The sequence below is a fragment of the Heptranchias perlo genome, chromosome 20 (assembly GCF_035084215.1).
Source record: "Heptranchias perlo isolate sHepPer1 chromosome 20, sHepPer1.hap1, whole genome shotgun sequence".
Lineage (NCBI taxonomy): Eukaryota > Metazoa > Chordata > Chondrichthyes > Hexanchiformes > Hexanchidae > Heptranchias > Heptranchias perlo.
In genome coordinates this window covers 8,737,192-8,865,110 of record NC_090344.1, presented here as the reverse complement: position 1 = coordinate 8,865,110, position 127,919 = coordinate 8,737,192, and the positions used below count along the sequence as shown (strand labels likewise).

General features: G+C 45.1%; 1 protein-coding gene, 21 non-coding genes and 1 pseudogene across 22 annotated transcripts; 12 read left to right on the top strand and 11 right to left on the bottom strand.

The window, feature by feature from the left end:
• The first annotated feature begins 9,789 nt into the window (after nucleotides 1-9,789).
• Nucleotides 9,790-9,862, top strand: trnav-cac (transfer RNA valine (anticodon CAC)). The gene has a single exon. It is a non-coding gene; the product is annotated as a tRNA-Val (tRNA).
• Nucleotides 9,863-16,101: 6,239 nt separating this feature from the next.
• trnat-agu (transfer RNA threonine (anticodon AGU)) lies at nucleotides 16,102-16,175 on the top strand. The gene has a single exon. It is a non-coding gene; the product is annotated as a tRNA-Thr (tRNA).
• A 3,198-nt stretch (nucleotides 16,176-19,373) lies between these two features.
• On the top strand, nucleotides 19,374-19,455 carry trnan-guu (transfer RNA asparagine (anticodon GUU)). The gene has a single exon. It is a non-coding gene; the product is annotated as a tRNA-Asn (tRNA).
• Nucleotides 19,456-33,158: 13,703 nt separating this feature from the next.
• Nucleotides 33,159-33,241, bottom strand: trnas-uga (transfer RNA serine (anticodon UGA)). The gene has a single exon. It is a non-coding gene; the product is annotated as a tRNA-Ser (tRNA).
• Nucleotides 33,242-41,968: 8,727 nt separating this feature from the next.
• Nucleotides 41,969-42,042, top strand: trnan-auu (transfer RNA asparagine (anticodon AUU)). Its single transcript has one exon. It is a non-coding gene; the product is annotated as a tRNA-Asn (tRNA).
• A 7,996-nt stretch (nucleotides 42,043-50,038) lies between these two features.
• Nucleotides 50,039-53,445, bottom strand: LOC137335612 (zona pellucida sperm-binding protein 4-like). The gene is made up of 9 exons (XM_068000918.1): nucleotides 53,208-53,445; nucleotides 52,413-52,591; nucleotides 52,246-52,343; nucleotides 52,037-52,170; nucleotides 51,767-51,956; nucleotides 51,412-51,559; nucleotides 51,183-51,255; nucleotides 50,295-50,408; nucleotides 50,039-50,220 (listed from the first exon to the last, which is right to left on the bottom strand). The coding sequence occupies exons 1-9, from the start codon at nucleotides 53,428-53,430 to the stop codon at nucleotides 50,072-50,074; spliced, it is 1,308 nt and encodes a 435-aa protein (XP_067857019.1). The 5' UTR covers nucleotides 53,431-53,445; the 3' UTR covers nucleotides 50,039-50,071.
• Nucleotides 53,446-58,359: 4,914 nt separating this feature from the next.
• trnak-cuu (transfer RNA lysine (anticodon CUU)) lies at nucleotides 58,360-58,432 on the bottom strand. Its single transcript has one exon. It is a non-coding gene; the product is annotated as a tRNA-Lys (tRNA).
• A 2,849-nt stretch (nucleotides 58,433-61,281) lies between these two features.
• On the bottom strand, nucleotides 61,282-61,354 carry trnaf-gaa (transfer RNA phenylalanine (anticodon GAA)). The gene has a single exon. It is a non-coding gene; the product is annotated as a tRNA-Phe (tRNA).
• A 1,016-nt stretch (nucleotides 61,355-62,370) lies between these two features.
• On the bottom strand, nucleotides 62,371-62,443 carry trnak-cuu (transfer RNA lysine (anticodon CUU)). The gene has a single exon. It is a non-coding gene; the product is annotated as a tRNA-Lys (tRNA).
• Nucleotides 62,444-65,288: 2,845 nt separating this feature from the next.
• Nucleotides 65,289-65,361, bottom strand: trnaf-gaa (transfer RNA phenylalanine (anticodon GAA)). Its single transcript has one exon. It is a non-coding gene; the product is annotated as a tRNA-Phe (tRNA).
• Nucleotides 65,362-76,224: 10,863 nt separating this feature from the next.
• trnaf-gaa (transfer RNA phenylalanine (anticodon GAA)) lies at nucleotides 76,225-76,297 on the bottom strand. The gene has a single exon. It is a non-coding gene; the product is annotated as a tRNA-Phe (tRNA).
• A 1,018-nt stretch (nucleotides 76,298-77,315) lies between these two features.
• Nucleotides 77,316-77,388, bottom strand: trnaq-cug (transfer RNA glutamine (anticodon CUG)). The gene has a single exon. It is a non-coding gene; the product is annotated as a tRNA-Gln (tRNA).
• Nucleotides 77,389-80,193: 2,805 nt separating this feature from the next.
• trnaf-gaa (transfer RNA phenylalanine (anticodon GAA)) lies at nucleotides 80,194-80,266 on the bottom strand. Its single transcript has one exon. It is a non-coding gene; the product is annotated as a tRNA-Phe (tRNA).
• A 1,018-nt stretch (nucleotides 80,267-81,284) lies between these two features.
• On the bottom strand, nucleotides 81,285-81,357 carry trnak-uuu (transfer RNA lysine (anticodon UUU)). The gene has a single exon. It is a non-coding gene; the product is annotated as a tRNA-Lys (tRNA).
• Nucleotides 81,358-88,031: 6,674 nt separating this feature from the next.
• On the top strand, nucleotides 88,032-88,123 carry trnar-ucu (transfer RNA arginine (anticodon UCU)). The gene is given in 2 exon segments: nucleotides 88,032-88,068; nucleotides 88,088-88,123. It is a non-coding gene; the product is annotated as a tRNA-Arg (tRNA).
• Nucleotides 88,124-102,171: 14,048 nt separating this feature from the next.
• On the top strand, nucleotides 102,172-102,245 carry trnai-aau (transfer RNA isoleucine (anticodon AAU)). The gene has a single exon. It is a non-coding gene; the product is annotated as a tRNA-Ile (tRNA).
• Nucleotides 102,246-104,679: 2,434 nt separating this feature from the next.
• Nucleotides 104,680-104,753, top strand: trnai-aau (transfer RNA isoleucine (anticodon AAU)). Its single transcript has one exon. It is a non-coding gene; the product is annotated as a tRNA-Ile (tRNA).
• A 4,210-nt stretch (nucleotides 104,754-108,963) lies between these two features.
• trnak-uuu (transfer RNA lysine (anticodon UUU)) lies at nucleotides 108,964-109,036 on the top strand. Its single transcript has one exon. It is a non-coding gene; the product is annotated as a tRNA-Lys (tRNA).
• A 1,018-nt stretch (nucleotides 109,037-110,054) lies between these two features.
• On the top strand, nucleotides 110,055-110,127 carry trnaf-gaa (transfer RNA phenylalanine (anticodon GAA)). Its single transcript has one exon. It is a non-coding gene; the product is annotated as a tRNA-Phe (tRNA).
• A 2,858-nt stretch (nucleotides 110,128-112,985) lies between these two features.
• On the top strand, nucleotides 112,986-113,058 carry trnak-cuu (transfer RNA lysine (anticodon CUU)). The gene has a single exon. It is a non-coding gene; the product is annotated as a tRNA-Lys (tRNA).
• Nucleotides 113,059-114,076: 1,018 nt separating this feature from the next.
• trnaf-gaa (transfer RNA phenylalanine (anticodon GAA)) lies at nucleotides 114,077-114,149 on the top strand. The gene has a single exon. It is a non-coding gene; the product is annotated as a tRNA-Phe (tRNA).
• A 3,975-nt stretch (nucleotides 114,150-118,124) lies between these two features.
• Nucleotides 118,125-118,197, top strand: trnaf-gaa (transfer RNA phenylalanine (anticodon GAA)). The gene has a single exon. It is a non-coding gene; the product is annotated as a tRNA-Phe (tRNA).
• Nucleotides 118,198-122,535: 4,338 nt separating this feature from the next.
• On the bottom strand, nucleotides 122,536-126,149 carry LOC137335902 (uncharacterized; annotated as a pseudogene).
• Nucleotides 126,150-127,919: the final 1,770 nt, after the last annotated feature.

Genomic DNA, 127,919 nt, shown 5'->3' with positions numbered 1-127,919 from the left:
TGGCGAGGTTGTTAGTTGAGTCTCACCTTGATAAACGAATCTTTTTCCTTTTGAACATTTCGAACGGAGCAAAAGGAATAATTGAGGTGTTCCAAAATGCATCAATTATTTGTCTCGCCACGTGGTTCATCTTGTTGCAATAGCAGATGTGATATTTAGTGTTATCAGTTTACAGGAGGTAGACTGCGGAATTGGAGCCACGCACTATGATTTTGATCCATCTGTAAATTATGGGATTTAGCTTGAGCTTTAAACCAGCGCGTTAGACCGCTCAGCCACGATAATTTCCATCTTGCGATCTTCAGGAGCTACTTCTACAGCATAGAATTACTGCAAGCAAGAATTCTACCCCTGAAGCACCAATGCTTGCACGGCAGCCGGATGCATTTGTCCAGTTGGAAACCTGTCTGATGGAACATGCAGTCTGATAGAACCGGAAGTCCAGCAGATTGACTTTTGCGGTGAGCAGATGATGAGCCTCCTTCTTGAGAGTGTTTCGCCAATCCAACTGAGAGTGGATTAAGCATTATAAATTCGGGTGGGACTGGAGCCACTTGTATAAGAGGAAGTGTAGGGGGTTGTTTCCCTTCCTTGAAGGGCATTAATGATCCTGTTGAGGTTTTGATGCAAAATATCACTTCCCCGCGCCGAAATCACCGAACCCTGAGCTAAAATTCAACGATGGTGAGATTTGGACACACAACTTTTGCAGTGATTAGAAGAAGTCCCACGTGCTACCCATGGCGCCACAAATCGGCTATCGATTAGGTTATTTCACGTTACCCATATGCTGCTTTGGAACTTTTGCTGCGGTGCAGTAAGTGGTTCAAAAGCTCAGTGGAGATTCAAAGCAGCTCCTGAGAAAGCGACACAGCGACGGTTTGTGCAATGCATAGTCCTCTCTCTCTCTCCCATTTGCTAACTCTCGCTTTCCATCTTGAGCTCTCACTCTCCCCGTTTATCTCATGAGCGCTGGAATACCAAGGGGTGGAAGTTATGTTAAAGCTGCACAGAGCTCTGGCAAGACCCCATCTGGAGGACAGCATTCAATTCTGGGCACCCCACCTCAGGAAGGATGTATGAACCTGGATGTTCGAGGGGCTGAATGGCCTACTCATGTTCCTATGTTCCAATAAATGAAAGAATAATTCAAGTATGGAGACCCGAATGTATCAGGATGAGTGAGTGAAGAATGTTTTCTGTTTGAAGTGCTGATTTCATTCATTGAATGCTCCCAGTGTCCCAGCTCAGTGCAGTCCAGTCCAGACAAGCTGCTCGCAAAAGTGGCATTTTCTGTGAGAACACGAAAGACGTGTTCAGGACATGACAGTACCGAGTGCGGATAGGCCTGCGCGTGAAATGGAAAATTGAGGTGAAATACTCCCACAAGCAGCGGGTGTCTCTGTTTCCATTTCCAAAATACACGCACGCACGGGCCGAATCGATGCAGCTCCTGGGAAATCTGTGAGGCGACGCAGGGCTGCCGTGGATCATTTGAAGCAACTGGCACACACAAGATTCGGCCCGTTTCACGTGGAATCTCCTGTTTCTGAATCTTCTTTCCTTCCTGCTTCCTCTGCACCTCCAGCTGCCAGTTGAATTAGATGCTTTATGCAAACACAGCGAATACATGAAACCCATCTTGACCTGGTCAGCAGGGAGAGGGAAAGGATGGTGCTGGCCATTGAGAAGGGATGGATTTTGCACATACCGGGAAAAATAGACGCAAAGGTCTCATCTCCCTGCTTCTTTGCTTTGCAGAATATCTTAGCATTCAGAGATGATCTCACTGCCCCCCAGGCCCATGATCCCCAATCGCACTCTCCTACCAATCTCAAACACTTTGCTTAGGTTTGAAATCGTATATGTTTTCACACTGGGATTTAATTTGCAGAAAGCGATGCTGTGATAACCCGGGGCTATTGAGGAGATGCAGTGCAAGAAGTTACATAAAAGGCTAATGATAATAATGACTGTTCTCTCACTGTGAGCTACAGTTAAAGGCTGACAACATTTAAAGTCTCATGCAGCAGTTCTGGGCCCAAATCTTTCACGTGGCATCTCCTTCTGCTTCTGTCACTCCGTTTCCTCCACGGAGAGTTCATTTGGAATTCCTGTGCGGCTGCATTGCGCATTTTCCAGAACTGCTTCGAGCGCAATTCGCTCCAGTCCATCAATTGCAGATATTAGTTTGATCAAGGGGAGAGGACACCTTTTCACAGGCAAGGGATGTTCATCCTATTGTTTTTCAAGCACAGTAGGGCAGATGATCAAAGTAACCGGATTGGGTGAACTGTCCGTACAGGTGCCTGGTGGGCTCGTGGTTATGATTCGGCGCTTACACTGATATAATTAATTACATGAAACCAAATAAACTCTACGAACAGAGGAATATTTCTGTAAACACCATTAACCAACCTATAACATTTTGTTGCAGACTGAAAGAAACCCTAACATGGTTACCGAATGACACTCACTAGTTTAATAATGATTTGTTTTCTATTTGAAACGCTTTTCCAACTGCATTTTAGGAGACTGTTTGGAAATGTTCAGTGTGTATGAGACCAGGAGTTTGGTGCAGCCGTTGTTAAATTGAACAGGAACAGCCAATTGTCGACCTATCAACACAGGAGAAGAAACTCGCCCCTGGAGGTACATCTGGAGCAAGTTCCAATATAATGAAAAAATTCTGCCCGGGATCGAATCGGGGGCTTTTTGCGTGTGAGGCAAACGTGATCATCGCGATAATACAGAAACCGCAACACGGTAAGTATTTTAAAAAATGCTCAGTGTTTATCACACCAGTAACCTGATGCAACCGCTGATCAATTTCACAGGACCGGTGCTTTGTATCAAACAGAAGTTAGCAGCAAAAAGTGTTATTAATGGTAATAGTGGGACTGAGAAATGCTTAAACAACCGGCACTCTGTAAAACAGAACTCCAATTATCGGTTTAAATAAAATCCTGAACTGACAGAGCGGAGGGCAATTAAACATTGAATTATATCGCAATTCACTGAATCTAAACAACGTTTAAAGAAGTGAATCTCTCAGCAGTCGGATTCCTGCGCTTTTGGTGAGGAAGTGTGGTTGGCTGCTGCTTTCGTCCCCTGCACTCCCAGAAGCGCGGTAGTGGTCAGTACCGATCTCCATCCATATGGATTTCGGATCCACAAGTTTCCTGTGGAGCTGGTGGCAGAACTGCAGCATCTGACTTCAGATCCGAAGACTAAGTGTTTGAATTACGTTGGGTCGCAGCATTTTCACTGCGGCTCAGGGCTCTGCGACTGATTTTATGTCGGGACAGTGTTTGAGGGATTGGCTGTTCAGCATTTGCGCAGTAAAGCAAAATTACATTTCATACATCAATGTTTTTTTTCTGTTACTTTCTGTTTAGACCCTTTCCAGTTTTATATAGAAACAGATATCAGTATTTAAGGGATGTGCTGAGCAATGTTTGTGGAATCAGTGTAATTAAATTTGATAACTCAATGTTGTTTTTTCTGTAACTTTCTATTTACACCTTCTCCAGTTTTACATAGAAACAGGTATCAATGTTTGGAGGGTGTGGTGTGCAAAGTTTGTGTAATCAGCATAATTCAGTGTAATACAATGAATGGCTTTTTCTGTTACTTTCTATTGAGACCCTCTCCAGTTTTATATAGAAACAGGTCTCAATTTTTAAGGGCTGTGGTGTGCAATGTTTATGGAATCAGCGTAATTAAATTTGCTTATTTAGTCTATTCCGTCTCCAGCCCAAACTCTTGTCGTTAGATTTGTAACTTCACCGAGTTCAAACTGGGATAAATCCACCGTCCAGCCACTCGGCAATCATAAATTTTAATTGAACTTTACTCTGGCCCAGAGTCACCCGCTGTAATCCAGTCTTTCTCGGGCACATTAACATCATAACCACTGGTTTAAAAGAGAAAACTGCCGTCCGTTTCACTGGAAGTGCAAGAGACAACTTTGTAGACACCGGCTCGTTGCACCTTCTCATTTCAACTCATCTAATTTTCAGCAAACCAGAACGTTACTGAAATAGAGGATGGTGAATAACAGCTCGAAAAATCAATGTTGTCTATCATTGGGTGACTGAGTCTTCCAACATACAGACATACAGACATTTTGGGGCAAGGGGAGTTTGAAGTTCAGAAATAACACAACACAGATTTTCACTCGTGCAAGCTGCACACCCTTTATTTTGGAAAAGTAAACTGATGGTAAGACCGCTGTTACATTGATCACTGCAAGCTGAAGCTTTCGCTCGGTGAATTAATGGTTCAGTGCGCAAGACGTCGTGTTTCTATAGCGCAATTGGTTCCTGTTAATTAATAATGGTTGGTGGTTCAATTCCACTCACAGAGGGTGACTGTTACCTTAACATTCATTGTCTCGCATTGCCGGGTTTCTAAAGTGCTGCTGTCAGCTGAGCACTGCTGATATTCCAACATTTCGCCTGCGGTCGGAGAGCAGGCACACGAACAATAAATAAACAACCGAGATAGGTTCAAGGTAATCAGAATTCTTCGTGACAGACCAGATCCGAAGAGAATGCTCACGGTTTGCCGGAGAGCTGTCTCGCTGTGACGTGGATATTTCTGCAGTGAGCGAGAGGCAAACTGTTTCCCATTTTTCCGTGATGAATGTCACTCCCCTTACTTTGGAAAAGTAAAATGGTATTCACATTCCGACAGGTTTCAGTTGATTTGTGAGGGATCACTAAAGGATCCTGCAGCGCTGCCTCCGTTAACAACAGCAGTTCTGAGCCGCATCTCAGAAGCAGCAACAATCCCATCAGTTTTTTGCTGTTCCCCAGCTCCCGGAGTGAGCGAGACTGTGACAGCAGCACCATTCAGGCCGCCTGTCCGGCCCTGCCCTCTCCAATCACCGGCTGCCGATGGAAAGCAGCGAATGCAGTCTCAGACCGAGCATTATTGCCCTTCCCTGGGAAACTGGATACCACGGCCCGACCAAACGTCCCCATACACCGAGCACAGGCAGAGGAAACTCCGGGGAGTTTATATACTGATCACTCGGCCTTCCAGCAGGATTTAGCGAGAATCAGAGAGAGTGAAACTGCCATTGGGCCTCACTGAGAAAATCGGGGTCAGTAAATTAGAGATTCTGGAGTCAGGATGAGCCAGCGGTTGAGGTCGCTGCATTCAGATCGCAGTTTCCCTGGTGTTGTGGTTTTGAATCCTCAATCTTCACAATCAGTCCTTTGCTTGTACGAAATTCTTTCTTGTGCCTTAGGCTGGAGGTGTTTTTTTTTCTGCACAGTTGATTTGCTACTTCCAGAAAACCAACCCGACATCCGTCCCCGTCAGGTTTGTTTTTATTGGTTGTAAGAATGTGCAGTGTTTGGGGTCAGTAGAACACGGCCCGTGGAATCAATCCATTGTGACATTGACCAGTTGTTCCAATTCCTTTGCCACGAGACTCATCTGGCGAAATGGAAATCCAGATGTGGCTCATTGCAATTGCGATTATTAAATAAAAATGAGTCATGGACACGGCCTTTAGGCCTATGGTCTCAATACTCATATTCGCATGTGGACTTTAAACTTTTTGTGAGTTGTTGATAAAATGGTGAAAAGCAGAGTGCGAATGTTTTTGATCGTTGTGAGTCCTTTACTTCCTCGGTTACTGAATGGTGGGAGATGTTTGTTATGAAACAGACACATATGAAGTACATCTCACTGTATATTGTGCGCGTGCAAGATGTTTTCTGTTAAAATTCGTTCATGTGACTTAAACAATGCCACCATAGCCACACCTGCGGCTAGTCAGCAATTTCTCTTGGACAACACTGACATAGAGCATGGCCGAGTGCACTGAGTCCGGACATTGATGCTTCAGGACTGTCAGGGTGGGATTCGATTTTCGTCTCTAACAAAATTTCCATAGCAACGGAAAGAATGGCGGCTGCTGTTGCATAAACATCACAGTCAAACAAACACACACTCTTTGTATCTCCTCACTTGAGTTTGTACAAGAGTGGGGGGCACTAGTTAATGTACTTTAACTGAGGCGGCACTAGTTGGGGTTGTATGATAGAGTGGAGCAGCCGTTGCCCTTCTGTATTACTAAAGTGGGAATCCAGACTACTTGTATCACAAGCACGGAACATTTTTAACCAAGTCCTAAAATACCGCCTGTAAAATGAGAACGGGTGACAATTCAACACAGGGAAAACACAGCAAACTCATTTAAGTTTAGACTGTCACTTGTTAACCAAGGTGGAAAGCCAACAAAGTGGAGCAATGTTCAGGGATGTCCTGTTCATAATAGGCTGGAAAAAGCCAATCCGGCAAATTATTACCCCATCAGTCTGCACTCAATCATCAGCAAAGTGATGGAAGGTGTCGTCGACAGTGCTATCAAGCGGCACTTACTCACCAATAACCTGCTCACTGATGCTCAGTTTGGGTTTCGCCAGGACCACTCGGCGACAGACCTCATTACAGCCTTGGTCCAAACCTGGACAAAAGAGCTAAATTCCGGAGGTGAGGTGAGAGCAACTGCCCTTGACATCAAGGCACCCTTTGACCGATGTGTCTTCAAGGAGCCCTAGGAAATTTGAAGTCAACGGGAATCAGGGGGAAAACTCTCCAGTGGCTGGAATCTTACCTGGCGCCAAGTAAGATGGTAGTGGTTGTTGGAGGCAAATCATCTCCGCCCCAGGACATCACTGCAGGAGTTCCTCAGGGCGGTGTCCGACGCCCAACCATCGTCAGCTGCTTTATCAATAGCCTTTCCTCCATCATAAGGTCAGAAATGGGGATGTTCGCTGATGATTGCACAGTGTACATTTCCATTCGCAATCCCTCTACTAATGAAGCAGTACGTGCCCGCGTGCAGCAAAACCTGGACAACATTCAGCCTTGGGCTGATGAGTGGCAAGTAACATTCAAGTGCCAGGCAATGACCAACTCTAACAAGAGAAAACCTAACCAACTCCCCTTGACATTCAACGGCATTACCATCGCCGAATTCCCCGCCATCAACAGCCTGGGGGTCACCATTGACCAGAAACTTAACTGGACCAGCTACATAAATACTGTGGCGACAAGAGCAGGTCAGAGGATGGGTATTGTGCGGCGAGTGACTCAGCTCCTGACTCCCCAAAGTCTTTCTACTATCTACAATGTACAAGTCAGGAGTGTGACGGAATACCCTTCACTTGCCTGGATGTTTGCAGCTCCAGCTTCAATCAAGAAGCTCGACATCATCCAGGACAAAGCAGCCCGCTTGATTGGCACCCCATCCACCACCCTAAACATTCACTCCCTTCACCACCAGCGCACCGTGGCTGCAGTGTGTACCATCTACAGGATGCACTGCAGCAATTCGCCAAGGCTTCATCGACAGCACCACCCAAATCCGCGAACTCTATCACCTAGAAAGTCAAGGGCATATGGCACATAGGAACAACACCACCTGCATGTTCCCCTCCAAGTCACACACCATCCTGCCTAGGAAATATATCGCCGTACCTTCATTGTCGCTGGGTCAAAATCCTGGAACTCCCTTCCTAACAGCACTGTGGGAGAACCTTCACCGCACGGACTTTAGCGGTTCAAGGAGCTGGATCACAACCACCTTCTCAAGCACAATTAGGGATGGCCAATAAATGCTGGCCTTGCCAGCGACGCTCAAATCTCATAGAATCGTAGAATGTTTACAGCACGGAAGGAGGCCATTCGGCTCCACGCAATCGTAATCCAGCTAGTCTCACTCTCCCGCCCTTTCCCTGTAGCCCTGCATTTTTTTTCCTTTCAAGCACTTATCCAGTTGCCTTTGAATCTGCCTTCACCACCCCCTCGGGCAGTGCATTCCAGATCCTAACCATTCGCTATTTAAAAACGTTTTTCCTCATGTCACCTTTGGCTCTTTTGCCAATCACCTGAAATCTATGTCCTCTGGTTCTCGACGCTTCTACCATTGGGAACAGTTTCTCTCTATCTATTCTGTCTAGACCCATCATGATTTTGAATTCCTCTATCAAATCTCCCCGCAACCTTCTCTGTTCCAACGAGAACAACCCCAGCTTCTCCAGTCTGTCCAAGTAACTAAATTCCCTCATCCCTGCAATCATTCTAGTAAATCTCTCCTGCACCCTCTGTAAGGCCTTCACATCTTTCCTGAACTGCGGTGCACAGAACCGGACACAATACCATAGTTGTGGCCGAAACAGTGTTTTATAAAGGTTCATCATGACTTCCATACTTTTTTACTCGATACCTCTATTTATGAAGTCCAGGATCCCGTATACCTTTTCAACCGCATTCTCAACCTGCTCTGAAGCCTTCAACGATTTGTGCACATAAACCACGAGATCTCTCTGGGCCTATACCCATTTTGGAGTTGCGCCCTTTAGTTTATATTGCCTCTCCTGGTTCTTCCTACCGAAATGTATCATGTAGCATTTTTTGTGTTAAATTTCATCTGCCACTTGTCCGCCCATGCCACAGGCCAATATATAACCTCTTGAAGTCTGTCACCATCCTTCACACTGTTCACTACCCTTCCAAGTTTTGTGTCATCTGCAAATTTTGAAATTGTGCCCTGTACAAGCAAGTCCAAGTCATTAATATAAATCAAGAAAAGCAGTGGTCCCAGCATTGACACCTGGGGAACACCATTGTACACCTCCCTCCAGTCCAAAAAACAACCAATCACCACTACTCTCTGCTTCCTGTCCCTTAGCCAATTCTGCATCCATGTTTCTACTGCCCCCTTTAATCCATGGACCTCAATCTTACTGATAAGCCTACCGTGCTTCAATTTATCAAACACCTTTTGAAAGTCCATATGCACCACATCAACCGCGTTGCCTTCATCTACCCTCTCTGTTAACTCAACAAAAAACTCTATCATGTTAGTTAAACACGATTTGCCTTCAACAAACCCATGCCGGCTTTCCCTAATCAATCCACAGTCGTCCAAGCGTCTGTTAATTCTGTCCCGGATTATCGTTTCTAAAAGTTTCCCCACCATTGAGGTTTAACTGACTGGCATATAGATGCTGGCTTTATCCTTACACCCTTTTTTGAACAAGGATATAACGTTTGCAATTCTCCAGTCCTCGAACACCACCCCCGTATCTGTGGCTGTTTGGAAGATTATGGTCAGTACCTCCTGCTATTTCCACCCTTCCTTCCCTCAGCAGCCGACGATGCATCCCATCCGGACCGGGTGACTTATCTACTTTAAGTACAGCTAGCCTTCCGAGTACCTCTTCTTTATCAATGTTTAGCCCATTCAGTATCTCAACTGTATTTACCTTTACTGAGACTCTGGCAGCATCTTCTTCCTTGGTAAAGACGTATACAATGTATTCATATAATATCTCTGCCATCCTCTCTGCCTCCATGAATCGCTCTCCTTTATGGTCCCTTATCAGAGTACGGCTCCTACTGCCCGTTTAATGTTTACATGCCAGTTTATGTTGGCCGCCAGTTTATTCTCACACTCTCTCTTTGCCCGTCATTTCCTTTTTCACTTCCCCTCTGAACTTTCCATATTCAGCCTGGTGAATGAATGAATGAAAAACATGCTGGATTTCCGTCAGTCTGAAACAGAAAGTTATTGGTTGATTAATGGCGATTTGAACAACTATTCGTCTTTTTACTGAGTTTAATGAGTTTTGCGAAATTAATACAACAAACTATTTTGTAAAACTTAATCCCCTGAATGGGACCCGGCCCCGTCTCCCAGCACTGAGAACATTTGAAGACGGCAACTATCTTCCGAGCATTTCGTATAACTGTTTGCACAGCAGAGTTTCCGTAGTGTAGTGGTTATCACGTTCGCCTCACACGCGAAAGGTCCCCGGTTCGAAACCGGGCGGAAACATTTTCAAAACGCCATCCACTCAAAATCAATAAATATGAAAACACGCAAGATTTCACTCTGTCGTGAAATATGAATAAAATACAGAACCGGTATATTTTCCTTTCTCTGTCCAGTTCGACACACACTCAAACATTACACAGATACCGAAAATATCTCTCCCTCACTTCAGTTTCCTGCCCTGCCTGTGCAGAAATCTCCTCTCAAAGCTACTCATTGCGACTGGTTTTTGTTGATTTGTGAGAGATTTTTAAAAGACCCTGAAGAGCTGCCTCGGTTAATAACTATAGTTCTAAACAGCATGGCAGCCGCGGCAACAAACACATCCGTTTTTCGAAGTTCGATGTTCCCCAGCTCCCGGATTGAGTGAGGCCACGACAGCAACGACATTCAGGCCGCCTGTCCGGCCCCGCTCCCTCCAATCGCAGGTTGCTGGCGGAAGGCCGCAAATACCGCCTCAGACAGCGCAATACTGCCGATCCCTGGGAAACAATATACCACCGAAGCTTTGACAACACATCGCAGGCATCATTTGTCCCGCAAACATAGATACTTGCCAGCTGTTTCAAAGTTTATTGCCTGAACAAGGATTTGATTTCTGCACACTCAAATCATGAGCCGCTGATAGAAATCTCAGAGTCCACCGACTGAGCGACCCAGGCTCAATATACGAAAAAGATCCATTGTACAAATTTATGGTAGGACTCTGAATTATCCTTCGTGAACGTCGAAATGAGTTGAAGATCCCTTCTATAAAATTCTCAGTAACGTGTTGAGGAGAATCCTTGTTTCTGTTGAACATGATGTAAGAAACATGGACAGTGAACTCGTGAGTTTACAATTCTTCTTGTTTGTGCCAAATGTCTTCTCATTCGTTAGCACCAATTAAAATAACACTTTATCCAGTGGCTCAAAAGCTAAACTTGCCCCACACGGGAGTTGGAAAAGGCCTCTCGACCTTTCATGTATTAACATCTGTAAGCTGAATAATTTCATCCGTTACACAGTGACACCAGGCAGCAGATTTCCCTTCCAAATTTTCCCCACACGAAACTTCCAACCGATGAATATCCGCTGAACGAAAAGAAGAATTGTGTGTTTGGTTCTCCAGATTTAAAGATTTCGTACCGGCGCCTTTGCCATATCAGCTGACGCTAATCGCCCCCTCTCCCCCTGTAAACAAGTAAACTCGCACCTACTGTTGTAAGACGGTAGGCCGGAGGAACCCAAGTGCCTACATGGGAACACTAAGAAGTAGATGCGTGACGGAACATACCAGTTGTACCTTGATCTCCGGTCAAAATGTTCGGAGTAAAAGGTTCGACTGTTCTCGGTGAGGCTGAAACTCACAACCTGGGCATTTCTGAAGCTGATAAAAGTGCCGCACGCTGACCGCTTGCGCCACAAGAGCTTCGAGATCTTTCTCCGATTTCTCCAAGAAGCCTCCAATCAAGATGCACTTCGATAAATATCCGCAGTGGCCTTTAAAAGCCATGGAATCTGAAACAAAACCCCAGAAGATAAGAACTTTTAATTATATTATTATTAACTTAGGGACAATTTTTGATGGTACTTTAAGGAGGATTTGGGGAAAGTGTGAGACGAAACTGAGAAACTCTCTCTGGGATGTCGTTGATTGAAGAGATGGGCGTTATTTCATTTGAAAACCGAGGTTCGGAACTTTCTGATGGAGAAGTGTGACAGAAGATTGTGGTTAGTGACAGTTGCCGGTGAGATCGAGAGGAGAGGGAGAAAAGTCAAAGTCACAGCTGTGACAGCTCAAGTGCTCCGCTTATCTGTAATATTTAAAAAGTAATGTACACTACGGGGCAAACCGATTTGGTATCGCTTATCAAAAATATTAAAAGACACGGGGTCAAACGCGGATTTGTGAAGAGGGAATGGTTTTAACCCCCAAAGCGAAATCATTCCACATGAATCTGAAGTGTCTTGGGGAAAACGGCAGTGCGAACCGTTACGTTCGTGTCATGACTTGAAAGACCCACCAATTACCGACAGTATCTTTGAACGAGTTGTGTCAGCAAAACCGTGATTGAAGCCGCTTTGCGTTTGTCAAACGTGTAGGGGACGATATTGGGATTGATAAAGGTCGATTTCAATTATTTGAAATATCACTATACGTCATGACCCGAAAATCGACTGTAAAATCGAGTTTTTCCGATCAGTCCTGAATTGAAGGGAAAGGCGCACCAATCAGATCAGGGAAACGAAGAGCAGAATAGGTGAATGAAACTTGCACGATTGAAAATCCCTGTTTGTCGGAAGATTCAGTCCCCAGTGGTGGAGAGGATTGGTATTTCGAGCAGTTATTCACCAGCCTCAATTTCAGTAATTTCCCGTTGCTGACAATGAGATGAGTCGAAATGAGCAGGTCCAACGAGCCAGTCTGTAACACAGGCCAATGTCTCAGTGCAGCTCATTACCCAGTCACTGGGTTCCATTATAGCCGCTCCTGTCAGCAACACACAAAGAGAAATTGTAAATCTGAAACAGAAAGAGATAATGTATAAAACTTTATATCTACCACCAGGTTTTCCCTTTTTTCGGCTTTTAAAACAATCTGTTTCACAGTTTGTCAAACCCGAAACAGCCTCTGGGATTTGCCGATTGTAATTTCAATGGAAATTGCGACCGTCACTAATTATCGGAACAAATATACCCGCTGAGGTTTCGGGGTTGTTATTGGTTTATTTATATCAGTGAGTGACCGATTTTAAACTAGGTGAGGGTCTAAACCTGAGGTAAGAGCCTGGGATAGACAAGAGATTCTTCAATGTATCAAGTTAAATTACTCTGATTCCACCAACACTGCACATCACATCCCTTAAACATTGTTACCTGTTACGATATAAAACTGGTGAGGGTGGAAATGGGAAATAACCTAAAAAAACCTTAATTGTATCAAACTTATTAATATTATTATACAAACAATGTACAGCCTATCCCATAAAAAAGACTCAATGTAAAACCAGTCGCCAGTTCCAGAGCCGCTGTGCCCATGATGTGATTTGCATCCGATTCTGACTGACTTAGTATCAGACGCGCTCCCGTCAACAGTAAACGGATGGGGCCGGATCCATAAGAGAAAAATGAGGACCGACCTCCGCATAACCTGTCCTCATAATTTAACCATTTTAGCCCAGGTATCATTCTGGTGAATCTGCGCTGCACCCTCTGCAAGGCCAATATTTCATTCGTGAGAGGTGGTGCCCAGAACTGAATGCAATACTTTAAATGGGGTCTCAGCAGGGATTTCATTCTGTAACATACTTCCCCCCTTTGAATCCCGGTTTCCATGAAATAAAGGCCAACATTGCATGAGACATTTAAATTCATTTTGCTAACATTCCACTGGCTTTTAGCGATTTCTGTACTTGGACCCCTCAATCTCTCTGCTCCTCCACAGTTCCGAGATTCTCACCATTTAGAAAATACTCTGATCTATCTTACTTCTTTCCAAAGTAGATGAGCTCACACTTGCCCATTTTGAAAGTTTGAACAGACTGGGGCTCTTCTGTATAGAAAAGAGAAGGCTGAGGGGTGACCTGATATCGGACTTTAAGATTATGCAAGGGTTTGATAGGTTAGACGCAGATAAGGTGTTTGCACTTGTGAATGCGGGGACTCCAAATCATTGGGGCCATGATTATAAGGTCGTCACTATTTAATTCAATATGGCATTCAAGAGGAACACATTCACCCAGAGAGTGGTTAGAATGTGCAATTCGCTCCCACAAGGAGTAGTTTAGGCGAACAGCATGGATTCGTTGACGGCGAAGCTAGATAAACACATGGAGGAGAAAGGAATATAAGGGTCTGCACATACGGTTAGATGAGGAGGGGTTGGCGGAGGCTTGTCTGCAGCATAAACACCGGCATAATCTAGTTGGGCCGAATTGCCTGTTTCCGTGATGTACATTCTTTGTAATTCTATGTAACTCCATCTGCCACAATTTTGCCAACTCACTTAATCTTTCAGTTTCCCTATGCTTCCATTTACAATATTCACTGTGACACCTAACTTGGTGTCAACGACAAACGTGGATATAAGAACATAAGAACATAAGAAATAGGAGCAGGAGTAGGCCAATCGGCCCCTCCAGCCTGCTCCGCCATTCAATAAGATCATGGCTGATCTGATCCTAACCTCACATCTAAATTCATGTCCAATTTCCTGCCCGCTCACCGTAACCCCTAATTCCCTTTACTTCTCGGAAACTGTCTATTTCTGTTTTAAATTTATTTAATGATGTAGCTTCCACAGCTTCCTGGGGCAGCAAATTCAACAGACCTACTACCCTCTGAGTGAAGAAGTTTCTCCTCCTCTCAGTTTTGAAAGAGCAGCCCCTTATTCTAAGATTATGCCACCTAGTTTTAGTTTCACCCATCCTTGGGAACATCCTTACCGCATCCACCCGATCAAGCCCCTTCACAATCTTATATGTTTCAATAAGATCGCCTCTCATTCTTCTGAACTCCAATGAGTAGAGTCCCAATCTACTCAACCTCTCCTCATATGTCCGCCCCCTCATCCCCGGGATTAATCGAGTGAACCTTATTTGTACCGCCTCGAGAGCAAGTATGTCTTTTCTTAAGTATGGACACCAAAACTGTATGCAGTATTCCAGGTGCGGTCTCACCAATACCTTATATAACTGCAGCAATACCTACCTGTTTTTATATTCAATCCCCCTAGCAATAAAAGCCAACATTCCGTTGGCCTTCTTGATCACCTGCTGCACCTGCATACTAACTTTTTGACTTTCTTGCACGAGGACTCCCAGATCTCTTTGTACTGCAGTACTTTCCAGTTTCTCGCCATTAAGATAATAACTTGCTTTCTGATTTTTTCTGCCAAAGTGCATAACCTCACATTTTCCAATATTGCATTGCATCTGCCAAATCTCCGCCCACTCACCCAGCCTGTTGATATCCCCTTGTAGGTTTTTTATGTCCTCCTCACTCTCTACTTTCCCTCCCATCTTTGTATCATCTGCAAACTTTGATGCGTTGCACTCGGTCCCCTCCTCCAAATCGCCAGAATATGCGGCAGTCTATTCCGTCGTCTACGTCATTTATAAACCGGGTCTCTTCCTCCCACCTTCTAACCAACTCCCAACCCGTTTCGATAGGTTGCTTTAAATTCTACGCGCTCCCATTTATGTTAACAGTATCTTCTGTGGTACCTTATCGAATCCTTCTGGAATTCAATATTATATAACATCCATAGACACTCCATTATCTACCACGTTAGATATATCTTCAAAAAGTTCAACTAGCTTTGTTGGACTTGACTTACCCTTTATAAATCCATGCTGGTTCTCTCTGATTACTTCATATTTATCCAAGTGCTCAGGCATTCCTTCCTTAATAACGAATACTGGTAACGTCCCCACCACGGACGTCAGACTAATGGGTCTATAATTTCCAACTTCATCTCTGCTACCCATCCTAAATAATGGAGTGACATTGACAATGTTTCAATCAAAGGACCAATTCCTGAATCAAGATATTTTGAACGATCATGACTAAATCATGTACAATTTCCTCGCCTATTCCTCTTAGTCCCCTCGGGTGGTAACGATCAGGTCCTGGAGATCTGTCTATCTTTAATCTAATTATTTTCTCCATTGCCATTATTTTACTTGTACTGAATCCCCATGATTTATTTACAGTTGTCCTCGTGTCTCTGGTATGTTATCCTCATCCTTTTCTGTGAAGTAAATATTTAGCAATTCTGCTATTTCCTGATATTCAATTACAATATCACCTCCATCTGTCTTTAAAGGGCCCACATTACTCTTAGTCACCCTTCTTTCTCTTCCTGTACTGGTAAAAATCTTGATTGTTGTCCTCATTTTCCCTCACAGGTTTTTCTCCTTTTCCCTGATTGTTCCTCTTCCGGTTTTTAGTTTCAGCACCGCAAGAAATAATACTTTGCAATAAAGTTCGGCTCATTAGTTCTTTACTGTCAGAGAGAGAATTGTCTGATCCCCTAATTTAGGTAATGTAACAAACACAAGCACACATAATCATCGGTGTATCAATGCACTGACGGATACACAAAGATAAACACAGCGAAAAAATGCAGCAAGTATCGGGATGCACAGGGAAACGGACAAGCGAAATCGACAAAATCAAACGGTCTGAACCCCGAACAGACAATAACGTGTCGCTGATAGATGTTATTGAGAGGAGGTGTGAACAAGCTGTCACCAATTGGCGCTGTGGCTTAGCTGGTTAAAGCATCTGTCTAGTAAACAGGGGATCCTGGGTTAAACTCCCAGCAGTGCCTTATGCAACTTATTATTTTCACCTAATTTGTGGAATTAAGCGACAAAATAACACTGTGGTGTTTGGATTTGTTCAGGTTTCAGGCGGGAACAGATATCAAGATGACTGCTCAAAAACGCACTTTCATTATTCAGACAGACCTCTCATTGAATGTGTCTGTAACACGTTCTTGTTTCTGGTCTCGTTGGGGTCGGGGTATAATTCACGATTTGAAGTTTAAACCCGGAAGTGGTCCTAATTCTGACCGAGACATGTGATCTTGACCAGCGGTGCAAACTTTTGCAAACTGGAAAATGAAAGTTCCCAAATCACTCCACCTGAATCCCCGGGCCCTGACGAAATATATCCCAGGCTGTTAATAGAAGCAAGGAAGGAAATAGCGGAGGCTCTGACCATCGTTTTCCAATCCTCCCTGGCTGCAGGTGTGATGCCGAAGGATTGGAGGACTGCTAAAGATGTACCGTTGTTTAAAAGGGAGAAAGAGATCGATCGAGTAATTACTGGCCAGTCAGAATAACCTCGGTCAGGCTGAAGGTATTCCATTAAATCTACACTGTACTTCCTCCACAGCCAATACTGGGAGGAGGGGACTCTTGACTGACAAGCCTCAGCTACATCAGGAGAGCAAACCCACGCTCTCTCTTATTCCTGGGATGTGCTACTTTTGAAAAAAAAAGGTGCGTATCTCTATACCTTTAAACTCTCTGTCTCTCTGCACAGCATTGAAAGTGTATTGTAGGACGGTGTGAGTGTCTTTCTACCTTTAAACTTTCTGTTTCACTGCACAGCATTGACAGTGTATCGTAGGACGGTATGAATGGGATGAGGGTCTGTGGGGCGAAGTGTAGCCGATTGGGAGCAGCGCCCATTTGCGGGCTGAGTATTGCACGCTTGATTTTGTCTCTCCCTTCTATCTTTCTTTCTCTCTTTCTTCCTTTCACCTCCCTCTCTCCCATTCTTTCTTTCACTCTCATTTCATTCTTCTTATTTCGTGCTTTTTCTTTCTGCCCCAGCACCTTTGTCTGTATCCTGTTTTTGTATTCTCGTGTGTCTCTGTTGGATGATCCAAAATTCAGACCAGCCGCTGCCTCGAGCTTTTTCTTCCTTCCACAATCATGGTCTATTTCATTGAGACTTTCCTGCGGCCTTGCCTACACTAACACTCACTTTCACATTCTTACACCTTTAAGTTTGCACTGCATCGACCGCTGTTTCTCGGGGGCACATGTCCCGTTCGCATCAATGTTCATTTGTGCCTTGAAACCAGTCGATACATTTCGATCTGCTCCAGAGACAAGCTCAAAGAAAGCAGGGCTGGCATTCGGAAGGAGAGCGCATACTTTTCCGTGAAATTTCCATGGGGTATCTTGTGACACGGGGGATGTTAACTGAAGAACTGGGTTTTGTTTCCATGGTCGTTGGCGCTTTTCCCCGAGCAGTTGATGTGCGGGAGAGACGGGCGGCGCGACAAAGCTGCGAAAGACGGATGAAAGCTGCACTTTTAGCAATCTGGGCGGTGCAGGAAAGTCGGAAATGTTCCGCTTGATCGTAATAGGTCTGTGGAAATGTCCGATTGTAAAGGAATGAGGAGAAATGAAAAGAGCAGCAATCTTGAAAAAGTGTCGATTACAGGAGGTTGGCCGTGAGCGAAAGGTCCTTTGAATGTTCGTCGCGGAGATGATTTTGTTCCGAAACCGCAGACTTTAAGCGCCTGGGGAAAGTGAAGTTGGAGCTTTGTCCTTGGGTCAAATTGGGTGTTTTCAGGAAAACGGCCATTGTGAAATCACAAGAATGAAAACAGAAAATGCTGAAAACGCTGAGCAGGTCTGGCAGCACCTGTGGAGAAAGAACCAGAGGTAATGTTTCAGCTTGATGACTTTTGTCATCCGAACTGAATGGTTTGCCGTGTGTGTGAGTAGCTTTGTTGTCTAAGATGCTGACTTCCATTTCTGAATTATGCAGGTGCGAATCGCACTGCTGCCAAAATTTGTAGAGCTTTTCATTTTGGCCGCCTCACCAAAAACCCTTCATTGGTAAGAAGTGCTTTTCCGCATTGCTGGTTACACGTGTTTGAACAATTCAGCAAAGTCTGGATTATCACCCAACTGTATCTTACCCGGAGGTGTTGGGACTGTAAGGGGTGATCGAGGTGAAGTTTCAACCAATGTGCACAATGGCGGCCTGGTGAACCGAGTACCTCTTATAGTCAGTATAATATAAAAGATATGGACCATAATTATGAATTTCTTCTTTGCATCACACTAAGATTTATTATCAGAGAATGGACATGATCAGGTCGATTTACGTCACGCTCCGGTCGCTTTGCATCGCCTCCGACAAATAGAATAGAATCAAAGAAAGGTCACAGCACGAAAAGAGGCCATTCGGCAGATCGAGTCCGTGCCGGCTCTCTGCAATTGCAATCCAGATAGACCCACTCCCCCACCCTTTCCCTGTAGCCCTGTATTTTCTTTCGTTTCAAATACTTATCCAGTTCCTTATTGAAGACAATTATTGAATCTGCCCCCACCGCCCCCTCGGGCGGTGTATTCCAGACCCGAAACACTCGCTGTGTAGAAAAGTTTTTCCTCATGCCACCTTTGTTTCTTTTGCCAAACACCTTAAATCTATGTTATCTGGTCCTTGAACCTTCCACCAATAGGAACAGTTTATCTCTTTCTACTCTGTCCAGATCCTTCATCATTTTGAATACCTCTATTAAATCTCCTCGTAACCGTCTCTGTTCCAAGCAGAACAACCCCAGCTTCTCCAATCTATCCATGAAACTTATGCCCCTCATCCCTGGAATCTTTACAGTAAATCTCTTCTGTGGGGATTCGGTATTAACATCGCCGAATCCCCCACCATTAACATACTATTGGTTACCATTAACCAGAAACTTAACTGGACCAGCCACATGAATACTATGGTTACAAAAGCAGTTCAGAGGCTGGATATCATGCGGCGAGTGAATCACCTTCTAATTTCCAAAAGCCGTTCAACCATTTACAAGGCGCAAGTTGAGTGAGTTGGAATAATCATGTGATGGCCATCGACCTGAAACGTTAACTCTGTTTCTATGTTTAAAGATTCTGCCTGACCTGCTGAGGATATACACATTTACAGTTTTGATTTCAGGTTGGCAACATAGCCAGTATTTTAATTTTGAATAAAGGGGCTTTCGCATATTTTTGCGTGCGACGAGGTGACCAAGAGGTTAAGGCGATGGACTGTTAATCCATTGTGCTATGCACGCGTGGGTTTGAGTCCCATCCTCGTCGTTATTGTGTTTAAGTTTTATTTCTCTCCAATCCACACAGAAGGTCTGGTCAAAGACCCATCCTTCTCGAAACGGCAGACAGAGGGTTTTGCATTATTTGCTGAAATCAGCAACAGTTCCTTCCAGGAAGGTGTTGAGATTGTCAGGTCGCGAAGTATCAGATTGTACAGTGGTGTCATTGTAAAAAGAGTAAATCTTATGTTCAACCTAAGAGAAACGTATGTACCATCATGATGATTTATGTCCGGATCATTCAGTGTCTGTGTCTGTTAAAAAGGGATGTGCTGTAAGTCCCGGATCATTCCGTGTCTGTGTCTGTTAAAAAGGGACGTCCTGTAAGTTCCGGATTATTCCGAGTCTGTGTCTGTTTAAAAGGGATGTGCAAAAAGCCCCGGATCATTCTGTGTGCGTTTTACCCGATTTTCTTGATACCTTTTTCCTTCTGAACTGAAATGACGATCCTCTCTCGAGAAGAAGGTTCACCGCCTGCTTCGGGCAACTGGTTGGAAAAGTAACAAGAACTGATGAGGCCAAGTTCATTCTGCTGGACTTCCATTCCAATCTCCGCACTCAATCCCCCATTCAGACCCACCCCCGCCTGGACATTATAAGCTGCGATATTCATAAGGGAATGGAGAAGCCGAATATCACGGTTATAATTTTCTTGGTTGCTCAACGCTGAATAGCATCAATTACAATGATTCAGAAGGTAATCAGAGAATCATAGAATCTTACAGCACAGAAGGAGGCTATTCGGCCGTCGTGCCAGTGTCGGCTTTTTCGAAGACCTGTCCAAATTAGACCCACACCCCAGATTGTTCCCAATAATGCTGCAAATTAGTCCTCTTCAATTATGTCCAATTGCCTTTTGAATGATCCCATGGAATCTGCTTCCACCATCCTTTCAGGAAGTGCGTTCCAGATCTTATCAACCTTCTGTGTGAAAAAAATTCTCCTCAATTCCCCTCTCGTTCTTTTCCCAATTATTTTAAATCTGTGATCTCTGGTTACCGACCCACTTGCCAGACGGAAACAGTTTCTCCCTACTTGCTCTTTCAAAACCCCTCACTATTTTGAATATCTCTATTAGGTCTCCCGTTAACCATCTCTGCTGTAAGGAGAACAATCCCAGCTTCACCAATCTCTCCATACAACCGAAGTCCCTCATCACTGGTATCATGCAGGTCAACCTGCTCTGAATCCTCTTCAATGCCTTTTTATCCTAAAGTGTAGTGCCCAGACCTGTACAATATACTTCAGCTGAGGCCTAACCACTGATTTGTAAGGATTAGTATGATTTCCTTTTTTATATTCAATGCCCCTATTTACAAAGCCAATATCCCATACGCTTTCTTAACCGCCTTATCAACTTGCCCTGTTTTATGAATATGAACTCCCAGGTCCCTCTGCTCTTGGAACCCCGCATAAATTGTTCCATTTAGATTATACTGCCTCTCCATGTTCTTCATCCAAAAGTGCATCACTTCACACTGATCGGCGTTAAATCTGTCACGTGACTGACCGTTTCACCAGTCTGTCTGTGTCCTCCTGAAGTCTGCTATTATCGTCGTCACTATTTACTCCGTTGCCAAGTTTTGTATCATCCGCAAACTTTGAAATTGTACTCCCTATTCCCACATCCAAGTCATTTAAATATAACACGAGAAGCAATAGTCCTGATGCCGACCCCTGGAGGATTCCACTGCCTATTTCTCCCCAGTCAGAAAAACATCCGTTCACTACGAAGCTCTGCCTCCTATCCCTCAGCCTATTACTTGCCCACGTTACGACCGACCCTTTAATCCCACGTGCTTCTAGTTTTCGAATATATCTGTTGTGTATTAATTTCTAAAATGTGTCCTGAAAATAACTGTAACCCAGTAATTTTATTGTGAAACAATGAGAATACAGATATTAAGACCGAGTGATCGATCGGGTTCTTTCCCATTACCCGAAGGTGACGGGACCCGAGGAGGGGAAATCCCATCTGGGTTTATATTTTCCACAAACGGAGACGGAAAATAGCAAAACTCATTCCGTCGAAATCCAACAATTGGACGAAAATCCGACAGCCTTTTCCCATCCGGGGTTTCCAGACCTCGCCGTTGAAGGAAGCTTGATAAATCCATTAGGGAGCAACACCGAAAGTGAAGAAACGCAGAGATAGAGAGATACATGAAAAGAAAAATAGTAGAAATCTCCAATTGTGTGATTGAACAGAATTTAAGCTGCAGCTTAAAGGAAATTCTTCGCATGTCGTGAAATCTTAGAGGTGTATGTGAGGCTGGATTATAACTTAATTTCTGAGAGAAGTAAATACTGCCTGGTAACTACAGCTCTTATTTATTTGACCATTTTACAGTGGCGGTGTGAAGTGATTTCGAATCTCAGTGAATTTCAAGACCTTGCTTGACCCACTCGTTTGGTCACCCACAGGGAGCACGCGGTTGCAGACTGCGCAGGCTCATCACAGGAACTCTGCCAGACTGCATGTTCCAGACTTGAATCCAACGCTGCACGTGCAGCCTGCAGCCGTGTGTGGATTGGTGGTTCAGGGTCGAACCCTCGCCTGCCGACGGCGAATCCAGGGGTTTGGTTCCAGGCCAATGCAGCTTCCTTTACCTTTTGCATCTGTACCCATGAGATCGCCTGAATTGGGATAAATTCATGTGCCGGCTTCAATCTGTACAACTTCTTGAAAGATTATCTTCATTTCGTCCACGTGTCTTTCGTGGACAAACCCTTTGCATTCTGCCCTCTGGTGTTCAAACATGCTCTGCTGGAGATAAGTCAAACCTGCCTTTTGCATCGCTGATAAGATGTGAGAAGCCAATTGGTGATTTTTGAGCAAAAACGGGGACACATCAGGGGTCATCCGGGATTTGAGCCAGTAAAACTCCCTGAGCGAGAATCAGATCCAAAGATCAACTGGCAACAGAGCCGTGCAGCCAGTGTAAAATTTCGCTGCCACGCAGCCGATCCGCCATCCTTTCAGAACACCATGGCCATTCAAACTCGCTTTCTTGTACGATATACCGTGTGGAGTAATTTCAGGTTCTACACTAATTATTTCAAATCAACAATATTAGTCTCTCTTTATCAGAATCGTTTTGAATCGACGACTTTTATTATCAAGTAACACTTTACAGAATGAATTGCTCTGAAACGACATTGTCGTCTGTCTCGGCACCGTCATAGTTTACTCAAATTGCTGCTTTCATTCACTATGAGAGCGAACAGCCATGAATGTGGATACATTAGCTGTGAATTTATCAGCTGGGTTGTACCTTTCCTTTTCCGACTGTCTCAGTCTTTTTTTTTCTTTACCCTTCTCTGCTGGTGTGGCCGGTTAGATCAGCCATCGCCGATCAAGGAAGCCTGAGAAGTCCATCGGGGACAACACAGAGAGACAAGAGACAGAGACAGGGAGAGAAAGAGAGATGCATGCAAAGAAAATAAAGAGTATAAATGTCAGGTTTTGCAAACTACCAGAATTTAAGTTACAGACTGGGAGAGATTCCTTCTCTGGTCTTGAAATCATGCAAAAGAAGATCTGACACGAATTAAAAGCACCCGCCACGCTGGAGAATCTCTCATTCTTGGAGGGAGATAAATGCGGACAATTAACTCCAATTAATCTATTTCAGCACTGAAGTGATCTTTAAACAGTAGCTCTGCGAGCAGAATTCAAACCTGGGCAGGAAAACCTCAATTGAATTTTGAGTCCAACGCTTTAAACACTCGGCCACCGCAGCTGTAAACGGCATGTTCGTTCAGATCGGATTCCAAATGGACACATGCTGCTGTTACAAACACGCGCATTGATGGTGCTTGGGGTCGAATTCTTACTTGTTACGCTGGAGACCTTGGTTCGATTCCCGATACAATGCAGGATCATTTTGCCACGCTGAGGAGCAAAAGTATACTATTTCGCCCCTCGAGCCTTATGCGCAATTCAGTGAGATCCTGTTTGATATGTAACCGAACTGCATATTATCGCCTCAGCCCCGTGTCCCTTAATGCCTTTGGTTAACAAAAATCTATCAATTTCAGTTTTAAAATTAACAATTGAGCTCGCATCAACTGCCGTTTGCGGAAGAGAATTCCAAACTTCTCCCTCCCTTTGCTTGCAGAGGTGTTTCCCAACTTCACTCCTGAAAGTCCGAGACACGCTAACGGGCGGAAATTTTTTTTTTTCTATTTACCCCATCAGTTCCCCTTAATATTTTGAAAAGTTCGATCAAATCAGCACTTAATTAACTGAATTCGAGGCAAACCCGAGTTTATGTAATCTCTCCGCGTAATTTCAACTTTGGAGTCCAGGTAACATTCTAGTAAATCGACGCTGCACTCCCTTCATAGCCAATATATCCTTCCTATGGTGCGTTGCCCAGAACCGAAGGCAATACTCCAGGTGTGGTCCAACCAGAGCTTTGTATAACTGTATCATAATGCCTATCCCCTTGTATTCTAGTCCTCTGGACATAAAGACCAACATTCCATTAACCTTTTTGATTATTTTTTGTCCCTGTCCATGACATTTTAATGATGTATGTTTATGGACACCTCAGTCTTTTTGGACCTCCACTGTTTCGAGCTTTTCACCATTTAGAAAGTACTCTGATTTATCCTTTTAGGTCCAAAGTGGATGACCTCACACTTGACGAAATTCATATCGATTTGCCACAATTTTGCACATCCATTTATTATATTAATGCCTCTCTGTAATTTTATGCTTTCATCTGCACTGCTTACAATGCTGCCCATCTTGGTGTCATCGGCAAACTTGGATCTGTGGCTTTCTATCCCGTCATCTAATATCCGCCTGAATTGGGAAAAATCCACATTCAGTTTCAATCTCCTCATCATCTTGAGACATTTTATTTGCTTCATGTGTATTGGGTCGACGAAACTTCGGCATTCAGTCCACTGGAGCTCAAACATCCTCTGGATATAATTCAGTTCCACCAACAGCAAAACTGAAAAGATGTGAGAAGACAATTGGTGACTTTTCACTAAAAGGAGAAACACTTGCGGGCTCATCCGGGAATTGAACCCGGGAGCTCTCGCATATCACTCAATGAAACTCCCTAAGTGAGAATTATACCCCTAGACCAACGAGCCGCTGTTACTTTAGTGGTGCAGCCAGTGTAAAAGTTGGTTGCGTCCCACAGCCGATCGGCCATCCTTTCAGACCACTTCGATCCATTCAATCTCGTTTTCGATTCGGGTGGACAGCAATATCAAGTTGTGCACCAACTATTTCCAGTCACCAATATTAGTCTCTCTTTACCAAATTGCTTTCGAGTGCACGACTTGAGTTATCAAGTAAGACGTTTCAGAATTAGTTGCTCTTAAAATACATTGCTTGTGAGGATACTGAGAGTCGTGCCGATTTATGGCACGCTCTGTTCCCTTTGCATTGCAACCTACACATAGAATTGAATCATAGAAAGCTGATAGCACGGAAAGAGGCCATTCGCGCCATCGAGTCCGTGCGAGATCTCTGCAAGAGCAATCCAGCTGGAACCACTCCCCCGCCTTGCCCCGAAGCCCTGAATTTTTTTTTCCTTTCAAGTACTTATCCAGCTCCCCTTTGAAGGCCATGATTGAATCTGCCTCCATCACACCCTCGGGCAGTGCATTCGAGATCCGAACCTCTCGCTGTGTAAAAAAGTTTTTCCTCATGTCACCTTTGGTTATTTTGCCAATCACTTTAAATCTCTGTCCTCTGGTTCTTGACCCTTCCGCCAATGGGAACAGTTTCTCTCCATCTTCCATGTCTCGATCCTTCATGATTTTTAATACCTCTATCAAATCTCCACAAAACCGTCTCTGTTCCAAGGAGAACAACCTCAGATTCTCCGGTCTATCCACGTGAGTAAAGTCCCTTATCCCTGGAATTATGATCGTATTTTTTCCGGAACCCCCTCGAAGGCCTTCACATCTTTCCTGAAGTGCGGTGTCCCGAACCCCACACAAAATTTCAGTTGTGTTCGAACCAGTGTGTTATAAAGTTTCATCCTGACTTCTATACTTTTATACTTTTGCACTCTACACATCTATTTCTAAAGCCCAAGATCCCGTATGCTTTTTAACCGCTTTCTCAACCTGCCCTGCCACATTCAACGATTTGTACACATAAACCCCTCTTTGTTCCTCTACCGCTGTTACATTTGTGCCCTGGAGTTTATTTTGCCTCTCCTCGTTTTTCCGACCGAAATGTATCACTTCGCATTTTTTTTGCGTTAAATTTCATCTGCCCCGTCTCCGCCCATGCCACCAGCCTGTCAATATCCTTTGAAGTTCATCACTATCCTTATAATTGTTTACTACCCTTCCAAGGTTTGTTTCATCTGCAAATTTTGAAATTGTGCTCTGTGCACTCGAGTCCAAGTCATTAATATATATCAAGAAAAGCAGTGGTTCCAGCACTGATCCCTGGGGAACGCCACTGTACACCTCTCGCCAGTTCGAAAAACAACAGTTCACCAGTAATCTGTTTCCTGCTGTTCGTCAATTCTGCATTCATGTTGTTACTGCCCCCTTTATTCCATGGGCCGCAATCTTGATGATAAGCCTACCATGCGGCACTTTATCAAACACCTTTTGAAAGTCCTTATACACCACATCAACTCAATTGCCCTCATCTGTCCTCTCTGTTACCTCATCAAAAAACTCTAACAGGTCAGTTAAGCACGATTTACCTTTAACAAATCCGTGCTGCCTTTCCCTAATCAATCCACCCTCGTCCAAGTGACTGTTAATTCTGTCCCGGGTTATCGTTTCTAAACGTTTCCCCACCACTGAGGTTAAACTGACTGGCCGATAGTTGCTGGGTTTAATCGTACACCCTTTTTTGAACAAGGGTGTAACCTTTGCAATTCTCCAGTCCTCTGGCACCACCCACATATCTAAAGATGTTGGTAGATTATGGTCAGTATCTCCGCAAATTCCACCCTTACTTCCCTCAGCAACCGATCATGCATTCCATCCGGACGTGGTGGTTTATCTACTTTAAGTACAGCCAGCCGTTCAAGTGCCTCTTCTTTATCAATTTTTAGACCATACCGTATCTCAACGATAACTTCCTTTGCTGAGACTCTGTCTTCTTGGTAAAGACAGATGCAAAGTACTCATTTGGTACCCAGGCCATCCCCTCTGCCTCCATGAGTAGATCTCCTTTGTCGTGCCTAATCGGCCTCACCCCTCCTCTGACTACCCGTTTACTGTTTGCATGCCTGTCGAAGTCTTTTGGATTCCATTTTATGTTGGCCGTCAGTCAACAGTCATATTTCTCTGTGCCTCTCATTTCCTTTTTCCTTCCCCTCTGAACTCCCTAAATTCTGCCTGGTGAATTAACGCATAAAAAAGTTAACATTTCTTTCAGCCGGAAATAGAAAGTTACTGGTTGATCAATGGCGATTTGAACAAGTATTCGTCTTTTTTACAGAGTTTAATGAGTTTTGCGAAATTAATACAGTGAACTAATACAGTAAAGTTGAATTCCTGATCGGGAACCGCCTCAGACAGCGCATTACTGCCCATCCCTGGGAAACAAGATACGATCGAAACTTTGACAACACATCTCAGATCCCCCTACAAAGTCACAGCTTGCCAGCTGTTCCGAAATCTGGAGCCTGGACAGGGAGTTAAACGTTGGACCATCAGCTCACTGCCCACTTTAAAAGTCTGATACTCTACCGACTGAGCTACCCAGGCTCGATACTACATAAGCTCCCATCGTACATATTCATGGGAGATCTCTGAATTATCCCTGCAGCCGTCGAACGAGCGTGAGGTCCGTTTGATAAAATTCTCAGCAACGTGTTGAGGAGAATCCTTGTTTCTGTTGAACAAGATGTAAGAAACATGAACAGTGAACTCGTGAGTTTACAATTCTTCTTGTTTGTGCCAAATGTCTTGTCATTCGTTAGCAGCAATTAAAATAGCACTTTACCCAGCGGCTCAAAAGCTGAACTTGTCTCACACGGGAGTTGGAAAAGGCCTCTCGACCTTTCAGCGTATTAACATCTGAAAGCTGAATAATTTCACCCGTGACACAGTGAAACCAGGCAGCATATTTCTCTTCCAAATTTTCCCCACACGAAACTTCCAACCGATGAATATCGGCTTAAAGAAAAGAAGAATTGTTTGTTTGGTTCTTTAGATTTAAAAATCTCGTACCGGCCCCTTTGCCATATGAGCTGCCGCTGAAAGCCCCCTCTCCCGCTATGAACAACTAAACTGGCACCTGCTATTGCAAGACGGTAGGCCAGAGGAACGCAAATGCCCACATGGGAAAATTAAGAAGTCGATTGTTGACCTCCATACGTTTGTGCCACAAGAGCGTATTGTAAAAACGACTGGTTGTTAACAAGATGCGTTATGGAAGATACCATTTGTACCTTGAACTCCGATCAAAATGTTCGGTGTAAAAGGTTTGATTGTTTTAGAAGACGCTCGAACTCACAACCTGGTCATTTCTGGAGCCGATACTGCTATAAATAAGTAACGCACGCTTAACAATTGTACAATACGAGAGCAGCGAACAACGGACGGCATCAGCGCTCCTGCCAAACAGCTTCATTTTCGGTCTCTCATTTATCACTTCGAGATCTTTCTCAAACAGAAGCTTCCAATCAGATGCGCTTCGTTAAATAACAATTCCTCAATCAAGAGAGTTTTGATCGATCATGACTAAATTTCCTCACCTGTTCCTTTTAATCATCTGGAATGGTGACCATCAGGTCCTGGAGATTTGTGTATCTTCAGCCTGATTATTTTCTCCAATGCCATTATTTTACTTATACGAATCCCATTGATTTATTAACAGTTTTCCTCGTGTCTCTGGTATGTTAGCCTCATCCATTTCTGTGAAGACCGATGCAAATTAAAAATTTAGCAACTCTGCCATTTCCTGATTTTCAATTACAATATCACCTCCATCTGTCTTCAAGCGGCCCACATTACACTAAGCCTCCCTTCTTTCTCTTAATATACTTGTAAAAACCTTGAGAGTTGTCCTCATTTTCCCTCACAAGATTTTCTCCTTTTCCCTTTTTGCTTCTCTTGGGATTTATTCGTTTCAGCACCACAATAAACTTCGCTGTAAAACTTCGCTGTAAAGTTCGGCTCAATAGTTCTCCAATGTCAGAGCGAGAATTGTCTGAAGCCCTAATTTATTTAACGTAACAAATACAATCACACATAATCATCCATGTATCAACGCACTGATGGATGCACAAAGATAAACACAGCGAGAAATCCAGTCAGTGTCGGAATGCACAGGTAAACGGACAAGCGAAATGGACAGAGAGAAAAAGGCCTGAACCCCCAATAGTGAAGTGTCGCTGATAGATATTAGTGCGAGGAGGTGGGGCTGTTGCATTATCAATTGTCGCTGTGGCTTAATTGGTTAAAGCATCTGTTTAGTAAATAGGAAATCCTGGGTTCAACTCCCAGCAGTGCCTTGTGCAGCTTATTATTTTACCTAATTTGTGGAATTAAGCGGCAAAATAACAATGTGGTATTTGTCTTTGTTCAGGTTTCAGGAGGAAACGGATAGCAAGATGACTGTTCAAAAACGCCCTTTCATTCCACAGACAGACCTCTGATGGAATGTGTCTGTCACACGTTAATTTAAGGACACGTTCTTGTTTCTGGGCTCGTTGGGGTCGAGGCATAATTCACGATTTGAGGTTCAAAGTCGGAACTCGTCCAAATTTGGACCTCGACTTGTGATCTTGACCTGCGGTACAAACGTTTGCAAATAGGAAAAATAAGTCTTCAAATCGCTCCACCTGAATCTCCAGACCCGGATGAAATATATCCCAGGATGTTAACAGAAGCAAGGAAGGAAATAGCGGAGGCTCTGACCATCATTTTCCAATCCACCCTGGCAAAAGTTGTCGTGCTGGAGGATTGGAGGATTGCTAACGTTGTACCATTGTTTAAAAAGGGAGAAAGGGATAGATCGAGTAAATACAGGCCAGTCAGCCTAAACTCGATGGTGGGTAAATTATTTAGCACAATTCTGAGGGAAAGTATTAATCGTCATTTCGAAAGGCACGGATTAATCAAGGACAGTCAGCGTGGATTTGTTAAGGGAAGGTCGTTTGAATTGAATTACTTGAGGAGATATCAAGGAGGATCGATGAGGGTATCGCGATTGATGTAGTCTACATGGGTTTTCGCGAGGCTTTTGACAAAGTCCTGCATGGCAGATTGGTCAAAAATGTAAATGCCCATTGCATCCAAGGGACATTGGCAAGTTAAATCCAAAATTGGCTGAGTGGCAGGAAGCAAGCGGTTGTGATCGACGGGTGCTTTTGTGACTGGAAGGCTGTTTCGAGTGGGGTTCCATGCGGCTTCGTAATAGGTCCCTGCTTTTCATGGTACAGATCATCGATTTAGAATTAAATGCAGGGGGCATGATTAACAAATGTGCAGATGATACAAAAATTGGTCCTGTGGTTGATAGTGAGGAGGAAAGCTGTCGACTGCAGGAAGATATAGATAGAGCGGAACGGTGGATAGAAAAGTGGCAAATACAATTCAATCTGAAGAAGTGTGAGTGAGTTGTGGGGGGGCAAAAAGGCAAAGGAGTGCACAACAAATATTGTTATTAATTTGCCATTGACACGCCCATTCTGCAAAGTTGTTAATGTCGTCCTTATTATTCTCATTTTTCCTTTGTATTAACTACAGCTCGCAACTAGGTGTCATCCCTAATTTTGGAATTGTACTTCCGATTCCCGTGTCCAAATCATGAATGTAAATTTTGAATAACAGTGGTCCCACCACTGATAAATTGTGAACAACACTGGTCCCACCACTGATCAATTGTAAACAACAGTGGTCCCAGAACCGATAAATTGTGAACAACAGTGGTCCCAGAACCGATAAATTGTAAACAACAGTGGTCCCAGAACCGATAAATTGTGAACAACAGTGGTCCCAGCGCCGACAATTTGTGAACAGCTGTGGTCCCACGAATTTTGATCTTGAACTGCAGTTGAAACTTTTGCATAAAAAGAAATAACGTCCCCAAATCGTCCCACGTGAATCTCAAACGCTTTGGGAAGAAGTTTAATAGAAACAATCAGGACTTTAAAGGCACCTCAACGACCTGAACTTCCGTTGAATGAATTTTGTGAGCCATTACATTCGACCGTGAAATCTCTCTTGACTTTCATCTCACTGAAGCAGAGTGTGGCCGCTTTGTATCTGTGAGCATGTCTGTGACGTGTTAGCTTTGATATTGATCGCTTCCAATTTGTAAAATTCATCAATCGTCAGGGAAAAGAAATCGAGAATCGAGTTGTCCCTCTAAGTGATGAAGTGAAGGGATTGGTGATCCAAGCAGATCTGGAAAATGCGTGGTGCAATCGGTCAGGAGTTCCAAATCCACTCTCCAGCCACTCGGCAATTATATTGAATGAACTTTACTCTGGTCCAGTGTCGCCGCACTGAAATCGAGTATTTCTCCGGCATGTCTTTCTTCATAGTTGCTGGTTTAAGAGTGAAGACTGGCTGGTTGGATTTTAACTCCTACAAGCTTTAATCATTCATTTTTCACTGACTGTAGACAGTTGTTATATTGGTCGCTGCAATCTCAAAGTTTAGCCCAGTGAATTATTGGTTTAGCAGGTGATCTCTTCACCTGTTCTCGGCGGTGTTATCCGTTAGCGTGAAAGTTTGATTGTTCGAGCCCTTATTTTATTTTTCCTCAGGATTCATCGTCTCGAAGTTCCAGGGTTTCAACGCATGTTTTGGAATCAAAAAAATGTACCGGAATCATTGCCAGCTGAGCAGGGCTGATATTCCACCATTTACCCTGCGGTCGGGAATCAGGCACATGAATCATATAAAGGAATGGAACATTGGCTTCACGGTAATTACAATTCTCCTTGACAGACAAGCCCCCGAAAGGCCCGAAGGGAGGCCGCATTCGCAGCAGGAGAGCTGGTTCGCTGTGACATGGAGATTTCTATAGTGAGCGAGACGAGACTGTTCCTATGTTCAGAGAATAAATTTCACACCCTTTATTTTGGAAAAGCAAAACGGTGGGGATTTTTGTCATAGCCCGATGCCTTTCGTGTTGTATCAGATGTTCCTCGTTGCGTTACTTTCATCTTGATCGGAGAACCAGTTCGGGCGTTCCTGTGATAAACAGCGACAATTGCCAGTTAATGTTAAATTTAACAATGACTCCACTGCGTTTTTAATCCCACTCTTAAGATGGAGTCTATAAAATGAAAAAAAATCATCACATTCAAAGCATAAAAGTCTTATTAAAGTTTTGACTGTCTCTCGGGAACCACGTCAACATCGCCTTCAGTCTGAAATAGAAAGTTATCGGTTGATTCATGGTGATTAAAACAGAGATTCAACTACGAACAGGATTTAATTAGCTTCATGTAATTAATTTAATAAGTTCATAACTCTTTTTAAAGTTAATTCCCTGACTGGGAATCGAACCTCTCGGCGGTGAGAGTACCGAATTCTCACCACCAGGCCATTGGGGAGCTCCCAAGATTGCGCACGAGACAAATTGGAACTGATGACATTAGTTTTTCTTTCGCTCTATCATGATTCATTCAGCTCTGTGTTTATTCTCAGGCCTCTTATCTCTCGTTCTTTTCAGCTTCTGACTGCGGATATTCCTGTGGCTAAATATGAATAATATAGAACATCTCACAGCCGCGGTATATTTGCTGTTTCTCTGTGCAGTTCTGTGCAAAATCAAACTGCACGCAAATACCGACAGTGCCTCTCTCTCACTCCCCACAGAAGCAGCAGGAGATGCCACTTTAAACTGACAGTTGCTTCAAACGATTCATGATGGACCTGCGTGGCCTTGCAGTTTTCCAAGGAGCTGCATTCAGTGCATTTTGGAAATGGAAACATGTCCATCAGCAGCTTGTGGTCGTATTTTACCTCACTTTCCATTTCATGTACATGCCTACTTGCACTTGGTGATGTCATTGCCTGAACATCACCTCTGTCGCGATATTATTTCGAACAGAAAATGCCATTTTGTGCGAACAGTTTGTCTGGCAGGAAAATGACCTGAATTACAAAGGGCCAATTAGGAAAGGCCGTGTTGCTCTGCTTGTTCGCAGCAAAGAATTTTCAGCGTTTCCTTGGGGTTTAGTGTTTAGGATTCGGCGCTTTCATCACCACGGCAAAGGTTCGATTGTCGGTCTCAACATCCGCATATTATACACTCTACCATCAGTGTACTGTACTCAAATTGCTGATTTTTTCATTGTGAGGGGAAGAAACATAAATGTGTGGACATTAACTACGAATTCATCAGCTGGGTTGCACCTTTTCTTTTCCTACCGTCTCAGTCTTTCCATCTTTACCCTTCTCTGCTGGTGTTGCAGGTTCCATCATTCTTCGCTGTTCACGATGCCTGAGAAGTCCATCAGGAGAAAACAGGCAAAGTCAAGAGACAGAGACAGGGAGAGATTAAAACATAGAAATAAATTGTATAAATGTCAAGTTCTGCGAACGAGCAGAACTTAGAATGGAGCTTGGGAGAGATTCCTTCACGTGTCTTGCAATTTTGCAAGAGATCATTGGGCTTCGAGTTAAAAGCGTCGTTGGCGATGGAGCACCTCTCTGAGGCAGCGAACAAGGTCCGTTCGTTCAAGTTCAGATTAATTTGAACACTGAACAAACTTTAAAAAGTAGCGCTGCGAACAGGATTCGAACCTGTGCAGGGTAAACCCCATTGGATTTCAAGTCCAACGCCTTAACCACTCGGCCATCGCAGCTGCAATCATCGATGATGCACAGCTATAAATCAGAATGCGTAGGGTTATCACACGAGATCTGTGACACTTTGTTCTCTCAGACAGGTTTCCAACTGGAAACTTGCAGCTTGTTAATGTGCTGACTTTGCTGTCTCGGTGATAGAATTCTCATTTATCACGTGAGAAACCGGGGTTCGATTTCCGGTTCGTTTCGGATTATTTTCATTCTCCATTCATACGATCGCGTGAATTGTGCGACATTCGCCCTCAGCTTAAATCTGCGCACCATTTGAGATATTTTCCATTCTCCACGTGTGTTGCATCGAAGCTGCGTTGGAAAATCACATTGCAAGTCTAACGCCTTAATCATTGGGTCATCGCTGCTGCAAGCGACAAATCCGACACCGCTGCAGAAGAGAATGAAGAAGTTTATGACAGGAGAACTCTGAGACTGTATGTTCTTTTAGACAGGTTTCGAACTGAACACATGCCACCGGCTGCTATGCGGACTTTGTTATTTCAGTGATCAAATTCTTGCTGTCTGCGCGGGAGGCCCGGATTCGATCACCACCCAATAGAGGAGCATTTTTCATTTTCCATTCATGAGGTCACGTGAATTGGGATACGTTTACATTCAGCTTCAATTTGAACACCATCTTGTGACATTTTCCTTTCTCCATGTGTGTTGTCGTCGACAGAACCTCTGCATTCTGTCCTCCATGCACTGGAATTAAGACAATCCTGCCGACTGCACTGCTGACAAGACGTGAGAAGCTAATTAGTGATTTTGAACGAAAAATGGTAACACCGCAGGGCTCGTCCGGGATCTCTCACATCACAATCAGCAAATCCCCAAAGCGAGAATCATACCCGAAGACCAACGAGCCACTGATAACAGAGGGGTGAAACCAATGCAGAATTCTGTGCCACCCACAGCCGATCGGCCACCATTCTGTCCATCCTATCACTTTTTCTATTCCGATGTACGGCAATGTGAAGACGTACATTAACTATTTTTTTTATTCGTTCACGGGATGTGGGCGTCGCTGTCAAGGCCGGCATTTATTGCCCATCCCTAATTGCCCTCGAGAAGGTGGTGGTGAGCCGTCTTCTTGAACCGCTGCAGTCCGTGTGGTGAAGGTTCTCCCACAGTGCTGTTAGGAAGGGAGTTCCAGGATTTTGACCCAGCGACAATGAAGGAACGGCGATATATTTCCAAGTCGGGATGGTGTGTGACTTGGAGGGGAACGTGCAGGTGGTGTTGTTCCCATGTGCCTGCTGCCTTCTAGGTGGTAGAGGTCGCGGGTTTGGGAGGTGCTGTCGAAGAAGCCTTGGCGAGTTGCTGCAGTGCATCCTGTGGATGGTGCACACTGCAGCCACAGTGCGCCGGTGGTGAAGGGAGTGAATGTTTAGGGTGGTGGATGGGGTGCCAATCAAGCGGGCTGCTTTATCTTGGATGGTGTCGAGCTTCTTGAGTGTTGTTGGAGCTGCACTCATCAAGGCAAGTGGAGAGTATTCCATCACACTCCTAACTATTTCATATCAACAATATTAGCCTCTCTTTGCCACATTCGTTTCGAATGTGCGAGTTGTATTATCAAGTGAGACTTTGCAGAATTAATTGCTCTAAAGCTACATTGTTGTCTGTCTCGGCATCCGCAGATTATCCACTCTCCCACAAGTATAACAGTGACCACACTTCAAAAATACTTCATTGGCTGTAAAGCGCTTTGGGAGGTCTTGAGGTCATGAAAAGCGCTTTATAAATACAAGACTTTGTTTTTATACTGGGCTAAAAGTACTGATGTTTTCACAATGAGGACGAAGAGACATCAATATGTGGACATTGACTACGAATTCATCATCTGGGCTGGTCCTTTACTTTTCCGACCGTCTCAGTCTTTCGATCTTTACCGTTCTCTGCTGGTGTCGCAGGATCGATGAGCTGTGGCCGTTCAACGAAGCCTGAGAAGTCCATCAGGGGAAAACAGAGATGGACAGAGACAGGGAGAGATAGAGAGATCTAAGTATAGAAAAAAAGCTTGATTATCAAGTTAGCAGAATTTTAAATGAAGCTTGAGAGAGATGGAATCATACATTCATAGAATCGTTACTGCACAGAAGGAGGCCATTCGGCCCATTGTGCTTTCCCCGGCTCTCTTTAAGAGCAATCCAGTTCGTCCCATTCCCCCGTTCTTTCCCTGTGAACCCGCGAATATTTTTCCTTCAAATACTTATCCAATTCCTTTTAGAAAGTCACGATTAAATCTGCTTCCACCACCATTTCAGGAGATGCATTCCAGATTATAACTACTCGCTGATTTAAAACGTTTTTCCTCATATCGCCTTTGGTTCTTTTGTCAACCACCGTAAATCTGTTTCATCTGGTTCTCGACTCTTCCGCCAACGGGAGCAGTTTCTGTTCATTTACTTTATCTAAACCCGTCATGATTTTGAACACTTCTATCAAATCTCCTCTCAACCTTCCTGCCCAAAGGAGAAAAACCCCAGCTTCTCCAGTCCATACACGTAACTGAAGTCCCTCATCTCTGGAACCATTCCAGTAAATCATTTCTGCATCCTCTCTCTGGCCTTCACATCCTTCCTAAAGTGCGGTGCCCAGAATTGGACACAATACTCCAGTTGTGGATTATTGTGAAGTTTTCTTCACGCACCTTGAAATTTTGCAAGACCATTGGGCTCCCAATTAAAAGGCTCTGCCGCGGTGGAGGATCTCTCTGTGAGAAGGAAATGCGGCCCGTTATCTCCAGTTCATATTTATTTGAGCATTGAACGAAACTTTAAACAATAGCGCCGCGAGCAGCATTCCAATGTTTCACCGAAAGACCCTGTCGAGTTTTAGATCTAACGCCTGAACCACTCGGCCATCACAAGCAGCGAGTGCTAGTAATGCAGGGCTGTAAATCAGAATGCGCAAGGTACTCAGAGGAGATTTGTTTGTTGTTTCAAACAGGTTTCCAACCAGACACAGAGAGCCCGATGCCATGCAAACGTTGCTGTTTCACTGGTAGAATTTGCACTTACCACGCGAGGGAACAGGGTTCGTATTCCCGACCAATTAAGGCGCATTTTTATTCTGCACTTCTGAGATCGCCTGAATTTGGATAAATTCACCTTCAGTTTCAATCTGCACACCGCCGTGTGGCATTTTACTTTCTCCATGTGTGTTGCGTCGATAAACCGGCTTCCTTCCGGCCCCTTGTCCTCAAATATGCTCGAGAATTAAATCAATCCTGCTTTCTGCAACGCTGAAAAGATGTGAGAAATAAATAAGTGAATCTTCATTGGAAATAGTGAAACAGGAGGGTTCTGGGATTTGAACTGCGGACCTCTCACATATCAATCAGTGAAACGCCCAAAATGACAATCATAATCCGAGAACAAGGAGCCGTCAGTAAAACAACCGGACAACCTGTCGAAAATTTCCCTGCTACCCACAACCGATCGCCCATTCATTCAGACCGCTTCTGTCCATCGAATCATAGAATAGTTGCAGCACAGAAGGATGCTGTTTGGCTCATCGAGCCCATGCCTGCTTTTTGTGTGATCAATCCAATTATTCCCATTCCGCAGCCCTTTCCAGGTGCTCTGCATTTTTCCCCTTCAAATTCCTTTTTTAATGTCACGATTGAATCTGATTCCACCACCCTTTCAAGCAGCGCATTCCAGATCAGAACTACTCGCTGCGTCATTAAGTTTTTCCTCATATCGCCTTTGGTTATTTTGCAATCACCTCAAATTAGTGACCTCTGGTTTCCGACCATTCCGCCAATTAAAACAGCTTCCCTTGATTTACTTTATCTAAACCCTTCATGACTTTGAACACTTCGATCAAATCTCCTCTGAACCTTCTCTGCTCTCAGGGGAACAACCCAGCATCCGGCAAATACGGTCAATTAGCTTCAATTAATTTATTTGATCATTAAACAGACCTTTAAAGACAGGCCTTGTTTTGTGGAAGTGTGAGCTGGTGGTTCAAATCGCTGGTTTCAATATCTGGGGCGTTTCTCGATTCGAATTTTATCACTGACATAATTTCTGCCATGATGTGGAGATGCCGGTGATGGACTGGGATGGACAAATGTAAGGAATCTTACAACACCAGGTTATAATCCAACAAATTTATTTTAAAATCACAAGCTTTCGGAGATTATCCCCTTCGTCAGGTGAATTAGTGAAAAGGTTCTCAAATCGCATATCTTATACTAGGCTGGGACAGCATCACACCAATCAAAAGGTGTCGTTGCTATTCAAACAGGCCAGTCACGGAGAACAGCACGGCCCAGTACACTGGATATACATTGTGTCAATTACACAGACAGACAGAAAGAAACCCAAATGGCAGAGAAAGAGAGGGAATATTAAAAACATAATTTTTTCCCCTTTTTGCTGGTGGGGTTACGTGTAGCGTGTCATGAACCCAAGATCCCGGATGAGGCCGTCCTTATGGGTGCGGAACTTGGCTATCAACTTCTGCTCGACGATTTTGCGTTGTCGTGTGTCTCGAAGGCCGCCTTGGAGAACGCTGACCCGCAGATCGGTGGCTGAATGTCCTTGACTGCTAAAGTGTTCCCCGACTGGGAGTGAACCCTCCTGTCTGGCGATTGTTGCGCGGTGTCCGTTCATCCGTTGTCACAGTGTCTGCATGGTCTCGCCAATGTACCATGCTCCGGGGCATCCTTTCCTGCAACGTATGAGGTAGACAATGTTGGCCGAGTCACAGGAGTACGAACCATGTACCTGGTGCGTGGTGTCCTCTCGTGTGATGGTGGTATCCGTGTCGATGATCTGGCAGTGAATCATAGAATCATAGAAGTTACAACATGGAAACAGGCCTTTCGGCCCAACATGTCCATGTCGCCCAGTTTATACCACTAAGCTAGTCCCAATTGCCTGCACTTGGCCCATATCCCTCTATACCCATCTTACCCATGTAACTGTCCAAATGCTTTTTAAAAGACAAAATTGTACCCGCCTCTACTACTGCCTCTGGCAGCTCGTTCCAGACACTCACCACCCTTTGAGTGAAAAAATTGCCCCTCTGGACCCTTTTGTATCTCTCCCCTCTCACCTTAAATATATGCCCCCTCGTTATAGACTCCCCTACCTTTGGGAAAAGATTTTGACTATCGACCTTATCTATGCCCCTCATTATTTTATAGACTTCTATAAGATCACCCCTTAACCTTCTACTCTCCAGGGAAAAAAGTCCCAGTCTGTCTAACCTCTCCCTGTAAGTCAAACCATCAAGTCCCGGTAGCATCCTAGTAAATCTTTTCTGCACTCTTTCTAGTTTAATAATATCCTTTCTATAATAGGGTGACCAGAACTGTACACAGTACTCCAAGTGTGGCCTCACCAATGCCCTGTACAACTTCAACAAGACATCCCAACTCCTGCATTCAATGTTCTGACCAATGAAACCAAGCATGCCGAATGCCTTCTTCACCACCCTATCCACCTGTGACTCCACTTTCAAGGAGCTATGAATCTGTACTCCTAGATCTCTTTGTTCTATAACTCTCCCCAACGCCCTGCCATTAACGGAGTAGGTCCTGGCCCGATTCGATCTACCAAAATGCATCACCTCACATTTATCTAAATTAAACTCCATCTGCCATTCATCGGCCCACTGGCCCAATTGATCAAGATACCTTTGCAATCCCAGATAACCTTCTTCACTGTCCACAATGCCACCAATCTTAGGGTCATCTGCAAACTTACTAACCATGCCTCCTAAATTCTCATCCAAATCATTAATATAAATAACATATAACAGCGGACCCAGCACCGATCCCTGAGGCACACCGCTGGACACAGGCATCCAGTTTGAAAAACAACCCTCTACAACCACCCTCTGTCTTCTGTCGTCAAGCCAATTTTGTATCCAATTGGCTACCTCACCTTGGATCCCATGAGATTTAACCTTATGTAACAACCTACCATGCGGTACCTTGTCAAATGCTTTGCTGAAGTCCATGTAGACCACGTCTACTGCACAGCCCTCATCTATCTTCTTGGTTACCCCTTCAAAAAACTCAATCAAATTCGTGAGACATCATTTTCCTCTCACAAAGCCATGCTGACTGTTCCTAATTAGTCCCTGCCTCTCCAAATGCCTGTAGATCCTGTCCCTCAAAATGTCCATTTCGACCTGTTCACAGAAAATCCGACTGCAGTGCGATGGAGCAGAGGACGTGAAAGAAGCTGAAAGTGAAAGTGCAGATTTTAGTTTCATCACGGGGACAGGACACGTTTCCACAGATAAGGACATCTCACCTTAAGATTGTTTCCAGCAGAGTGGGACAGGTGATCAGAGTGACCGGGCTCCAGCGGCGCAATCGATCCTTATATGAGTTACAGCCTCGGGAAATGCCAGGGTTGTTAATTCGAGTCTCACCGAGATCAAGCAATCCTTTTGTTTGTGAACATTTCGACCGGAGTTGAAGGTAGAATTGATGTTTTCCAAAATGCATCTACTTATCTGAATTGCCATGTGGTTCCTCCGGTCTACGCTGTTGCAATAGCAGATGAGATGTTTAGTATTACTTGTTTCAGGAGGGAGGCTGCAGTTTTGCAGACACAAACTATGATTTTGATCCATCTTCAAATCGTGGGATTTAACTGGAGCTTCAAACCAGCGCCTTCGACCGCTCAGCCAGGATACTTTCCTTCCTACACTTCAGGAGCTAGTTTTACAGGAATTGAATTACTGCAAACAAGAATTCGACCCCTGAAGCACCAATGCTCGCACGGCAGCAGGATGCATGTGTCCAGTTGGAAACCTGTCTGAAGGAACATGCAGTCTGACAGAGCCGGAAGTCGAGCAGATTGACTTTCGGTCTGAGCAGATGTTGAGTCTCCTTCTTGAGAGAGTTTCGCCAATCCAGCTCAGAGTGGTTTAAGAATCATGAATTCGGCTGGGACTGGAGCCACTTGTGTAAGATGAAGTGAAGGGGACAGTTTCACATCCTTGACGGACATTAATGATCCTGTTGCGGTTTTGCTGTAAAATTTCACTTCCCAGCTCCCGAACTAAAATCCAACGCCGTTGCAACTCGAATCCACAACCTTTGAATAGCTTATCAAACAAAACAAGGAGAAGTCCAACACACTCGCCATTGCACCACAGGGTCAGTTGCCAAAAGAAAACAAGTAAAAAGAAAGACGTGTTTCTCCGGTCCAGGGGCAAAGTGAGAATGGATATTATTCAAAAAACTGTCCCCTCGAATCTGTCTTTGTATTTTTTTTTAAAGCTTCGATTTTAAAAGTTACAAAAAGACGAAATAAATAAAGTAAATTACAAGAATCGAATCCGTGATTAAGGCGTTACAACACACTCCAAGCAACTGAGTTAACCGGCCGTACTAACGGTCCATGACACATTTTAATTAATTTCTGTACATGTACGCTAGTTGGTAGCGCTTTCTGTACTTGGACCCCTAAATATCTCTGCTCCTCCACAGTTCCCAGTTTCTCACCAAAGAGAAAACATTCTGATTTATCTTTCTTAGATTTAAAGTGGATGACCTCGCTCTCCCCCACATTGAACTATATTTGCCGCAGTTTTGCCCACTCACTGAAACGATCAATTCCCACTTTTCAACTTCCTGCTTCGATCTGCATGACTTGTTGCGTCACCAGAAGGCTGCGTGTTCAAATCACGGGGTAACCGTTACTTTTCGAGCTGATCAGATTCTGGATCGTTCCGGAATGAATATTTCATCTGCTTTTTCTCAATAAACAGAACCTTGCTGTAAAGTCTGCTTCCCTGGTTCTCAAATTTCAGGAAGGCGTCTCATTATGCCCTCGACTTTTGATCTTGACCTGCGGTTGAAACTTTTGCAAAGAGGGAAAAGAAGTCCCCAAATCGCTCCACGTGAATCTTAAACGCTTTGGGAAGACGTTCAGTTCAAACAATCAGGAATTTCAAGGCACCTCAATGACCTGCACTTTCTTGGAATGAGTTTTGTTCCCCATTGCATTCGACCGTGAAATCGCTCCCGGCTTTCATCTCACTGAAGTGAAGAGTGTGACCGCGTTTCATCTGTCAGAGTGGAAGTGACGAGTTTGGGGTCGGTATGGGTCGTTTACAACTTTTAAAATCTCACCAAGCAGCAGAGAAAAAGAAACTTAGAATCAAATTGTCCCTGTCAGTGATGAATTGAAGTGAATATCGCTCCAAGCAGATCTGGACAACTCGCCGCACAGGAGTTCCAAATCCACCTTCTCGCCACTCGGCAATCGAATGAACTGAACTTTACTCTGACCCCGTGTCACCGAGCTGCAATCGAGCATTTCTCGGCCACACTTTTTCTGAACATCATAGTTACTGGTTTAAGAGTGAAAACTGCCGTCCGCTTCACTGTAAGTGCAAGAGACAACTTTGTAGACACCGTGTAGTGTCACAGACCTGCTCGTCGGACCTGCTCATTTCATCTCATCTCATTTTCAGTGAACCTGAATATTACTGGAATGGAGAATGGCGAATCACAGCTCGATAAATCAATCCTCTCGACCACGAGGTGACTGAGTCTTCCAACACACAGGTGTTTAATGGCAAAGTGAGTTTAATGTTCAGGAATAACAGAGCACAGATTTTCACTCGTGCAAACTTCACACACTTTATTTTGGAAAAGTAAACTGATAGCAGAGAGAGGTGATATTAATCGCTGCAACCTGATTTTTTAGCTCGTTGAATCAGTGGTTCAGTACTACACGTGTACTGTCTCTGTGGCGCAATCGGTTAGCGCGTTCGGCTATTAACCGAAAGGTTGGTGGTTCCAGCCCACCCACAGACGGTGGGGTAACTTTTATCTTCATGGTCTCGCATTTCATGGTTTCTGATATTTGTTTTGGCTATAAAACAAATGCCCGCTTTCGATGGCCAGCTGAGGACGGCCGATCTTCCACCATTTAACCTGTGATTGGCTTCGGGGAAATCTGAATTCTTCTTGACAGACAAGGTCCGAAGGTTGCAGGAGAGGCGCTTCACTCTGACATGGATATTTCTGCAGTGAGCGACACCAGACTGTTTCCACAATGAATGTCACTCCCGTTTATTTTGGAAACGCAAAATTGTATTCACATTCCGATGGGTTTCACATTGTATTCACATTCCGATGGGTTTCAGTTGATTTGTGAGAGATCATGAAAGGATCCTGCAGCGCGGCAACAAATCCTTACATCCGAGTATCTGCACCCTTAAATCCGAGTATTTGCACCCTTACACCGGAATATCTGCACCCTGACAACGGAGTATCTGCACCTTTAAATACGAGCATCTTCACCTTTACAGCAGAGTATCTTCACCCTTACAACGGAGTATCTGCACCTTTAAATACGAGGATCTGCACCTTTACAGCAGAGTATCTGCACCCTCACACCGGAGTATCTGCACCCTCACACCGGAGTATCTGCACCCTCACACTGGAGTATCTGCACCGTTGCACCGGAGTATCTGCGCCTTTACAACCATTAACTCATCAATTGTCCCCAACCATCTTTATCAGCGTCAGGAGCCCCAAACAAAACTCAACAGTGAAGAAATTGGCTTTATGATTCTTCACTAATGTACGGACACACTTTTATTTACGGCACTGAAAGGGAGGTTTGGGGAAAGTGGCCGCTGATACTCAGAAACTACTGCTTGTTGCTTTTTCTTTCCAGCGGGCTTGTTGGTATAGGGGTATGATTCTCGCTTCGGGTTTGTTGTTTGAAACATGTGAGAGATCCACGATTCAAATCCCGGTCGAGCCCTCATTTCCCCCCCAACCCCCCGAACTTTTGATCTTGAGCTGCTGTTCAAACTGGCAGGGTGTTTGGAGGTATCTCATTGATCTCATGTCCTCTGAATGCATTTTACTTGCAATTACAATTGACCTTGAAACCGCTTTCGGATTTCATCTCACTGAAGCAGAATGTGGCCGCTTTTTATCTGTCAGCGTGGAGGTGACGAGGTTGTGGTTGATAACCGCGGGCACACCTGTCCGGACATTGGTATTCAGAATGTACAAAATTCTGTCTCAAATATTCTGTTGTCATCCAGGGAGCTCTAGTTTTGCATGCCCAACCTTTCCCCTGGAAAGAATGTGTCCAGTCTGCACTAGAAATATCTCCTCACTCAAGGCCTCCCATTGCTCATTTACTGTTTTACCTGCCAATCTTTGATTCCAATCCACCTGGACCCGATCACTTTTCAACTCGCTGAAATTCGCTCTTCCCAGTTGAGTATTTTCATACTTGATTTTTCCTTGCATTGTCCATAACTACACTAAACCTGCTGCAAATGCTCCCCCAGAGAATCATGCTCCACTTGCCCCACTTCTTTCCCCTAAATAAATCCAACACTGCTTCCTTCCTCGTTGGGCTGAAAACATACGGATTAAGAAATTTCTCTTGTACACATTTCAGGAATTGCTCGCGCTCTTTTACTTTTACACTGCTATTTCCCAGTCTATATTCGGATAAATGAAGTTCCCTTTTATCACTACTCTAAAATTATTGCATCTTTCTGCAATTTACCTGCCAATTTGCTCCTCTTTCTCCTTCCCACTATTTGGTCGCCTGTAGAATGCATCCAGCAGCGTAATAGCTCCTCAATTGTTCCTTGATTCTAACCAAAAAGATTCTGCCTTTGAACCCATAAGCATGGCGACCCTTTCTACCGCTGTAACAGTATTTTTGATCAATAATGCCTGCTCCCCTCTACCCCCGCCCCCCACTTTTTTCCCTGCCTTTCCTGAATACGTTGCAGCCAGGAATATTTAAGTGGCCATTCCTCCGCTTGTTTGAGCCAGGTCTCCATTACTGACACTATAACATAATCCGATGTTACCACTTGTGTCTGCAGCTCACCAACATTATTTACGAAGTGTGTTAAACACAACATCAGGGCATAAGGGTGTTACAAGTTCTATTGCCCAATTAAATGTTCTATGCATTAATGTACGTAGCATAAGAAATAAAACAAGTGAATTAGAAGCGTAAATTCAGCTTATAGTGCATGACGTAGTGCTCATCACTGAGACCTGACTACAAACTTGGCATAACTGGCAGATAAATTTTTCAAGTTATAAGCCGTTTAGAAAGGATAGGGACATTGGAAATGGCGGTGGAGTAGCGATATTTAGGAGTGATACTATTACTGCATTAGAAAGAAGAGATATCAGTAAAGGTGAGCACGCAGTAGAAAGGCTTTGCGTAGAAATTAGCAACAGAATAGAATGCAAGACGTTGGTGGAGTTGTTCATAGACTTCCGGACAGCAGTGAAAAAGTAACAGGATACACAGAATCGGAGAGGGTGTTAAGGGTCTGGAACTCACTGTCTGAAAGGGTGGTCGAGGCAGAAAACCTCAACTCATTTAAAAAGTACTTGGATGTGCATCTGAAGTGCCGTAACCTACAGGTCTATGGACCAAGTGTTGGAAAGTGGGATTAAGTTGGATAGCTCTTTTTCGGTCGGTACAGACACGATGGGCTGAATGGCTTCCTTCTGTTCTGTAACTTTCTATGATTCTGTGATCCGTGTGTGGAGGATTCGCTCAATCATCAGACGTGCTGAGACACCAGCGAGTTCACATCTGATTGCAGGGCTTGGATTCTGCTGTTAATCGCATCCAGGACTGCTGATATTAATAACCCCTATAACTGAGCTGGAGTTTAATATTCTGGATATCTGTTAAATAAATCAGCTTTGTTTTAAACACCTTGTTGTGGATTTTGGTTTTTCCCACCTGAGTGTTTAGCATCACCTGGCGAGAGCTCAGAAAGGACAATCTGGGAGGAGGATCGGCCTTTGGGAACAGAACTTCTGCCTGGACACAGTCCTTCAGGGCCACACTGAGAGTGGTAAACGGCACTTTGGTCTTTCCCGGCTCTCTTCACTGACAGCAAAGTCGCCGTCGGGCGTCCAGTCTAAAAATGACTGTGGTAATTATTCTATGAAGATTTAACCTGTTTGTGAGACAGTCCTGAGTCAACTATTTAAGGCAGGCGTTAACTGATTTAAAATAAACCCGATTAAAAGAAATGGGTTCTGAATTGTGATTTCCGTGAAGCCAATGTTCCATTCCTTTATATGTTTCATGTGCCTGCTCTCCGACCACAGGGTAAGTGGTGGAATATCAGCCCTGTGCAGCCGGCTATGATCACGAAACATTTTCTTGCAGACCAAACACACATTGAAACCCTGGAAATTTGAGGCGATGAATCCTTAGGGAAAATGAAATAAGGGTTCGAACCATCAAACTTTCTCGCTAAGTGATAGCACCACCGAAACAGACGAAGAGATCACCTGCTAAACCAATAATTTACTGAGCTAAACTTTAAGATTGCAGCCACCAATATAACAGCTGTCTACTGTCAGTTTACTTCTCCAAAATGAATGGTTGAAGCTTGCAGGAGTGAAAATCCAACGAGCTGGTCTTCACTCTTAAAGCAGCAACTGTGAAGTTAAGAGAAACGTGCCGGAGAAATACTCGATTTCAGCGCGGTGACACAAGGCCAGTGTAAAGTTCAGTTAATATGATCGCTGAGTGGCGAGAGGGTGGATTTGAAATTCCTGAGCGACCGCACTGTGCATTTTCCAGATCTGCTTGTTGCACCAATCCCTTCAATTCTTCACTTGCAGTGACAATTCGATTTTCGGTTTCTTTTCCCTGAGGCTTGGTGAAATTTTTAAAATTGAAAGAGACCAATATCAAAGCAAACCTCGTCAATGACATGCTCACAGATATAAAGCGGCCAGACTCTGCTTCAATGAGATGAAAGGCCAGACCGGTTTCAAGGTCGAATGCAATTGCAAGCAAAGCTCGTTCAATGAAAGTGTAGGTCATTGACGTGCCTTGAAAGGTAGTGATTGTTTGAACTGAATTTCTTCCGAAGGCGTTTGAGATTGAGGTGGTGTGATTTGGGGACTTCTTTTCCCTCTTTGCAAAGTCTGAACCGCAACTAAAGATAAAAATTCTCAGGCTAAAATGGGGATTCTCCGGAATATGAACCTCGAATCGAGAATTATACCCCGACCTCAACGAGCCCAGAAACAAAAACTTGTCCTTACGTTAAGATGTTACGCTCACATTCTATGAGAGGTCAGTCTGTAAAATAAAAGGGCATTTTGAAGAGATATTCTGAGAAGTTCCGTATTGGACCCTGAACAAAGTACAAACACCGCACGCTGTTTTTGCTGGTCAAATTCATTACATTTCATAAATTCCACAAAAGCACCACGGGGAGTTGAATCCAGGACCGGAGTTCTTTAACCAACTGAGCCATGGAGCCAATCCACGGGAACGCTTCTCACTTCCTCTCATTAATATCTATGCTACACGTCATATTCTGTTGGGGGTTCAGACTGTTTTATCTTTATCAATTTCATAGAAACATAGAAAATAAGAGCAAAAGTAGATCATTCGGCCCTTCGGGCCTGCTCCGCCATTCAAAATTATAATGGCTGATGTCTAACTCAGCACCCTGTTCCCGCTTTTTCCGCAGATCCCTTGAACATTAAGAAATATATCTATCTCCTTCTTGAATACATCTAATGACTTGGCCTCCACTGCCTGCTGTGGTAGAGAATTCCACAGGTTCACCAGCCTCAGCGAAGAAATTTCTCCTCATCTTGGTTCAAAATGACATACCCCCTATCCTGAGACTGTGACCCCTGGTTCTGGACTCCCCAACCAACGGGAACATCCTCCCTGCATCTAGTCTGTCTAGTCCTGTTGGAATTTTATATGTTTCGATGAGATCACCCCTCATTCTTCTAAACGCTAGTGAATACAGGCCTAGTCATACATCATCCTGCCATCCCAGGAATCAGTCTGGGAAACCTTCATTGCACTCCCTCCATGGCAAGGACATCCTTCCTCAGATATGGAGACCAAAACTGCACACAATACTCCAGATGTGGTCTCACCAAGGTCCTGTACAACTGCAGTAAGACATTCCTGCTCCTGTACTCAAATCCTCTTGAAATGAACGCCAACATACCATTCGCCTTCCTAACTGCTTGCTGCATCTGAATGCTCGCTTTCAGCGACTGGTGTACAAGGACACCCAGGTCTCGTTGCACCTCCCCATTTTCCCAATCTATCACCATTCAGATAATAATCTGCATTTCTGTTTTTACAACCAAAGTGGATAACCTCATTTATCCACGTTATACTGCATCTGCCATGTTCTTGCCCACTCACCCAACTTGTCGAAATCACATTGGACCGCCTCTGCATCCTCCTCACAGCTCACATTCCACCCCAGCTTTGTGTCATCTGCAAACTTGGAAATGTTACATTACGTTCCCTCATCCAAATCATTGATATATATTGTGAATAGCTGGGCCCCAAGCACTGATCCCTGCGGTACCCCACTGGTCACTGCCTGCCACCCGGGAAAAGACCCATTTATTCCTACTCTTTCCTGTCTGTCAACCAATTCTCAATCCATGCCAGTATATTCCCCCTATCCCATGTGCATTAATTTTGCACACTAACCTCTTGTGTGGGACCTTATCAGAAGCCTTCTGAAAATCCAAGTACACCACATCCACTGGTTCACCCCTATCTATTCTACAAGTTACCTCCTCAAAAAAGTCCAGTAGATTTGTTAAGCATGATTTCCCTTTCATAAACCCATGCTGACTTTGTCCAATCCCGTTAATGCCCTCCAAGCGTTCTGTTATCGCATCTTTTAAAATAGACTCGAGCATTTTCCCCACGACTGATGTTAAGCGAACTGATCTTTAATTCCCTGTTTTTTCTTCCTCGTTTTTTCAATAGTGGGGTTACATTTGCCACCCTCCAATCTGTAGGAACCGTTCGAGTCAGTAGAATTTTGGAAGATGATCACCAATGCATGCACGAGTTCCAGGGCCATTTCGTTTCGTACTCTGGGATGTAGATTTTTTAGCCCCATTAATTTCCCGAGCACTTTTTCTTTAAAACTAATCCTGGTTTCCTTCAGTTTCTCCCTCAGTGGACCCTTACTTCCCTAACATTTCTGGAAGGTTGTTTGTGTCCTCCTTTGAAGACAGAACCAAAGTATGTGTTTAATTGTTCTCCCATTTCTTTGTTCCGCAATTGACTGTAAGGGACCTACATTTGTCTTCACTCATCTTTTTCTCTTGACATTTATAGAACCTTTTGCAGTCAGTTTTTGTGTTGCCGGCTAGTTTACTCATACTCTACTTTTCCCCCTCTTAGTCCTCCTTTGCTGAATTCTAAACTGCTCCCAATCCTCAGGCCTGCAGCTTTTTCTGGCAATTTTATATGTCTCCTCTTTGGAACGAATACTAATGGCTAATTTCTTTTGTAAGCCACGGTAGAGCCACCTTTCCTGTTTTATTTTTGTGCCAGACAGGAATTAATAATTGTTATAATTTCTCCACATGTTCTTCATATATTAGCCATTGCCTGTCCACCGTCATCCCTTTTTGTCAAGTTCTCCAATCTATCCTAGCCAACTCACTTTCGTAATTTCCTTCATTTAGATTCAGTACCCTAGTTTCGGATTTAACGACTTCACTCTCCATCTTAATGAGGAATTCTATCATGTAATGGTCGCTCTTCCCTAAGCGAGCCCGCACAAGATTGTTAATCAATCCTTTCTCATCGCACAATACCCAATCTAGGATCACCTGTTCGCTAGTTGGTTCATCAATGTATGAGTGTACATGATTTATTTCTAGACTCCAGGAATTCCTCCCCCACTTTATTATTGCTAGTTTGGTTTGACCAAGCTGTATGTAAATTTAAGTCAGATTATGTTTTACCTTTCTTACCTGTGTCTCTAATTTCCTGTTTAATGCCCTCCACTACTGTTTGGGGCCAATAAACAACCCCAACCAACGTTTTCTGCTCCTTGGTGTTAACCCCATCCATACAGATTCCACATCGTGATTTTCCGAGCCAATATCCTTACTCACTATTGCATTGATTTCCTCCTTTACCAATAACGCTACCCCACCTCCTTTCCATTTTTGCCTGTCCTTCCTAAATATTGAATACCCCTGGATGTCTCTATAATCGCAATTATATCATACCCGTTAATATCTATCTGAGCTGTAAATTCATCGACCTTATTGCAAATGATCCGCACATTAACACATTTAGACTGTTCAAGATTGCTAGTCAGCTTAGTATTATTTTGCACTATGGCCCTATTTGTTTATCACCATGTTTTCTCTGCCTGCCACTATTGCTTCTTCCCGTTCTGTCTTGTTTCTATCATTGTTTCCCCCTCCTCCGTCTTCCTGCTCTGGTTCCCATCCCCCTGCCATTCTAGTTTTAACCTTCCCTAACAGCACTAGCAAACAGCCCCCATGAGGACATCAGTCTTGGTCCGGTGTTACCCATCCCATCTTCCGCCGAACCGGTCCCAAAGTCTCGAATTTAAATCCCTCCCTCCTACACCATCGCGGTAGCCACGCAATCATCTCGCCTATTCTCCTGTTCCTGTTGCCGGAGAGACCAGCAGCCAGTGGTCGTGCAAGGAGAGAGCCCAACATTCTCCCGGCTTGGCAAACTGGTCAATCGATGCCCTTAGGGAAGAGGCAATTCCAGAGATATGGGCCCAGGCCCAACCCACAGGATCAGAGTTAGAGGCAAGGGAACGAGTCATTCCTTCCCGACACCATTTTACGACAAACCCACCACAGCTTTGACCCGGATCTCATTCCGAATTGGGGATGTTGCAATTGTTGGCTGCAGCAAAAACAATTCTCAAACCAGACATCAAGTTAACTCACTGCAAAGAGTACAACCCAGCGAGCATTTGGAAGATAACACGAGACCAGAATCATCAATAACAGGATTTTATTATCCAACAGACATCTACAGTTCCATGGAGCTGCACTCGGAGCCCACCCTGCGGCCCTGCTCCATTTTCCATACAGCAACAGTCCCGACCAACAGGGCCACGGAGAGCAGCGCTGCCCCAACCGCTAATCCAGGAACACGGAAGGGGGAATCAACAGCAGTATCTGTGGGGAGAAGCCAGGGTTAGATGGGCACCAGTTACTCCATCACGAGACACGGTTGGAGCTCCCTGCTTTACCTTTCTCGTCCTGGTGGATCAGAGCAGCCAATCTCGCCTCACCTTCCAGGAAAAGGATGGGTCCATCAGCGGTCACCAATACCCCAGACCGGTCATCGGCGCTTCTTCGCCTCTCTGGGGCGAAGGAGAGAAAGAGACAAGAGTTCATGGTTAATGATTAAATCTTAATCTGTCTGGAAATCCTGAATCAGATGGCCTCATGCAAAACACATCAGGGCCCTGGGTACCGGACAGAGTTTGGAGATCGCAGTTCCGGCTATAATTCCATCCGGATTCTCAGAAGGACGTGCCAACTGAGCAGAATTCGCAATTGCTGCTGCCACAATGGCCAGTCTGGTCTCCTGGTGAAGGAGACACTGTTTGATGCACTACTTTGACCCGCAGTTTTATGAGACACTCAATTGGACAGGTGTCCGGCCCCGGGACATCCGTTCGGTTCCACCCTGAATTCCAAGTGTCAGAATGATAGTAAGATGCTGGTTTAATGTTCTCCAAGGCCAAGGGTGGACTATTCCGAACCGGATGTGGAACACACTCGTGCCAACAATTGGAGGATTCTGCTCCTCAGGGGTCGGCAAGGAGGGCAGCTCAGGATCCGGGCAAGTAGCAAGGAACCAAAAATACCTCATTCATCCCAGCTCAAGGATGAGAGCATCCTTCACAATTACTGACCTGGTGCAAGATGTGCTCAGACCCGCTGCCCTAGATTGCTATTCGAATGGAAACCTGCACCGAATGGAAATGGACAAGTTCCCAGACCCGCCAGATTCTGGACATTAACCATGTGCCCAGTGTTCGGCCTCTTGCTGAGGGAGCCCCATGTACAGATGTCCCACACCCAACCCTCCCCATCAGCGTTTAGTTTCTATTCATATCACAGGTACTTACTGGGGCTGCAGGGAGCCGTGCAGTTCTCTCGAGTGGAAGGGTAGCAAACCTCAGCACTGCAGTGGAAATAAACCTGCAGAGAGACAGTGCGGTATGGTCAATCCCACAGCTCCCAGTCAGGAGATCAATGCTTCTGCAGCCAACCGAAAAACAGGGGCCTGCTCACTTCTTAAGCCCGGGGAGCAGGTGATACAAAGTGACCGGGAAAGAAGCACTGAAGGAAACTCACCTCCCCGGACAGAGCCCGGCCCGAAACTCGTTCCCAGAAAGTGAACGTGCTGACTACAAAACGATTATGGTGAGTTGGGAACAGCAAATGGGAAGCAGCGTTTACTGGTAGGAGGCGGGTTTTGTAGTTATCACCAGCAAAGGGGCACCTGGAACAGAGACAGAGGGGGAGTCACACGGTTATAGGTTTACATGAAACCAATTATACCAGCGTCTGGAACAAAATAGCAAATTCGAAGGAATATTTCCCCAATCACTAACCCGGACTGAAGTAATGATTTCTGTATTAATCCCCGCCCATATCGCCCCCTCCCCAATCCCCACACTGCCCCAAGCCCCCTCACTCGCTCCCTCACCTCTCCACCAGGAGGTCCCATCGGAGCCCCGAATACGGCTCGCCAGTGGGGGTCGCCCAGCAGTCATTGAGCAGCAGCACAAGGGACGGATCGTTCCGGTTCAGAACACGAACCTCCACAAACACGGGGTCCCGGAGCACACTCAGGATCGGGTAGTCACTGGCCACATACCAGCTCCGGTAACCACCATCTGAAAAGAGAAAAATGAAGGGTGGGCACTATTTGGAGAGAGCCTGAAGTTGGACACTAATATCAGCGAGCACTCGTTACCTCTCGCTATTCTCAGCTCCAGAAGCAGGATCCCGGCCTCAGTGGCTGGCAGTGGTGGAGAAAGGGTGTAAACTCTGGGCTTCACCTGCAGATCAGACTCCTGGCTTCCCTTGTAACTGCACTGGACATGGAGCCTGCAAGAGAACGGACACGGCTGAAGAATTCAGGTACTCACTGTCTCTGCCCGCTGAATGTGCTCCTATTCTCACCTGAAAGGGCTGTCCCGGGTCACCGATCCCAAAGCGCCATCCAAGATCTCAAACTCACCCAACACATCCGTTTCATACAGGATGTTCATGCCGTCCAGCTACAAGAGACAGAAGACCATCATTCCCGAACTGAGCCATTGATGGGACTCCCAGCCCACAATACCTACCCGCTGAGTAGCGCCACATTCAGTGACGGCGAACTGAAAGAGCACAGTGTCTGCAGAGGCCACGATCGGATTGCACTCAGCTCCTTCTCCATCCTTCAGATGGACCGTTGTCAGGTTTACAGGAGGCAGCGTCAAATCCTTGGAGATAGCGATGAGGACCTGCCCATCCTTGGTGCAGACTGCAAGAGAGTCAATGAAAGGCGGTTAGTTGACCCACGGGGAGGGTCAAGGGAACCGTTACAGGAAAGGGGACAAACCCCATCCATGTTTCAGTTTCTATCCCGTCCCCTTATCTGTCTAATGGAAACCAGTTGACCAATTACAGCTCGTCACCACGCTGCTTGGATTAAAATTGCCCGCAACTCCGATAGAAATTGAACATCAAATTCAAATGATCAGTGGCAGCAGGGGCCGGGGCTCATTCACTCTGCCCCCCCCCCCCCCCCACTACCTGGACAATTGCACCGGGCAGAATTCAACCAGTGTGAGTCCCAAGTCACCGAGCAACGGCGGAATGATTCTAACTGCAGATATTGTGTCAAAGGCCGATTAATTATTTCCCTTTGTTTGATTACCAGCCCCCAATCCCACAATCAATTATACTCTGCGGGATTAGAGACTCAATCACACCACCATTTCCACTCTCCGGACTGGAAAGGTTTGAAATTCCAACTGACGTTGCATGACAGGAAGGAGAAAGAGGAAACTGTACAGGGAAACCCCTAGTACAGCTAGATTGCGGGTGAACCTGGAAAGTCCTGGCCCAGAATATAAACGGACTGAGAATACACCCACCTGGAAGACTGTCCAGTGAATAGAAACACGGCGGTGCATCCCGGTTCCCCGCATCAAAGCAGCAGCCTCTCTGCACACACTCACTGGCTTCAATTCCCGGAAATCCGCAGTCTTTGCGGTTTTTGGGAGACAGCCAACATTTATCGGCGGGGAAAAGGAAAGAGGGCGGCTGAGCTGAACAGATTACAACAAGTAACAAACCAAGAATCCCCAAACCCTCCATTATAACAAACAAACTCTCTCAGGTACGTGAGAATGGCGAACCGACTCCCTCTTTTTATCGCAGCGCTGTTAATTGGCACTAAATGAATGTGCCAATCAGCCTCAGGCACAGTCCGAGGCCCACGGGCTCCGGAACATCAACCAGCATTCGCACGGCTCACACGGAGATGGGCCTGTTTTTAATGGAAGAAAAAAGGTGAGACTGGGTCCAACGACAGCTGCACAATTCGCCCCCGGACTTTTTGTTTGGTTGCATTGAAATTGTTGTTTTTTTCCCCCTTGATACCTTTATTTCTTCATCACAAAATTAAACGAAACTGGAACCAAATCACATTATTAGTTTCTATTTTGCTTTTTTAGTCACCTTTATTTCTTAGACCCAACGTCACCTTTAGTAGTTTATTAAAAATAGGCCCCATCTCAGTGTGACCCGTGGGAATGCGGGTTTTTTAATACTAATTAATAAACAGAGTCAAATCAATATGTTATTGTCCAGATACAGTACGGTAGCATTAGTGGTTATGTTACTGACCTTGTAATCTAGCAGGCCTGGACGAATAATCTACGTGTCATAAGTTCAAATTCTGCCACGGCAGCTGGGGAATTTAAATTCAATTAATTAATTAAAATCTGGAATTAAAATCAGTAATGCTGGCGATGAAACGACCGGATTGTCATAAATAAATCCCATCTGGTTCACTAATGTCCTTCAGAGAAGGAAACCTGCCGTCCTTACCCGTTTGGCCTATGATGTGACTTCAGGCCCACAGCAATGTGATTGATTCGTAATTGCCCTCTGAAATGGCCTAGCAAGCCATTCAGTTGTAAAAACTCGTTTAAGAAAAGTCATACTAAGAATAAAACTGGACATGAAAAAGGCACCCAAGCCCAGTTGACCCTGCAATGTCCTCCTCACTAAAATCTGGGGACCAGTGCCAAAATTGGGAGAGCAGTCAAGCAACAGCCTGACATAGCCATACTCACAGAATCATACCTTTCAGCAGAGGTCCGTGACTCTTCCATCACAATCCCTGGGTATGTGCTGTCCCACTGGCAGGACAGACAAACCAGAGGTGGCGGTGCAGTGATATACAGTCAGGAGGGAATGGCCCTGGCAGTCCTCAACATTGACTCTGGACCAAATGCAAATCTCATGGCATCAGGTCAAACATGAGCAAGGAAACCTCCTGCTGATTACCACCAACCGCCCTCCCTCAGCTGATGAATCAGTCCTCCTCCATGTTGAGCACCACTTGGAGAAAGCGCTGAGGGTAGCAAGGGCCACAGAAGGTACTCTGAGTGGGGGACTTCAATGTCCATCACCAAGAGTGGCTCGGTAGCACGACTACTGGCCGAGTCCTGAAGGACAAAGCTGCCAGACTGGGCCTGCAGCAGATGGTGAGCGAACCAACACGAGGGGAAAAATTTACTTGACTTCGTCCTCACAAATCTACCTGTCGGAAATGCATCTGTACATGACAGTATTGGTGGGAGTGACCACCGCACAGTCCCCGTGGAGACCAAGTCCCGTCTTCGCACTGAGAACACCAATCAGCGTGTTGTGCGAACAGATCTGGAAGCTCAAAACTGGACCTCAAATGCCTGTTATCCGGCCGCAGATTAAATGGTGGAAGATCAGCCGCGCTCAACTGGCAATGTTTACGGTACATTTTCATAAAAACAGAACACACATTCGAAACCGGGAAATGCGAAACAACGAATGTTAAGATGAAAGCTCTCTGTCATCCGCGGGTGGGCTCAAAGCACGAACTTTTCAGTTAATAGCCAGACGCGCTAACCAATTGCGCCACAGAGACACGACGTTTGCCCTTCTGAACCACTAATTCACCGAGCTAATTCAGCTTTCAACGATCAATGAAACAGCTGTCTTGCCATCAGTTTACTTTTCCAAAATAAAGGGTGTGCAGCTTGCACGAGTGAAAATCGTTGCCGTCTTATTTCTGAACATCAAACTCCCCTTGTCCCTAAATGCCTGTATGTTGGAAGACTCGGTCACCCAGTAGTAGAGAGGATTGATTTTTCGAGCTGTGATTCACCATTCTCTATTCCAGTAATGTTTCGGTTTGCAGGTAATGAGATGAGATTAAATGAGCAGGTCCAACGAGCAGGTCTGTGACACTACACGGTATCGACAAAGTTGTCTCTTGCACTTACAGTGAAGCGGACGGCAGTTTTCACTCTTAAACCAGTAACTGTGATGTTAGGAAAATATGTGGCCGAGAAAGACTTGATTTCAGCGCGGTGCCACTGGGCCAGAGTAAAGTTAAGTTTCTCTGATTGCCGAGTGGTGCGAGGGTGGATTTGGAACTCCCGTGCGGCTGCGCTGCACATTGTCCAGATCTGCTTAGAGCAATATTCACTTCAGTTCATCACTTACAGGGACAGTTGGATTCTAAGTTTCTTTTTTCTGGTGCTTGGTGAGATTTCAAAATGGAACGCGAGCCATACTGACCCCAAACTCGTCACTTACACACTGACAGATACAAGGCGGCCACACTCTTCACTTCAGTTAGATGAAAGCCGAGGCCGATTTCACGGTTGAATGAAATGGCGAAGAAAACTCATTCAAAGAAAGTGCAGGTCATTGAGGTGCCTTTAAATTCCTGATTGTTCGCACTGAACTTCTTCCCAAAGCGTTTGAGATTCAGCTCAAGCGATTTGGGGACTTCTCCCTCTTTGCGAAAGTTTCAACCGCAGTTCAAGATCAAAAGTCGAGTGCAAAATGAGACACCTCCCTGAAACCGGCGAACAAAGAAACCAAACTTTAGAGCAAGGTTCTGTTTGTTGAGAAAAAGCAAAAAAAAACATTTATTTTGGAAAGATCCAGAATCCTATCAGCTCAAAAAGCAACTGTAACCCGGCGTAATTTGAACACGCAGCCTTCTGGGGGAGCAATAAGTAATGAAGATAGAAGCAAGAAGTTGAAAAGTGTGAATTGACAGATTCAGTGAGTGGCAAAAACTGCGGCAAATAGAGTTCAATGTGGGGGAGAGCGAGGTCATTCATTTAAATCTAAGAAAGATAAATGAGAGTATTTTCTCAATGGTGAGAAGCTGGGAACTGTGGAGGTTCAGAGAGATTTCGGGGTCCGTGCACAGAAACCGCAACCAACCACTATAGGTACAAAAACGATTGAAAATCGTTAATGGGATGTAAGCAACGGTTCGTTAGCTTGCTTAGACCTGCCATAATATCACGATCGCGGTTTGATTCCTGTATGAGCTGATAAGGGGCTTTGATTCGGGTTTATATGATTTTAAAACCGAGCTTCACAAATGGGGCCTCAGACGAAGTGACGGGGACAGTTTTTTGAATAACATCCATTGTAACTTTACCCCTGGGCCGGAGAAACACGTCTTTCTTTTTATTTGTCATTCTCAGGTTTGCAGAGAAACGTTTAACTCGCGGCCTGTTCCCATTAATGATCATCAGCAGCAACAGACAGACAGAGCGGGTCTGACCGCCCCGAGATGTGAATCAAATCAAATAATCACCCGGCATCGAGAGAGACAAAACCAAGAGAAAAAGATAGAGGGGAATAGAGAAATAAAAACTATATCAAGTCGATAGAAATATTTTCCATCCTTGATGTCTCTCTATTCCGTTCCAAATCCTTCAGTGGCGGGAATCAAACTTCACTGTAAATAAATGCGAGAATCGACCCAAAGAAGAAGAAACTAAATAACCAAAAACTGCCGAAACCCGGGATTGAATGAACAACCTTTAGATCTTCAGTTTAACGCAATTCCAACTCAGCGATTTTGACCCCACAGCAAATGCAACTTTGCCTCAGTGTCCTGCATGAAAATATAACCCCCGCGACGCCTTGCTCTTCCTGTTCATTACCGCACTTCATATATAAACATCGCACTCATATATACCCAACCAGAGTTCATATTTAAACATCGCAATCATATATACCCAACCACAGTTCATAATTAAACATCGCAGTCAGTCATATATAAAACCCCACAATTCATATATAAACATCACACTCATAGAGATACAACCACAGTTCAAATATAAACATCGCTGTCATACGAAAAATACCAAAGTTTATAAATCAACAGCGCACTCACACATCCACACTCAGTTTATGGGAGGAAGATCGGTACCGACCGCCGATCGAGCTCTCAGAGGCGGAAGCAGCAGCGACCGATCAAACTCTGGATCTCATCCTTAACACAGAACGGTAGATCCTTCTGTGAAGTTACACCGCACTTTGATAGCAGGGACGGTAATGGGTTCTGAGAAGGCCTCAGGCCGTCTAATCGCTTCTTAATGGCGATCCATTGGGGCAAGGGCATCTCAGAGAGGGGAAGGTACTATCAGAGGGCATCGGAGAGTGTAAGTGGGCTCAAAGACGAGAGCGGGCAGTCAGATGGCATCAGAGAGTGTATTAAGATCTGAGAGAGGGGAAGGACTGCCGAGTATGGGAGAGTGTAAGGCGGCTCAGGGCGCATCTGTGTAAGGGGCAATCAATGGGTATCAGAGCAGGTGAATGGCGCTGACAAGGTTCAAAGTGGATCATGGACTCTCTGAGGGTATCGGAGAAGGTAAGAGACAGAGCGGATCAGCGATGATAAGGAGCACAGGGAGAATCAAATGGGGTAAGGGGGGATCAGGAGGTATCAGAGAGGCGAATTGTTCCAGCGTTGGCATCTCCTAAATATTACATTTTCTGACCTTCAACATTTTTAATAACAACAAAAAGTGAATCCAATTGAACCGATAACCTGTCCGTGTCCCATGTGGAGGGAACGAGAAGGTAGAATCGATAGGGAGTGGATATTTGGCAACGCTCACGGTTTCCTTTCACACAGCTCAGGGTTGTGCCTGTTTCGAATCTGGAGACAAGAGGTTGCACTTTAAAAATTTTATCACCGAGTGTGAAAAGTAGAACACAAATCGCCCAACGTGGGGCTCGAACCCACGACCCTGAGATTAAGAGTCTCATGCTCTACCGACTGAGCTAGCCGGGCCGACTGCTGAAATTCTTCCCATCTTATCATTGCAGAGAGACAACTGTTGGCTTTGCTGCAGGAGTTCAGTTCGTTCCACAATCTCAGGGTATCGACTTCTGAACACCCGTTTTTTTCATTCTGGAGTTCGTCTGATGTCTTTTACCATTCGTCCAGCTCCGCGCTGAGCAGTATTGGAACATCGGGACAAGAGAAGGCCATTCAGCCCATCGAACCTGCTGCCCCATTCAATTAGATCATGAGTTGATCTGCAATTCATCTCTGTTTCTCCGTCTTGGACTCATATTCCTTGGTACCCGAATCGAAAAACGATCTGTCAATATCAGACTTCAAATTATGAATTGAACCACAATCCACAACCTTTGGGATGAGAGAGTTCCAGCTTTCGGCCGTATTTTGTTTGCTAAAGTGATTCCTGATTTCTTGCATGATTAGTCCAGCTCCAATTTCATTTTGGATTCGGCCAACAGAGAGAGACAAAAAGGCCGTCTTCACCGGAGATTGATCCTTTAGCGATCTCTCACAAATCAACTGAAACCAGTCGGAATGTGAATACCATTTCACTTTTCCAAAATAAAGGGAGTGACATTCATTGTGGAAACAGTCTGATGTCGCTCACTGCAGAAATATCTATGTCAGTGTGAAGGAGCTCGCTTGCAACCTTCGAACCTTCGCTGTCAAGATGTATTCCGACTTCGTTCAAGCCAACCTCGTTTTTTTGGATATTTTTCATATGCCTGTTATCCAACCGCAGAATAAATGGTGGAAAATCAGACGCACTCAGCTGGCAATGTTTGCGGTACATTTTCTGGCAGACAAGACACACATTCGAACCCAAGAATTTGCGAGACAATGAATGTTAAGGTAAAAGGTTGCCTTCGTGTCCTCTAACGACCAACTTTTCAGTTCGCAGCGAAACGCGCTAACCAATTGCGCCACAGAAACAGAACTTGCAAATGTTCAAGGACGAATTCATCGAGCTGACGCTTCAGGTTGCCGCGCTCAATGTAACAGCTTTCTTCCAATCAGTTTACTTTTCCAAAATAAAATGTGTGCAGCTTGCACGAGTGAAAATCTGTGCTGTATTATTTCTGAAAATTAAACTCACCTTGCCATTAGCACCTGTATGTTGAAAGACTCAGTGCGCTCGTGGAAGAGAGGATTGATTTTTGAGCTGTGATTCGCCATTCTCTGTTCCAGTAATATTCAGGTTTGCGGAAAATGAGATGAGATGAAATGAGCAGGACAAACCAGCAGGTCTATGACACTACACGGTGTCTACAAAGTTGTCTCTTGCACTTGCAGTGAAGTGGACGACAATTTTCACTCTTAAATCAGTAATTATTATGTTAAGAAAAAATGTGGCCGAGAAAGACTCGATTTCAGCGCGGTGACACGGGCCAGAGTAAAGTTCAGTTAATGCGATTGCCGAGTGGCGAGAGGGTGGATTTGGAACTCCTGTGCGGCTGCGCTGCACATTGTCCAGATCTGTTTGGAGCGATATTCCCTTCAATTCATCACTTACAGTGACAGTTTGATTCTAAGTTTCTTTTTCCCGGTGCTTGGTGAGATTTCAGAAATAAACGCGACCCGTGCTTAACCCAAAATCGTCACTAACACGTTTACCGATACAAGGCGGCCACACTCTGCACTTCAGTGAGATGAAAGCCGACAGCGATTTCTCGTCGATTCCAATGGCGAAAAAAAGTCATTCAATGAAAGTGCAGGTCATTGAGGTGCCTTTAAATTCCTGATTGTTTACACAGAACTTCTTCCCAACGCGTTTGAGATACACGTGGGGCGATTTGGGGACTTATTCTCCCTCTTTGCAAAAGTTTCATCCGCAGCACAAGATCAAAAGTCGAGGGCAAAATGAAACGATTTGCTCAAATTTGAGATCCAGAGAACCAGAATTTAGAGCAAGGTTCTGTTTATTGAGAAAAAGCAGATGAAACATTCATTCCGGAACGATACAGAACCCTATCAGCTCTAAAGGCAACGGTTACCCCGTGTTTTGAACACGCAGCCTTCTGGTGACGCATTAAGAAACGCAGATGGTAGCAGGAAATTGAAAAGTGGGAATTGATAGATTAAGTGTGTGGACAAAACTGTGGCAAATAGTGTTCAATGTGGGGGAGACCGAGGTCATACACTTTAAATCTAAGAAAGATAAATCAGAGTATTTTCTAAATGGTGAGAAACTCGGTGCTGTGGAGGAGCAGAGAGATTTAGGGGTCCAAGTACAGAAATCGCTGCAGGCACAAAAATTAATTAAACAGCCTAATGTGCCGTTGGTACGGCCGGTTAACTCGTTTGCAAAGAGTATACTGTAACATAATGATCACGGACTCGATTCTTGTAATTTACTTTATTTATTTCGCGTTTTTGTAACTTTTGAAATCGAAGCTTTAAAAAGAAAATCAACAGAAAAATTCACGGGGACCGTTTTTGAATAACATCCGTTGTAACTTTTCCCCTGGGCAGGATAAACACGTCTTTCTCTTGATTTGTCTTTCTCCAATTTGCATATAAACGTTTAACTCGCGGCCTGTTCCCATTAATGATCATCAGCAGCAACAGACAGACAGAGCGGGTCTGACCGCCCCGAGGTGTGGTAAATGGAACAGTTTCGGACAAATCAAATAGTCACCTGGCACCGAGAGAGACAAAACCAAGAGAAAAAGGCAGAAGGTAACAGTGAAATAACAGCCAAATACAAACGATATAAATAATTCCCATCCTTGATGTCTCTCTATTCAATCCCCAATCCTTCAGTGGCGGGAATTAAATTTCACTGCAAATAAATCCGAGAATCGAAGCAAGGAAGAAGAAAGTAAACAAACAAAAACTGCCGAAACTCGGGATTGAACCAAGGACCTTCAGATCTTCAGTCTAACGCTCTCCCAACTGAGCTATTTCGGCTCTGTACCCAACGATTACTTTGTGTTATTGTCGTGGAAGAAAATATAACCCCAGGAGGAATTGCCCCTCCTGTTCATTCCACAATTCATATTTTAACATCGTACTCGTAGAGATACACCCACAGTTCATATATAAACATCGTTGTCATACGTAAACTACCAAAGTTTATAAATCAACAGCGCACTCATACGTCCACACCCAGTTTGTGGGAGGAAGATCGGTACCGACCGCCGATAGAGCTCTCAGAGGCGGAAGCAGCAGCGACCGATCAAACTCTTGATCTCATCCTTAACAGACCGGTCGATCCACCTGTGAAGTTACACCGCACTTTGATAGCAGGGACGGTAATTGCTTCTGAGAAGGCCTCAGGGCGTCTAATCGCTTCTTTGTGGCGATCCATTGTGGCAAGGGCATCTCAGAGAGGGGAAGGTACTATCAGAGGGCATCAGAGATTGTAAGGGGGCTCAAAGAGGAGAGCGGGAAGTCAGATGGCATCAGAGAGTGTATTAAGATCTGAGAGAGGGGAAGGACTGCCGAGTATGGGAGAGTGTAAGGCGGCTCAGGGCGCATCTGTGCAAGGGGCAATCAATAGGTATCAGAGCAGGTGAATGGCGCTGACAAGGTTCAAAGTGGATCATGGACTCTCTGAGGGTATCGGAGAAGGGAAGAGACAGAGCGGATCAGCGATGATAAGGAGCACAGGGAGAATCAAATAGGGTAAGGGCGGATCAGGAGGTATCAGAGAGGCGAATTGTTCCAGCGTTGGCATCTCCTAAATATTACATTTTCTGACCTTCAACATTTTTAATAACAACAAAAAGTGAATCCAATTGAATCGATACCCTGTCCGTGTCCGATGTGGAGGGAACGAGAAGGTAGAATCGGGAGGGAGTGGATATTTGGCAACGCTCACGGTTTCCTTTCACACAACTCAGGGTTGTGCCTGTTTCGAATCTGGAGACAAGAGGTTGCACTTTAAAAATTTTATCACCCAGTGTGAAAAGTAGAACACAAATCGCCCAACGTGGGGCTCGAACCCACGACCCTGAGATTAAGAGTCTCATGCTCCACCGACTGAGCTCGCCAAGCCGACTGCTGAAATTCTTCCCATCTTATTATTGCAGAGAGACAGCTGTTGGCTTTGCTGCAGGAGTTCAGTTCGTTCCACAATCTCAGGGTATCTACTTCTGAACACCCGTTTTTTCATTCTGGAGTTAGTCTGATGTCTTTTACCATTCGTCCAGCTCCGCGCTGAGCAGTATCGGAACATCGGGACAAGAGAAGGCCATTCAGCCCCTCGAACCTGCTGCCCCATTCAATTGGATCATGAGTTGATCTGCAATTCATCTCTGTTTCTCCGTCTTGGACTCATATTCCTTGGTACCCGAATCGAAAAACGATCTGTCAATATCAGACTTCAAATTATGAATTGAACCACAATCCACATCCTTTGGGATGAGAGAGTTCCAGCTTTCGGCCGTATTTTGTTTGCTAACGTGATTCCTGATTTCTTGCATGATTAGTCCAGCTCCAATTTCATTTTGGATTCGGCCAACAGAGAGAGAGAAAAAGGCCGTCTTCACCGGAGATTGATCCTTTAGCGATCTCTCACAAATCAACTGAAACCAGTCGGAATGTGATTACCGTTTCACTTTTCCAAAATAAAGGGAGTGACATTCATTGTGGAAACAGTCTGATGTCGCTCACTGCAGAAATATCCATGTCAGTGTGAAGGAGCTCGCTTGCAACCTTCGAACCTTCTCTGTCAAGAAGTATTCCGACTTCGTTCAAGCCAACCTCGTTTTTTTGGATATTTTTCATATGCCTGTTATCCAACCGCAGAATAAATGGTGGAAAATCAGACGCACTCAGCTCGCAATGCTTGCGGTACATTTTCTGGCAGACAAGACACACATTCGAACCCAAGAATTTGCGAGACAATGAATGTTAAGGTAAAAGGTTGCCTTCGTGTCCTCTAACGACCAACTTTTCAGTTCGCAGCGAAACGCGCTAACCAATTGCGCCACAGAAACAGAACTTGCAAATGTTCAAGGACTAATTCATCGAGCTGAAGCTTCAGGTTGCCGCACTCAATGTAACAGCTTTCTTCCAATCAGTTTACTTTTCCAAAATAAAATGTGTGCAGCTTGCACGAGTCAACATCTGTGCTGTATTATTTCTAAAAATTAAACTCACCTTGCCATTAAACACCAGTATGTTGAAAGACTCAGTCCGCTCGTGGAAGAGAGGATTGATTTTTGAGCTGTGATTCGCCATTCTCTGTTCCAGTAATATTCAGGTTTGCGGAAAATGAGATGAGATGAAATGAGCAGGACAAACCAGCAGGTCTGTGACACTACACGGTGTCTACAAAGTTGTCTCTTGCACTTACAGTGAAGTGGACGACAATTTTCACTCTTAAACCATGAATTATTATGTTAAGAAAAAATGTGGCCGTGAAAGACTCGATTTCAGCGCGGTGACACGGGCCAGAGTAAAGTTCAGTTCATGCGATCGCCGAGTGGCGAGAGGGTGGATTTGTAACTCCTGTCCGGCTGCGCTGCACATTGTCCAGATCTGTTTGGAGCGATATTCCCTTCAATTCATCACTTACAGGGACAGTTTGATTCTAAGTTTCTTTTTCCCGGTGCTTGGTGAGATTTCAGAAATAAACGCGACCCGTGCTTAACCCAAACTCGTCACTAACACATTGACCGATACAAGGCGGCCACACTCTGCACTTCAGTGAGATGAAAGCCGACAGCGATTTCTCGTCGATTCCAACAGCGAAAAAAAGTCATTCAATGAAAGTGCAGGTCATTGAGGTGCCTTTAAATTCCTGATTGTTTACACAGAACTTCTTCCCAAAGCGTTTGAGATACACGTGGGGCGATTTGGGGACTTCTTCTCCCTCTTTGCAAAAGTTTCATCCGCAGCACAAGATCAAAAATCGAGGGCAAAATGAAACGATTTGCTGAAATTTGAGATCCAGAGAACCAGAATTTAGAGCAAGGTTCTGTTTATTGAGAAAAAGCAGATGAAACATTCATTCCGGAACGATGCAGAATCCTCTCAGCTCTAAAGGCAACGGTTAACCCGTGTTTTGAACACGCAGCCTTCTGGTGACACAGGAAGTAATGCAGATGGTAGCAGGAAATTGAAAAGTGGGAATTGATAGATTAAGTGTGTGGACAAAACTGTGGCAAATAGTGTTCAATGTGGGGGAGACCGAGGTCATACACTTTAAATCTAAGAAAGATAAATCAGAGTATTTTCTAAATGGTGAGAAACTCGGTGCTGTGGAGGAGCAGAGAGATTTAGGGGTCAAAGTACAGAAATCGCTGCAGGTACAAAAATTAATTAAACAGCCTAATGTGCCGTTGGTACGGCCGGTTAACTCGTTTGCAAAGAGTATACTGTAACATAATGATCACGGACTCGATTCTTGTAATTTACTTTATTTATTTCGCGTTTTTGTAACTTTTGAAATCGAAGCTTCAAAAAGAAAATCCACAGAAAAATTCACGGGGACCGTTTTTGAATTACATCCGTTGCAACTTTGCCCCTGGGCAGGATAAACACGTCTTTCTTTTGATTTGTCTTTCTCCAATTTGCAGATAAACGTTTAACTCGCGGCCTGTTCCCATTAATGATCATCAGCAGCAACAGACAGACAGAGCGGGTCTGACCGCCGCGAGATGTGGAAAATGGATCAGTTTCGGACAAATCAAATAGTCACCTCGCACCGAGAGAGACAAAACCAAGAGAAAAAGGCAGAAGGTAACAGTGAAATAACAGCCAAATACAAACGATATAAATAATTCCCATCCTTGATGTCTCTCCATTCAATCCCCAATCCTTCAGTGGCGGGAATTAAATTTCACTGCAAATAAATCCGAGAATCGAAGCAAGGAAGAAGAAAGTAAACAAACACTGCCGAAACTCGGGATTGAACCAAGGACCTTCAGATCTTCAGTCTAACGCTCTCCCAACTGAGCTATTTCGGCTCTGTACCCAACAATTACTTTGTGTTATTGTCGTTGAAGAAAATATAACATAAGAACATAAGAACATCAGAAATTGGAGCAGGAGTCGGCCAATCGGCCCCTCGAGCCTGCTCCGCCATTCAATAAGATCATGGCTGATCTGATCCCAACCACAAATCTAAAGAACACAAGAAGTCGGAGCAGGACCCGGCCACATAGCCCCTGGGCCCTCTCCGCCACCCACAGGGCATTGACCGATCCGAACTCAGCTTCATGTCCAATTTCCTGCCCGCTCCCCATAACCCCTAATTCCCTTTCCTTCTAGGAAACTGTCTATTTCTGTTTTAAATTTATCTAATGATGTAGCTTCCACAGCTTCCTGGGGCAGCAAATTCCACAGACCTACCACCCTCTGAGTGAAGAAGTTTCTCCTCATCTCAGTTTTGAAAGAGCAGCCCCTTATTCTAAGATTATGCCCCCTAGTTCTAGTTTCACCCATCTTTGGGAACATCCTTACTGCATCCACCCGATCAAGACCCTTCACAATCTTATATGTTTCAATAAGATCGCCTCTCATTCTTCTGAACTCCAATGAGTAGAGTCCCAATCTACTCAACCTCTCCTCATATGTCCGCCCCCTCATCCCCGGGATTAACCGAGTGAACCTTCTTTGTACTGCCTCGAGAGCAAGTATGTCTTTTCTTAAGTATGGAGACCAAAACTGTATGCAGTATTCCAGGTGCGGTCTCACCAATACCTTATATAACTGCAGCAATACCTCCTTGTTTTTATATTCTATCCCCCGAGCAATAAAAGCCAACATTCCGTTGGCTTTCTTGATCACCTGCTGCACCTGCATACCAACTTTTTGATTTTCTTGCACTAGGACCCCCAGATCCCTTTGTACTGCAGTACTTTCCAGTCTCTCGCCATTAAGAAAATAACTTGCTCTCTGATTTTTCCTGCCAAAGTGCATAACCTCACATTTTCCAATATTATATTGCATCTGCCAAATCTCCGCCCACTCACCCAGCCTGTCTATATCCCCTTGCAGGTTTTTTATGTCCTCCTCACTCTCTACTTTCCCTCCCATCTTTGTATCATCTGCAAATTTTGATATGTTGCACTCGGTCCCCTCCTCCAAATCGTTAATATAGATTGTAAAGAGTTGGGGACCCAGCACCGACCCCTGTGGAACACCACTGGTTACTGGTTGCCAGTCCGAAAATGAACCATTTATCCCAACTCTCTGCTTCCTGTTTGATAACCAATCCTCCACCCATGCCAGAATATTACCCCCAATCCCGTGATTTTTTATCTTAAGTAATAATCTTTTATGTGGCACCTTGTCGAATGCCTTCTGGAAGTCTAAATACACTACGTCCACTGGTTCCCCTTTATCCACCCTATACGTTATATCCTCGAAGAACTCAAGCAAATTTGTCAGACATGACTTCCCCTTCATAAAGCCATGCTGACTTTGTCCTATTAAATTATGCTTATCTAAATGTCCCGTTACTGTCTCCTTAATAATAGACTCCAAAATTTTACCCACCACAGATGTTAAGCTAACTAGCCTATAATTTCCAGCCTTCTGCCGACTACCCTTTTTAAATAACGGTGTTACATTAGCAGTTTTCCAATCTGCCGGGACCTCTCCTGAGTCCAGGGAATTTTGGAAAACTATCACAAAGCATCCACAATCCCTACTGCCACTTCCCTCAAGACCCTAGGATGGAAGCCATCAGGTCCAGGGGATTTATCCGCCTTGAGTCCCATTATTTTACTGAGTACCATCTCTTGAGTGATTTTAATCGTATTTAGCTCCTCCCCCCCGAGAGTCCCCTGTTTGTCCAGTGTTGGGATATTCTTAGTGTCCTCTACTGTAAAGACTGAAACAAAATATTTGTTCAGCATTTTTGCCATCTCCATGTTTCCCACCATTAATTTCCCGGTCTCATCCTCTAAGGGACCTATGTTTGCCTTAGCCACCCTTTTTCTTTTTATATAACTATAGAAACTCTTGCTATCTGTTTTTATATTTTTTGCTAATTTCTTTTCATAATCTAACTTCCCTTTCTTAATCAATCCTTTAGTTACTTTTTGCTGTCTTTTGAAGAATTCCCAATCTTCTATCTTCCCACTAAGTTTGGCTACCTTATATGTCCTTGTTTTTAGTCGGATACTATCCTTGATTTCTTTACTTAGCCACGGGTGGCTGTCATTTCTTTTACACCCTTTTTTCCTCAGTGGAATATATTTATTTTGAAAGTTGTAAAATAACTCCCTAAATGAACACCACTGCTCATGTACCGTCTTACCCTTTAATCTATTTTCCCAGTCCACTTTAATCAATTCCGCTCTCATACCATCATAGTCTCCTTTATTCAAGCTCAGTACGCTTGTTTGAGAATCAACCTTCTCACCCTCGAATTGGATATGGAATTCAACCATGTTGTGGTCGCTCGTTCCAAGGGGATCCTTAACTAGGACATTATTAATTAATCCTGACTCATTACACAGGACCAGGTCCAAGGTTGCCTGCCCCCTTGTAGGATCAGTTACATACTGCTCAAGAAATCCATCCCTGATGCACTCAATGAACTCGTCCTCAAGGCTGCTCTGCCCAATTTGATTTGTCCAGTTAATATGATAATTAAAATCCCCCATAATTATGGCTGTTCCCTTATTACATGCCCCGACTATCTCCTGATTAATACTTCTTCCAGCAGAGTTGCAACTATTAGGAGGCCTATATACTACGCCCACTAATGTTTTTTTTCCCTTATTATTCCTTATCTCCACCCAAACTGTTTCATTATCTTGATGCTTTGTCCCAATATCATTTCTCTGTATTACAGTGATTCCTTCCTTTATTAACATAGCCACCCCACCTCCCCTTCCTTCCTGCCTGTCCTTCCTGATTGTTAAATACCCTGGCATATTTAATTCCCAGTCGTTGTCACCCTGCAGCCATGTTTCTGTAATGGCCACAAGATCATACCCATACGTAGTTATTTGTGCCGTTAACTCGTCCATTTTATTACGAATGCTACGTGCATTCAGATAAAGAACTTTCAAATCTGTTTTGTGACGCTTAGTTCCTGCTTTTTCCTTTTTTAACACTTTACCTATTACTCCATACCTTCTGTCCCTTCCTGTTACGCTTTCCTCTCTCTCCCTGCTCAGGTTCCCAACCCCCTGCCACTTTAGTTTAAACCCTCCCCAACAGCACTCGCAAACACTCCTCCTAGGACAGCGGTCCCGGCCCTGCCCAGGTGCAGACCGTCCGGTTTGTACTGGTCCCACCTCCCCCAGAACCGTTTCCAGTGTCCCAGGAATTTGAATCCCTCCCCCTTGCACCATTCCTCTAGCCACGTATTCATTTGAAATATCCTCCTATTTCTACTCTGACGAGCACGTGGCACTGGCAGCAATCCTGAGATTACTACCTTTGAGGTCCTATTTTTTAATTTACCTCCTAACTCCCTATATTCTGCTTTTAGGACCTCATCCCCTTTTTTACCTATATCGTTGGTGCCTATGTGCACCACGACAGCTGGCTGTTCGCCCTCCCCCTCCAAAATGTTCTGTAGCCGCTCCGAGACATCCTTGATCCTTGCACCAGGGAGGCAACACACCATCCTGGAGTCTCGGTTGCGGCCGCAGAAACGCCTGTCTATTCCCCTTACAATTGAGTCCCCTATCACTATAGCTCTGCCACTCTTTTTCCTCCCAGCCTGTGCAGCAGAGCTACCCGTGGTGCCAGGAAGTTGGCTGCTGCTGCCTTCCCCTGATAAGTCATCCCCCCCAACAGCATACAAAGTGACATATCTGTTTGAGAGGGGGATGGACACAGGGGACCCCTGCACTACCTGCCTGCATCTCTTACTCTTCCTGGTGGTCACCCATTCACTTCCTGCCTGTATACCCTTTACCTGCGGTGTGACCAACTCGCTAAACGTGCTATCCACGAGTTTCTCTGCATCGCGGATGCTCCACAGTGAGTCCACCCGCAGCTCCAGCTCCGAGATACGATCGGTCAGTAGCTGCAGGTGGACACACTTCCCGCACACATGGTCGGCAGGGACACTGGTCGTGTCCATGACTTCCCACATCTTGCAGGAGGAGCATATCACGGGTGCGAGGTCTGCTGCCATGACTTGCCTAAGCTTAGTTACCCCTTTTAAATTACGTTGAAATTAGAAAATGTTAACTATACTAGGGACCTAGGTTCACTAAAAAAAAACACTATCTGCTATAAAACCTGCAGATCTTCCCTTTCTTATTACTTTACTTGCAGTAAAATGGTAGAAATACTCACCTGAACCTACTCACCAATCAGCTGCCTCCCCTGTGCCGCGTCACTTTCTGACTGGTGACGTCACCCCGAACTGCCGCTGGTCTCAGAGTCTCGCTCTCAGAGTAAGCTCTGGTCTCACTCTCTCCGCGCTGTTTATATCCCCGCTCTGGTCTCACTCTCTCCGCACTGTGTCTCTCCCCGCTCTGGTCTCGCTCTCTCCGCGCTGTTTATATCCCCGCTCTGGTCTCGCTCTCTCCGCACTGTGTCTCTCCCCGCTCTGGTCTCGCTCTCTCCGCGCTGTTTATATCCCCGCTCTGGTCTCGCTCTCTCCGCACTGTTTATATCCCCGCTCTGGTCTCGCTCTCTCCGCACTGTTTATATCCCCGCTCTGGTCTCGCTCTCTCCGCACTGTGTCTCTCCCCGCTCTGGTCTCGCTCTCTCCGCGCTGTTTATATCCCCGCTCTGGTCTCGCTCTCTCCGCACTGTTTATATCCCCGCTCTGGTCTCGCTCTCTCCGCACTGTTTATATCCCCGCTCTGGTCTCGCTCTCTCCGCGCTGTTTATATCCCCGCTCTGGTCTCACTCTCTCCGCGCTGTTTATATCCCCGCTCTGGTCTCGCTCTCTCCGCACTGTTTATATCCCCGCTCTGGTCTCGCTCTCTCCGCACTGTTTATATCCCCGCTCTGGTCTCGCTCTCTCCGCGCTGTTTATATCCCCGCTCTGGTCTCACTCTCTCCGCACTGTTTATATCCCCGCTCTGGTCTCGCTCTCTCCGCGCTGTTTATATCCCCGCTCTGGTCTCGCTCTCTCCGCGCTGTTTATATCCCCGCTCTGGTCTCGCTCTCTCCGCGCTGTTTATATCCCCGCTCTGGTCTCGCTCTCTCCGCGCTGTTTATATCCCCGCTCTGGTCTCGCTCTCTCCGCGCTGTTTATATCCCCGCTCTGGTCTCACTCTCTCCGCGCTGTTTATATCCCCGCTCTGGTCTCGCTCTCTCCGCGCTGTTTATATCCCCGCTCTGGTCTCACTCTCTCCGCACTGTTTATATCTCCGCTCTGGTCTCGCTCTCTCCGCGCTGTTTATATCCCCGCTCTGGTCTCGCTCTCTCCGCGCTGTTTATATCCCCGCTCTGGTCTCACTCTCTCCGCACTGTTTATATCCCCGCTCTGGTCTCACTCTCTCCGCGCTGTTTATATCCCCGCTCTGGTCTCACTCTCTCCGCGCTGTTTATATCCCCGCTCTGGTCTCGCTCTCTCCGCGCTGTTTATATCCCCGCTCTGGTCTCACTCTCTCCGCGCTGTTTATATCCCCGCTCTGGTCTCGCTCTCTCCGCGCTGTTTATATCCCCGCTCTGGTCTCACTCTCTCCGCACTGTTTATATCTCCGCTCTGGTCTCGCTCTCTCCACGCTGTTTATATCCCCGCTCTGGTCTCGCTCTCTCCGCGCTGTTTATATCCCCGCTCTGGTCTCACTCTCTCCGCACTGTTTATATCCCCGCTCTGGTCTCACTCTCTCCGCGCTGTTTATATCCCCGCTCTGGTCTCGCTCTCTCCGCGCTGTTTATATCCCCGCTCTGGTCTCACTCTCTCCGCACTGTTTATATCTCCGCTCTGGTCTCGCTCTCTCCGCGCTGTTTATATCCCCGCTCTGGTCTCGCTCTCTCCGCGCTGTTTATATCCCCGCTCTGGTCTCGCTCTCTCCGCGCTGTTTATATCCCCGCTCTGGTCTCGCTCTCTCCGCGCTGTTTATATCCCCGCTCTGGTCTCGCTCTCTCCGCGCTGTTTATATCCCCGCTCTGGTCTCGCTCTCTCCGCGCTGTGTATATCTCCGCTCTGGTCTCACTCTCTCCGCGCTGTTTATATCCCCGCTCTGGTCTCGCTCTCTCCGCACTGTTTATATCCCCGCTCTGGTCTCACTCTCTCCGCGCTGTTTATATCCCCGCTCTGGTCTCACTCTCTCCGCGCTGTTTATATCCCCGCTCTGGTCTCGCTCTCTCCGCGCTGTTTATATCTCCGCTCTGGTCTCACTCTCTCCGCGCTGTTTATATCCCCGCTCTGGTCTCGCTCTCTCCGCGCTGTTTATATCCCCGCTCTGGTCTCGCTCTCTCCGCGCTGTTTATATCTCCGCTCTGGTCTCGCTCTCTCCGCGCTGTTTATATCTCCGCTCTGGTCTCACTCTCTCCGCGCTGTTTATATCCCCGCTCTGGTCTCACTCTCTCCGCGCTGTTTATATCCCCGCTCTGGTCTCGCTCTCTCCGCGCTGTTTATATCTCCGCTCTGGTCTCACTCTCTCCGCGCTGTTTATATCCCCGCTCTGGTCTCACTCTCTCCGCGCTGTTTATATCCCCGCTCTGGTCTCACTCTCTCCGCGCTGTTTATATCTCCGCTCTGGTCTCACTCTCTCCGCGCTGTTTATATCCCCGCTCTGGTCTCACTCTCTCCGCACTGTTTATATCTCCGCTCTGGTCTCACTCTCTCCGCGCTGTTTATATCTCCGCTCTGGTCTCACTCTCTCCGCGCTGTTTATATCCCCGCTCTGGTCTCGCTCTCTCCGCGCTGTTTATATCCCCGCTCTGGTCTCGCTCTCTCCCGCCGCTCACCGCTCTCAGGTCCACTACCGCTCTGCAAGAAAAGCAAGGCAAAGCAGCACCTCCTTCCCCCACTTCACCTAACTCCCACACGTACCGAACTCTCAGCACACTGTGTAATATCCGCACACCGTCAGGAGGAATTGCCCCTCCTGTTCATTCCACAATTCATATATAAACATCGTACTCATAGAGATACACCCACAGTTCATATATAAACATCGTTTTCATACGTAAACTACCAAAGTTTATAAATCAACAGCGCACTCATACATCCACACCCAGTTTGTGGGAGGAAGATCGGTACCGACCGCCGATAGAGCTCTCAGAGGCGGAAGCAGCAGCGACCGATCAAACTCTTGATCTCATCCTTAACACAGACCGGTAGATCCACCTGTGAAGTTACACCGCACTTTGACACTTTGATAGCAGGGACGGTAATTGCTTCTGAGAAGGCCTCAGGGCGTCTAATCGCTTCTTAGTGGCGATCCATTGTGGCAAGGGCATCTCAGAGAGGGGAAGGTACTATCAGAGGGCATCAGAGAGTGTAAGGGGGCTCAAAGAGGAGAGCGGGAAGTCAGATGGCATCAGAGAGTGTATTAAGATCTGAGAGAGGGGAAGGACTGCCGAGTATGGGAGAGTGTAAGGCGGCTCAGGGCGCATCTGTGTAAGGGGCAATCAATAGGTATCAGAGCAGGTGAATGGCGCTGACAAGGTTCAAAGTGAGTCATGGACTCTCTGAGGGTATCGGAGAAGGTAAGAGACAGAGCGTATCAGCGATGATAAGGAGCACAGGGAGAATCAAATTGTGTAAGGGGGGATCAGGAGGTATCAGAGAGGCGAATTGTTCCAGCGTTGGCATCTCCTAAATATTACATTTTCTGACCTTCAACATTTTTAATAACAACAAAAAGTGAATCCAATTGAACCGATAACCTGTCCGTGTCCCATGTGGAGGGAACGAGAAGGTAGAATCGATAGGGAGTGGATATTTGGCAACGCTCACGGTTTCCTTTCACACAGCTCAGTGTTGTGCCTGTTTCGAATTTGGAGACAAGAGGTTGCACTTTAAAAAATTTATCACCGAGTGTGAGAAGTGGAACCCACGACCCTGAGATTAAGAGTCACATGCGCTACCGACTGAGCTAGCCGGGCCGACTGCTGAAATTCTTCCCATCTTATCATTGCAGAGAGACAACTGTTGGCTTTGCTGCTGGAATTCAGTTCGTTCCACAATCTCAGGGTATCGACTTCTGAACACCAGTTTTTTCATTCTGGGGTTAGTCTGATGTCTTTTACCATTCGTCCAGCTCCGCGCTGAGCAGTATCGGAACATCGGGACAAGAGAAGGCCATTCAGCCCCTCGAACCTGCTGCCCCATTCAATTGGATCATGAGTTGATCTGAAATTCATCTCTGTTTCTCCGTCTTGGACTCATATTCATTGGTACCCGAATCGAAAAACGATCTGTCAATATCGGACTTCAAATTATGAATTGAACCACAATCCACATCCTTTGGGATGAGAGAGTTCCAGCTTTCGGCCGTATTTTGTTTGCTAAAGTGATTCCTGATTTCTTGCATGATTCGTCCAGCTCCAATTTCATTTTGGATTCGGCCAACAGAGAGAGAGAAAAAGGCCGTCTTCACCGGAGATTGATCCTTTAGCGATCTCTCACAAATCAACTGAAACCAGTCGGAATGTGAATACCATTTCACATTTCCAAAATACAGGGAGTGACATTCATTGTGGAAACAGTCTGATGTCGCTCACTGCAGAAATATCCATGTCAGTGTGAAGGAGCTCGCTTGCAACCTTCGAACCTTCTCTGTCAAGAAGTATTCCGACTTCGTTCAAGCCAACCTCGTTTTTTTGGATATTTTTCATATGCCTGTTATCCAACCGCAGAATAAATGGTGGAAAATCAGACGCACTCAGCTGGCGATGCTTGCGGTACATTTTCTGGCAGACAAGACACACATTCGAACCCAAGAATTTGCGAGTCAATGAATGTTAAGGTAAAAGGTTGCCTTCGTGTCCTCTAACGACCAACTTTTCAGTTCGCAGCGAAACGCGCTAACCAATTGCGCCACAGAAACAGAACTTGCAAATGTTCAAGGACTAATTCATCGAGCTGACGCTTCAGGTTGCCGCACTCAATGTAACAGCTTTCTTCCAATCAGTTTACTTTTCCAAAATAAAATGTGTGCAGCTTGCACGAGTCAAAATCTGTGCTGTATTATTTCTGAAAATTAAACTCACCTTGCCATTAAACACCTGTATGTTGAAAGACTCAGTCCGCTCGTGGAAGAGAGGATTGATTTTTGAGCTGTGATTCGCCATTCTCTGTTCCAGTAATATTCAGGTTTGCGGAAAATGAGATGAGATGAAATGAGCAGGACAAACCAGCAAGGCTGTGACACTACACGGTGTCTACAAAGTTGTCTCTTGCACTTACAGTGAAGTGGACGACAATTTTCACTCTTAAACCAGTAATTATTATGTTAAGAAAAAATGTGGCCGTGAAAGACTCGATTTCAGCGCGGTGACACGGGCCAGAGTAAAGTTCAGTTCATGCGATTGCCGAGTGTCGAGAGGGTGGATTTGGAACTCCTGTGCGGCTGCGCTGCACATTGTCCAGATCTGTTTGGAGCGATATTCCCTTCAATTCATCACTTACAGGGACAGTTTGATTCTAAGTTTCTTTTTCCCGGTGCTTGGTGAGATTTCAGAAATAAACGCGACCCGTGCTTAACCCAAACTCGTCACTAACACATTGACCGATACAAGGCGGCCACACTCTGCACTTCAGTGAGATGAAAGCCGACAGCGATTTCTCGTCGATTCCAACGGCGAAAAAAAGTCATTCATTGAAAGTGCAGGTCATTGAGGTGCCTTTAAATTCCTGATTGTTTACACAGAACTTCTTCCCAAAGCGTTTGAGATACACGTGGGGCGATTTGGGGACTTCTTCTCCCTCTTTGCAAAAGTTTCATCCGCAGCACAAGATCAAAAGTCGAGGGCAAAATGAAACGATTTGCTCAAATTTGAGATCCAGAGAAACAGAATTGAGAGCAAGGTTCTGTTTATTGAGAAAAAGCAGATGAAACATTCATTCCGGAACGATACAGAATCCTATCAGCTCTAAAGGCAACGGTTACCCCGTGTTTTGAACACGCAGCCTTCTGGTGACGCATTAAGAAACGCAGATGGTAGCAGGAAATTGAAAACTGTGAATTGATAGATTAAGTGTGTGGACAGAACTGAGTTCAATGTGGGGGAGACCGAGGTCATACACTTTAAATCTAAGAAAGATAAATCAGAGTATTTTCTAAATGGTGAGAAACTCGGTGCTGTGGAGGAGCAGAGAGATTTAGGGGTCCAAGTACAGAAATCGCTGCAGGCACAAAAATTAATTAAACAGCCTAATGTGCCGTTGGTACGGCCGGTGAACTCGTTTGCAAAGAGTATACCTTAATATCATGATCAAGGATTCGATTCTTGCAATTTACTTTATTTATTTCGCGTTGTTGTAACTTTCAAAATTGAAGCTTTACAAAGAAAATCCACAGACAAATTCACGGGGACCGTTTTTTGAATTACATCCATTGTAACTTTGCCCCTGGGCCGGAGAAACACGTCTTTCGCTTTATTTGTCTTTCTCCAATTTGCAAATAAACGTTTAACTCGCGGCCTGTTCCCATTAATGATCAGCAGCAGCAACAGACAGACAGAGCGGGTCTGACCGCCCCGAGGTGTGGAAAATGGATCAGTTTAGGACAAATCAAATAGTCACCTGGCACCGAGAGAGACAAAACCAAGAGAAAAAGGCAGAAGGTAACTGTGAAATAACAGCCAAATACAAACGATATAAATAATTCCCATCCTTGATATCTCTCTATTCAATCCCCAATCCTTCAGTGGCGGGAATTAAATTTCACTGCAAAGAAATCCGAGAATCGAAGCAAGGAAGAAGAAAGTAAACAAACAAAAACTGCCGAAACTCGGGATTGAACCAAGGACCTTCAGATCTTCAGTCTAACGCTCTCCCAACTGAGCTATTTCGGCTCTGTACCCAACGATTACTTTGTGTTATTGTCGTGGAAGAAAATATAACCCCAGGAGGAATTGCCCCTCCTGTTCATTCCACAATTCATATATAAACATCGTACTCGTAGAGATGCACCCACAGTTCATATATAAACATCGTTGTCATACGTAAACTACCAAAGTTTATAAATCAACAGCGCACTCATACATCCACACCCAGTTTGTGGGAGGAAGATTGGTACCGACCGCCGATAGAGCTCTCAGAGGCGGAAGCAGCAGCGACCGATCAAACTCTTGATCTCATCCTTAACACAGACCGGTAGATCCACCTGTGAAGTTACACCGCACTTTGATAGCAGGGACGGTAATTGCTTCTGAGAAGGCCTCAGGGCGTCTAATCGCTTCTTAGTGGCGATCCATTGTGGCAAGGGCATCTCAGAGAGGGGAAGGTACTATCAGAGGGCATCGGAGAGTGTAAGGGGGCTCAAAGAGGAGAGCGGGCAGTCAGATGGCATCAGAGAGTGTATTAAGATCTGAGAGAGGTGAAGGACTGCCGAGTACGGGAGAGTGTAAGGCGGCTCAGGGCGCATCTGTGTGAGGGGCAATCAATAGGTATCAGAGCAGGTGAATGGCGCTGACAAGGTTCAAAGTGAATCATGGACTCTCTGAGGGTATCGGAGAAGGTAAGAGACAGAGCGTATCAGCGATGATAAGGAGCACAGGGAGAATCAAATGGGGTAAGGGGGGATCAGGAGGTATCAGAGAGGCTAATTGTTCCAGCGTTGACATCTCCTAAATATTACATTTTCTGACCTTCAACATTTTTAATAACAACAAAAAGTGAATCCAATTGAACCGATAACCTGTCCGTGTCCCATGTGGAGGGAACGAGAAGGTACAATCGACAGGGAGTGGATATTTGGCAACGCTCACGGTTTCCTTTCACACAGCTCAGGGTTGTGCCTGTTTCGAATCTGGAGACAAGAGGTTGCACTTTAAAATTTTTATCACCGAGTGTGAAAAGTGGAACATAAATCGCCCAACGTGGTGTTCGAACCCACGACCCTGAGATTCAGAGTCTCATGCTCTACCGACTGAGCTAGCCGGGCCGACTGCTGAAATTCATCCCATCTTATCATTGCAGAGAGACAACTGTTGGCTTTGCTGCAGGAGTTCAGTTCGTTCCACAATCTCAGGGTATCTTCTTCTGAACACCCGTTTTTTCATTCTGGAGTTGGTCTGATGTATTTTACCTTTCGTCCAGCCCCGCGCTGAGCAGTATCGGAACATCGGGACAATGGAATGCCATTCAGCCCCTCGAACCTGCTGCCCCATTCAATTGGATCATGAGTTGATCTGCAATTCATCTCTGTTTCTCCGTCTTGGCCTCATATTCCTTGGTACCCGAATCGAAAAACGATCTGTCAATATCAGACTTCAAATTATGAATTGAACCACAATCATCATCCTTTAGGATGAGAGAGTTCCAGCTTTCGGCCGTATTTTGTTTGCCAAAGTGATTCCTGATTTCTTGCATGATGAGTCCAGCTCCAATTTCATTTTGGAATCGGCCAACAGAGAGAGAGAAAAAGGCCGTCTTAACCGGTGATTGATCCTATAACGATCTCTCACAAATCAACTGAAACCAGTCGGAATGTGAATACCATTTCACTTTTCCAAAATAAAGGGAGTGACATTCATTGTGGAAACAGTCTGATGTCGCTCACTGCAGAAATATCCATGTCAGTGTGAATGAGCTCGCTTGCAACCTTCGAACCTTCTCTGTCAAGAAGTATTCCGACTTCGTTCAAGCCAACCTCGTTTTTTTGGATATTTTTCATATGCCTGTTATCCAACCGCAGAATAAATGGTGGAAAATCAGACGCACTCAGCTGGCAATGTTTGCGGGACATTCGAACCCAAGAAATGCGAGACAATGAATGTTGAGGTAAAAGGTTGCTTTAGCGTCCTCGAGTGGGTTCGAACGACCAACTTTTCAGTTCGCAACTAAACGCGCTAACCCATTGCGTCACAGAAACAGAACTTGCAAATGTTCAAGGACAAATTCATCGAGCTGAAGCTTCGGGTTGCCGCGCTCAATGTGACAGCTTTCTTCCAATCAGTTCACTTTTCCAAAATAAAGGGTGTGCAGATTGCACGAGTGAAAATCTGTGCTGTATTATTTCTGAAAATTAAACTCACCTTGCCATTAAACACCTGTATGTTGAAAGACTCAGTCCGCTCGTGGAAGAGAGGATTGATTTTTGAGCTGTGATTCGCCATTCTCTGTTCCAGTAATATTCAGGTTTGCGGAAAATGAGATGAGATGAAATGAGCAGGACAAACCAGCAGGTCTGTGACACTACACGGTGTCTACAAAGTTGTCTCTTGCACTTACAGTGAAGTGGACGACAATCTTCACTCTTAAACCAGTAATTATGATGTTAAGAAAAAATGTGGCCGAGAAAGACTCGATTTCAGCGCGGTGACACGGGCCAGAGTAAAGTTCAGTTCATGCGATTGACGAGCGGCTGCGCTGCGCATTGTCCAGATCTGTTTTGTGCGATATTCACTTCAATTCATCACTTACAGGGACAGTTTGATTCTAAGTTTCTTTTTCCCGGTGCTTGGTGAGATTTCAGAAATAATCGCGACCCGTGCATAACCCAAACTCGTCACTAATACGTTGACCGATACAAGGCGGCCACACTCTCCACTTCCGTCAGATGAAAGCCGACAGCGATTTCTCGTCGATTCCAATGGCGAAAAAAACTCATTCAATTAAAGTGCAGGTCATTGAGGTGCCTTTAAATTCCTGATTGTTTACACAGAACTTCTTCCCAAAGCGTTTGAGATACACGTGGGGCGATTTGGGGACTTCTTCTCCCTCTTTGCAAAAGTTTCATCCGCAGCACAAGATCAAAAGTCGAGGGCAAAATGAAACGATTTGCTGAAATTTGAGAACCAGAGAACCAGAATTTAGAGCAAGGTTCTGTTTATTGAGAAAAAGCAGATGAAACATTCATTCCGGAACGATACAGAATCCTATCAGCTCTAAAGGCAACGGTTACCCCGTGTTTTGAACACGCAGCCTTCTGGTGACGCAGGAAGGAACGCAGCTGATAGCAGGAAATTGAAAAGTGGGAATTGAGAGATTCAGTATGTGGACAAAACTGTGGCAAATAGAGTTCAATGTGGGGGAGACCGAGGTCATGCACTTTAAATCTAAGAAAGATAAATCAGAGTATTTTCTAAATGGTGAGAAACTCGGTGCTGTGGAGGAGCAGAGAGATTTAGGGGTCAAAGTACAGAAATCGCTGCAGGTACAAAAATTAATTAAACAGCCTAATGTGCCGTTGGTGCGGCCGGTAAACTCGTTTGCAAAGAGTATACTGTAACATAATGATCACGGACTCGATTCTTGTAATTTACTTTATTTATTTCGCGTTTTTGTAACTTTTGAAATCGAAGCATTAAAAAGAAAATCCACAGAAAAATACACGGGCACCGTTTTTGAATTACATCCGTTATAACTTTGCCCCTGGGCAGGATAAACACGTCTTTCTTTTTATTTGTCTTTCTCCAATTTGCAGATAAACGTTTGACTCGCGGCCTGTTCCCATTAATGATCAGCAGCAGCAACAGACAGACAGAGCGGGTCTGACCGCCCCGAGGTGTGGAAAATGGATCAGTTTCGGACAAATCAAATAGTCACCTGGCACCGAGAGAGACAAAACCAAGAGAAAAAGGCAGAAGGTAACAGTGAAATAACAGCCAAATAAAAACGATATAAATATTTCCCATCCTTGATGTCTCTCCATTCAATCCTCAATCCGACAGTGGCGGGAATTAAATTTCACTGCAAATAAATCCGAGAATCGAAGCAAGAAAGAAGAAAGTAAACAACCAAAAACTGCCGAAACGCGGGATTGAACCAAGGACTTTCAGATCTTCAGTCCAACGCTCTCCCAACTGAGCTATTTCGGCTCGACACCCAGCAGTTACTTTGTGTTATTGTCGTGGAAGAAAATATAACCCCAGGAGGAATTGCCCCTCCTGTTCATTCCACAATTCATATATAAACATCGTACTCATAGAGATACACCCACAGTTCATATATAAACATCGTTGTCATACGTAAACTACCAAAGTTTATAAATCAACAGCGCACTCATACATCCACACCCAGTTTATTGGAGGAAGATCGGTACCGACCGCCGACAGAGCTCTCAGAGGCGGAAGCAGCAGCGACCGATCAAACTCTTGATCTCATCCTTAACACAGACCGGTAGATCCACCTGTGAAGTTACACCGCACTTTGATAGCAGGGACGGTAATTGGTTCTGAGAAGGCCTCAGGGCGTCTAATCTTTTCTTAGTGGCGATCCATTGGGGCAAGGGCATCTCAGAGAGGGGAAGGTACTATCAGAGGGCATCAGAGAGTGTAAGGGGGCTCAAAGTGGAGAGCGGGCAGTCAGATGGCATCAGAGAGTGTATTAAGATCTGAGAGAGGGGAAGGACTGCCGAGTATGGGAGAGTGTAAGGCGGCTCAGGGCGCATCTGTGTTTGGGGCAATCAATCGGTATCAGAGCAGGTGAATGGCGCTGACAAGGTTCAAAGTGGATCATGGACTCTCTGAGGGTATCGGAGAAGGTAAGAGACAGAGCGTATCAGCGATGATAACGAGCACAGGGAGAATCAAATAGGGTAAGGGGGGATCAGGAGGTATCAGAGAGGCGAATTGTTCCAGCGTTGGCATCTCCTAAATATTACATTTTCTGACCTTCAACATTTTTAATAACAACAAAAAGTGAATCCAATTGAACCGATAACCTGTCCGTGTCCCATGTGGAGGGAACGAGAAGGTAGAATCGGGAGGGAGTGGATATTTGGCAACGCTCACGGTTTCCTTTCACACAGCTCAGGGTTGTGCCTGTTTCGAATCTGGAGACAAGAGGTTGCACTTTAAAAATTTTATCACCGAGTGTGAAAAGTAGAACACAAATCGCCCAACGTGGGGCTCGAACCCACGACCCTGAGATTAAAAGTCTCATGCTCTACCGACTGAGCGAGCCGGGCCGATTGCTGAAATTCTTCCCATCTTATTATTGCAGAGAGACAACTGTTGACTTTGCTGCAGGAGTTCAGTTCGTTCCACAATCTCAGGGTATCTTCTTCTGAACACCCGTTTTTTCATTCTGGAGTTAGTCTGATGTATTTTTCCATTCGTCCACCTCCGCGCTGAGCAGTATCGGAACATCGGGACAAGAGAAGGCCATTCAGCCCCTCGAACCTGCTGCCCCATTCAATTCGATCATGAGTTGATCTGCAATTCATCTCTGTTTCTCCGTCTTGGACTCATATTCCTTGGTACCCGAATCGAAAAACGATCTATCAATATCAGACTTCAAATTATGAATTGAACCACAATCCACATCCTTTGGGATGAGAGAGTTCCAGCTTTCGGCCGTATTTTGTTTGCTAAAGTGATTCCTGATTTCTTGCCTGATGAGTCCAGCTCCAATTTCATTTTGGATTCGGCCAACAGAGAGAGAGAAAAAGGCCGTCTTAACCGGAGATTGATCCTTCAACGATCTCTCACAAATCAAGTGAAACGAGTCGGAATGTGAATACCATTTCACTTTTCCAAAATAAAGGGAGTGACATTCATTGTGGAAACAGTCTGATGTCGCTCACTGCAGAAATATCCATGTCAGTGTGAAGGTGCTCGCACCAGCAGGGAAAGGTTAAGGAAAAAAAGACTGAGATGGTCGGAAAAGTAAAGGTGCAACCCAGCTGATAAATTCGTAGCTAATGTCTCCACATTTTTGTCTCTTCGCCCTCACAGTGAAAGAAAACAGCAATGTGAGTAAAATATACCAATGGTCGCTTGAAGACTCGCTCCCTCCGCTCGGCTCGGCTCCAGCTGAGAGGAGCCGAGCCGAGCGGAGGGAGGGTCTGACAAAAGGCGGGATTTCAGAGCGCTGAGAACAGCTGAGAGGAGCCGAGCCGAGCGGAGGGAGCGTCCGATAAAAGGCGGGATTTCAGAGCGCTGAGAACAGCTGAGAGGAGCCGAGCCGAGCGGAGGGAGCGTCCGATAAAAGGCGGGATTTCAGAGCGCTGAGAACAGCTGAGAGGAGCCGAGCGGAGCGGAGGGAGCGTCCGATAAAAGGCGGGATTTCAGAGCGCTGAGAACAGCTGCGAGGAGCCGAGCCGAGCGGAGGGAGTGTCCGATAAAAGGCGGGATTTCAGAGCGCTGAGAACAGCTGCGAGGAGCCGAGCCGAGCGGAGGGAGCGTCCGATAAAAGGCGGGATTTCAGAGCGCTGAGAGGAGCCGAGCCGAGCGGAGGGAGCGTCCGATAAAAGGCGGGATTTCAGAGCGCTGAGAGGAGCCGAGCGGAGCTGCGACCGAGTTCGAAGTGACGTCAGGAATCAGATCGGGACGCGACACAGGGGAGGCACCTGATTGGTGAGTAGGTTCAGGTCAGTATTTCTACTTATCTGCAGCAACTGAAGGAAAAGGAAAGGGAAGGTCTGCAGGTCTTATAGGAAGTAGCGTTTATTTTTTAGTGAATCAAGGTCCCTAGTGTAGTTAACATTCTCTAAATTGAGAACAATTTAAAGGAGTAAACTCCTTAAAGGGAGTGGTAGGTAGTTTTTCTTTCCTTTTTTTTTCTCTTGACATTGTAGTTGTTCTTAAGCTAATTTAAGGGTTAAGTCATGGCAGGAGATCCCAGCGCCGTGTCATGTTCCTCTTGTGGGATGTGGGAATTCAGGGATCCTTCCTGTATCCCTGATTCCTTCACCTGCGGGAAGTGTGTCCAGCTGCAGCTATTGTTTGACCGCTTGACGGCTCTGGAGCTGCGGATGGACTCACTTTGGAGCATCCGCGATGCTGAGAAAGTCGTGGATTGCACGTTCAGTGAGTTGGTCACACCGCAGATAAAAATTACTGAGGGAGATAGTGAATGGGTGACCAACAGACAGAGGAAGAGTAGGAAGGCAGTGCAGGGGTCCCCTGCGGTCATCTCCCTCCAAAACAGGTATACCGTTTTGGATACTGTTGGCGGAGATGGCTCACCAGGGGAAGGTGGCAGTGGCCAGGTTCATGGCACCGTGGCTGGCTCTGCTGCACAGGAGGGCAGGAAAAAGAGTGGCAGAGCTATAGTGATAGGGGACTCGATTGTAAGGGGAATAGACAGGCGTTTCTGCGGACGCAACCGAGACTCCAGGATGGTATGTTGCCTCCCTGGTGCAAGGGTCAAGGATGTCTCGGAGCGGCTGCAGGACATTCTGGAGGGGGAGGGTGAACAGCCAGTTGTCGTGGTGCATATAGGCACCAACGATATAGGTAAAAAACAGGATGAGGTCCTACAAGCTGAATTTAGGGAGTTAGGAGTTAAACTAAAGAGTAGGACCTCAAAGGTAGTAATCTCAGGATTGCTACCAGTGCCACGGGCTAGTCAGAGTAGGAATGACAGGATAGCTAAGATGAATACGTGGCTTGAGAGATGGTGCAAGAGGGAGGGATTCAAATTCCTGGGCCATTGGAACCGGTTCTGGGGGAGGTGGGACCAGTACAAATTGGACGGTCTGCATCTGGGCAGGACTGGAACCAATGTCCTAGGGGGAGTGTTTGCTAGTGCTGTTGGGGAGGGTTTAAACTAATGTGGCAGGGGGATGGGAACCGATGCAGGAAGTCAGTGGGAAATAAAGTGGTGACAGAAACAAAAGGCAGTAAGGGAGAGTGTACAGAACATGACCGGACAGATGGTCTGAGAAAGCAGGGCAAAGACCAAGGGAAGACTAGATTAAACTGCATTTATTTCAATGCAAGAAGTCTGATGGGCAAGGCAGATGAACTCAGGGCATGGATGGGTACATGGGACTGGGATGTTATAGCTATTACTGAAACATGGCTAAGGGAGGGGCAGGACTGGCAGCTCACTGTTCCAGGGTACAGATGCTATAGGAAAGATAGAGCAGGAGGTAAGAGAGGAGGGGGAGTTGCGTTCTTGATTAGGGAGAACATCACGGCAGTAGTGAGAGGGGATATATCCGAGGGTTCGCCCACTGAGTCCATATGGGTAGAACTGAAAAATAAGAAGGGAGAGATCACTTTGATAGGATTGTACTACAGACCCCCAAATAGTCAACGGGAAATTGAGGAGCAAATATGTAAGGAGATTACAGACAGCTGCAAGAAAAATAGGGTGGTAATAGTAGGGGACTTTAACTTTCCCAACATTGACTGGGACAGCCATAGCATTAGGGGCTTGGATGGAGAGAAATTTGTTGAGTGTATTCAGGAGGAATTTCTCATTCAGTATGTGGATGGCCCGACTAGAGAGGGGGCAAAACTTGACCTCCTCTTGGGAAATAAGGAAGGGCAGGTGACAGAAGTGTTAGTGAGGGATCACTTTGGGACCAGTGATCATAATTCCATTAGTTTTAAGATAGCTATGGAGAAGGATAGGTCTGGCCCAAAAGTTAAAATTCTAAATTGGGGAAAGGCCAATTTTGATGGTATTAGACAGGAACTTTCAGAAGTTGATTGGGAGAGTCTGTTGGCAGGCAAAGGGACGTCTGGTAAGTGGGAGGCTTTCAAAAGTGTGTTAACCAGGGTTCAGTGTAAGCACATTCCTTATAAAGTGAAGGGCAAGGCTGGTAGAAGTAGGGAACCTTGGATGACTCGGGAGATTGAGGCACTAGTCAAAAATAAGAAGGAGGCATATGACATGCATAGGCAGCTGGGATCAAGTGGATCCCTTGAAGAGTATAGAGATTGCCGGAGTAGAGTTAAGAGAGAAATCAGGAGGGCAAAAAGGGGATATGAGATTGCTTTGGCAGATCAGGCAAAGGTGAATCCAAAGAGCTTCTACAAATACATAAAGGGCAAAAGGGTAACAAGGGAGAGAGTAGGGCCTCTTAAGGATCAACAAGGTCATCTATGTGCGGAACCACAAGAGATGGGTGAGATCCTGAATGAATATTTCACATCGGTATTTACGGTTGAGAAAGGCATGGATGTTAGGGAACTTGGGGAAATAAATAGTGATGTCTTGAGGAGTGTACATATTACAGAGAGGGAGGTGCTGGAAGTCTTAACGCGCATCAAGGTAGATAAATCTCCGGGACCTGATGAAATGTATCCCAGGACGTTATGGGAGGTTAGGGAGGAAATTGCGGGTCCCCTAGCAGAGATATTTGAATCATCCACCGCTACAGGTGAGGTGCCTGAAGATTGGAGGGTAGCAAATGTTGTGCCTTTGTTTAAGAAGGGCGGCAGGGAAAAGCCTGGGAACTACAGACCAGTGAGCCTGACATCTGTAGTGGGTAAGTTGTTAGAGGGTATTCTGAGGGACAGAATCTACAGGCATTTGGAGAGGCAGGGACTAATTAGGAACAGTCAGCATGGTTTTGTGAGAGGAAAATCATGTCTCACGAATTTGATTGAGTTTTTTGAAGGGGTAACCAAGAAGATAGATGAGGGCTGTGCAGTAGACGTGGTCTACATGGACTTCAGCAAAGCATTTGACAAGGTACCGCATGGTAGGTTGTTACATAAGGTTAAATCTCATGGGATCCAAGGTGAGGTAGCCAATTGGATACAAAATTGGCTTGACGACAGAAGACAGAGGGTGGTTGTCGAGGGTTGTTTTTCAAACTGGATGCCTGTGTCCAGCGGTGTGCCTCAGGGATCGGTGCTGGGTCCGCTGTTATTTGTTATTTATATTAATGATTTGGATGAGAATTTAGGAGGCATGGTTAGTAAGTTTGCAGATGACACCAAGATTGGTGGCATTGTGGACAGTGAAGAAGGTTATCTAGGATTGCAACGGGATCTTGATAAATTGGGCCAGTGGGCCGATGAATGGCAGATGGAGTTTAATTTAGATAAATGTGAGGTGATGCATTTTGGTAGATCGAATCGGGCCAGGACCTACTCCGTTAATGGTAGGGCGTTGGGGAGAGTTATAGAACAAAGAGATCTAGGAGTACAGATTCATAGCTCCTTGAAAGTGGAGTCACAGGTGGATAGGGTGGTGAAGAAGGCATTCAGCATGCTTGGTTTCATTGGTCAGAACATTGAATGCAGGAGTTGGGATGTCTTGTTGAAGTTGTACAGGGCATTGGTGAGGCCACACTTGGAGTACTGTGTACAGTTCTGGTCACCCTATTATAGAAAGGATATTATTAAACTAGAAAGAGTGCAGAAAAGATTTACTAGGATGCTACCGGGACTTGATGGTTTGACTTACAGGGAGAGGTTAGACAGACTGGGACTTTATTCCCTGGAGAGTAGGAGGTTAAGGGGTGATCTTATAGAAGTCTATAAAATAATGAGGGGCATAGATAAGGTCGATAGTCAAAATCTTTTCCCAAAGGTAGGGGAGTCTATAACGAGGGGGCACAGATTTAAGGTGAGAGGGGAGAGATACAAAAGGATCCAGAGGGGCAATTTTTTCACTCAAAGTGTGGTGAGTGTCTGGAACGAGCTGCCAGAGGCAGTAGTAGAGGCGGGTACAATTTTGTCTTTTAAAAAGCATTTGGACAGTTACATGGGGAAGATGGGTATCGAGGGATATGGGCCAAGTGCAGGCAATTGGGACTAGCTTAGTGGTATAAACTGGGCGACATGGACATGTTGGGCCGAAGGGCCTGTTTCCATGTTGTAACTTCTATGATTCTATGATTCTATGATTCTATGAAGTTGGGGACGGACATCGAGAAATATTTTTCGCACCATCATAAAGATAATTCGAATAAAAATTTCACAAAGTCAGCCTTAATCTTACTTATACGATCGCATGTTATGTGTTTGTAAAACCTGCAATTGTTTTACCATTCTTTAAGTTTAGAGAGATGCTCTGAATATATGTTTTACATTGAAACGTAAGTGGATTAATAAAATAAAATGAGGAAATTTGTTTAAGAACATGAAGAGCTGCTTTTCCATGTTGGATATCGCGATATATTTATTTACACAACTGTCATTTGTGAAATGATGGAATGTATTTATTTCTATATCTGTACGGGTAAGCAAATCCCCACTGGATAATTTCCAGGAACCAGGCAAGTAAAAAATTAGTTTGTCAAACCCAAAACACCCGTTGGGATTTGCTGATTGAAAATTTCAATGGAAATCGAGATCATCATAAAGCATTGGAACAAATAAACCCGCTGAGGTTTCGGGGTTGTAACTGTTTTATTTATATCACTGAGTAACCTATTTTAAACAGGGTGAAGCTACAAATCTAATGATAAGAGTCTGGGTTGGAGAAGGAACTGAAGAAAGTATCAAATTTAATTACACTGATTCCACAAACACTGCACACCACATCCTTTAAACATTGTTAACTCTTTCTACATAAAACTGGAGAGGGTGTGAATAGAAAGGAACAGAAAAAAAGCTAATTTATGTATCAAACTTAATTTTGATATTGTTGCACAAACACTGAACATCCCATCACTGAAACACTGTCCCGATCAAAAATCTATCGGCAGGACCCTGAGCCACAGTGAAAATGCTGTGATTTCAAACTGGTTCAAAACACGCAGCCTTCTGATTTGGAGTCAGACGCGACTGTTCTTGCACCAGTCCCACAACAAGCGGCTGGAGCCGGATCCATTGGAGGGTGATCCGTGCAGACTGCCGCCGCGGCTCTGGGAATGTGAGAAACGGAAGCAGGAGCAGCCTGACCGCCTCAACCACAGCACAGGATCCCCGCTCTCCCGTATACTACATAACTGACTCTGTGGCGCAATGGATAGCGTGTTGGACTTCTACTGAATGATTGGAGGAGGTATTCAAAGGTTGTGGGCTCGAGTCCCACCAGAGTTGGCTTTTAGTTTCGGGAGCTGGGAAGTGATATTTTGCAGCAAAACCGCAACAGGATCATTAATGTCCGTCAAGGACGGGAAACTGCCCCCTGCACTTCATCTTACACAAGTGGCTCCAGTCAAACCAGAATTTATGATTCTAAATCCATTCTGAGCTGGATTGGAGAAGCACTCTCAAGGAGGAGACTCAACATCATCTCAGACCGAAAGTCAATCTGCTGGACTTCCGGTTCTGTCAGACTGCATGTTCCTTCAGACAGGTTTCTAACTGGACACATGCATCCTGCTGCCGTGTGAGCATTGGTGCTGGAGGGGTAGAATTCTTGCTTGTAGTAATTCTATTCCTGTAAAACTAGCTCCAGAAGTGTCGGATGGAAAGTATCCTGGCTGAGCGGTCTAAGGCGCTGATTTAAAGCTCCAGTTAAATCGCACGATTTGTCGATGGATCAAAATCATAATTTGCATCACCAAAACCGCAGCCTCCCTCGGACAAACAATTAATACTGAACATCTCATCTGCTATTGCAACAGCGTAGTCCGGAGGAAACACGTGGCAATACAAATGAATGGATGCATTTTGGAACACACCAATTGTACCTTTAACTCCGGTCGAAATGTTCACAAGCAAAATGATTGTTTGATCTCGGTGAGACTCGAATTAACAACCTCGGTATTTCCCGATCCTGTACTGTCATGTCAGGACCGCGCACTGACCGATTGCGCCGCTGGAGCCCGGTCACTCTGATCACCTGTCCCACTCTGCTGGAAAGAATCTTAAGGTGAGGGGCCCTTACCTGTGGAAACGTGTCCAGTCACTGTATTGAAACTAATATCTGCACTTCCACTTTAAGCTTATTTCACATCCTCTGCTCCATCGCACGACAATCGGGTTTTCTGCGAACAGGTCAAAATGAACATTGCCAGAAATTCTATCAGTGGTAGCATTTGAACCCAGCGCCCACGCAGCGATTGGATTTATTATCTTCAAGCAGTGACTTCTGTTCGGACAACGCCTTGCCAGTCTTTCACGTTTTGTTTAATGCCCAAATAAATAAATTGGAGCTGATTGACCGCATTTACGCCGTGCTGGGGTTGTTCTCCTGAGAGCAGAGAAGGTTCAGAGGAGATTTGATAGAAGTGTTCAAAATCATAAAGGGTTCAGATAAAGTTAATAAAGAGAAGCTGTTCCCGTTGGCGGAAGTGTCAAGAACCAGAGGACACAGATTTGAGGTGATTGCAAAAGAACCAAAGACGACATGAGCAAAATTTTATTTACGCAGCGAATGGTTATGATCTGGAATGCGCTGCCTGAAAAGGTGATGGAAGCAGATTCAATCGTGGCTTTCATAAAGGAATTTGATAAATACTTGAAGGGGAAAACGCAGGGCCACGGGGAAAGGGACGGGGAATGGGACCAATGGGATTGTTCTTACAAAAGGCAGGTTAGGAATTGATGGGTCGAATGGCCTCCTTCTGTGGTGTGTTCATTCTATGATCAATATTATTTTCAATGCAGTGAATGGACCATCCCTGAAAGACTGGCCCGCGTTAAAACAGAGTGACACTGAAACGTGGTGAAAATGTAACAAACCCAACGTAATTCGAACACGCATCTTTGGGATTTGGAATCAAACGCGCTGCCGTTGCGCCACGAGGATCACAACGAAAGGTTGGAGCCGGATCCATAAGAGGGAAATCAGTACCGGCCGCCGCAGGGACTCTCAGAGGCGGAAGCAGTCGCAGCAACAGCGCAGGAGCCCCGCTCTCTCATCCAGCCGCTGCCCGGTCCCGGCCTGAGCCCTGTCTGGGAGCCGCCTGCCGGTCTCTTTTACTGAACGGGACCGATCCAGTTTCAGCTCACACACAGGCTCAGCAATCCAACTCCTGAAAGATTCACTTCTTTAAACCTTGTTTAGATTCAGTGAATTGGGATTTAATTCAATCCTCATCTGCCCTCCCCTCTGTCAGTTCAGGACTTTATTTAAACCGATACTTGGAGCTCTGTTTTACAGGGTGCCGGCTGTTTAAGCAAATCTCAGTCCCACTATTCCCATTATTAACACTTTTTGCTGCTCACCTCTGCTTAACACAAAGTGCCCAGGAATGAGGGAATTTCTCCTGGGGACTGGGGTACGGACTCGGATTCGGCTCAACCCTCAAATCCAAAAAGTTATTTTCACTGCTGCTGCACAGGATTAAAGGAAGGGACCGATCCAGAAGCTGTTTAAAATTATTACTGACAAATCAGGATAAAAGGCAAAGGACACGGTCTGCTTCTCTGCCTGTCTGTCTGTTTGTCCATCTGCCTGTCTACCTGTATATCCGTCTGAATGCGTCTCTGCCTTATTCTCAGGCTTTTTGATTGCTGGCTGCAGGCCTCCCTCCCCGACTGAATGACCAAGTACCGGACCGTGTGTCAGAATGAATGACTTTGACTTACCGTCTTCCTTTTTATGAACCTGAATGGCCACATTTCTGAGTTCATATCTTCGCTCTGTGTCACAATCCTGTCTCTGTCTCTCAGGATGACAATACACACACAACATTCACACAACGACTTTGACTGAACGCAACTTTACTCTGCTGCAGTGTGTACCATCTACAAGATGCACTGCACCAACTCGCCAAGGCTTCTTCGACAGCACCTCCCAAGCCTGCGACCTCCAACACCGAGAAGGACAAGGGCTGTAGGCACATGGGAACAACACCACATGCACGTTCCGTTCCAAGTCACACACCATCCCGACTTGGAATGGTGACGTCATTCCTTCATCGTCGCTGGGTCAAAATCCTGGAACTCCCAATCTAACAGCATTGTGGGAGAACCTTCACCGCACGGAATGCAGCGGTTCAAGGAGGCGGCCCACCACCACATTCTCAAGGGCAATTATGGATGGGCAATAAATGGTGGCCTTGCCAGCGACACCTAAATCCCACGAATTAACATCTTAGTTCCTTCTGGAGTTTAATGATTTTGAAATTTTGAAGATTTTTTCCTGTGTAACTTGTGAAGTTTTGATCATTGAGATGTTTGTGAAGGAAAGCGGAAGAGGATTGGCGGCGTTTAGTGTGGGACAGAAGTGATGTTGTCTAACGGAGAAGCGACACAGTGCTATGAACTGAGCAAAGGTTTCGCTAGTTTAGCGGTCGTCACGTTCGTCTCACATGCGAAAAGTCCCCGGTTAGATCGGAGGCGGAAACGTTATTTGGGAAGTTACTCCTGATAACCCTCCAGGGCTGAGATTCACCTGTGAAAAGGCGCCGTCAATTGTTTGTTCCTGTTCAATTTAACAACGGCTCTATCACAGTCCTGGTGTCATAAACACTGAACATTTTTAACCAGACTCTTAAAATACTGTCTGGGAAATGAGAACGGATGGAAGTTCATCTCATGCAAAGCACAAAGTTTCGCTGTCACTCGTTCACCATGTTAATATTTCCACCGGTCTGCAGCAGAAAGTTATCGGTTCATTAATGACGATCACAAACATTCATCTTTCACAGAGAATCATCGGTTTCATGTATTAAATTGGTAATGTTCATAATTGTTTTGTTAAAATGATTTCCTTGACCGAGAATCGAACCCGCAGTATGAAAGTGAAACCATTATATCGTAAACACCAGCTGCCAGCCAGCAGATCAGCAAAAAATCAGTTGACGCAAAGATTTCTGTACTTGGACCCCTGAATATCTCCGCTCCCCGACAGTTCCTAACTTCTCTCCATTTAGAAAACACTCTGATCTATCTTCGTTTCTCAGTGGATTATATCAAACTTTCCCACATTGAACTCCATCTGTCACAGTTTTGCCCTCACATTTAATCATAGAATCATAGAATCATAGAAGTTACAACATGGAAACAGGCCCTTCGGCCCAACATGTCCATGTCGCCCAGTTTATACCACTAAGCTAGTCCCAATTGCCTGCACTTGGCCCATATCCCTCGAGACCCATCTTACCCATGTAACTGTCCAAATGCTTTTTAAAAGACAAAATTGTACCCGCCTCTACTACTGCCTCTGGCAGCTCGTTCCAGACACTCACCACCCTTTGAGTGAAAAAATTGCCCCTCTGGATCCTTTTGTATCTCTCCCCTCTCACTTTAAATCTGTGCCCCCTCGTTATAGACTCCCCTACCTTTGGGAAAAGATTTTGACTATCGACCTTATCTATGCCCCTCATTATTTTATAGACTTCTATAAGATCACCCCTTAACCTCCTACTCTCCAGGGAATAAAGTCCCAGTCTGTCTAACCTCTCCCTGTAAGTCAAACCATCAAGTCCCGGTAGCATCCTAGTAAATCTTTTCTGCACTCTTTCTAGTTTAATAATATCCTTTCTATAATAGGGTGACCAGAACTGTACACAGTACTCCAAGTGTGGCCTCACCAATGCCCTGTACAACTTCAACAAGACATCCCAACTCCTGCATTCAATGTTCTGACCAATGAAACCAAGCATGCTGAATGCCTTCTTCACCACCCTATCCACCTGTGACTCCACTTTCAAGGAGCTATGAATCTGTACTCCTAGATCTCTTTGTTCTATAACTCTCCCCAACGCCCTACCATTAACGGAGTAGGTCCTGGCCCGATTCGATCTACCAAAATGCATCACCTCACATTTATCTAAATTAAACTCCATCTGCCATTCATCGGCCCACTGGCCCAATTTATCAAGATCCCGTTGCAATCCTAGATAACCTTCTTCACTGTCCACAATGCCACCAATCTTGGTGTCATCTGCAAACTTACTAACCATGCCTCCTAAATTCTCATCCAAATCATTAATATAAATAACAAATAACAGCGGACCCAGCACCGATCCCTGAGGCACACCGCTGGACACAGGCATCCAGTTTGAAAAACAACCCTCGACAACCACCCTCTGTCTTCTGTCGTCAAGCCAATTTTGTATCCAATTGGCGACCTCACCTTGGATCCCATGAGATTTAACCTTATGTAACAACCTACCATGCGGTACCTTGTCAAATGCTTTGCTGAAGTCCATGTAGACCACGTCTACTGCACAGCCCTCATCTATCTTCTTGGTTACCCCTTCAAAAAACTCAATCAAATTCGTGAGACATGATTTTCCTCTCACAAAACCATGCTGACTGTTCCTAATTAGTCCCTGCCTCTCCAAATGCCTGTAGATTCTGTCCCTCAGAATACCCTCTAACAACTTACCCACTACAGATGTCAGGCTCACTGGTCTGTAGTTCCCAGGATTTTCCCTGCCGCCCTTCTTAAACAAAGGCACAACATTTGCTACCCTCCAATCTTCAGGCACCTCACCTGTAGCGGTGGATGATTCAAATATCTCTGCTAGGGGACCCGCAATTTCCTCCCTAACCTCCCATAACGTCCTGGGATACATTTCATCAGGTCCCGGAGATTTATCTACCTTGATGCGCGTTAAGACTTCCAGCACCTCCCTCTCTGTAATATGTACACTCCTCAAGACATCACTATTTATTTCCCCAAGTTCCCTAACATCCATGCTTTTCTCAACCGTAAATACCGATGTGAAATATTCATTCAGGATCTCACCCATCTCTTGTGGTTCCGCACATAGATGACCTTGTTGATCCTTAAGAGGCCCTACTCTCTCCCTAGTTACCCTTTTGCCCTTTATGTATTTGTAGAAGCTCTTTGGATTCACCTTTGCCTGATCTGCCAAAGCAATCTCATATCCCCTTTTTGCCCTCCTGATTTCTCTCTTAACTCTACTCCGGCAATCTCTATACTCTTCAAGGGATCCACTTGATCCCAGCTGCCTATGCATGTCATATGCCTCCTTCTTCTTTTTGACTAGTGCCTCAATCTCCCGAGTCATCCAAGGTTCCCTACTTCTACCAGCCTTGCCCTTCACTTTATAAGGAATGTGCTTACACTGAACCCTGGTTAACACACTTTTGAAAGCCTCCCACTTACCAGACGTCCCTTTGCCTGCCAACAGACTCTCCCAATCAACTTCTGAAAGTTCCTGTCTAATACCATCAAAATTGGCCTTTCCCCAATTTAGAATTTTAACTTTTGGGCCAGACCTATCCTTCTCCATAGCTATCTTAAAACTAATGGAATTATGATCACTGGTCCCAAAGTGATCCCTCACTAACACTTCTGTCACCTGCCCTTCCTTATTTCCCAAGAGGAGGTCAAGTTTTGCCCCCTCTCTAGTCGGGCCATCCACATACTGAATGAGAAATTCCTCCTGAATACACTCAACAAATTTCTCTCCATCCAAGCCCCTAATGCTATGGCTGTCCCAGTCAATGTTGGGAAAGTTAAAGTCCCCTACTATTACCACCCTATTTTTCTTGCAGCTGTCTGTAATCTCCTTACATATTTGCTCCTCAATTTCCCGTTGACTATTTGGGGGTCTGTAGTACAATCCTATCAAAGTGATCTCTCCCTTCTTATTTTTCAGTTCTACCCATATGGACTCAGTGGGCGAACCCTCGGATATATCCCCTCTCACTACTGCCGTGATGTTCTCCCTAATCAAGAACGCAACTCCCCCTCCTCTCTTACCTCCTGCTCTATCTTTCCTATAGCATCTGTACCCTGGAACATTGAGCTGCCAGTCCTGCCCCTCCCTTAGCCATGTTTCAGTAATAGCTATAACATCCCAGTCCCATGTACCCATCCATGCCCTGAGTTCATCTGCCTTGCCCATCAGACTTCTTGCATTGAAATAAATGCAGTTTAATCTAGACTTCCCTTGGTCTTTGCCCTGCTTTCTCAGACCATCTGTCCGGTCATGTTCTGTACACTCTCCCTTACTGCCTTTTGTTTCTGTCACCACTTTATTTCCCACTGACTTCCTGCATCGGTTCCCATCCCCCTGCCACATTAGTTTAAACCCTCCCCAACAGCACTGGCAAACACTCCCCCTAGGACATTGGTTCCAGTCCTGCCCAGATGCAGACCGTCCAATTTGTACTGGTCCCACCTCCCCCAGAACCGGTTCCAATGGCCCAGGAATTTGAATCCCTCCAGCTTGCACCATCTCTCAAGCCACGTATTCATCTTAGCTATCCTGTCATTCCTACTCTGACTAACCCGTGGCACTGGTAGCAATCCTGAGATTACTACCTTTGAGGTCCTACTCTTTAGTTTAACTCCTAACTCCCTAAATTCAGCTTGTAGGACCTCATCCTGTTTTTTACCTATATCGTTGGTGCCTATATGCACCACGACAACTGGCTGTTCACCCTCCCCCTCCAGAATGTCCTGCAGCCGCTCCGAGACATCCTTGACCCTTGCACCAGGGAGGCAACATACCATCCTGGAGTCTCGGTTGCGTCCGCAGAAACGCCTGTCTATTCCCCTTACAATCGAGTCCCCTATCACTATAGCTCTGCCACTCTTTTTCCTGCCCTCCTGTGCAGCAGAGCCAGCCACGGTGCCATGAACCTGGCCACTGCCACCTTCCCCTGGTGAGCCATCTCCGCCAACAGTATCCAAAACGGTATACCTGTTTTGGAGGGAGATGACCGCAGGGGACCCCTGCACTGCCTTCCTACTCTTCCTCTGTCTGTTGGTCACCCATTCACTATCTCCCTCAGTAATTTTTATCTGCGGTGTGACCAACTCACTGAACGTGCTATCCACGACTTTCTCAGCATCGCGGATGCTCCAAAGTGAGTCCATCCGCAGCTCCAGAGCCGTCAAGCGGTCAAACAATAGCTGCAGCTGGACACACTTCCCGCAGGTGAAGGAATCAGGGATACAGGAAGGAGCCCTGAATTCCCACATCCCACAAGAGGAACATGACACGGCGCTGGGATCTCCTGCCATGACTTAACCCTTAAATTAGCTGAAGAACAACTACAATGTCAAGAGAAAAAAAAAGGAAAGAAAAACTACTTACCACTCCCTTTAAGGAGTTTACTCCTTTAAATTGATTCACTAAAAAATAAACGCTACTTCCTATAAGAATTTAAAATAAAATTGCTGGACTATAACTTGGTGTTGTAAAATTGTTTACAATCCTATAAGACCTGCAGAACTTCCCTTTCCTTTTACTTCAGTTACTGTAGATAAGGAGAAATACTCACCTGAACCTACTCACCAATCAGGTGCCTCCCCTGTGTCGCGTCCCGATCTGATTCCTGACGTCACTTCGAACTCGGTCGCAGCTCCGCTCGGCTCCTCTCAGCGCTCTGAAATCCCGCCTTTTATCGGACGCTCCCTCCGCTCGGCTCGGCTCCTCTCAGCTGTTCTCAGCGCTCTGAAATCCCGCCTTTTATCGGACGCTCCCTCCGCTAGGCTCGGCTCCTCTCAGCGCTCTGAAATCCCGCCTTTTATCGGACGCTCCCTCCGCTCGGCTCGGCTCCTCTCAGCTGTTCTCAGCGCTCTGAAATCCCGCCTTTTATCGGACGCTCCCTCCGCTCGGCTCGGCTCCTCTCAATGGCCCTTTGCTGCTTTCTGCTCCCATCGACACTATTTACTGCGCCAAATATCTTGCTGGTTTTAGGGTGAAAACTGCCCTCCGCTTCACTGTAAGTGCAAAGAGGCAACTTTGTAGATGCCGTGTAGTGTTACAGAACGGCAGGTTGGACCTGCTCGATTCATCTCATCTCATTTTCTGGTCACGGGAATTTTACTGAAATAGAACCTGGTCAAATAACAGTTCAAAAAACCACTTCTCTCTCGCACTGCGGACTGAGCCTTCAAACATACAGGCAGTTATGAGCCTAATGCTCAGAAATAATACAGCAAAAATATTCACTCGTGCAAGCTGCACACCTTTTATTTAGAAAAGTAAACTGATGATGGACAGCTGCTGTATTGGTCGCTGCAAACTCAAACTTTAGCGCGGTGAATTAATGGTTTAGTATAAAGAACATAGTGTCTCTGTGGTGTAATCGGCCAGGGCGTTCGGCTTTTAATTGAAAGGTTGGTGGTTTCAGCCCGCCCTGGATATCTTTTACCTCAGAATTCATTGCCTCACAGCGCCAGGTTTCCAATGTGTGTTTTGTCTGCAAGAAAATGCAGGGTAAAAATTGCCAGCGGAGCACGGCTGATATTCCACCAGTGACCCTGCGGTCCGATAGCAGGTACATGAAAAATATTTAAAAATCCGAGATTGGCTGCACGGAACTCAGAATTCTTCTTCACAGACAAGGTCCGAAGGGAGGACTCAATGGTTGCCGGAGAGATGGTTCATTCAGATATGGATATTTGTGCAGTGAGCGAGAGCAGTCTTCTACCGTGTTTCTACAATGAACGTCACTCCTTTATTTCGGAAAAGTAACATGGTTTGCACATTCCGACCGTGTTCAGCTGATTTGTGAGAGATCATTAAAGGCTTCAGCAACGCTGTCTCGGCGAATAACAACAGTTCAAAACCGCATTCCAGATGGGACAACAAACTCATCAGTTTTCCGCTATTCCCCAGCTCCCGGAGTGAGAAAGGCTGCGACATCAGGATTTATGGAGGACCGGAGAGAGTGAAACTTTATTTGGCTTTCGTGGGAAATCCAGTGAAAGTGAATAAGAGCTCCAGGATTTGAACCAGTGAAACTCCATGAGCGAGAATCAGATCCAAAGAGCAACTGGCAACAGAGCCGTGCAGGCAATGTAAAATTTCGCTGCCACGCAGCCGATCAACCATCCTTTCAGAATAGAATGTCCATCCAATCTCGTTTTCTTGTACAAAATATGATGTACAGCGAGATCAGATTCAACACTAATTATTTCGAGTTAACAATATCAGCCTTTCTTCACCAAATTCGTTTTGAATGTACGACTTGCATTATCCTGAAACACTTTGCAGAATGAATTGCTCTGAAGCGACATAAATGTGGAGATATTGGCTACGAATTCATCAGCTGGGTTGTAACTTTACTTTTCCGACCATCTCAGCCTGCTTGTCTTGCAGGTTAGATCAGCCTTCGCCATTCAAGGAAACCTGAGAATTATATCAGAGAGACAAGAGACAGATTCAGTGACAGATAGAGAGATGCAAGGAAATAAACGAAGAGTATAAATGCCAGGTTCAGCAAACTAGCAGAATTTAAATTGCTGATTGGGAGATATTCCTTCTCGTGTCTTGAAATCTTGAAAGAGAACTTTGGGCGCCCGCCACGGTGGAATGTCTCTCCTGCTTTGAAAAGGGTAATTGCGTCAATTCGATCCAGTTTATACATTTGGACATTGAACAGATCGTTAAACAGTAACGCACCGAGTATAATTCAAACCGGTGCAAGAAAACCCCAGTGGCTTATGAGTCGAACGCTTCAAACACTGGGCCATCGCAGCTGCACACAGCAGTTCTTGCACAGCTGTAGGTCAGACTGCGTGACTGCGTAGGGTTATCACAGTACCTCCGCCAGACTGCATATGCTTTCAAACAGGATTCCAAATGGACACATGCAGCAAGTGGCCATGCGAGGATTGGTGGTGGTGGCGTTGAATTCTCGCCGACTTCTCATGCGACTCGAGCTTGATACGTGGCCAATGCAGGATCGTTTTACATTCTGAACCAATGAGGAACACGGGAACAGGACTCGGCCATTTCGCCCATCGAGCCTGTTCCGTTATTCAGTCCACAAAAAGAAGGACAAATCGAATCCGGCCAATTGCCGCACCATCAGTCTGCTCTCAATCGTCAGCAAAGTGATGGAAGATATCGTCGACAGTGCTTTCAAGCGGCACGAACTCACCAATAACCAATAAATCGATGCTCAGTTCCCTCTCACTCCCCACAGAAGCAGCAGGAGATGCCACTTTCAACTGGCAGTTGCTTCAAACGATGCCCGATAGACTGCGTTGTCTTGCAGCTTTCCCAGGATCAACATTTGATTCGGTGGGTCAATATTGGGAAATTGAATGATTTTCACCGGCAGCTTGTGGCAGTATATCACCTCATTTGCTATTTCATGTTCATGTCTACTTGCACTTGGTGCTGTTATTGCCTGAACATCAACTTCTGTCCCAATAGTAGTTCGAACAGAAAATGCTATTTTGTGCGAGCAGCTTGTCTGGCCCGAAAATGACCGGAATTACAAAGGGGCAAGTGGGAAAGGCCGCGTTTGTCTGCTTGTTCACAGCAAAGAATGTTCAGCGTTACCTTGTGGTCCAGTGTTTCGCATTTGGCGCTTTCATCGCCACGGCAACAGTTCGATTGGCGTCTGTCTCAACATCTGCCTATTATACACTCTACCAAAAGTATACTGTACTCGAATTGCTGATTTTTTCACTGTGACGGCGAAGAGACTTTAGTGGACCTCAGTTATGAATTCATCAGCTGGGTTGCACCTTTGCTTCTCTGACCTTCTCCGTCTTCCGATCTTTACACTTCTCTGCAGCTTCGATCATCCTTGGCCGTTTAATAAAGCCTAAGAAGTGCATGAGGGGAAAACACAGAGAGTCAAGAGACAGATTAAAGTAAAGAAACAAATGTCAAGTTCTGCAAACGAGCAAGAATTTAACACGGAGCTCGGGAGAGTTTCCTTTCAATGTTTTTTAAGAGACCATTGGGCTCTCGAATTAAACACGTCTGCTGAAATATCTCTTTGAAGGAGAGAAATGCTGTTGGTTAAATCTGGTTCATATTTATTTGAGCTTTAAACAACATTAAGAAACGGAACCTCGCTCAGAATGAATCGTCAAATATTCCAAAGCGAGAATTATACCCCGAAAATAAGAAGCCACCGGTAATATATCACCGGTAATGAACCACTGCAGCCATTGCAGAATTCGGTGCCACCCACAGCCGATCGGCCATCCTTTAAGACCTCTTCTATCCATCCAATCACGTTTTCTATTCCGATGTAGAGAAATGTCGAGTTGCACACTAACTGTTTCCTCCGTTCTCTTTCGCAAACATATCACTGAACAAAACTTCACAAGTCACCCGGGAAAAATAATTCAGTTCAAAATCATAAGCTTCCGAAGGACCTGCGAGGACAGACTGACCAAACCTGCATTCAATCGTGAAGCTTGTGGGTGTGTTGTCATCCTAAGGGACCGAGACAGGCCTGTGACACAGAGCGAAGGCAGGAACTCAGAAATGTGGCCATTCAAGGCCATAAATGGGCAGACAGACAGTCACAGTCATTGATTCCGACACACGGCCCGGTAGTTGTTCAGTCAGTCGGGGAGCGAGGCCTGCAGCCAGCAAAGAAAAAACATGAGAAGAAGGCAGAGACACAATCAGAAGGATAAACAGAAAGAAAGATAGACAGATAGACATCTGACTCAACGTCAAAACGCAGCGTGATCGAATCACGTTGCGGTGATATCATTTTCACAGCAGCTCAGGGTCCTGCCCACAGGTTTTATAGTGGGGCAGTGTTTTATGGATGGGCTGTTCATTGTTAGTCAAATAATATTGATCGGAATTTAATTTTTTACATTAAAGTGGTCGTTGTTAATTTTGATCTACATCCTCGACAGTATATACAGAAACAAGTACCAATGTTTCAGGGATGTGGTATATTCAATATTAGTTCAAAAACCCTGTCAGCTGGTGCAAAAATAAACACAAACTGCCCAACACGTGGGTAAGCCTAAAAAGCAAATCTGTATACATGGTCCATTGGCTCAGTTTGTGCAGAACGTGGTGCTGATAACGCAAAGTTCGCGGGTTCGTGTAATAAGGTTCCGATTGCAATATTTTGCTAACTTTTAAGCCTGAGAAGTCCATCAGGGGACAACATAGAGACAAGAGACAGGGAGAGATAGAGAGATTCATGCAAATAAATTCGCGTTTAAATGGGTGGTTCTGCAAAGTAGCAGAATTTTAGTTGCAGATTGGGCAAGATTCTTTCTTGTGTATTTGAATTTTGCAAGAGTACATTGGGCACCCAATTGAAAGCGCCGGCCACGCTCGAGTATCTCTCATGCTCTGAGAGAGATAAATGAAGTGAGTTAGATCCAGTTCATTCATTTGAGCATTGAACGTATCTTTAAACAATAATTCAGCGAGCAGAAATCAAACCTGCGAAGGAAAACTCCATTTGATCTTGAAGATAACGCTTCAACCACTCGTCGATCGCAGCGGCACATGGCAGTACTTGCATGGCTGTAGATGCCACTTTAAACTGCCTGTTGCTTCAAACGATGCCCGATAGACCGGCGTTGTCTTGTAGCTTTCCCAGGAGCTTCATTTGATTCGGTGGGTCAAGTTTGGGAAATTGAATGATTTTCACCGGCAGCTTGTGGTAGTATATTACCTCGTTTTCATTACCGGTAATGAACCACTGCAGCCACTGCAGAATTCGGTGCCACCCACAGCCGATCGGCCATCCTTTCAGACCTCTTCTATCCATCCAATCACGTTTTCTATTCCGATGTAGAGAAATGTCGAGTTGCACACTAACTATTTCCTCCGTTCTCTTTCGCAAACATATCACTGAACAAAACTTCACAAGTCATTCAGGAAAAATAATTCAGTTCAAAATCATTAGCTTCCGAAGGACCTGCGAGGACAGACTGACCAAACCTGCGTTCAGTCGTGCAGCCTGTGGGTGTGTTGTCATCCTAAGGGACAGAGACAGGCCTGCGACACAGAGCGAAGGCAGGAACTCAGAAATGTGGCCATAAATGGGCAGACAGTTAGTCACAGTCATTGATTCTGACACACGGCCCGGTCGTTGTTCAGTCAGTCGGGGAGCGAGGCCTGCAGCCAGCAAACAAAAGCCTGGCCTGAGAATAAGGCAGAGACCCAATCAGACGTATCGACAGACAGACATCTGACTCAACGTCAAAACGCAGCGTGATCGAATCACGTTGAGGTGATATCATTTTCAGAGCAGCTCAGGGTCCTGCCCACAGGTTTGAAAGCGGGGCAGTGTTTTATGGATGGGCTGTTGATTGTTAGTAAATAATATTGATCGGAATTTAATTTGTGACATTAAAGTGCTCTTTGTTTGTTAATTTTGATCTACATCCTCGACAGTATATACAGAAACAAGTAACAATGTTTAAGGGATGTTGTTTATTCAATATTCGTTCAAAAACCCTGTCAGCTGGTGAAAAATAAACACAAAGTACCCAACACGCGGGTAAGCCCATAAAGCTAAGATGTCTACATGGCTGGTTAGCTCAGTTGGTTAGAGCGTGGTGCTAATAACGCCAAGGTCGCGGGTTCGATCCCCGTACGGGCCATAAGGTTCCTATTGCAATATTTTGGTAACTTTTAAAAGTTTGGCAGACTTGAGAAACAAGCGAATCCACACAAAATGTCATGAGGTCATTTTTTTGGAGTAACATCCATTAATATGTTTTCTGATCTATCTTTTTGAGGTCCAAAGTGGACGGCCTCAAACTTGCTTACGTTGAAATCCATTTGCCGCAGTTTTGCCCATTCACTTAATCTAGTAATATCTCTCTGTAATCTCATTCTTCAATCCACACTGCTTATAATTCTGTCTATCTTTGTGTCATCGGCAAACTTGGATATGTGGTTCTCGATCCCGTCATCTAATATCAATGAGACCGCCTAAATTGGGGTAAATTCACATTCAGCTTCAATCTCCACATCATCTTGAGACATTTTATTTACTCCGTGTGTGTTGCGCCTTGGAAACTTCTGCACTTTGTCCTCTGGAGCTCAAATATAATTCAACTCGAACAACTGCAAAGATGTCAGAATCCAATTGGTGACATTTCACTAAAAAGCAGTGAGATAACAGGGCTAGTCCAGGATTTGAACCCGGGACCTTTCGCATATTCCATGAGAAAAACGCCCAAAGCGAGAATCTTACCCCTAGACCAACGAGCCGCTTGCTAGAAAGCCCTGCAGCCGGTCTAAAATTTCACCATAGTCTTCAGCCGATCGGCTATCCTTTCCAACCGCTTCTGTCCACCCAATCCAGTTTTCTATTCCAAAATACAGCAATATCAAGTTGTACACGACCTATTTCCAGTCACCAATATTAGCCTCTCTTTACTAAATTCGTTTACGATGTACGACTTGTTTTTTCAAATAATACTTTTCAGAATTAGTTAATCTGAAGCTACATTGGCATCTGTCTCGGCATCGTCAGAGTATACAAGCTACCATAAGTATATTTTACTCACATTGCTGTTTTCTTTCACTGTGAGGGCGAAGAGACAAAAATGTGGAGACATTAGCTCCGAATTTATCAGCTGGGTTGCACCTTTACTTTTCAGACCGTCTCAGTCTTTTTTTCCTTTACCTTTCCCTGCTGGTGTTGCAGGTTAGATCAGCCTTTACCGTTCCAGGAAGCCTGAGAAGTCCATCAGGGGACAACATAGAGACAAGAGACAAGGAGAGATAGAGAGATTCATGTAAATCAAGTCGCTAATAAATGGGTGGTTCTGAAAGTAGCAGAATTTTAGTTGCAGATTTGGCAAGATTCTTTCTTGTGTATTTGAATTTTGCAAGAGTACATTGGGCACCCAATTAAAAGCGCCGGCCACGCTCGAGTATCTCTCATGCTCTGAGAGAGATAAATGAAGTGAGTTAGATCCAGTTCATTCATTTGAGCATTGAACGGATCTTTAAACAATAATTCAGCGAGCAGAAATCAAACCTGCGAAGGAAAACTCCATTTGATCTTGAATTTAACGCTTCAACCACTCGGCGATCGCAGCGGCACATGGCAGTACTTACATGGCTGTCGATGCTACTTTAAACTGCCAGTTGCTTCAAACGATGCCCGATCGACCGGCGTTGTCTTGTAGCTTTCCCAGCAGCTTCATTTGATTCGGTGGGTCAAGTTTGGGAAATTGAATGATTTTCACCGGCAGCTTGTGGTAGTATATTACCTCATTTTCATTACCGGTAATGAACCACTGCAGCCACTGCAGAATTCGGTGCCACCCACAGCCGATCGGCCATCCTTTCAGACCTCTTCTATCCATCCAATCACGTTTTCTATTCCGATGTAGAGAAATGTCGAGTTGCACACTAACTATTTACTCCGTTCTCTTTCGCAAACATATCACTGAACCAAACTTCACAAGTCACTCAGGAAAAATAATTCAGTTCATAATCATTAGCTTCCGAAGGACCTGCGAGGACAGACTGACCAAACCTGCGTTCAGTCGTGAAGCTTGTGGGTGTGTTGTGATCCTAAGGGACAGAGACAGGCCTGCGACACAGAGCGAAGGCAGGAACTCAGAAATGTGGCCATAAATGGGCAGACAGTCAGTCACAGTCATTGATTCTGACACACGGCCCGGTAGTTGTTCAGTCAGTCGGGGAGCGAGGCCTGCAGCCAGCAAACAAAAAGCCTGGCCTGAGAATAAGGCCGAGACCCAATCAGACGGATAAACAGACAGACAGACAGGCAGCTTAGGGTCCTGCCCACAGGTTTTATAACGGGGCAGTGTTTTATGGATGGGCTGTTCATTGTTAGTAAAATAATATTGATCGGAATTTAATTTGTTACATTAAAGTGCTCTTTGTTTGTTAATTTTGATCTACATCCTCGACAGTATATAGAGAAACAAGTAACAATGTTTAAGGGATGTGGTTTATTCAATATTCGTTGTAAAACCCTGTCAGCTGGTGTAAAAATAAACAGAAATTACCCAACACGCGGGTAAGCCCATAAAGCTAAGATGTCTGCATGGCCGGTTAGTTCAGTTGGTCAGAGCGTGGTGCTAATAACGCCCAGGTCGCGGGTTCGATCCCCGTACGGGCCATAAAGCTCCTATTGTAATATTTTGGTAACTTTTAAAAGTTTGGCAGACTTGAGAAACAAGCGAATCCACACAAAATGTCATGAGGTCAATTTTTTGGAGTAACATCCATTAATATGTTTTCTGATCTATCTTTTTGAGGTCCAAAGTGGACGGCCTCAAACTTGCTTACGTTGAAATCCATTTGCCGCAGTTTTGCCCATTCACTTAATCTAGTAATATATCTCTGTAATCTCATTCTTCCATCCACACTGCTTATAATTCTGTCTATCTTTGTGTCATCGGCAAACTTGGATATGTGGTTCTCGATCCCGTCATCTAATATCAATGAGACCGCCTAAATTGGGGTAAATTCACATTCAGCTTCAATCTCCACATCATCTTGAGACATTTTATTTACTCAGTGTGTGTTGCGCCTTGGAAACTTCTGCACTTTGTCCTCTGGAGCTCAAATATAATTCAATTCGAACAACTGCAAAGATGTCAGAATCCAATTGGTGACTTTTCACTGAAAAGCAGTGAGATAACAGGGCTCGTCCGGGATTTGAACCCAGGACCTCTCGCATATTCCATCAGAAAAACGCCCAAACCGAGAAAGCCCTGCAGCCGGTTTAAAATTTCACCATCGTCTTCAGCCGATCGGCTATCCTTTCCAACCGCTTCTGTCCACCCTATCTCGTTTTCTATTCCAAAATACAGCAATATCAAGTTGTACACGACCTATTTCCAGTCACCAATATTAGCCTCTCTTTACTAAATTCGTTTACAATGTACGACTTGTTTTTTCAAATAATACTTTTCAGAATTAGTTAATCTGAAGTTACATTGGCATCTGTCTCGGCATCGTCAGAGCATACAAGCTATCATAAGTATATTTTACTCACATTGCTGTTTTCTTTCACTGTGAGGGCGAAGAGACAAAAATGTGGAGACATTAGCTACGAATTTATCAGCTGGGTTGCACCTTTACTTTTCCGACCGTCTCAGTCTTTTTTTCCTTTACCTTTCCCTGCTGGTGTTGCAGGTTAGATCAGCCTTTACCGTTCCAGGAAGCCTGAGAAGTCCATCAGGGGACAACATAGAGACAAGAGACAAGGAGAGATAGAGAGATTCATGTAAATAAAGTCGCTTATAAATGGGTGGTTCTGCAAAGTAGCAGAATTTTAGTTGCAGATTGGGCAAGATTCTTTCTTGTGTATTTGAATTTTGCAAGAGTACATTGGGCACCCAATTAAAAGCGCCGGCCACGCTCGAGTATCTCTCATGCTCTGAGAGAGATAAATGAAGTGAGTTAGATCCAGTTCATTCATTTGAGCATTGAACGGATCTTTAAACAATAATTCAGCGAGCAGAAATCAAACCTGCGAAGGAAAACTCGATTTGATCTTGAATTTAACGCTTCAACCACTCGGCGATCGCAGCGGCACATGGCAGTACTTTCATGGCTGCAGATGCTACTTTGAACTGCCAGTTGCTTCAAACGATGCCCGATAGACCGGCGTTATCTTGTAGCTTTCCCAGCAGCTTCATTTGATTCGGTGGGTCAAGTTTGGGAAATTGAATGATTTTCACCGGCAGCTTGTGGTAGTATATTACCTCATTTTCATTACCGGTAATGAACCACTGCAACCACTGCAGAATTCGGTGACACCCACAGCCGATCGGCCATCCTTTCAGACCTCTTCTATCCATACAATCACGTTTTCTATTCCGATGTAGAGAAATGTCGAGTTGCACACTAACTATTTCCTCCGTACTCTTTCGCAAACATATCACTGAACCAAACTTCACAAGTCACTCAGGAAAAATAATTCAGTTCAAAATCATTAGCTTCCGAAGGACCTGCGAGGATAGACTGACCAAACCTGCGTTCAGTCGTGAAGCTTGTGGGTGTGTTGTGATCCGAAGGGACAGAGACAGGACTGCGACACAGAGCGAAGGCAGGAACTCAGAAATGTGGCCATAAATGGGCAGACAGTCAGTCACAGTCATTGATTCTGACACACGGCCCGGTAGTTCTTCAGTCAGTCGGGGAGCGAGGCCTGCAGCCAGCAAACAAAAAGCCTGGCCTGAGAATAAGGCAGAGACCCAATCAGACGGATAGACAGACAGACATCTGACTCAACGTCAAAACGCAGCGTGATCGAATCACGTTGCGGTGATATCATTTTCACAGTAGCTCAGGGTCCTGCACACAGGTTTTCTAGCAGGGCAGTGTTTTATGGATGGGCTGTTCATTGTGACTAAAATATTATTGATCGGAATTTAATTTGTTACATTAAATTGCTCTTTGTTTGTTAATTTTGATCTACATCCTCGACAGTATATACAGAAACAAGTAACAATGTTTAAGGGATGTGGTTTATTCAATATTCGTTGCAAAACCCTGTCAGCTGGTGTAAAAATGAACACAAACTACCCAACACGCGGGTAAGCCCATAAAGCTAAAATACATGCATGGCCGGTTAGCTTAGTTGGTTACAGCGTACTGCTCATAACGCTCAGGTTGCGGGTTCTAACCCCGTACGGGCCATACGGTTCCTATTGCAAAATCTTGGCAACTTTGAAAAGTTTGACAGACTTCAGAAACAAGCGAATCCACAAAAAGTATCATGAGGTCAATCTTTTGAAGCAACATCCATTTTTATGTTTTCTGATCTATCTTTTTGAGGTCCAAAGTGGACGGCCTCAAACTTGCTTACGTTGAAATCCATTTGCCGCAGTTTTGCCCATTCACTTAATCTAGTAATATCTCTCTATGATCTCATTCTTCATTCCACACTGCTTATAATTCTGTCTATCTTTGTGTCATCGGCAAACTTGGATATGTGGTTCTCGATCCCGTCATCTAATATCAATGAGACGGCCTAAATTGGGGTAAATTCACATTCAGCTTCAATCTCCACATCATCTTGAGACATTTTATTTGCTCCGTGTGTGTTGCGCCTTGGAAACTTCTGCACTTTGTCCTCTGGAGCTCAAATATAATTCAATTCGAACAACTGCAAAGATGTCAGAATCCAATTGGTGACTTTTCACTAAAAAGCAGTGAGATAACAGGGCTCGTCCGGGATCTCTCGCATATTCCATGAGAAAAACGCCCAAAGCGAGAATCAAACGCCTGGACCAACGAGCCGCTTGCGAGAAAGCCCTGCAGCCGGTCTCAAATTTCACCATAGTCTTCAGCCGATCGGCGATCCTTTCCAACTGCTTCTGTCCACCCAATCTCGTTTTCTATTCCGATGTACAGCAATATCAAGTTGTGCACTACCTATTTCCAGTCACCAATCTCTTTACTAAATTCGTTTACAATGTACGACTTGTTATTTCAAATAATACTTTTCAGAATTAGTTAATCTGAAGCAACATTGGCATCTGTCTCGGCATCGTCAGAGTCTTCAAGCGACCATTAGTATATTTTACTCACATTGCTGTTTTCTTTCACTGTGAGGGCGAAGAGACAAAAATGTGGAGACATTAGCTACGAATTTATCAGCTGGGTTGCACCTTTACTTTTCCGACCATCTCAGTCTTTTTTTCCTTAACCTTTTCCTGCTGGTGCGAGCTCCTTCACACTGACATGGATATTTCTGCAGTGAGCGACATCAGACTGTTTCCACAATGAATGTCACTCCCTTTATTTTGGAAAAGTGAAATGGTATTCACATTCCGACTCGTTTCACTTGATTTGTGAGAGATCGTTGAAGGATCAATCTCCGGTTAAGACGGCCTTTTTCTCTCTCTCTGTTGGCCGAATCCAAAATGAAATTGGAGCTGGACTCATCAGGCAAGAAATCAGGAATCACTTTAGCAAACAAAATACGGCCGAAAGCTAGAACTCTCTCATCCCAAAGGATGTGGATTGTGGTTCAATTCATAATTTGAAGTCTGATATTGATAGATCGTTTTTCGATTCGGGTACCAAGGAATATGAGTCCAAGACGGAGAAACAGAGATGAATTGCAGATCAACTCATGATCTAATTGAATGGGGCAGCAGGTTCGAGGGGCTGAATGGCCTTCTCTTGTCCCGATGTTCCGATACTGCTCAGCGCGGAGGTGGACGAATGGAAAAAGACATCAGACTAACTCCAGAATGAAAAAACGGGTGTTCAGAAGGAGATACCCTGAGATTGTGGAACGAACTGAACTCCTGCAGCAAAGTCAACAGTTGTCTCTCTGCAATAATAAGATGGGAAGAATTTCTGCAATCGGCCCGGCTAGCTCAGTCGGCAGAGCATGAGACTTTTAATCTCAGGGTCGTGGGTTCGAGCCCCACGTTGGGCGATTTGTGTTCCACTTTTCACACTCGGTGACAAAATTTTTCAAGTGCAACCTCTTGTCTCCAGATTCGAAACAGGCACAACCCTGAGCTGTGTGAAAGGAAACCGTGAGCTTTGCCAAATATCCACTCCCTCCCGATTCTACCTTCTCGTTCCCTCCACATGGGACACGGACAGGTTATCGGTTCAATTGGATTCACTTTTTGTTGTTATTAAAAATGTTGAAGGTCAGAAAATGTAATATTTCGGAGATGCCAACGCTGGAACAATTCGCCTCTCTGATACCTCCTGATCCCCCCTTACCCTATTTGATTCTCCCTGTGCTCGTTATCATCGCTGATACGCTCTGTCTCTTACCTTCTCCGATACCCTCAGAGAGTCCATGATCCACTTTGAACCTTGTCAGCGCCATTCACCTGCTCTGATACCGATTGATTGCCCCAAACACAGATGCGCCCTGAGCCGCCTTACACTCTCCCATACTCGGCAGTCCTTCCCCTCTCTCAGATCTTAATACACTCTCTGATGCCATCTGACTGCCCGCTCTCCACTTTGAGTCCCCTTGCACTCTCTGATGCCCTCTGATAGTACCTTCCCCTCTCTGAGATGCCCTTGCCCCAATGGATCGCCACTAAGAAGCGATTAGACGCCCTGAGGCCTTCTCAGAAGCAATTACCGTCCCTGCTATCAAAGTGCGGTGCAACTTCACAGGTGGATCTACCGGTCTGTGTTAAGGATGAGATCAAGAGTTTGATCGGTCGCTGCTGCTTCCGCCTCTGAGAGCTCAATCGGCGGTCGGGACCGATCTTCCTCCCATAAACTGGGTGTGAATGTATGAGTGCGCTGTTGATTTATAAACTTTGGTAGTTTACGTATGACAACGATGTTTATATATGAACTGTGGGTGTATCTCTATGAGTACGATGTTTATATATGAATTGTGGAATGAACAGGAGGGGCAATTCCTCCTGGGGTTATATTTTCTTCCACGACAATAACACAAAGTAACTGCTGGGTGTCGAGCCGAAATAGCTCAGTTGGGAGAGCGTTGGACTGAAGATCTGAAAGTCCTTGGTTCAATCCCGCGTTTCGGCAGTTTTTGGTTGTTTACTTTCTTCTTTTTTGCTTCGATTCTCGGATTTATTTGCAGTGAAATTTAATTCCCGCCACTGTCGGATTGAGGATTGAATGGAGAGACATCAAGGATGGCAAATATTTATATCGTTTTTATTTGGCTGTTATTTCACTGTTACCTTCTGCCTTTTTCTCTTGGTTTTGTCTCTCTCGGTGCCAGGTGACTATTTGATTTGTCCGAAACTGATCCATTTTCCACACCTCGGGGCGGTCAGACCCGCTCTGTCTGTCTGTTGCTGCTGCTGATCATTAATGGGAACAGGCCGCGAGTCAAACGTTTATCTGCAAATTGGAGAAAGACAAATAAAAAGAAAGACGTGTTTATCCTGCCCAGGGGCAAAGTTACAACGGATGTAATTCAAAAACGGTGCCCGTGTATTTTTCTGTGGATTTTCCTTTTAAAGCTTCGATTTCAAAAGTTACAAAAACGCGAAATAAATAAAGTAAATTACAAGAATCGAGTCCGTGATCATTATGTTACAGTATACTCTTTGCAAACGAGTTTACCGGCCGCACCAACGGCACATTAGGCTGTTTAATTAATTTTTGTACCTGCAGCGATTTCTGTACTTTGACCCCTAAATCTCTCTGCTCCTCCACAGCACCGAGTTTCTCACCATTTAGAAAATACTCTGATTTATCTTTCTTAGATTTAAAGTGCATGACCTCGGTCTCCCCACATCGAACTCTATTTGCCACAGTTTTGTCCACACACTTAATCTATCAATTCCCACTTTTCAATTTCCTGCTATCAGCTGGGTTCCTTCCTGCGTCACCAGAAGGCTGCGTGTTCAAAACACGGGGTAACCGTTGCCTTTAGAGCTGATAGGATTCTGTATCGTTCCGGAATGAATGTTTCATCTGCTTTTTCTCAATAATCAGAACCTTGCTCTAAATTCTGGTTCTCTGGTTCTCAAATTTCAGCAAATCGTTTCATTTTGCCCTCGACTTTTGATCTTGTGCTGCGGATGAAACTTTTGCAAAGAGGGAGAAGAAGTCCCCAAATCGCCCCACGTGTATCTCAAACGCTTTGGGAAGAAGTTCTGTGTAAACAATCAGGAATTTAAAGGCACCTCAATGACCTGCACTTTCATTGAATGAGTTTTTTTCGCCATTGGAATCGACGAGAAATCGCTGTCGGCTTTCATCTCACGGAAGTGGAGAGTGTGGCCGCCTTGTATCGGTCAACGTATTAGTGACGAGTTTGGGTTATGCACGGGTCGCGATTATTTCTGAAATCTCAGCAAGCACCGGGAAAAAGAAACTTAGAATCAAACTGTCCCTGTAAGTGATGAATTGAAGTGAATATCGCACAAAACAGATCTGGACAATGTGCAGCGCAGCCGCACAGGAGTTACAAATCCACCCTCTCGCCACTCGGCAATCGCATTAACTGAACTTTACTCTGGCCCGTGTCACCCCGCTGAAATCGAGTCTTTCTCGGCCACATTTTTTCTTAACATAATAATTACTGGTTTAAGAGTGAAAATTGTCGTCCACTTCACTGTAAGTGCAAGAGACAACTTTGTAGACACCGTGTAGTGTCACAGACCTGCTGGTTTGTCCCGCTCATTTTATCTCATCTCATTTTCAGCAAACCTGAATATTACTGGAACAGAGAATGGCGAATCACAGCTCAAAAATCAATCCTCTCTTCCACGAACGGACTGAGTCTTTCAACATACAGGTGTTTAATAGCAAGGTGAGTTTAATTTTCAGAAATAATACAGCACAGATTTTCACTCGTGCAAGCTGCACACATTTTATTTTGGAAAAGTAAACTGATTGGAAGAAAGCTGTTACATTGAGCGCCGCAACCTGACGCTTCAGCTCGATGAATTCGTCCTTGAACGTTTGCAAGCTCTGTTTCTGTGGCGCAATTGGTTCGCGCGTTCGGCTGCTAACTGAAAAGTTGGTGGTTTGAACCCACTCGAGGACGCTGAAGCAACGTTTCACCTTAACATTCATTGTCTCGCATTTCTTGGGTTCGAATGTGTGTCTTGTCTGCCAGAAAATGTACCGCAAACATTGCCAGCTGAGTGCGTCTGATTTTCCACCATTTATTCTGCGGTTGGATAAGAGGCATATGAAAAATATCCAAAAAAACGAGGTTGGCTTGAATGAAGTCGGAATAGTTCTTGACAGAGAAGGTTCGAAGGTTGCAAGCGAGCTCCTTCACACTGACATGGATATTTCTGCAGTGAGCGACATCAGACTGTTTCCACAATGAATGTCACTCCCTTTATTTTGGAAAAGTGAAATGGTATTCACATTCCGACTGGTTTCAGTTGATTTGTGAGAGATCGCTAAAGGATCAATCTCCGGTGAAGACGGCCTTTATCTCTCTCTCTGTTGGCCGAATCCAAAATGAAATTGGAGCTGGACTAATCATGCAAGAAATCAGGAATCACTTTAGCAAACAAAATACGGCCGAAAGCTGGAACTCTCTCATCCCAAAGGATGTGGATTGTGGTTCAATTCATAATTTGAAGTCTGATATTGATAGATCGTTTTTCGATTCGGGTACCAAGGAATATCAGGCCAAGACGGAGAAACAGAGATGAATTGCAGATCAACTCATGATCTAATTGAATGGGGCAGCAGGTTCGAGGGGCTGAATGGCCTTCTCTTGTCCCGATGTTCCGATACTGCTCAGCGCGGGGCTGGACGAATGGTAAAAGACATCAGACTAACTCCAGAATGAAAAAAACGGGTGTTCAGAAGGAGATTCCCTGAGATTGTGGAACGAACTGAAATCCTGCAGCAAAGCCAACAGTTGTCTCTCTGCAATAATAAGAATGGAAGAAATTCAGCAGTCGGCCCGGCTAGCTCAGTCGGTAGAGCATGAGACTCTTAATCTCAGGGTCGTGGGTTCGAGCCCCACGTTGGGCGATTTGTGTTCTACTTTTCACACTCGGTGATAACATTTTTAAAGTGCAACCTCTTGTCTCCAGATTCGAAACAGGCACAACCCTGCGCTGTGTGAAAGGAAACCGTGAGCGTTGCCAAATATCCACTCCCTCCCGATTCTACCTTCTCGTTCCCTCCACATGGGACACGGACAGGTTATCGGTTCAATTGGATTCACTTTTTGTTGTTATTAAAAATGTTGAAGGTCAGAAAATGTAATATTTAGGAGATGCCAACGCTGGAACAATTCGCCTCTCTGATACCTCCTGATCCCCCCGAACCCGATTTGATTCTCCCTGTGCTCCTTATCATCGCTGATACGCTCTGTCTCTTACCTTCTCCGATACCCTCAGAGATTCCATAATCCACTTTGAACCGTGTCAGCGCCATTCACCTGCTCTGATACCTATTGATTGCCCCTTACACAGATGCGCCCTGAGCCGCCTTACACTCTCCCATACTCGGCAGTCCTTCCCCTCTCTCAGATCTTAAAACACTCTCTGATGCCATCTGACTGCCCGCTCTCCTCTTTGAGCCCCCTTACACTCTCTGATGCCCTCTGATAGTACATTCCCCTCTCTGAGATGCCCTTGCCACAATGGATCGCCAATAAGAAGTGATTAGACGCCCTGAGGCCTTCTCAGAAGCAATTACCGTCCCTGGTATCAAAGTGCGGTGTAACTTCACAGGTGGATCTACCGGTCTGTGTTAAGGATGAGATCAAGAGTTTGATCGGTCGCTGCTGCTTCCGCCTCTGAGAGCTCTCTCGGCGGCCGGTACCGATCTTCCTCCCATAAACTGGGTGTGGATGTATGAGTGCGCTGTTGATTTATAAACTTTGGTAGTTTACGTATGACAAAGATGTTTATATATGAACTGTGGGTGTATCTCTCTGAGTACGATGTTTATATATGAATTGTGGAATGAACAGGAGGGGCAATTCCTCCTGTGGTTATATTATATTCCACCACAATAACACAAAGTAATCATTGGGTATCGAGCCGAAATAGCTCAGTTGGGAGAGCGTTAGACTGAAGATCTGCAGGTCCTTGGTTCAATCCCGAGTTTCGGCAGTTTTTGGTTGTTTGCTTTCTTCTTCCTTGCTTCGATTCTCGGATTTATTTGCAGTGAAATTTAATTCCCGCCACTGTATGATTGTGGATTGAATAGGGATACATCAAGAATGGGAAATATTTATATCGTTTGTATTTGGCTGTTATTTCACTGTTACCTTCTGCCTTTTTCTCTTGGTTATGTCTCTCTCGGTGCCAGGTGACTATTTGATTTGTCCGAAACTGATCCATTTTCTACATCTTGGGGCGGTCAGACCCGCTCTGTCTGTCTGTTGCTGCTGATGATCATTAATGGGAACAGGCCGCGAGTTAAACGTTTATCTGCAAATTGGAGAAAGACAAATCAAAAGAAAGACGTGTTTATCCTGCCCAGGGGCAAAGTTACAACGGATGTAATTCAAAAACAGTCCCCGTGAATTTTTCTGTTGATTTTCTTTTTAAAGGTTCGATTTCAAAAGTTACAAAAACGGTAATAAATAAAGTAAATTACAAGAATCGAGTCCGTGATCATTATGTTACAGTATACTCTTTGCAAACGAGTTAACCGGCCGTACCAACGGCACATTAGGCTGTTTAATTAATTTTTGTACCTGCAGCGATTTCTGTACTTGGACCCCTAAATCTCTCTGCTCCTCCACAGCACCGAGTTTCTCACCATTTAGAAAATACTCTGATTTATCTTTCTTAGATTTAAAGTGTATGACCTCGGTCTCCCCCACATTGAACACTATTTGACACAGTTTTGTCCACACACTTAATCTATCAATTCCCACTTTTCAATTTCCTGCTACCATCTGCATTTCTTCCTGGGTCACCAGAAGGCTGCGTGTTCAAAACACGGGGTAACCGTTGCCTTTAGAGCTGATAGGATTCTGTATCGTTCCGAAATGAATGTTTCATCGGCTTTTTCTCAATAAACAGAACCTTGCTCTAAATTCTGGTTCTCTGGTTCTCAAATTTGAGCAAATCGTTTCATTTTGCCCTCGACTTTTGATCTTGTGCTGCGGATGAAACTTTTGCAAAGAGGGAGAAGAAGTCCCCAAATCGCCCCACGTGTATCTCAAACGCTTTGGGAAGAAGTTCTGTGTAAACAATCAGGAATTTAAAGGCACCTCAATGACCTGCACTTTCATTGAATGAGTTTTTTTCGCCATTGGAATCGACGAGAAATCGCTGTCGGCTTTCATCTCACGGAAGTGGAGAGTGTGGCCGCCTTGTATCGGTCAACGTGTTAGTGACGAGTTTGGGTTAAGCACGGGTCGCGTTTATTTCTGAAATCTCACCAAGCACCGGGAAAAAGAAACTTAGAATCAAACTGTCCCTGTAAGTGATGAATTGAAGTGAATATCGCTCCAAACAGATCTGGACAATGTGCAGCGCAGCCGCACAGGAGTTCCAAATCGACCCTCTCGCCACTCGGCAATCGCATTAACTGAACTTTGCTCTGGCCCGTATCACCGCGCTGAAATCGAGTATTTCTCGGCCACATTTTTTCTTAACATAATAATTACTGGTTTAAGAGTGAAAATTGTCGTCCACTTCACTGTAAGAGCAAGAGACAACTTTTTAGACACCGTGTAGTGTCACAGACCTGCTGGTTTGTCCTGCTCATTTCATCTCATCTCATTTTCCGCAAACCTGAATATTACTGGAACAGAGAATGGCGAATCACAGCTCAAAAATCAATCCTCTCTTCCACGAGCGGACTGAGTCTTTCAACATGCAGGTGTTTAATGGCAAGGTGAGTTTAATTTTCAGAAATAATACAGCACAGATTTTCACTCGTGCAAGCTGCACACCCTTTAATTTGGAAAAGTAAACTGATTGGAAGAAAGCTGTTACATTGAGTGCGGCAACCTGAAGCGTCAGCTCGATGAATTAGTCCTTGAACAACTGCAAGCTCCGGGTCTGTGACGCAATTAGCTCGCGCGTCCGTTTGTGAACTGAAAAGTTGGTGGTTTTCACCCACCCGGGGACGCTGAAGTGACATTTTACGTTAACATTCATTGTTTCGCATTTCTTCGGTTCGAATGTGTGTCTTGTCTGCCAGAAAATGTACCCCAAACATTGCCAGCTGAGTGCGTCTGATTTTCCACCATTTATTCTGCGGTTGGATAACAGGCATCGGAAAAATATCCAAAAAAATCGAGATTAGCTTCAACGAAGTCGGAATACTTCTTGACAGAGAAGGTTCGAAGGTTTCAGGCGAGCTCCTTCAGACTGAATCACACTGACATGGATATTTCTGCAGTGAGCGACATCAGACTGTTTCCACAATGAATGTCACTCCCTTTATTTTGGAAAAGTGAAATGGTATTCACATTCCGACTGGTTACAGTTGATTTGTGAGAGATCGTTAAAGGATCAATCTCCGGTTAAGACGGCCTTTTTCTCTCTCTCTGTTGGCCGAATCCAAAATGAAATTGGAGCTGGACTAATCATGCAATAAATCAGGAATCACTTTAGCAAACAAAATGCGGCCGAAAGCTGGAACTCTCTCATCCCAAAGGATGTGGATTGAGGCTCAATTCAAATTTTCAAATCTGATATTGATAGATCTTTTTCCGGTTCGGTTACCAAGGGATATGAGTCCAAGGCGGGGAAACATTGATAAATTACTGGTCACCTCATGATCTAATTGAATGAGACAGCAGGTTCGAGGGGCTGAATGGTCTTCTCCTGTCCCGAATTTCCTCTCCTGCTCAACGCGGGGCTGGGCGACTGGTAAAAGGCATCAGACTGACTCTAGAATGAAAAGCGGGTGTTCAGATTCAGCCACCTTGGGATTGTCGGACAAACTGAACCCCTAAGGCAACGTCACCACCTGCCTCTCTGCAATAATAGGATGAGAAGGAGCCCTGCCGCTGGCCCGGCTAGCTCAGTCGGTAAAGCACGAAATTCCTAATCTCAGGGTTGTGGGTTTAAACCACACATTGTACATTTTGTGTTCTATTTTTCACAATGGGTGATGAAAGGTTCAAAGTGCAACCTCTTATCTCCAGTTGTAGAAATCCAGTTATATAAACAGACACAACACTGAGCTGTGTGAAAGGAAACCGTGAGTGTTGCCAAATATCCAGTCCCTCCCGATGCTATCTTCTCATTCCCTCCACATGGGACACGGCAGATACCGTTTCAATCGGATTCATTTTTGCTGTTATTAAAAATGTTGATGGTTAGGATGTGTAATATTTAGAAGATGCCAACTCTGGATTCATTCGACTCTCTCATACCTCCTGAGCCCACCTTACCCTCTTTGATTCTCCCTGAGCTCCTTATCTTCTCTGATACCATTATCCTCTTTGAACCTTGTCAGCGCCCTTTACATTCTCTGATACCCGCTGAGTTCCCCTCACGCCCTGATACGCCCTGAGCGTCCTTAAACTCTCTGATACGCTCTGGCAGTGCTTCCCCTCTGCGAGATCTCACAATACTCTCTGATACCCTCTGACTGTCTCTTCCCCTCTCTGAGATGCCCTGGCCCCAATGGATCGCCACCAAGAAGCCATTAGACCCCCTGATGCCTTGTCAGTTCCCATTACCGTCCCTGCTATCAAAGTACGGTGCAACTTCACAGGTGAAACTCCCGGTCTGTGTTCAGGATGAGTTCCAGAGTTTGTTCGGTCTTTGTTGCTGCCGCCTCTCCCACTCTGATTGCTCTTTTGGCAGTCGGTCCTGATCGACCTCCATTAAACTGGGTTTGGATCTATTCGTGCGCGATCGATTTATAAACTTTGAGAGTTTATGTTTGACAGCGATGCTTATATATGAACTGTGGGTGAGTATATTTGAGTGCGATATATTCTATGCACTTTGGGTGAATATATATGAGTGCGATGTTTATATGTGAACTGTGGGTATGTATGTATCAGTGCGATGTTTAAATATGAATTGTGGAATGAACAGGAGGGGCAATTCCTCCTGGGGTTATATTTTCTTCCACGACAATGATACGAAGTAGAGGTTAGACATGGAGCCGAAATAGCTCAGTTGGGAGGGCGTTAGACTGAAGATCTCAAGGTCCTTGGTTCAATCCCGAGTTTCGGCAGATTTTGGTTGTTTAGTTTCTTCTTCCTTGCTTCGATTCTCGCACATATTCACAGTAAAATTTGATGCCCGCCATTGAAGGATTGGGGATTGAATTGAAAAGCATCAAGGATGGGAAATATTTATATCGTCTGTATTTGGTTTTTATTTCTCTGTTACATTCTGCCTTTTTCTCTTGGTTTTGTCTCTCTCGGTGCCGGGTGACTTTTTGATTTGATGCATTTGTTCTAAATTGATGCCTTTTCCAAATCTCGGGGCGGTCAGACACGCTCTGGCTGTCTGTTGCTGCTGATGATCATTAATGGGAACAGGCCGAGATTAAATATTTATCTGCAAACCGGAGAAAGGCAAAAAAAATGAAAGCCGTGTTTCTCCAGCCCAGGGGTAAAGTTACATTGGATGTTATTCAAAAAAACTGTCCCCGTGAATTTGCCATTGTTTTTATTTGTAAAGCTTGGATTTCAAAAGTTATAAAAACCCGAAATAAATAAAGTATATTGCAAGAACCGAATCCGTGATCATGACATTACAGTATACTCTATGCAAATGAGCTAACGGGCCCGACGAACCGCACATTCGGCTGTTTAATTAATGTTTTACCTCTGCGCTGGCTGGTAGCGGTTTCTGTACATGGGCCCCGAAATCGCTCTACTCCTCCCCAGTTTCTGGATTCTCACCATTTAGAAAATACTGTGATTTATCTTTCTCAGATTTAAAGTGGATGACCTCGCTCTCCCCCACATTGAATTCTATTTGCCGCAGTTTTACCCACTCACTGAATCCATCAATTCCCACTTTTACAACTTCCTGCTTCTAGCTACATTACTTATTGCGTCACCAGAAGGCTGCGTGTCCAAATCACGGGTAACCGTTGCTTTTAGAGCTGATAGGATTCTCGCTCGTTCCGGAATGAATGTTTTATTTGCTTTTTCACAATAAACAGAACCTTGCTGTAAAGTCTGCTTCCCGAGTTCTCAAATTTCAGGAAGGCGTCTCATTCTGCCCTCGACTTTTGATCTTGACCTGCGGTTGAAACTTTTGTAAAGAGGGAAAAGATGTCCCCAAATCACTCCACGAGAATCTCAAACGCTTTGGGAAGAAGTTCAGTTCAAACAATCAGGATTTTAATGGCACCTCAATGACCTGCACTTTCATTGAATGAGTTTTGTTCGCCATTGCATTCGACCGTGAAATCGCTCTCGGCTTTCATCTCACTGAAGTGAAGAGTGTGACGGCCTTGTATCTGTCAGCGTGTAAGTGACGAGTTTGGGGTAAGCACGGGTCGCCTTTATTTTAGAAATCTCAGCAAGCACAGTGGAAAAGAAAATTAGAATCAAACTGTCCCTCCAAGTGATGAATTGAAGGGAATATCGCTCCAAGCAGATCTGGACAATGTGCAGCGCAGTCGCACAGGAGTTCCAAACCCATCCTGTCGCCTCTCCACAATCGCATTAACTGAACTTTACTCTGGCCCAGTGTCACCGCGCTGAAATCGAGTATTTCTCAGCCACATTTTTTCTTAACATAATAATTACTGGTTAAAGTGTGAAAATTGTCGTCCGCTTCACTGTAAGTGCAAGAGACAACTTTGTAGATACCGTGTAGTGTCACAGACCTGCTCGTTGGACCTGCTCATTTCATCTCATCTCATTTTCAGCAAACCTGAATATTACTGGAACAGAGAATGGCTAATCACAGCTCGATAAATCAATCCTCTCGACTACAAGGGGACTGAGTCTTTCAACATACAGGTGTTTAATGGCAAGGTGAGTTTAATTTTCAGAAATAATACAGCACAGATTTTCACTCGTGCAAGCTGCACACCCTTTAATTTGGAAAAGTAAACTGATTGGAAGAAAGCTGTTACATTGAGCGCGGCAACCTGAAGCTTTCACTTGGTGAATTAGTCCTTGAACAACGACAAGCTCCGGGTCTGTGACGCAATCAGCTCGCGCGTTCGTTTGTTGACTGAAAAGTTGGTGGTTCGAACCTGACGATACCGGATTCTTTACTCTTAGTCTGGTTCAGCAAAAACTGAAAGCGAACACACTTGAAAGTTTTAACACAATTTATTAGCTGCAGCTGGCCCTATCTTTTGAATTGATTTCAACTCTTGACAGAGTCTGGTCAATCTCATAGAACAGGCAATTTACACAGTCAAAGTTCACACAATTATACATTTTCAGAGTGGGGAGGGACATGAGTAGCAAGGGGTTAAAACCAATCATAAGCTGAGTCTGGGCAAGCCAGACTAACTGACATAATGACCGACCACTCACAGGTGATACCTGTTCATACGTAGGTCACAGGAAAGGGAGTCTCACTTATCTCAGGCCTGGGATGTTTTTCGACCTTGTCCGAAATAAGGATCCATTCATTAGGTAGCTGCAAAACAACACTCCCTACACCTGCTTACCCCAGAATTCAGCTTATCATATCGCTTTGCTTGATTCATAATAAGGCATACATTTTCATACAGGAAATTAATAACATAAACGAATGATCAAGGATAAACTCATTTGAAAAGCTCATTGTTCTAATTCCAGCTAGCAGAATGGGCCACTTATATTAACCCTTGGTTTACCATACTGCCATTTTGTTATGGAGGCATCTTATTGAGCTACTGAAAGCTTACTACATATGCATTTCATTAGAGGGGCACCTCGTAGGTATTATCATTCCCCCCTTTTATCATTTATGATAACTAATCTTTGCTCAATCAACAGTTCTGATTGGTCAAGGCTCTATACTCGGATTTGGTTGATGGCTATCTTGCAGACAATTTTGATGCTAAAAACGGTTATGGCGAAAATGAGTATTGCTGCAATTAGGATAACCAATCCATGCACTAGATACGCTCCCCATGAGGTACCGAAAAGCCAGTCTAACCAACCGTCCCTTGGGGTTTGGCGTAATTTCTTTACTTCGTCCCGTATGTGCTTAGCCAGATTAGTTATGTTTTCTGAGTTATCTGGTATGTAGGTGCAGCACTCTGATCCAATCAGCGCACATGTTCCCCCTTTTTCGGCCAACAGATAGTCTAGAGCCATGCGATTTTGCAAGGCCACTGTACGCATGGCTATCATTTCGGCGTTAATGTCCTGCAGTGCGTCTGCTGTTTCATTAGCTACCTGTTCTAAGACGGAAGCGATAAGCCGAATTTCCTTCATTGTCCTGCCCACCCCATACCCAGGGAACAAAATAGCGAAGTATCGTTCTGTCTCTGTGATTTCCCTTTTGAGTCGGTAATGGCGATGATCTGCTAGGGAGGGCAAGTGATGGATGTATGGTACCACATATCCCAAAAAGCAGGACCCAGTCCATTTCTGAGGCAACCATGGGTATGCCTTATGGCCGCATATGAAATACGTACCATTGTAGGCTGTCAGATTGGAGGGCAATTCCGTGAATGGGGGCACCCCGTCTGGTCCCAGAGGTTGTTCCCCCCCCCCCCGGAGTCTGTGCTGCAATACTGACCCATTTCCGCAGCCGGTCCATTGGATGGTACTGGGGCTGGCGTACATTGTCACATTGATGTATTGAGTACATCTGCTCCATCCCATTACCTGTCCACCCGTGGTGTTTTTAGACAGGCATATTACCCCCTGAGGCCTTGACGTGTTGGTGAGCATCAGGAATGGGGGCTTATAGGTACGATTGTAATTGGGTTGGTACCATCCCTTAAATTTGATCCCACACTTGGTGTGGTTGGTGTATTTTCTCCATTGCTCCCCCACTGGAACTGGCACTGTTAAATCGTATGCTCGTACATAGCCATTGTCTCTAATGCCGCTCCCGTCAGTTTCATTCCGATTTATCACCCATTCTGCCATTTCTGGGGAAGTTAGGGGAATCGGCCTTAGAGGGATACCTCCCTTGGAATGGGTAGGGATATGGGAGCACACCCAGCAGGAGGACATGTTTAAGCTTTGGGCATAGAGATGAGACATACAGAGAAAAGTATTTAAATACAGTCCCCTAGACACCCGAGTCACAGAGCGCCTGATCCCTCCTTTAGAGCATGGATCTGGGGCTGGGAATTTACTTTCGTTTTGGTGGCAAACAAAATCAAATTTGCATTTAGTCCGGTAACATGGTAAGTGACTGTTCCTTTGTTGTGCTCCCAATATCAGTGTGCGGTAGGGCTGCCGCAAGAGCCCGGTAGAGGCGTCCACCTGGGTGACGTTCCATCTTCCGAATCCATCTGGGTCGTTGCATCGAAGTACGTCTCCTGAGCATAGGTGGTATATGCGTTCAGGCTGGTCGCGCTGACAGGTATCCTGTTTGTTCACTCCCAGGGTGAAGCAGAGTAGAATAGAGGAGATCCGTAGTAAGGCTTTCATGGCTGGTCACGGCACCTGTATAGGAAAGATTTCTTGAAAGAAAAGAGAAGTTAACATTTTAAATTTAAAACGTGGGACTGATAGTTTTACAGTGGTGGAGGTGAACCCAAGCACTCTTCCCCTCCACTTTCACAGCGGTAGGGGTGGTGAGTAAGACTTGATAGGGCCCCTCCCAACGAGGTTCCAGTCCTTTCCTTGTCCAATTCCTGATTAGCACGTACATTCCAGGTTCGATTTTAGATGGACTGGCTATAGGAGGAAGCTCGATGTAGGCAGCTCGTACCCGAGAGTGGAGGCTTCTCAATGCCTTAGTTAATGACAAAATATAGTTAGTCATTTCTGTTGTCATGTGGTGAAAATGGACAGTCTTCGGAACGTTTTGATTCCACGGGGTCTTGAGGGGTCTCCCATATATAATTTCAGCAGGACTTAACCGCATTGCCCCAGCCGGGGTAGTACGTATCTGAAATAAGGCTATAGGAAGAAGTTTGAGCCAAGTAGTACCAGTCTCAGCCTGCAGCTTGGCCAGTTTATTTTTCAAAGTCTGGTTAGCACGCTCAACCAACCCAGCGGCCTATGGCCTGTAGGCACAATGTAGCTGTTGTTTGATGCCCATCTGGGTGCAGAATTCCTTATTCACCTGGCCTACAAAATGAGGGCCGTTATCTGAACTCAATTGATTTGGGATTCCGTATCTAGGAATGATCTCTTTCATTGGAACTTTTACAACAGTGGAGGCTTTATTATCCGTTGTCGGATAGGCCTCTATCCATTTACTAAATACATCAACAATAACTAGAACATATTTATAACCCTGACATCTTTGCAGCTCAATGTAGTCCATTTGGAGGGTCTCAAAGGGACCTTCAGGTAAAGGGGTTTTTCCCTTTTCGCAAGACACTGCCTTTCCAGGGTTGTGTTTCTGACAAATAAGGCAACGACTGCTGATGCCCTGGGCTAGGGCTTGCAACCTAGGATGCCACCAAGTGGCCAGCAGTGTATCGCTAGCAGCTTTGGCCCCACAATGAGTTGCAAAATGTACACATTCAATAACCCATACTGCTAATTCATCCGACATACAAGTCTGCCCCGCAGGGGTAAGCCACAATTTAGATACACAGTCATAAGTACAACCAAGTTGTTCCCACAATTTCTTGTCACAGCCAGGAGCGTCCTCCTGTAATTTAATGACGTCTTGGATGGTTGGCATTGGTTTTTCAGAGGGAGACTTGCTCTTGTTTGAGCTTTTAGTCTGACTCATCATTCTAGGGACAACCACCCTCTGTGTCTGGGACGCTTCCTTTGCTTCCCGATCAGCATATCTATTCCCTATATCTACTGAGGTCTGTCCTGTCGTGTGGGCGGAGCATTTCATAACCGAGATCTGTCTTGGTAGCATAAGGGCTTGTAATAAATCTGAGACTAACTTCTGATGGGAAATCTGCGTACCTGCAGAAGTCAGAAATCCCCTGTTTTTCCATAACTGTCCAAAATCGTGAACTACCCCGAAAGCTTATCTCGAATCTGTATAGATGTTCACTCTCAAGTTTTTTCCTAAAATGCAGGCTCTTATTAATGCAAACAGTTCCGCTTGTTGGGCAGAATATGGAAATTCAAAAGCAGCAGATTCAATAGTTTCACGGTATTGATTCACGATTGCATATCCCGAAAGTTTCTCCCCAAAGGAACCAATAGAGGCACTCCCATCTACATACATAGTTAGGTCTGGATCCTTTATTGGGACATCAGACAGATCGTCTCTGACAGAGGTGTCTTCCTTAATTAAAGATAAACAATCGTGTCCTGGATCAGTCTGTTCAAGGGGTGGCTCTGTGAGAAAACACGCTGGGTTGATGGTAGTACAATGTTTAAATTGCAGCTTAGGATTATTCAGCAGATATATCTCATACTTATTCTGTCGGGCCATGGTAAGATGTTGAGTCTGCAGCTGTCCTAATAATGCAGTTACCGAGTGTGAACTGTATACAGTGATGTCCTGTTGTAAAGTCAGATTAGCAGCCGACTGCAGGCTATTGTAAATGGCCGTTAAAATCTGAGTACAAACTGGATGTCCCAGTGCTACCGGGTCTAACTTCGAAGAGTAGTACGCTACCGGTCTATGCTTGTCTCCATGTTTTTGAGTCAGAACAGCAGTCGAGCAATCAGTGAGGATAGTACAGTACAACTGAAAGGGTCTGTCGTACAGGGGTCTCCCCAATGCGGGTGCTTGTGACAAAGCTTCCTTTAATCTCTTGAATGCCTCTAAAGCTTCGGAATCTAGTTGAAATTCGCCCTCTTTGTTGGTATATGGCGTTTATAATTTAGTGTCCAAGGCAATATTAGGGATCCACTGTCTGCAATAGTTTACCATTCCCATCCACTGCCGTACCTCCTTTGCAGTGCGAGGTACAGGGAATTGACAGATTGGTTCAATCCTGCTTCTTTCTAAGCCTCGCTCAGTTGCTGAGAGCAAGACGCCAAGAAACTTAACCCTCTGTTGGGCCACCAGTAATTTCGACTGGGATACTATGTAACCTAGCGAGGATAAGTGATTTAGCAGTTGGGCAGTGTCTTCCCGGTTACTCTGCTCATCAGGGCTGGCTATCAACAGATCGTCCACATACTGGACTAGTGCAGACCCTTGTTTTAAAGTCAATGCCTGTAATTGCTCCTGTAGGCATCTAGAAAACAATGTTGGGGAGTTAACGAAGCCTTGTGGCAGTCGGGTCCACGTATATTGTTGTCCCTTGTAATTGAAGGCAAAAAGATACTGGCTAGATGGGTCAAGCGGCAAGGCGAAAAAGGCATGTTGGAGATCAACTACTGCAAAGATTTTAGCTGCTGCCGGGACTTGAGCCAGAATATGGGCCGGATTGGGTACAAGTGCGTGTAGCGATTGTACAATAGCATTAATAGATCGTAAGTCCTGTACTAATCTGTACTGGTCTGGTTTCCCTGGCTTCGGAACTGCAAGAATGGGCGTGTTACACGGGGACTGACATTTAATCAAAATCCCTTGCTTTAATAATCCAGCGATCAGTTTGTCAATGCTTGGTATTGCCTGTTGCTTTAGTGGATATTGTCGAATAGAGGGTAATGCAACATTGTCCTGCAGGGCCACATGAATAGGAGTCATCTTAACGCATCCTACCTGTGTGGGGTCCTCTGCCCACACTTGCGGATTGACATATTCTGTTTTTTCTTTGCCCACATGGTGGTGCAATTGTGCCCTGTTAACCTTTGGTGTCTGATAAAACAGAATAGTCCGGCCATTTGACAGGATCTGCTTCTGCCGGTTATTTGGATCAGCTTGTTCGACTGCCCGATTTACCATGGGTCCTAGATTCCTCGCATGGTGCGGGTAATTCACCTCCCGGGTGATATGTGGGGCCCCTTTTATTTCAAAGTATCCTGGATCCCATCCCATTGTTTTTGCAGCACGTCGAGCGATGTAACCTGTAATAGGTGCTTCCTTCCATAACACTGAGGGGATCTCAACATACTCTGCTCTCCCTTCTGGTCCTGTAACCATAGCTCGACGGATAACTTCCCATTCCGTTCCTACATAGCTTCGGTAAAAGTCCTCCAATTCCTTATTCTTCCCACTCATATCGTAAGGTTACATGAAGGGGACCCTCATCCTTAAAATCTAGAGACCACCATTGTGGGGTGATAGAAACATAACACTGCCTTTTGGGGGCCCATGGTTTCACAGTCAGTCCTTCGTCCCCGCACTCAATGCTCAGGCGGAATGTACAGAGCAAGTCTCCAGCCATGAGGTTACAGTCTAGTCCACTTGTGATTATAAATTGGTGTTTTACTGACTCATTTCCAAAATATACTTCCACTGGTTCAGATATCGGGTATTGGCTCACTTGTCCCTGAAAACCAGACAGACTCTGTCTTTCCCCGGACTCAGGGAGATTGAGCTCCGATCGGACAGATGACATAGTTGCTCCAGTGTCTACTAAGAATGTATGTGGGTTTCCTTCGATCATTAATGACAGAACCGGCTCCTGTTCTGACTGGATCCCGTTTACCACAAGGTTAGCTAGTCAATACTGGGGGAAGGGATTATTTTGGGAAAAGTCCGTATATCTTCCTCGTCCTTGATTCCCTTGCCAACCTCCTCTTCGCTGCCCCTGCATCTGTTCCCCTTTTTGTTGTCTACGGGAGGGACATTCCTTGCTGCAGTGGCCCCGCTGACCACAATTGAAACAGCCATCTGACCCTGTCTGTCTCCCTCCTCCTCTTCTCGGTTCAGAATTACGTCTCGGGGGAACATAGGGTGGGCCATAATTAGGGGCGGTTGGTCCGTTAGGATGTGTAACATATCCATTCCCTTCCCTGTCCACCCATCCTGGGACACAAGGCTGAGGCTCCATCTGATATCCTGTTATGAGTTTTGGCTCTTCCTTTTTCATCACATACTCAGTCTTGACCCTAACTTGGGCTTGACCTTCCTGGTGCTTATTATTCGTCCAGTAGTATTTTACTGCCCTATTCATCTGGGTGGGAGTATTCTCTGACCAGTTCATATTATTAGTCTTAATTGCTTGAGCAACCTGACTCGGTAGGCAGTTCAATAACATAGCGCAGTACTGTGGTGAGTCCTTTTTGCCACGGTATGCTACATCCCCTGACTGATTCTGGTATATTTCAGAGAATCTTTCCAAATATTCTTCTGCTCCCTCTCCCTTTTTAGGCTTGGTGTCTAAGATCTTCCTTATGTCAACTGGTTTTTGTAGAATAGCACTAAGGGCAGCAAAAAGACGCTGCTGGCGGTGTTCATCATTTGCTACCTGTTCCACCAGTGCGGCATGATTCTGATAGGTCAACTTTGCTAGGAATTTAGTATGTTCAGCAGGGGTTAAAACTTGCTGTATTAGCGACCATAAGTCCCTTGATTCGGCATTATAGACGGAAATGGTAGTCCGAAGAAAGTCCACGAATGAGGTAGGTGCTTGTTTTCTATCCGGTATCCCGGTTAGAATGGCCATTATTTCGTGGGATCTCCATGGACAGTACACATTTATCGTTTGGGGGTTGTCAGCGTCTCCGGCGTTAGCCGCGACATAGGCGGGGTTCGGCACCTGTCTCATTGGTAACTGACGAGGGGTCGGTTCATATCTAACTCGTGTCTCAGTATTACGTCTTGAGTCTCGTGATATCAAGTCGTCACCCGGCTCTCTCGTGTCTGTCTCTCAGTCCCTGACTGTCCAGTCTCAGCTGCTGTCCGGAACTAGGTGGGTTGGCTGAGGGTTTAAAAATTGGAGCCAATAAGCCCTTAGTTTGACTTCTGGTACGGGAGGAGACTGGGGAAACAATTTGAGGCGTTATGACAGCAGTTTGAACAACCGGTCTCGGAGCTGCTGAGGGA

Excerpts from the sequence above, each read along its gene's own strand:
- LOC137335612 (XM_068000918.1), bottom strand. The coding sequence starts at position 53,430 with ATGGAGGGTTTGGGGATTCTTGGTTTGTTACTTGTTGTAATCTGTTCA. Across the intron at positions 51,560-51,766 it reads TGGGACCTCCTGGTGGAGAG|GTGCCCCTTTGCTGGTGATA; the intron begins GTGAGGGAGCGA and ends TCTCTGTTCCAG. Across the intron at positions 51,256-51,411 it reads GCCGGGCTCTGTCCGGGGAG|GTTTATTTCCACTGCAGTGC; the intron begins GTGAGTTTCCTT and ends GTCTCTCTGCAG.